This window comes from Lepisma saccharinum, chromosome 19, assembly GCF_977018435.1.
Source record: "Lepisma saccharinum chromosome 19, izLepSacc3.1, whole genome shotgun sequence".
NCBI lineage: Eukaryota > Metazoa > Arthropoda > Insecta > Zygentoma > Lepismatidae > Lepisma > Lepisma saccharinum.
In genome coordinates this window covers 26,818,299-26,962,477 of record NC_139247.1, presented here as the reverse complement: position 1 = coordinate 26,962,477, position 144,179 = coordinate 26,818,299, and positions in this window count along the sequence as shown.

Below are 144,179 nucleotides of genomic sequence, written 5' to 3'. Positions count from 1 at the left end.
CAAACTGCTGGAACTCGTGTACTCTGTGCAGTTCCTTTTTGATTGATTGATTTGGTTTATTTTACTTCTTTCTGTCACTTTTGGCTTATCACGAAGATGAGGATGAGTGATGATATGATGATTTTGATGAAGACACACTCACAAAGAACACCCATGTCCTGGCTGGGATTGGAACCTGAAATGCCTGGCATCATAGCACTCTGTGCTAACCACTCCACCATGGAGGTCAGGCAGTTCCTTTTCGAGTCATGAGTATGCAATACAGAAATGCATAGTGAGAATTTTGATTATTAGATAGTATTTACTTTTATGAAATAACAGAGCAAAAGTGTAAATTCAAAAATGATCTCGCATGGCTGTTACTTTTTCCTGTTGTTGAAATAGTGCTAGAAATGATTGCAGCATTAAAATCATATTTCTTGACCCAATCTAAACTAACTACAATATTAACTCCTTTACTTTTGGTTGATTGAATTGATGTTTTAAGTCCACTTTATGCACATTGAAGCTAATCGGGACTGGACCTACAGTTTAAAGTGGGATTCGAACCACTATGTGCCTCTGAATCTGAAACCCTTGATGCTACCACTATGCCATCATGGAAATAAGTGAAGCTTACTTGTTACATTTGCATTCACTTCTGGGGATATTTTAATCTAATATCCAAGAATTGAAAACAGAGCACAATTTTGTACCTCAAATTATACTTGTATTCTTAGTTATGATTTTCAAGTGTTAAAGGTAAGAGGAAATTATTGAAAATGATCATCTGAGAATTATCCGTGAGCAAAGTGTTGGTAAGATTATTTTGTACAGATTACATTTTGAGCAATTACAAATGTGTTGCCATTTTTTGAGATGTCCTCTTTTTTCTGACTTTGTCCTCCTTTTTTGCCATGCTCTGGCCTCTTTTGTGTATGTATGTGTCCGGTCACCCTATCCATGATTACAAGGCCACCTCACTGTTACTCCTGAATCAGATGACAAGAGGTTTCCCACTGCATAAGCGTAACCAACAAAGCCACCTGCCTCACCCACTCCATCTTTTCCATCCCTCTTACAATGCCTCAGTACTTGTTCTCCCTCTGCAGTCCACATACTCATACAAGAGTGTGCTTTCACAAATACAGCAGTCTGACAAGACCTCTTATAGCATTTATAGTACTTAAAGTTCATCAAGAAAGTAATTTTGACTTTTTTAGAACCAAGTAAAAGTCTTACACTGGAGATAAAGTACAGAAAAGAGGGAAATAATCTGATGAATAGAACAAACTAAATTAAAAGAAAAGTGGAAAATAGCATTCCTAAAATGCAAAATGAAAAGAAACAATAAATTATCTTAAAATGAAGTCAATGAAATGTTGGTCATCATTTCAAGAAACAATTATTCCAAAAAATCTACAACGCAAATTAGAATGAGCAAAAATCTACATAATTATTAGTAGAATACTAATATTTAAAAATTGTAATAATGGAAAGTAGTTAAAAATGTTGATCAATATTAGTGTGTAATTATTCTGCTCCAATTAAATAAATCAATGTGTAATTATTCTGCTCCAATTAAATAAATCAATTTACCAAGAACTTTGTTTTAAAATATTAAATAATTGCACCAGAATATTAAAATATATGTTGTAAGACCATCAAATCACATCTATTCATGCAAAACTGGTGCAAAATATTTTAAAAAGTTCGAATTTTGAATATTTTCTAGGATACTTATACTCCTCGGAATTGTCGCGAGACATTCTTGCAGACCCCCAAGAAATACTAAAATGGCAGAAAAGTATCAGCTGGTATTGGTAAATAAATGCCAACCAATACTTTCCAATACAGATACATCGGCATAGGTATTGGCTCAGTTTTGTTCTTACATCTTGTTTTTCTGCAAGAATATATAAAATAATATAAGTGTAAAATTATAAAGTTTAGTGGAATATTGAACTGCAATTATCTCAAGTATCAAATTTTCTATTTATTGCAGGTGTGAAGAAGATGCAGTATTCATGAGCTGTTTGTTTGCCATTTCAGTCAGAATATATTTACCAAATTTTGACAGAAATCTTGTTTATTAAACTACCACATTTCCAATTGCTTCCATTTTATTATGGAATTGGAAAAATGTCTAACTTTGCAGTATTGAACAAGTTACTTACAATATAGGATACATCTGATAATTATATGTATTTAAACAGCATTAATTTGTTTTGAAGAGTTCTTCAAATATCTTTTTCCAAAAATCATAACAAAAATGATATGATAGTTGTGTAAATAAAAAAACAAGTATATGAAAAGGAGGCACAATCAGATTCAATCTTTTTATAAACTGTAAACTGATTATTTATAAAGAACAGAATTTATCTATAGAGTAAAATTAGAATATGAGCAAAATACAAATTCTAGAAATAGTAAATATAAGTTTTATACATTTAAAATATATTACTGTAATGTAATGAAAATTTCATGAAATTTATGACTATTGTTATCATAATGATGTCATGTAAATTGCTATATTATGAGGCCATAATACTTAAAAAATATTTGAAAATATGAAAAGAAGCATTTGAGTAATCCTCTCCTACCCCAAACTTTACATGCTCTTCAACTGAAATAGTGACAGGCAGATAGATAGGTCCGGCAGACAGAATTGAAACAATTTGATGGAAATTTATGAATGAATGATTTTGTATTTTCAATTTTTGTTATTTAGCACCACTTTTCTGCCACTTCTGTCTAATCGGGACAATAAAGATGAGTGAATATCATGAAATTGATGAAGGTACACTCATAAAGAACACCCATGTCCAGGCTGGGATTCAAACCTGGGACCCCTGGCATCATATCACACTGCTAAATATTCCACCACAAAGGTCAACATATGAATGAATGAATCTTGGCTATAGTGTTAAACATCAACTAATAGAGCAACAACCCTTTAAGGGTCAAGGTCTCATAAGTGGCTTTCTTTTACCTCACTATCAATTATTCATTCCTCCACTTCTTCTATTCAAGTACTTTCCCCAGTTGTAGTCATGATGCTTCGTTATCAACAAAATTTTGAGTCAAAATTCAAAATGCTTGCAACAAAACCAAGAGCATTAACTATTGTGCAACATCTAACTCATTACTGTCGTCTTATTTTGTATGTCAATTCTTGCACTAATCTTTAAATTGCTTGTAGTTTGGTGTTATTTACCACAAAGCTCTTGATTTGTGTTTAATTTCTTCAGTGTAATTTCCTTTAATGGCAGTCTTTACAGCAATACACATCTCTTCTTTCCAGATCTAATGAGGATAAACTTACAGAAACTGGATGGATAAACTTGGTTTTAACCTGAATGATAACATCACAGGAATATATAGAGGCCATGAAATGCATAGAAGCCAGCAAGGAAGGGATGTTTTTCTGCAAGATGAGTATTACGTTTTATTTTAATCTTATATAATCTAGCATTAACATCTTATTTAATGTATTCTTAGTACATTTGTTTGATGAATACATGATTATATTTTTTTATTATAAAGACTTAATTCTTTAGTGGTCTGGTAGGTAGGGCATCTGGCTGGCATGAAGGAGATCAGCATTTGATTCGAAGGGTGGGTGATATATGGTCAGATTTTTTCCAGGCATTGTCCCACATTAGCATCTCTGTGACTCACTCAGCCTCAGAAAAATTGGTACCCGTGGGTAATCCTGTGGGACCTTATCCCAACATCCCCCTATATATTAAGCCCCATGGCATGGTGCCAAGTGGGTGGGGAACTTTATCTTACCTTGGAATTTCACTACTAAGTTAAATTTACTAAGTTAAGAAAGCTCAGAAACACGCAAATATTATTTTAGAAAATTTTGTTGAAACTTCATTATTTTCTTTTCAGAAGGTTGTACATTCCATGAACAGTTTCTTAAAAAGTGATGGAGTGCAACATCTTGGCATCCTTGCTGGCTTTCTTGTCAGAAAATGATAAATCCAAGATCAGTAGCATGGCATATCCAATGGCTCTACAGCCCTGGAAGTTCCTTGGCCTATCTCCCGACTGCCAGTCTCCCTCTCACAATCCTACCAAGAGGAGTGGAGATCTTCTACAGGTAATGGGGTGACGTGGGGCAGGCCCATACCCAGGATTTTTTTGAGGGGGGCCAAGCCCAAAATCTTGGTTATATATATATATATATATATATATATATATATATATATATATATATATATATATATATATATATATATAATTGTCATGAAATATGTCAATTATTAAATAATTAATTTATATATTATTTATATTTATAAACAGATATAAAAAAATAATTTGCTACATTTATAAACTAGCAAATTAATTCCTTTAATGACTGGTTCAAAATGTCAAGAAATTAGAAGATAGTGGAAATGTTTTTAATAAGTGTTAGAACATTATTTAATTATTGCTTTTTAAAAAAATGATAATTACATTTTCATACTTTTATTGTGTTATGTTTTTATAATGGTGCAAATCTATTAATGTTCTCTCAAAAGGAAATATTTCCTTATCAGATTTGTAGCTAGAGATTTCAGCACCTAGGACGAGAATGATTTTCGCACCCCCTGCACTGAATTTGCACCCCCCCCCTTACCTAGATGTAGGTGGCATACTTAGACATTGTAGAAATTTTATGTACTTATTCTTTTCCGTTGGATCCAATGTAAAGAAAACTTAGCATTCAAGAAATGTGGCTAATGAAAGAGCAGTCGGTTGTGCATCCCACACCATCTTCATTAAGCAGTGTGTGTTATTGTTCACATCTGTAAATTCGATTGCAAATTAAAGATAATTAGTTGGAGGGACAAAAAATGAGAAACTCTAATAAGACATTAGTTTCCTATTAAGTGCTATGTTTTATTCTCGAGAAAGGAGGTGATAAATGGAGGAGAAATTACAGGATGGTCTAATTTCTATTTTCCAGGGGCCTTGGGTAATAATGACAACCACCTTCGCAGCTGCAGCTCCATTTCTTACTAACCCAATTTGATATTATTTTAAAATCTTATCTATGACTGTAGAAGTAAGTTTTTACTAAAGATATATAGAGAAAGAGAGAACAAGAGATGTATGCAACATTCACACACAGGCTGACATCATTCTTTGTTATTCCTTGTTTGTATGTGTTTATAATGTTATTCTTAGTAAAGTATGTTTGAGGTCCAAACATATTGCTTATCTTTGTTGTTATAACACAAACTCTTAAAATTTAATAGAACAAGATCGTTGATGGGAAGGTGGGAGATCCCCCTTCTGCCATGCGAATTCGTACCCTGAATGTGACCAGCAACGCTATGGAATTATCCTTATAATGAAGAACATGTTTGAATGTGAATTAACCAAGAAAAGAGGGCATTTTCTTATCAAGACTGCAGTTCGAAAAAAGTCAAAACAGGGAGTAAATATGGTGAACTGTCCCGACGAAATTGGAACATTTAGTAGAATCGCATAAATAGATATAAAACTAAAATTACTAAATACAGGGTGAGGCAAAAAGATGTTAACAATAAATGGGTGTTTAATCACTTTCAATTACAAGCAGGGATTTGGTTACAGGGTTTCAATTTGGCACCCATCCCCATCAATGCACTCATTGAGTCTGTTCATTGTTGTGATAAACCCTAGGTTAGTATAACGATAAAATTAGTAGATTTAGATTTAAAAATTAACATTAATATTAACCAAGACAATAATTTATAATTATAAGCCCTTATTTCTTCAGTAATTAGATTTGAAATAGTGCATTATTTTTATTCTTTTAGATATATTCAAAAAATTATGTAACTATAATGGATTCACAAACAAATATTATTTTAGAACATTTTGTTGATTGTTTATTATCTTCTTTTCAGAATGTTGCACATTCCATGAACAGTTTCTTGAAAAGTGATGGCAACCTTGCTGGCTTTCTTGTCAGAGAAAAATAAATCTAGCATCAGCAACATGACATATCCCCTGGCTCTACAGCCCTGGAAGGACCTTGGCCTATCTCCCGACTGCCAGTCTCCCTCCCACAATCCTGCCAAGAGGTGTGGAGATCTTCTACAGGTAATGGGGCGATGTGGGGTCAGCACGTCAAACCCTCAGCCGTTGTAGATTGTTATGACCGAGTTACACTACTCACTTGTAGCTGCCCAGTCTCCTCAGGATGGTGAGTTGAAACTGAACCCAGGCAGACTTGAGCATATGCTGTCCGGCAGTCGGAGGTCACAGGGGAGGACAAAATCCAAGGTAGGTATAAGGATAATATTTTGAATTTTAGATTTAAAACTTAACATTATTGCGATACAGGATAATAATCTGTAATTACAAATACTCATATATTTAGTAATTAGATTTGAAATAGTGCATTTTTTAACCATCCAATATACAGGGTGACTGGAAAATTAGATGTATTCCCTGAAAGGGGTTAAAGTAGAGACAATTTGCAATAAATTTGACCATATAATACCCAGTCCGAAAATTAGTAGTTTTCGAGATAATCGAGTTTCAATTGTTTTTTTAAAAAATTACAATTTTCCAAATAAAGAGATGAATTGAGAAAAAACTGCTCATTGTATGGAACTTATTTCAGCGTTTTCTGATAGCTAAAAAATAAGTGGTTCGTTGAAAAAAAAAGGTTTATCCCAAATAACAATCACATGTAAGTAACGGGTTGGTCTAAACTTACAAGTGATGACAAAAAAATGCACTCTTAGTTTACTTCGCAATGTATTAATAACAAAAATGGTATGACACGAAGCGTACAAATTATGTAAATTACTTCCTTGTGACATCTGCTATCCAACAAGGTACAAATGTTGCTAACATACACATTTGTGTACAAGAAATAATACTTCATTCATCTTCATGTGAATGGAATCAATGAACAATACAATTAAAGAACATTACACACCTTGCTCAAAGTGGGCACCTCCGTTACGAATGCAGGCACGCAGGTTTTTACGGACATTTGTTCTCTTAACTCGTGATGTGATGGTGTCCTTGGTGTGTTGACCAGCTGTTAAGATCCTCCATTTTTGTTATTAATACGTTGCCAAGTAAACTAAGAGTACATTTTTTTGTCATCACTTGTAAGTTTAGACCCATCCGTTACTTACATCTGATTGTTATTTGGGATAAACTTTTTTTTTCAACGAACCACTTATTTGTTAGCTATCAGAAAACGCTGAAATAAGTTCCATAAAATGAGCAGTTTTTTCTCAATTCATCTTTTTATGTGGAAAATTGTCATTTTTTAAAAAACAATTGAAACTCGATTATCTCGAAAACTACTAATTTTCGGACTGGGTATCATATGGTCAAATTTATTGCAAATTGTCTCTACTTTAACCCCTTTCAGGGAATACATCCAATTACCAGTCACCCTGTATATTAAAAAGCTTATTAGACACAAATATTATTTTAGAAAATTATGTTGAATTATTATTATTTTCTTTTCAGAATGTTGCAAATTCCATGAACAGTTTCTTGAAAAGTGATGGAGAGTAATATATTGGCAACCTTGCTGGCTTTCTTGTCAGAGAAAGACAAATCCAAAATCAGCAACAAGACTTATCCCCTGGCTCTACAGCCCTGAAAGGGCCTTGGCCTATCTCCTGACTGCCAGTCTCCCTCCCACAATCCTACCAAGAGGAGTGGAGATCTTCTACAGGTAATGGGGTGACGTGGGGTCAGCACGTCAAACCCTCAGCCATTGTGGGAGATTTTTATGACCGAGTTACGCTACTCAATTGTAGCCCTCCAGTCTCCTCACGATGGTGAGTTGACTTGATGAACCTATGATGTCTGGCAGTCGGAGGCCACAGGGAGAGCAAAATCCAAGGTAGGTATAAGGATAAAATTATGAATTTTAGATTTAAAACTTAACATTATTATGATCCATGATAACACTTATTTCATTAGTACACATTTCTGGGTGCTGGGAGAGGTTCACATGCAAGACACAGTAGCACACTGGGAGGTCATCTAGAACTCTCTATTTCCTTGAACTAGATATGTTACCATCTTTTAACTCATTCTGTATATTACAAATCTGTTTTCTTTCAGATAAATCTACGTACGTCGGCCATATCCTAGTTTCTTGAAAGTTAGGGTAAGTGTAATGTGATCAGATACTATGTAGATTAAATATTTCAGAATAAGTATTTCACCAGCAGACAGACAGCTCATTGGATACTTCAACTGCCTCCAAGAAAAAGATAAATGAATAATTATAAATAGATTTTAATATTATTGCAATTCTGTAATACAGTGCATTTTATGGTCGAGGTATCCGTGGAGTGGCAGCTAATGTGGAACCGCTAGCTATGTAATTAAATAATCTGGTACAATTACTTTGACAATTACAATTAAAATGAGCACATACCTTGTTACAAGAGGTGCTGGAAATGATGTCCTTCTACATTCACTCATTTACAGCATATCTGTAGAAAATTTTCACAAACACGAATCAGTTCCTCTTCCGAAATTGCCTCAATTTCCCAGCCACGTGCCAGCCGCTGCTCCACAGATATCTCCACCATAAAAGGCACTGTGTAATATGCAAGTATAAGCTACTAATAAAATTATAAATCTTGTCTTTCTGTGTAATGTTACTTGTGACCATACTAAATTAATTTCTTACAGCTTCAATTTAATTATATTCTTCCAATTTCAGGTTTTCAGGATTGTTTTTTTCTCTTTTCCTTTTGTCTAAAATAATCACAAGAAAAGAAATGGTAACTACAGATTTGATTTGATTTTTGTTATTTAGCATTGCTGTTGTACCACTTTTGGATAATGCTATGATGAGGATGAAGGAATACTCACAAAGAAATCCATGCCTAGGCTGGGATTCAAATCTTGGATCTCGCATATAATAGCCATTGCAAAGAGAGAGAGTTACTGTCAGAATATTTTTTTCTAGATTTTAATAAACAAAAATTTCATACTAAGTAATTGGTGACAGTTTATATCTCATTGTAATATTAATGGTGTTTTTCTACAATTTACATGGCTTATAATGTTTGAAATTAGTTTTAAAATATATTTTCATTCACTTCTTTATTATCTTCAGCAATATTTTATTGCGTCATGCAATTAATGCACTTGAAACATACATTTTTGTCTTTTTTTTATGAAAATGAAATCATAATTTTTAACCACACCAGATGTTACTTGCCTGAATAAAACATCCATGCACTTGGTTGTATTTATTGACAATTATATTTGCCAATATGAACGATTGTTTCATCATTCATTGTCTTTAATGCATAGAAGGATCAAGTTAGGCAACAAACAGATTAAACAATCTTGCATAAAAGGTAAAAGGTAAAGTGTTCCCCTGTGCATAGCACCACGCCATGAAGGCGTATAGGGGGTGTGGGGGTAACGCCCCACACTTTCTTGATCCGGTCGTGAGTGGGGGTGATGTGATCAGCATCACGCCCCTGACCGCCTTTACCCCCCAGGGTTTCCCCCAGGTACCCATGTTATTCGACGCTGGGTAGGCGCCGGGGCCGCTTCCACCGTTAGAAAAGTTCCCGGATTTGAACCGACCGGGGATCGAACCCGGGACCTTGAGCATGGTAGTCAGACGCGTTACCGACTGAGCCACCGCGGCCACTAACAATCTTGCATATTCAACATAAATGTTTGCATCTTCTCCTATGTTAAGTCTGCCAGAAATTAAACCAAAACAAAACAAGAACAAGAACAAAAAATTATCTTGAATTACTACAAAATATTGCACATTAAAAACTTCACATTAATTTTCCCTCATTTTGAAAAAAAAATCGACCTTGATATCCCAAATTCAGAAAAAGGACTTCCACTTAGAACTCTTAGAATATTCAAATCAATCTCTGCAGTTTTCTTTTCACTGTTGTCAAGAAGTCTACAATAGATAATAGTCTTAAACTGTCCTGAAACTCTGGCAGATACCTAGACAACAGAAAAAGCAGACTACACAACATTCACTTGAATGTCCCAATGAAATTCTAAACAGTTCCAATTTGGATATCATAGTGCATTCTCAAGAACAAATGTTTGAAAAAATCTTGGTTGTCACAAGCCAAAAGTCCAGGGCACTATAATGCTGAGAAGTTATATTATTGTAACCATTACAATTGGACTTTGGAAGTTTACAAAACAGGCAAATACTATCTGCCAGTCCTAAGTCTGCAAGTGGGAAGGGAAATTATGATTTCTTGTAATAATGAGTGAGTGAGTGAGAAAGAGAGAGAGAGAGAGTTAGTGTACTGAAATGAATAGTTATATATTTTGGTATTAACTTTTGCAAACCTTGTTCAATAAGAAGACTTAAAAAGTTAATAGGAAATTTTAATCAAAGAAATAACGGTGATATATTTTCTTCGAAATCTTGTTCGGAACACATGCAGCTCAAATTTCATTGTACTCTACATCAGGACATAATTGGAAATTCATTCCTTATGTGTGACCGCCACACAAGAGTAACACATGAAAGTTTCATGAGAATTTTCTAATTTTTGTGTGCAATTTCTCTTTCCTTAAAAATAATTATGCATATGTCGCATGCGTTTGGGGGGGGGTAATGTCTTGTTCTGGGGGGCTTAGCCCCCATAGTCCCTACCTAACTACGCCCATGCTTTTAGGTAGGTTAGATGGATATTAAGTTAGTTCTTTACAATAGAAATTTGGCCAATTTTTCGGTGTTACTCATGGGGGCCCCTGGGAAGACAACTCTGTGGCCCCCAATTACTGCTGTTACAGTGGCTGGATCTACGAATACAAAAATGCGTAATTTTAGCATAAGCACTTTACTTACTAACAAATTAAGATTAATTACAATGCTTACATTATAGATTTATTTATTATCACTTACGCAAAAGCATCGATTACTTGGTTACACTTGACATTTTCTTTGGTTCTATCATTAGGTGGTAGAACAGCCGCAGGCTGAACCTCGCCCTTTAAGAAAGGAAAATTGAATTGAATTGAATTTATATTTGAAAGTATAGCCAAGCTACCAAAACGTTCCTGACTCATAGTATTCCGTAAATAGGTTTTTGTAATTTTAAATTTGGAGTGTAAGGGGTGACCTTCCACGTAGTACACCTAATTGTCAACCTCACTTCCTCGTAGTACACACTGGACTGTATTTTGCAGATGAACGAGGCTCTGGCGACTGGCCCCATGGCCAGTATAATTATGTGTGTTGCCCTGTGTTTTGTCCTTTTGTGTGCTGAGTACCTAATGGCCTCAGCTTTTAACCAGTCCGAATATTTTAATAATGTAGTTACGACACGACATTAAGTTGTTATTTTAGTTATGGTAAGGGACATGACCCCGTATAAAGTGAAGGGTCATGAAGTCAACGAACCACAGGGTGGTCCATATGTCTTGTTACCCCCCCCCCCCCCCCCGAATCAATATCTTGTTATTTCTAATTCAGTGTTTCTTTTGCAGAGATGGCTGACACAAGCTCCTACAATGTAGAAGAGCACCTTGTTGTCAGTGTTTGGGCCCATGAACGTCCACATACCGGCAAGACCATGGAGGATGTGCGACGAGATTTCACAAGACGATTCCAAAAAAATGCACCACCAAAAGTGGCAATACTGCGTTGGGGAAAGAAACTGTTTATGTTGGGATGTATCAAAGACAAACCGAGGCCTGGTACACCAACCAAAAGACAGAACAGATGTGCAGGAGTGGAGGCATCTGTGCTTCGGTCACCACAGAAGTCACTGCGCAAACAGTCTGCTGAGTTTGGAATCCCGAAAACAACAATGTTACGACACATGAAGAAGGATCTTGGATTGAAATCCTTTAAACCAGCAAGCGTCAACGAGCTCAGTGATGATGACATGCGTAGACGACATACAGCATGTAGAAGAATGTTGGAGGTATTAAGTGGCGCAGAAACGTTTTTCATTTGGGGGTTACAAAATTCAGCATCCCATATATATAAACACACATACTACTGCACCTAGAAATACATTTCGGGGGGTCCAACCAAGTGTTGCAATAATAACAATAATAATAAATAATAATAATTATATTTAATTTAATTAAATATGTAAGTTAATTAATATTGTATTGTTGTTATTACGTGAATAGGTAAAATATACGTAGTAAAAGAATAGAGATACGTATAACAGCATCTAGCTTGCATGTAGTTAAGGTCGCCAAGATTTGCATAAAAACAACTGCCCTGGCAAGGAATTTAATGTAAAATAGAAAAATAATTGAATATTTATTGAATAACAAACAAAAGTTAGATCAAATTAACGAAAAGTACAGTTTCTGATTAATATTTTATGGATATTATCTTTGGAACCTTTCAAAGCCGTATGAGCCAAATTCATTGCCTTCCAATAAGTTCAGCGGAAATAACCATCGATTATATAACAAATGCTAAACAATTATATTTTGATTATTTACTTTTACTTCTTGGTAAATCTTTCGGGGAAGTGTCCGGACACCCTCCTAAATACGTCCTTGATACTTAGGTATAATGTGAAGACATGGGAAATATTCCAATTTAGAACAGCACACACGAATGTCCTGTTATTTAATGCAAAATTTGCATAACTATTTTTTTCTTTGTTTTTCTTAGAATTTGTTTTTTTTAACAGATTTTAAAACCAGATAACAATTCTGAAACATATATAGCTCTGGACTTCGTTCTGGGCTTATTTGAATTTAACGGAACGGAAACTCAGGAGTTTGAAATGTGAAAATTGCGAACAAAGATACATCTATTCATTTTAATGGAGGTTGAGATTAAAAGGGGTGAGGAGGATCTTGAGCCACCCCAACCAGGAATAATCATCTCCCACCCACTGGATATAGAAACCACATTATTGAATATATCATACTTATAGAGTTCCAGTTGAGTTCATTCTAATTTTAAATTCCCATAGCTACGCATAAAAATATCTTTAACAATTTATGGCAGATGTGTACCACATCCAATGTCTTTTAGAATTTGGTATTTACTCAGACATCTGTAGGGCGTTGTATTAAAAAAAAGAAAAAAAACTGAGTTGAGATGGTTCCCGATCAACTCGTAAAAAGTCTAACTTTGAAATATTTGTGAAATATTTGACAAAGCATTTATTTGTTATATAATTAGCTGTACCTAATAACACTCTTCAAGCACTGAAAGTACTATCATTACATATACAAAACCGAAATCCTTCAGATGTCAGAGGAAGCAAGGAAAGGCATACGCTCAAAAGTTGTTTTTTTCGTTTCAATCTTTGGTGGACAATATGAAGAACCGCCCAAGGTTTCTTTTCGTATAGAGTAGTATTAAATGCAGATACATGCGTGTGTTTTAGGGTGACATGTCAATTTCTCGTTTATGTGAAAAGGTAAACTTTAATATAAGGAAAAGTATGTGCACGTCACAGTTAAAGATTTTCGCATCTACAAAGAAAATCCAAAACACATTCCCACCTCGCCGGCCTCCGTAGCGGAGGGGGTTAGCATAGCGCGCTTTGAAGCCAGAGGTCCCAGGTTGGGCATGTGAGTGTTCATCAATTTCATCATATCATCACCCATCCTCATCTTTGCGATTAGCCAAAAGTGGCAGATATACAAAGTAAAATAAACCAAATAAATCAATCAAACATTCCCTTCTCACTCAAAGACCTTGCGAATCCAATCCAAAATCTACCAATAGAACCTGCAGTGAGTTTCATTTATCTCGTGCATTCATCTGACTAATGTAATTTAGGGTATAACTTAAAATGGCGTTGTGTTTGTGTTGCATTTGATACCAAAATTAGATTTTAAGTGATTAATGTCCAATTATAAGTATACTGAATACATAGGTAAAAATAATCCCCTCCCCCCTCCTCTGATAATATCGCAAATTGAACCCTGTTTAAATGTCTAGGAAAAATTTCATTTCACCTAGGAATGATATCGCGATGCGATGAGTCAAGAATTGTCACAGCCTCATCTCGTCTCCTGTGTGGCGAGGTCCTTCTCGTACATGTTTGTGTTTATTTTTGTTTCGGTTTCCACTCAGAAATTATTAAAACTTACTCTAGATTCACGTCATGCTCAGATAAGCTAATCGCGACTCTTATTTTCAAAATCTTTTATTAATATATAGAAGGTTTAAGTATAGTTTTCCGAACACCCTCTTACAAAGTTATGATAAATATGGGTGAGGTACAGCAGTACATTGTACCCCCAAGTTGGTGTGTAGTGTCTCGTCTCGTTCGTGTAAGTATTTCGTTTTGGAAAATTCCATTTTAAATATTCAAAAGAAAATGGGATCAGTCATATACTCTTCTGATGAAGATTTGTATCTTACCTTCGAATCGACGCGACCACTTCTTTAGAAAAGTGTACCCCTCCCTTACGCAAAGGAGCATCCGTCTGCAGCGTGATTGTCTGAGAGCAAATCTGATTCCATCGTTCCACACACATTTTAAACAATTTTCATCTCCTTAAAGAGGTTTCCAAGAACTTAGGTCAATGAACTAATTAGTAGCAACCACAATGTAGTAGAATAAGTTTAGAATGGTTTGAATTTCTGTGGTAAGGAAGATAATGTTTAGGCCTATAAGTTATAAACAATATACAGTAGACTCGCGATTATCCGAGCTAATTCCGATTGCCTCGGATACGGAAAAACTCGGAAAATACGGAGATAATGTGCTAATAGGTCGTAAATGACGAAACAACACTTAAAACTGTATAGTAATTATTTATTACTAGTACAACATAAATGAGAAGATTACTTTTTCCACTTAGAATAGGCCTACACAGACTTAAACACCACCGTAACAATCGGATACACCGACAATGTAACGAACACGTGCAGCTCGGATGGTGACTTGACTCCATAACAAACAGGGGGTGCGTTATGAAGCGCGATGTTTTCCAACCACTCCCTCGGTTAATCGGGACTCGGTTAATCGCGAGTGTACTGTACACTTTTTTTATTGGGTGAACTTAACATAGGTTCTTTCACCTTGTGTCTGCTGTCAAATTAGCAATGGGGGTACAGGGGGTACAACTTGATTTACGGATTTAGGGGGTACAGTACCCCCTTCAAAAATTTAGGGGGGTACAATGTACCCCTGTACCCCCCCGTTCCTGTGCCACTGGAGGTATTTCCGACACTCCCGCAGCGGGCTGACCTTTTCTTCTCCGATGAATGCACAATATATCGAAGTGCACGTGCATGGAATGTGTATTTCTGGTCCAAGGAAAATTCGCATTATTACGAAGAGCTGGAAAACAACCCCCCACATGTGATGCTCTGGGTCGCTATGTCCGCTAAACACTTGCTAGTTCCCTATTTCTTCGCTGGCGTAGTCAATCAACACTCCTATCTCGCCATGTTTCGGACATTTTTTGTTCCACAGCTCCAAAGAATGAATCTCCTGGGACGTTCCTGGTTTCAACAGGATGGAGCACCGCCCCACTATGCCATCGCTGTCAGGGAATATTTAAGTGAAGTTTTTCCCAATAGGTGGATAGGACGCGGATCGGTACATCATCCGGCGCCTCTGGATTGGCCTCCCAGAAGCCCTGATCTCTCGTCTTGTGACAATGCCCTCTGGGGCATTATTAAGGAAAAGGTATCACAACAACGATACCAAACAACAGAACAATTAAAGGACGCTATTAGGGCAGCCTTTCAGACAACAATCACTAAAAATTTGCTTCGTAAAATCTCACACAGGTCATGGCGCCGTGTCATTTTGTGCCATGAAAATAATGGTGGTCATACTGACCTTTTGGATGCGTGAACAACATCCTGGTTAACGCTGAATCCATACGTCTTACAAATTGTTATATTGTTATTATCATAATATAAAATTATGTAAAATTGTTGGTGTCACACGACATATGGAATGAATGGCTACCATACACTTCATTATATTATATTGTATTATTATAAAGTTGTATTATTATCAAGTTATGTAAAATTATGGGGGTAACAAGACATGGACCACCCTGTACATTATGTTGTAGCCTACCACAAGATGACGAGCAAGCTCTTTCACATCATTCATGTCCTTTATCTTGTGATAATATTTGTGACTGAAATAAAGCTTTGGGAATGTTTTTTGCAAAATTTTCGGGTTCTTTGCGAAGCTCAGTGTCTCTAGATCTTGACAGTGTCTCTAGATCTTTGTGGGGGTTATAACCCCCCTTTGACCCAGTATTCCTGAAAAAAACGTCAAACGCAGGAAAAGATGGCAGATGGCAATACTGAATACTGAAAGAAAGTATATGTGACCACGGCACTGAAAAGTTGTATCACTTTCTAGCTATCCACAACTGTTTTCATGCGTTTAAAACGATTGTCAAGTTGTGAGCAAGTTGTGTATCTCATCGGGTAAAATATTGGTACGTTGAACCAGCTCTCACCTCGACACCGATTGGTAGAAGAGGATCGGAATAAGTGAACCAGCTCTCTCGGTTGGACAGAGTTCGTCAAGTCCTTCTTTATCTTTTTGATTCTTTTGTCAGATAATTCACTTGAAAGCCTCCTACTTGACACATATATTTATCATTTCAACAAGTAATTCTAATGATCCCCGAAGCTCAGTCTGATATACCTTGTTTATTTGTAACACAAATATGTTCATTTATTTGTTAATTTCACAGAAATCTGTTTGATTTATTTGTTTATTTTAATATTGTTGTTTGTGTCAATGTTAAATTTATAATTTTGGGCTGTATGTTGATAACACGCATTATCGGAAACAAAGCCATTTCCGGTAGGATGAGAAAAATTAGAACTGTCTAATCCTTTGTTGAATCCGTTGCCAAGACAACAGAATGTTTGGAGTAGAGTACTCCATTGGACAACTTTCGCTTGCTCAAACTCGATCGAATCTCTCACGCTCGAGCGAGATTCGCTCGCATGTATAGAACATCAATTATCATTTCAATGTACAGTGGGATCCATGAGTATTATCGTGCAAATTGTCCATGACTATTTTCATTAAGTTTTCTCTTATATTCTGTGTGTTTTTAAGCAATGGATTTTTATGTATGCTGATGCAGAAGTCGTGAACAGCTTGTTTTGAGTTTTCTTTTAATTCTTGAAGTTCTTATTGGGTCATATAAAGTGCACGAACATGGTGGTGGACAATTTGCACGGTAATACTCATGGATCCCACTGTACAATAATCCTACAAATATATGTGTAAAATTCGTACTGGTAGTTTCAGCTCATAACCATCTATTCATTTTCAAATATTGTTATGTATTGGTAAGATAGACTAAATTACATTTTAACATGGAGATGATGACTATGTTCACTTTAGTTTCAATTTCACTGCATCTTTCTCTTCACGAAGTCTATTTGAAGGCCCAGTACCAAAGACAAGTTACGGTTGTACGTGAACTACTGGGCTTCGAGCGTATACCAATCGTTTGAATGTTGGAGCGTTATTCGCTCGAGCGAAGAAACAGTCGATTCCGTAAGCCATCTAGCGTCATCCGTGTGAACTATTAGACGATCAAGCTAAAAAGCCTCGATGCAGCACTCTAGTCTGGAGATTGAACGTTGTTCCAGTAGTGACAGGTGTTATGTAATATTTTAAAAGATACTGTTATGAACGAAAAGCAGCCGCAGAAGCAAGAGCATTATAATAATGAATAAATTGAGTTGTTGTGATGATAAAGATGGTCCCTTGGACGAAATAGTTCAGTGCAGAAAATGCGAGGCGTATTTCCATTCAGGGTGCGCAAATTTGCCAATATCCAGAAAATTTCTTCCTGATGGTGACTGAGGTTGTAAGAATTGCAAATCGGATAGTGCTACTTTTAATATGGAGGTACCTTGTAGATGGTTAAGGAGAATTGAAGAACAATGGAAAGAAGACAGGAATGAATTAACGAAGGTGATTGATAGAGGCACACATTTTTGGTAAATAAAAAAGCAAAATTGTGGTACATAAACAGAGTCAATTTCGGGATCAAAAGCGGTAAATAAAATGAAATTTCGCTGTTATAGCGGTGAAAAAGCGGCCTATAAAATGATATTTTGATTTTAAAAATGTTAATATAATCCCAAATTTTATTTAAAAACTGCACTATTACATTAAATAAACATATCCCTTCTAATAGCACATTAAATCATTACCAGAATATGAATTTTATACCTGTATAAAGGGGTCCATTTTTGCTTCTCAAATGTTTGCAGCAGAATTAATCAATTTTCCGTGAATTGCATAACTCACAGGATACTTCAGACTTCAAAAAGTGTTGCGTCGATATATAAATGGAAAATTTCGTGTTTAAGAGTCTATTTCGCATTTTTCAGTTCATTTTGCATCATTTCGTGACAAAACAGGGTAGGAAAATGCACCTCACACCTTTCAGAAACATGAAACATTAACATTGCAATGTTTTATTTCACATTTCGTATTTTCGTCAAAAACGAAATATGCTTGCCTCTAGTGATTGAAGAAGGAAGGAAATATATTAGGAATGAATTAAGGAAGGTAATTGAAGAAGGAAGGAAAGAAGATCGGAATGAAATGATAAAGAGATTTGAGAAAATGGAAGAAGGAAGGCAAGAAGATAAGAATGAATTGAGGAAGATGATTGAAGAACGAAGGAAATGGGATAAGAATGAATTGATGAAGATTATTGAAGACGGAAGAAACAAAAGTATCTTTCAGAAACTTAGAGGAGGTATTTAGGAATGATAAGGAGGAAATGATGACGAGAATGAAAGAAGACAGAAAAAGATGATAAAAATGAAATGACGATGGTAATAGAAGACAGAAGACAAGAAGAAAAGAGAAAGATATCCCCTTAAGCATGCCAGCCACATATGGAAGCCAGTAGAAATGAGACCATCAGAAAGTATTGAAGAACTGATTAGACCAATTCTCGAAGATATGAAGAGCGAGAAGGGGAATCCGAAAGACGTGAACGTTGACTACCAGCTTGAAAGGTTGCTTAGCTCTCATATAACACTTTATCCTGAAAACGTGGGAAAGATTCTAGTAAAGAAGATCCTCGAAGGAGAATTAACAAGACAAGTAGTAACTGTATTCATCTTACAGAACACACCTCAGACCCAGACTACAGCGCCATGAATAACGTATTGTGGAAAACGTCACTGTTCTGGCATCTCTGGCTGGTTCCACTCGAATATGATACCGCTAGAGGCGCTGGTGTCGGTACACGTGCATGGCATTCGACTGCTTATAATGGAAGTAATTGGAGTTTTCGCTGCAACGTCTGATTCATTTACATGAAGTATTTCTATGAATGTGATAATTGCTATGATATTTGATACAGTGATCGCGAAGACATTAACGAACATTCTAGACAGTCGACCACGTCCTGTTATCGTCATTCTTTCGTTAATAATACGGGAGAAAAAATACGCGTGGAATGTTCTTGCCAACTAAATTTTTGTGTATGAATTAGGTTCATTATTATTATCATCATCATTTCTTTTAAAGATACACACTGAAGCATTTGTATTTTTATATTTACTGTCTCTTTTCTTCCGCTTTAAACTAATCGCGGTGATGATGATGATGATGTTGATTGCATGAAACGACAAGGGGAACCCCACAAAACTTTCTTAGTGCCATCGACATGAGTGTAAGGAAACTTTCAAACCAATGGGACAAGCGACACGGGATGTTCACACTGTCACACTAGTGACCAGTGGTGTAGCGTTATAGTACGTCCGTACGCCCGGCGTTCCCAGATTTAAAATTTCAAAAATGCGTAAATACTGTAATTATAAAGTAAAACTTGACTAATTTCATATATGTTTGACCTTCATGGCATTATAATAGCTATTTCTCGGGATCCGCTTGCAACGCTCCACTAACAACACTCGTTCTAGCATTTTTTTTCAATGCCTTTCCTGGCCGTACGCCGGGCAGGTTTGGCGTAAAGAACTCTATACGGGTATTCCTTGCTGCCTTTCTGGAGGGAAAGCTTGGATCTCTACAGCACGCGCGCAAATGCTCTCTCGTACGCCAGCGTATGGAGCAGAGGGCTACGGTGATTGGTTCATGTGACCCTTCCTGCCTTCTGAAGCAGACGACAGCGGTAGAATTCCTGCCCAGTTCTTCGCGCTCGTGCCACTCCTGTTATGTGATGCTACAATACGCAATATTGACTGGCGTAACTTTACCGAACTCAAATATACCACTTCATAATGGCCACGGCATTGTATAATTTATCGCACGAACAGCGATGTGCATTAAAAACTAAAAGATCAACACAGTTTTTGTCAAATAACTTGGTGATGTCCTCGTGGTAGAAGTTCAGCCTGTGGCTGCTCTACCACTTAACCCGCAAAACTTTTACTTATTATTATTATTTCGTTAGTATCAGCCAATGGAAATGTTTAGCATTCATTTGAAAACTCTTAACATCGAATGATCTCTGGACAAAATTATTTTAAAATGTTTATCAACATTCTCAAGATGTAATAAACAGTGGTCTGATTTACTAATCGGCACTGTTACGTCAGTTGCATGTACTATAGTTGAATATGTCAAGACCTTCCTTGGTGGGTTTTCCCACAATCGGGAGTGTCATTACCGCCGTGCGCACATGTGTTATGGGAACAAGGTGCATAGTGCATGAAATCAAACAAACAAACAAACAAACGTGTGTTTATGACGCTGCACAGATGTGTTTACACTGAAATGTTAAACCTATCCAGAGAGTCAAATATGACTTTTCTTTGCTTATTTCAAAAGACGTTACACAGGATTACTTGTATCAATTTTATTCCACAACACAAAATACATAAATCAGCCTATTAACTATTAATCATTTATACACTACATAAAATCGTTAAAAAAAATTGTAAATACAGTATTGTTAAAATATTGCAAGCATTCTACAAGTACGCTTTGGAAGCAAAATAAATGTGCCAGTCTATTACACTTAATTATTATACACTACATAAAATCGTCAAAAATATAATAGTACTAGTGTATTTTTGGGAGTTCAAAGTAATACTTGGTACGAGGCCTATTATTTTTATTAATTAAGCACAATGGAAAACCTATTTTGATGATGTTTTTGTCGATTTTATACTATTGTAAATCTGTGTTTTTTCACCTCATACTTGGTACGAGTGGTACGAGGCCTATTATTTTTATTAATTTAAGCACAATGGAAAACCTATTTTGATGATGTTTTTGTTGATTTTATACTATTGTAAATCTGTGTTTTTTCATCTCGTACTTCGTACGAATGTCATAATTTCTTACGAGTTAAAGTACACCTACACCCACCCACACTCACCCACACCCTACACCTATTTACTTCCGGTCTACTTCCGGTCTACTTGACAGACACCTGTGAGTTTTTCCAGTTTTTTTAAGTATATACCCACGCACACCCACGCCCACACACACAAATTTACTTCTGGTCTACTTCTGGTCTACTTCCGGTCTACTTGGCTGGATTATGATGTAATGCCATGTGGTGGTGTTTTCTGATTGGTTGGATTATGACTTAATGCGATGCCGTGTTGTCTTCTGATTGGCTCACTGTTTCTGATGTTTTCAACGCGGTCCGCGCTTAGGTTATTTAAATGCGAAAGCATTACAGATCAGTCAGTATCATGAGAGTGTTTGAAGTGTGCAGACGTGTTGTTGCAGTGCTGCTCATAACTTTTTTCATGTGTTAAGCACAGGGTAATATTTTTTTACTATATCTGCTTATTATTTTTTTATACTTAGTACAAATATATATTTTATGTATAATAAAAAAATAGCTAATATAAAATAAAACGTCATGAATATTTTTGGGTTTAAAAAGCAACATCATAATCAGCCTGTAGAGAGAATTCCAGTAAACATGGATGTATTTAGAGAAATTTATCATCAATTGAAAGGGTTACTTCTTGTTCACTTGAATAGTATTTGGTCTCATGTTGACGAGGATACTGGAAAGCACTTATTTGTATTTAATAATAACTTATCATCATATAAGTTACCTGTTAGTGGGAAAATTCAAATAAACGTTTCACCACCCAATGCGGCAGTTTTGCACATAGGTCGAAATTTGTATAGAATTAAACATATTACATTACTTCCTGATACGTCTTATGATGTGGAAGCTGGTGAATTTTTGTATGCTGAGATAATTGGAGAGTATGATAAATTGATTCCTCTGTTTATCGAAATAAGAATAATCTATCCTCTTATTAATATATAAAATACCTAAAACAAAAAAAACATGGATATATTTGGTAATAGAAGGCGACAGGAGATTCTAGATAATTCAAGCGAGATTGCTAGTTTAGATGTACGTCTAAAGAAACTGAAATCAGATTTACTCATATTACAGAATTCGCTAAATCTAAATATTCAAGCAGAGATTACAAATCATCAAACTCAACTGATTGATTCTGTAGTAAAAATTGATGGAGAACTCAAATCTTTGCTTGAGAAATATACTAATTTAGCTTCAATAGATAATCTTCAGAACTTAGAAGAGAATATTGCCAACTTGAAAAAAGAACTTGATAAATTTAGACAAATCCAGAGAACGAATACCGAACAGCTGAAACAGCAATTAAATGACCAGGCAAATATTATTCGTACCGAACTGCAAACCATCATCCAGAATATCAAAACTCAAGAAGAATATGAGCAGGTAAATGCTAATATTGCTAAATTGCAAGAACAGTTTCAATCTTTCGAAGTTCCTACATTGCAAAGTATCAAATCTGAATTACAGACAGATGAACTGCATACAGCTATAACAGAAGTTCAATCGAAACTACAGACATTGGAAGATTTTATCAATAATTTACCTTCATCTTCTGAATTAAATGCTATGGCTCGGAGCGTTGCCGGCATCAAATTGCAGTTGGAGACTTACGAAGATTTTGGGAAGATACAAGGTACCATAGCTCACATAGAAGATACTATGGCAACTATGAGAAATGAGCTAACAAGTGTACAGGAAACTCTGGAATCGAAACTGCCTGGCATTACTGATATTCTAGCTATAGTTCAACAGCAAGTTACTAAGCTTGAAAGCTTGAATACTGAATCAGAATTATCGCATTTCCATCATCTTATTGGTGACATTCAGAGTAAATTAGAGACACTGCAACAGTTTACACCTACGCAGGATGACATAAAGCAACTGCAAGAAATTTTGAAAAATGCAGCTGATGCAACAGAACTCGATGCTATGAAATTAACTCTGACCACACTTCAGAATACTGTAGCTGCTTTGCCTACTTCTCAGGAAATCAGAGCTATGAGGAGAGCAGTACATCGAATTTTAAAATCTGAGGATATCAAAAACATTCAAGCAGAAATTGCGCAAATCAGAGAAACTGTTGCCAATCTCCCCAACAATCAAGTAATTAACGAACTACATGCATTATTTACAGAAATCAGAAGTCAAGTACACGATCTTGCTACCCAGAGTTCTAAATTGAAACTTGTAGAAAATTTGCAGCAGATTATTTCTAATATTACGTTACAAATTACTACTCTTGAAGCAAGTCAAGAATCTGCTTTATCAGGTTTTGCTACTCAACTTCACGATCTCAAAGAGGAATATAAACAACTGTTCGTTAATGTAAAAATGAAACCTAGCTACGATGAGTTGGTTCGTACTATCAACGGACACTTGGAATCGGTATTACGCAGACTAGATGACGTAGATACTTGTCAATTTTATTCTATGGAAATTGTTAGGTTACAAAGTGTTCCAAATGCTCGAGGGCACTGGACGTACGCCAATGCTGGCAATGTTTACAAATTATATCCGTACACCCAGGTACATGAATTTTTTGTTGATGGTAGTTTACGATTTCTGAAGTTTAGTTTTCTAAAACATGGAAAACATATTGAAGTTCCTCAGTTTACTATAGTGCGAAAAGTTGGCATACACAAGGCAGTTCAAATACCTATTGCATACTGGGATCAGTCTACCAATAAATATAAAGTACATGACGACGAACAATTATCAGTTTTTGATATTGAAATTGGTGACAAGCTAGTATTTGACATAAAGCGGTTATACCCTGAGGACAATCCATTTTATGCGATATTCTCACTTCGAACTCGATGTCAAGACAAAATATAGTTCATGAATTACACAAACCAGCCCGTCGCAATTACAAGCGATTAAGTGTAGTAACAAAAGTTATAAATGAATTCTTCCAGGCTGATCTGATCGAGATGGCCCCTCCAAGGGGGACTTTAAAAAATTTGGATAAGATAAATCATGGTTACAAATATATGCTTACAGTTATTGATACTTTTAGCAAATATGCATGTGCTGTTCCCCTAAAATCCAAGACTGGTACTTTTGTTACCGAGGCTTTTAAGTCGATATTCAGTGAGGGAAGGATACCAAAATATTTACAAACAGATAGAGGGAAAGAATTTTACAATGCTACATTTGCTAAGTTAATGCAACAACATAATATTAAACATTATTGTACATACAGTGATCTGAAAGCTAGTATAGTGGACCGATTCAACAGGACATTAAAAAATCGCATGTGGAGACAATTCACTCTACAGGGTAATTATAAGTGGGTGCAAATTTTACCCGAGCTAGTTCATGATTACAACAATACAGTACACACAATACAGTATTCACATGAAACCTGCTGAGGTAACCAAATCTGATGAGCAACGATTGATTTCTACTGTTTATTGTAAAAAGTATACATACACTACCAAGAAGCCAAAGTTTAAAATAGGGGATCAGGTAAGGGTCAGTAAATATAAACAGTTATTCGAGAAGGGTTTTACTAAAAATTGGAGTACGGAGTTATTCTCAGTGGTTCAAGTTTTACCAGGGACTAGAAATACATATATCATAAAAGATAATCATAACAAAATATTGAAAGGGAGATTCTATGAAGAGGAACTTAGTAAATCAAAATATCGAGATACATATCTAATCGAGAAAATATTGAAGAAGAAAAATAATAAATTGTATGTGAAATGGTTAGGTCTACCAGACAAAAGTTGGATAGAAGCAAACCAGCTGATTCTTTGACACCAACATGGAATGTGGTACAGCGTTTACCAGATGTAGTGGAAACTAATAAAAAAAATGAAGAGTTGTTACCTGATAACATAAGATGCCTCATTGCAGGCCCATCAGGTCGTGGAAAACCCACTTTGCAGGTTGATAATTTCTTGCTTGCCCCCATTTGGCTAGATTGGAAAAATAGACACTTGTATGTATTCTCAAAGAGTTTAGAACAACCGAAATACCAACAACTCATGAAGCTTTATGAGGGACTGGGCATAGCTACATTTGCATCAACAATAAAACCTCTCTACCAATGTTTGAGAAATTCTGTTGTGATTTTCGATGATGTTATTCTGGAAAATCAGAATGAAATTAGAATTTTTTTTTACACTGGGTCTGTGACTGTTTTCAAATTGTAAATAATCACTTCTTGTGTAAAAGAAAAAGAAAGAAATGTCATAGCATACTGTTTTGTTGCGTAGCAACCAGTTGTTGAAAACAATTGAAGGAGATAACAAGAACGTTTTGCATATAGTTCGAATCATAGTAATTGGTGGATAATTTATTCAGTGCAAATAATAAGTATACTCATCAGAGAACAGTGTTGTGATTTTGAACTATATACATTATTGTTATTTCATAATTTGCTGTGAAGTAGAACAGTTATTTACTGAGTATAATGTAAAATGCTCAAGCCTCTACGACACTAGCAAAAAGTGGCGACCGTGTGACAGGACTCTGAAGTTAAGTAGTTCTCCGGATAAATGATGTGAAATATAATCTCAGTAGGTCTGGGATTGAAGCGGATTCTAACTGCATTTGATTCATATTCAAGTATTTAAGTGTGTGTAAGTTGTTTTTTTTTTCGTTAATGAAAAATGTCTTCCAGAGATTCATCTAAATCTCGTAGCAGAAAGAAAACTGCTTTGCAATACGAGGGCACATATCTAGCAACGTTTACAAACGTTCAAGGTCAAGAAGTTAATTCTGATGATAAGACTGATACCAGTACTCGCAAGGTGGAATGTTGTGGTGATACGAAAGCTGACATCAGATTTGTTCAGTGCTATAAATGTCTGTCATGGTTTCACTTTTCTTGTCTTAAGTTGTCAGTTGTTCATTGGTCTATTTATTCTACTACGGTAGAGAATTACTTTTGTAAATCTTGTGAACCTAGCTATAATCCATATGAATTGTCAGCTTACAAAGAGAGTATTAGTCCTAATTTTAACGATCTGCTAGAAACAATCAAGAGCATTCAGTTTGTGGTAGTTAATTCTAGCAAAGAATTAAAATCTCAGCTTGAGGATTCAAACAAAGAATTAAAATCTCAGCTTGAGGATTCAAACAAAGAATTAAAATCTCAGCTTGAAGCCTCCAATAGAGAATTGAAATCTTCCAGCGAAGAATTAAAATCTCAGCTTGAAGATTCCAACAAAGATTTAAAATCTCAGTTTGAAGCTTCCAACGAAGAGTTGAAATCCAAAATTGAAGCTTCCAATGTCGAATTACAGTCTAAAATTGAATCTATGAATTTTGATTTTAAGCAGGTTAATAACCGTATAGACATGTTGGCTTCTGATGTAGCAATAAGAATCGAATCCTTAGCAGAAACGTGTGTAAGTTCAAATGAAGAATTAAACCAGAAGTTGCAAGAAAGCATGCAAAATTATGACTGTAAAATATCAGACATTCTTAGTATACAAGATCTTCGTGAGAAACAAATAACTGAAATTGTAGGTTCTTTGCAAGGTGCAAAAGACAATATAGGTAAACTCAAATGTGGACTTCATGATTGTTGTTCGCAAGTTGAAACATTCGATTCTAAGGTTTCACAGTGTTTCGAAATTGTTAATCAGTACGATAATAATTTGAAACAGCTTGCATTGCGTGTTGATGTCATTGAGAATAATATGCACAAACCAGTTAATGTTAATTATGGTGGTGCTGATTGTGCTGTTACAGATACTTCTCATAACAAATATTCTAATACGAACTCTCAAGTTCATGGTATTGATAATGTTGCAAATCGCCAATCGAGAATATTAAATGTAAGGCGTGATTCTGGAACTGGTCATAATCATGATTCTGGTTTGAGTGATTCAGATGGAAGTTCTATTAACTCTACGGATACTACTAAAGTAAAGACGTTTTATGTAAGGGAACCGCATCTTAAGCATGTAAGTTCGAAGCAAAATCGCAAACAATCTAGTTTACATAATGCTAGAAGGTAAAGTGTTCCCCTGTGCATTGCACCACGCCATGAAGGCGTATAGGGGGTGTGGGGGTAACGCCCCACACTTTCTTGATCCGGTCGTGAGTGGGGGTGATGTGATCAGCATCACGCCCCTAACCGCCTTTACCCCCCAGGGTTTCCCCCGGGTACCCATGTTATTCGACGCTGGGTAGGCGCCGGGGCCGCTTCCACCGTTAGAAAAGTTCCCGGATTTGAACCGACCGGGGATCGAACCCGGGACCTTGAGCATGGTAGTCAGACGCGTTACCGACTGAGCCACCGCGGCCACTTCAATGCTAGAAGGACGCAAGTAAATTCTAATTACTCTTGTATGAATAGATCTAGTTGTATTTTAAACGAACACAGAGTACAAACTGAGAATAACATTGATTTTTCCTCGAATAACGCATTTCCTGAAACAACATCAAATATGTTAGGTAGGCCAGAGGACTTCCGCAGTTATGGAGGATATTGTAATTTGAATTACACAAACTATCCTTGCACTTGGTGTTCCGGTTCTACTAATTATACTCAAATTCATCCAGACAGGTCTGATAACACAGCTTCAAGAATGAATCATACACAGAGACCATTTAATTCTCATAATGATAACGATGAGTCTAGAAGGAAAAGGTTTAATCGTTCTTACCCTTGCACATATTTTGCTGGTAATCAACAGTCACCAAACATTCATGATAGTGCATTTGTGAATGGAATAGAAAATTGTAATGGTGCACATAATTTTCAAGAAGATTGTAATACAAGACCGAACTCTGATTCTTTGCCCTTGTACATGAGGAAAGATAGACATTTGAAGTTAAATGAATTGTCTTTATTACCAAAGTTCTCAGGTCGAGTTGAAACGCAATCTGCAAGAGAATACTTGGAACAATTAAACTCAACGTTAGATCTGATAGGAGTGCCTGATGATAAACGATTGCAGAGCATTCAGAATTGTTTTACAAATCGAGCAGCTTATTGGTTTAGAACACACAAAAGATATTTCTGTTCTTACACTGATTTCGAAAGTAAGTTTATTCAGCAGTTTGCTTCGCCTGAAATGTTACAGTCACAGTTAGCTGTTTTAAGGAATCAAAAATACGACCAAAATGCACATGGAAGTTTAGAAGCCTTTGCACTAAAAACACATTCCACATATTGTAATTTAGTGAACAATCCGAATGATGTTGATGTTATACAATTGATAATGAGCCAGTTGCCTGATAATGTTGCTAACAATATCGCTTGTCATAGTGTTCAGACGATGTATCAGCTTACGAATATGCTTCGTAAATTAGATGTTATTAGAACTAGTAGGAAAGGACTTATGCATTTACCTGAAGATTTAGATTGCGACAAGTCTAACAAAGGTCTTAAGAAGAATGAACATCAAAGATTAAATGTACGACAAGTAAATATTCGACAAGCAAGAAGTACTAGTTCTTCTTCTACTCAAACTCTGCCTTCTGATAATTTGGATGCCTCTGTTGGAAATAGTTCAGACAATGTAAACCAATCTATGAGTTCAAGATATAATGCAAATAATGCTACTAATTTTGGAAATTTCCGACGAAATAGAAATCAGATGTTTCCTAGGAATTTTTACAATACTGGCAGGTTTTACCGTAATAATAATAGAAATATCCGGAATGAGAATTCCAGACAAGATAATGGTCTTAATTTTAGGCAGCCTAATTACAGATTTTCTAGGAATGGTTACTTTAATAGTAACAGATCTTTGTTTCCCTCTGTTTACGAAAACTGTCCACCACAAAATCGAGATGTGCCAGTGGTGAGTGATACAATGAGGAATCAGCCCAGCAATATGCAAAGTAATATAATGACGAGTACATCTAATACTGGTGTAAATCCTAATTTGACTCAAAATCCAACTTCTGGTGTTCAGTCTTTACAATTTAATGATGCTAGGCAACAGCAGTTGGAAAGGCAGTCTACTTTAAATTAAAGTGGCAGTCGGAAGAGCCTCTTTCCCTCTGCACTACCTACAAGAGGCACAAGGAAGAGTCAAATGATTTATTTAATGTTTGTGATGCTATGCAATTTTCGAATGAAAATGCATTAAGTAACTTGCAAATTAATTTTTTGTTAGAATGGTTTGAGGATGAACCTGACTGGGTTATTAACGATGAAGATATTCCTGTACCTTTAACAGAAGTTCCAATTGTACATGGAATTATATGTCAATTGCCTATCATTTGTATAATAGATTGTGGTAGCCAAGCAAATGTTATGAATTATGAGGTTTGGTGTAAGATATCATCATGTATTGGTAATCTTACGTTGGACAAGGTGGATGACATTAGATTATGTGGATTTGCTGGAAATAAAAAGTGCAAAATTGTCGGTTGTAAGACGATAAATATTCAGATTGACTGCGAATACTTTCCAATGGAATTTTTCATTTTGAAAGAACTTAATGCAGACATTATTTTAGGTGTTCCTTTCTTACGAAAGTACAAAGCAATTGTGGATTTTAGGAATCAGAATATAAGTTTAATAACTTGTGACGATTTTCTATGCGAACTCGATTTACTAGTATAATGTTAAAAATCCCGCATCGAAATTCGTCACATTTCTCCTCATGTCATTCCGGTAGGCTTCGCGTCAGTGTTTTCGAACCCTACTTAATTGTTTGACCGATAGAGGTCACTAGTGCCTTTGCCTGCTTCACGAACTCGATCGACGGAAAACGGCAGTCCCGTTTTAGCTCGTGAGTCGCGATGAATTCGTTGGTGTGACGTCATTTTGGTTTCGAGAGAAGTAGCGGCTCGTGGAACTCAGTGCTTCTCTCTATCGACGATCACAATTTGCAGCACGACACAAATTAAGTTCTTCGAACATTACGAGGAAACGTTGCGTTGTTCACGTATAGAGCTGGTACGACTGAGAAGTGTTGGAATTCCTCGAAAGGAAACGTCAAAATACAAGGATGGTAATTGGGAATTCTGAGGATGATTGACCATTTTGACCGAACGTAACTTTCATTGGTTCGTCTGACGCAGCCCGAAGTATGGAAAATGGATGGATCAGTTGCTGAGAAGGAAGGACACGAGGGAAAAGAGGACAATACCGTTCAAGGTGCTTGAAAACGACCAATTGGATGACGTTCCCCTGTTTCTATAGATGCCGAGGATTTGCCCAAGTTAACTGATGTGAACAGTTACCCAACGAACTGAGGTATGTACTCTACGTCTCCCTTTTTATAAGTGAACTGTGAATGCGTGTTCTTTTGAACGAGAACGTCAATCTCCCCAGTTTTTTTCTTCTCTTTTGCGGGTGCGTAATAATTGATTCAAGAAAGTAACGTACGACGCTCGCGAGAAAGAATTGTACGTAAAACAATTATGGATTCAGTTTTGTATGATTGGGGTTGTAACGGCTCGGTCGATGTAACGGAGAAAGAAAGGAACGCTTGGTCACACCCCCCCCCCTTGCATAAAAGAGAAAAAAGAGACAAGCCGCTCAATTAGAATCACGTAATCGCAAGCTGGTAAATGCGGTTAACTTGACTGCAGACTAAATCACGAGCTGAGATAACTTTGGCGAAAAGCGTATCGGATGGGCCTAATAAGAGCACCAAATAAATTAATGTGTCAAATGAACGTTTTTTTTGGATGTTTGGAATTGATGAATGAGTTGTGCTAAAAAAAAAATGCAATTGTAGATTGGCTTTAAAGTATTTTAATTAATTGCATATATTATGTCATTTGTAGTTACCGGATGTGTTGTAGTTTTATTATCTTGTTATTTGCCGGTAACAAAGAATTGTTGACCCACCTTCAAGTCACTTATTGTTATATGTTGAATGGGATAATTTGTTACGAATGATATTATGTATATGATGTTCTTGAAAACGCCGGCCATTCTCCGTTGCGAGGTTTGGGCGTAATAAATTTTGACTAAAGTCGTAAATTAAACTAAGTGTACGTAATTATCCCTTGTAACGTCAAACTAGAGTCTTAGTTCTATTTTTGTAAAACGAGACGGGAAATCATACTCACACGGACGAGCGGTTACATTCATTGAGTGAGAAAAGAGTTAAATTCGATTTCAGCTTTTTTTTTTTTTACGTGTATCGTTCCGACCATGTTTTCTTTTGTCAAGTTGGTTCTCAGTAGAGACTGAGGTGACAGTCCAAAATACTTGTCATTAGCCTCAAGAAAACCCCTGACTATTGTAACTGATGGGTTGGTTTTTTTGTTATCGTGTGTGTAATTGAATTTCCACGGACCTTTACGCATTCCTTCCAAAATCTTGACTACTTTGTTACGCACGCAACCATCAGGTTACAAAGTTTTTGGTAGCAGATCTGGTTCTGCATACTTACATTTTTCCGTTTTACGTAAGTAAGAAAAATTTGGGCTTCCCCTTTTTTTAAAAAAAAATGTTTTTTTCCCCTCCACCTCCCTCTAGCAAAAATTTTTTTCCCTCTCTTATAATATAATTCTTTTCCCTTTTCCATTGGAAATTTGAGTAATTTAGTAGAAGATAGTAGTCACTTCTATCACCATGCCTCCCCCGGAATCGAGCAATGTTGGCGAATTGATATCTATACAACAGGAGTCTTCTCCATTCGTTTTACCACCACCGCCACCCTTAACGGGTCCCCACATTGCACATCCGGTTCAAGTTATCTCGCAGGTAACTACGGTACCAAATAACACAACTACCACATCTACAGCTCCCTCAATGTTTTCGTCACCCTTGCCCGCAACAACTACCGCGACCGTAACGGTCCCTATATCACCTGGTTCAGTTACGTCATCTCATCTTAAGGGAGACTCTTCTGTTATTCATAAGATTCTTCTGAGGAATTTAGATACCCATATAGATGCGCTGGCTATTTGCGACGGCCAAAGTCATTCTGCTTTATTTACATTCATGTTGGCTTTACACCGTCTGGTAATTTCCCACCAATATCCATTGCAGTGGCTTTTGCAAAACGCAACTCGCCGTACCGCGGGAGCCTTGCAAACACTCTGGACGACTGCTATCGCTTCTCTTATGCCTTGGCACGACATGAAACTCTATATATGGAGACATTCGGTTCCAATGTCTTTATATACGGACTTGGTTAATGCCCACGTTACTCGTCCTCAACGTGAATTTGAGACCCTTCACATTTATGTGTCAGACGTCCGTGATTCGGCCGAGGCTCTGGCATTGGGCTGGGACCCTACCATTTTGGTCACCTTTGTTTTGCAACATCTTAACAATACCTCCACCAACTGTTTATTATTCCAGTCCCGTCCACAATCTATGCCTGAGTTAGTAGCTTTAGCTCATTCCATCATTCCTTTAGAGATGCAAAAGGCGTATACACTACGCCAATTAGGTCAGCTTGACCGGCGTGTGACCCCCCCTCCTCATAATCTTGCTAACCGAGAGCAGAATCTAAATCGCCCCCTGCGTCAACCTCAATCTTTTTACTGCAATTTTTGCCACAGAAGTGGACATTCCACGTCTCACTGCCGCCGTCGTCCCTCTCAGCATGATTACCATTCTCGTAATCCGGCTGTTCCAAGGTAACTGATGCATTCACATTCACATGTATGGTATGGTATTAAAGTGTTTATATGTATTGGAATGTTAAGGTTTTCTAAATGGATTTGTACTCTTTATATCCTTGCTTATTTGCATGTGTTTATTTACTGTTTTGGTATTATTACTTGGTGTATGTTATAAACATTTATTCATTGATTTTCATCAAAGTCAAGCCAACTATGATTCATTACTTACGTTACAAATTTAACTTCATTTAGTAATTTTGGATATCAATCTCTATACTTGTTTGACAGTATATGTATATTTTTGGGATGGTTTGTTTCAAATATCTTGTAATTGGTGCTCTTATTCCTCGCTGTATTCCCTTCCTCCTTTCGGTTTCCTCTCCTCTTTCCTATCCTTTTGTTTTTTTCTTCTATTATTCTCTTCTAATGTATTCCTTTCTTTTTTTTCATGGTTTTTGAGGAACCTCACAATTATATACCATCTCGGAATAAGTGGAATTGAGGCATCATATGGATGATTACTTATCCCCGTGCAACGATATATATATATTCTCGTCTACTTCACAAACATTTCGACCGGTTAGTGCATATCCGATCGTTTTTTCCCCAGTGTCAGCCCCCCCTCAAAATTCAGTGCTACGTATCACATGTTCCTATGCTATTTTGCAGCATGCAAATTTGTGCGCCTAAAATATAGACTTTATTGGCGCTTATTGTTATTATGTGTTGTAACAAATTGATATTATGTATTTCTCATTCTTAAATTGTTAAATGTTTTATACCATTGGTCGTTCCCATTTTTTAGATTGCAATCGATCATTCATTTTCCATTTTGCATCATCTTCATTGTATTTATTACTGATATTTAACTAAGGTATTTTAATTAATTGCAATTATTAATCTCTATGTGGTCCACTTGCCTTTTCAGAGAATAACAAGTTAATTAGGTAATGATTCCTTTAGGCAGTCATTGTTTGTAATTATGTTTGAGTGTGTTTTGACTTATTTATTGTCTGGTTTACATGTTTGTTTTTCAACAAGGTCAATATGGGTTATTTCATATATATATATATATATATGCTTAAATTGCTAGGGGTTAATTTTAAATGGTGCTCTTGCGATACTATAGAGGTTAGGTTGTGTGGCCAATTCGGAGCCCTGTTGGTGTTCTTCTCCTTTTTCGCCAGGCAGGGGAGTTTGTGACGATTTTCTATGCGAACTCGATTTACTAGTATAATGTCAAAAATCCCGCATCGAAATTCGTCACATTTCTCCTCATGTCATTCCGGTACGCTTCGCGTCAGTGTTTTCGAACCCTACTTAATTGTTTGACCGATAGAGGTCACTAGTGGCTTTGCCTGCTTCACGAACTCGATCGACGGAAAACGGCAGTCCCGTTTCAGCTCGTGAGTCGCGATGAATTCGTTGGTGTGACGTCATTTTGGTTTCGAGAGAAGTAGCGGCTCGTGGAACTCAGTGCTTCTCTCTATCGACGATCACAATTTGCAGCACGACACAAATTAAGTTCTTCGAACATTACGAGGAAACGTAGCGTTGTTCACGTATAGTGCTGGTACGACTGAGAAGTGTTGGAATTCCTCGAAAGGAAACGTCAAAATACAAGGATGGTAATTGGGAATTCTGAGGATGATTGACCATTTTGACCGAACGTAACTTTCATTGGTTCGTCTGACGCAGCCCGAAGTATGGAAAATGGATGGATCAGTTGCTGAGAAGGAAGGTCACGAGGGAAAAGAGGACAATACCGTTCAATGTGCTTGAAAACGACCAATTGGATGACGTTCCCCTGTTTCTATAGATGCCGAGGATTTGCCCAAGTTAACTGATGTGAACAGTTACCCAACGAACTGAGGTATGTACTCTACGTCTCCCTTTTTATAAGTGAACTGTGAATGCGTGTTCTTTTGAACGAGAACGTCAATCTCCCCAGTTTTTTTCTTCTCTTTTGCGGGTGCGTAATAATTGATTCAAGAAAGTAACGTACGACGCTCGCGAGAAAGAATTGTACGTAAAACAATTATGGATTCAGTTTTTGTATGATTGGGCGTTGTAACGGCTCGGTCGATGTAACGGAGAAAGAAAGGAACGCTTGGTCACACCCCCCCCCCCCTTGCATAAAAGAGAAAAAGAGACAAGCCGCTCAATTAGAATCACGTAATCGCAAGCTGGTAAATGCGGTTAACTTGACTGCAGACTAAATCACGAGCTGAGATAACTTTGGCGAAAAGCGTATCGGATGGGCCTAATAAGAGCACCAAATAAATTAATGTGTCAAATGAACGTTTTTTTTGGATGTTTGGAATTGATGAATGAGTTGTGCTAAAAAAAAAAATGCAATTGTAGATTGGCTTTAAAATATTTTAATTAATTGCATATATTATGTCATTTGTAGTTACCGGATGTGTTGTAGTTTTATTATCTTGTTATTTGCCGGTAACAAAGAATTGTTGACCCACCTTCAAGTCACTTATTGTTATATGTTTAATGGGATAATTTGTTACGAATGATATTATGTATATGATGTTCTTGAAAACGCCGGCCATTCTCCGTTGCGAGGTTTGGGCGTAATAAATTTTGACTAAAGTCGTAAATTAAACTAAGTGTACGTAATTATCCCTTGTAACGTCAAACTAGAGTCTTAGTTCTATTTTTGTAAAACGAGACGGGAAATCATACTCACACGGACGAGCGGTTACATTCATTGAGTGAGAAAAGAGTTAAATTCGATTTCAGCTTTTTTTTTTACGTGTATCGTTCCGACCATGTTTTCTTTTGTCAAGTTGGTTCTCAGTAGAGACTGAAGTGACAGTCCAAAATACTTGTCATTAGCCTCAAGAAAACCCCTGACTATTGTAACTGATGGGTTGGTTTTTTTGTTATCGTGTGTGTAATTGAATTTCCACGGACCTTTACGCATTCCTTCCAAAATCTTGACTACTTTGTTACGCACGCAACCATCAGGTTACAAACTTCATCAGGAAAGCAAGTTTGTACAACATTAGATAATAAGGATTCTAGTACGATAAGTGTTAAATCTGACAAGCTTGTATTTGGTGTGAAGCATGATACTGACATAACTGAGAATGAATTTCAGTCATGTAGGATGTTAAAATATGTACATATGTTAGATATTGAAGCAAATTATATGCCTTCTCAGAGGGATATTCACGAGAAAGTATTTGCAATTGAAGATATCGGTGATTCACAGAAACGTGATTTATTTTCACTTTTATGGAATTATCACGAACAATTTTCTGACAAACCAAGACATGCTTAGGTAGAACCATATAAGATACAGTTAGACAGTAACGTACCTATTGCTACGGCACCTTATCCTATACCAATTTCTAGGAGAAAGAATTTAGAAGAAGAACTCGCCAAATGGGAAAGTTGGGGTATCATATATCAAGAATCTTCCCCATATTTAAATCCTCTACACATTGTGCCAAAACAAGGTGGTTTATGGAGACCAGTAGTGGATTTTAGAAATTTGAATAAGCATGTCATCAGTCCTCAAGTTAGAGTTGAACCAATTCATGAAATGTTACAACGATTTTTGGGATCAAAATATTTCTCTTCTATTGATTTATCGTGTGGCTATTTCCAGATTCTATTAACTCCAGAATCACATCTTTATGCTGCTTGCTCATATCGTGGTAGACAATATTTATTTCGATATCTTCCCTTCGGCATACGATCTGCTGTGTCCATTTTTCAAGACAGGATGAACAAAATTTTCACGAGAGAATTCAACAACTTTGTTGTTTTCTATTTAGACGATCTCTTGATCTTTAGTAAAACTTAGCAGGAGCATTTAACACACCTGGAAGCTGTTCTGCAAAAATTGAAAGATGTTAATATGTCCATCAAGTTTTCAAAGTGCAAATTTGCTTCTAAAGAAATTGCTTTCCTTGGACATATTGTTTCTGGAAATGAAATTAAGGTAGATAGTAGCAAGAATTCTGCTATAATAAATTTTCCAACACCAAATAACAAAAGGTCACTTCGAAAATTCTTGGGTTTAGTTAACTGAAGAAGAAAATTCATGAATAAATTTGCAGAAGTTGCCCATCCGCTTTATGAACTTCTAAAGTTGAATATTCTCTGGACGTGGAAGGAAGTGCATGTAGAAGCTTTTGAAAGGTTACGTGATTTGGTTATATCTCCAGAAGCTTTAGCACAGCCTAATTTTTCTAAACCTTTTAACATAAATGTAGATGGTTCAAAGAAAGGTATTGGAGATGTTTTATGGCAAAATGGAGAGACACCAGAAGATAATCCCAGAATTATTCAATATGCAAGTAGAGTTCTTCGTGGTTATCTTACAGTACACATGAAATCGAATGTTTAGCAATTATTTTTGCTTTTGAGAAATTTTATATTTATGTAGCCGGAACTAAAATTAATTTGTTCACAGGCCACAAATCTCTTTCTTGGCTGGAGTCAGCAAGAACTTTAAATCCACGTTTAAATAGATGGTGTTTAAAACTGCAAGGTTTTATTATGATATCCACCATGTTTCGGGGGTAAACAATCAAGCGGCTGACACATTAAGTCGATATCCTGATACTACTACAGGAAATATTTCTTTATCCGAGTTGTTTATTAATAACTTAAAATTGGATATTATTGAAGAAGATACTTTGGAATTCTGGAAGGAGTCTCAACATCGCGATGCATATTGTAGTGCTTTAATTCAGAAGATTAAGAACGGAAATCTTCCCAAGTCTTGTAAGACTCAGTATGCTTTCCAAGATAGCATTTTATTTTTAAAATGTGTTTCTGAAGATAATTGGAGATTAGTTGTGCCAGTTCCATTCAGAAGATGAAGGTAAATTATTGATAAAATCTTCCAATGTCTGTAGTTTCGATTGAACTTCTGTTATAGCTGTATGCAGTTCATCTGTCTGTAATTCAGATTTGATACTTTGCAATGTAGGAACTTCGAAAGATTGAAACTGTTCTTGCAATTTAGCAATATTAGCATTTACCTGCTCATATTCTTCTTGAGTTTTGATATTCTGGATGATGGTTTGCAGTTCGGTACGAATACTATTTGCCTGGTCATTTAATTGCTGTTTCAGCTGTTCGGTATTCGTTCTCTGGATTTGTCTAAATTTATCAAGTTCTTTTTTCAAGTTGGCAATATTCTCTTCTAAGTTCTGAAGATTATCTATTGAAGCTAAATTAGTATATTTCTCAAGCAAAGATTTGAGTTCTCCATCAATTTTTACTATAGAATCAATCAGTTGAGTTTGATGATTTGTAATCTCTGCTTGAATATTTAGATTTAGCGAATTCTGTAATATGAGTAAATCTGATTTCAGTTTCTTTAGACGTACATCTAAACTAGCAATCTCGCTTGAATTATCTAGAATCTCCTGTCGCCTTCTATTACCAAATATATCCATGTTTTTTTTTGTTTTAGGTATTTTATATATTAATAAGAGGATAGATTATTCTTATTTCGATAAACAGAGGAATCAATTTATCATACTCTCCAATTATCTCAGCATACAAAAATTCACCAGCTTCCACATCATAAGACGTATCAGGAAGTAATGTAATATGTTTAATTCTATACAAATTTCGACCTATGTGCAAAACTGCCGCATTGGGTGGTGAAATGTTTATTTGAATTTTCCCACTAACAGGTAACTTATATGATGATAAGTTATTATTAAATACAAATAAGTGCTTTCCAGTATCCTCGTCAACATGAGACCAAATACTATTCAAGTGAACAAGAAGTAACCCTTTCAATTGATGATAAATTTCTCTAAATACATCCATGTTTACTGGAATTCTCTCTACAGGCTGATTATGTTGTTGCTTTTTAAACCCAAAAATATTCATGACGTTTTATTTTATATTAGCTATTTTTTATTATACATAAAATATATATTTGTACTAAGTATAAAAAATTAATAAGCAGATATAGTAAAAAAAATATTACCCTGTGCTTAGCACATGAAAAAAGTTATGAGCAGCACTGCAACAACACGTCTGCACTCTTCAAACACTCTCATGATACTGACTGATTCTTTCGCATTTAAATAACCTAAGCGCGGACCGCGTTGAAAACATCAGAAACAGTGAGCCAATCAGAAGACAACACGGCATCGCATTAAGTCATAATCCAACCAATCAGAAAACACCACCGCATGGCATTACATCATAATCCAGCCAAGTAGACCGGAAGTAGACCAGAAGTAGACCAGAAGTAAATTTGTGTGTGTGGGCGTGGGTGTGCGTGGGTATATACTTAACAAAAAACTGGAAAAACTCACAGGTGTCTGTCAAGTAGACCGGAAGTAGACCGGAAGTAAATAGGTGTAGGGTGTGGGTGAGTGTGGGTGGGTGTAGGTGTACTTTAACTCGTAAGAAATTATGACATTCGTACGAAGTACGAGATGAAAAAACACAGATTTACAATAGTATGAAATCAACAAAACATCATCAAAATAGGTTTTCCATTGTGCTTAAATTAATAAAAATAATAGGCCTCGTACCACTCGTACCAAGTATGAGGTGAAAAAACACAGATTTACAATAGTATAAAATCGACAAAAACATCAGTAAAATAGGTTTTCCATTGTGCTTAAATTAATAAAAATAATAGACCTCTTACCTAGTTTTACTTTGAACTCCCAAAAATACACTTCTAATAGTGTTATTTTTGCAAACATTATATAAGTACTACGTATATGTACACTTTGGAAGCAACATAAATATGCCAGTCTGTTACACTTAATTATTATACACTACATAAAATCGTCAAAAATATTATAAATAGTGTTATTTTTGCAAGCATTATATAAGTACTACGTATATGTACACTTTGAAAGCAACATAAATATGCCAGTCTGTTACTCTTAATTATTATACACTACATAAAATCGTCAAAAATATAATAAATACAGTGTTATTTTTTGCAAACATTACATAAGTAATAGCTACGTATATATAAACACAATATTTCGATACACTTGCACAACAATAATACAAACGTTATTTGAATTCTTGTAGGTATGCAAATGCTCGAAGGCATCCTCGAAGATCGTCCGAGCTTCTGTACTTCGAAAGAACACACTCAACACGTTTGTTCATTTCGATGTATTGATATTTTCTTCTCTTCCCAGCCAATAGACCCAATTCTGCCATCTCAATTGCAGACGAGTTTCTCTTTGTTTCCGCCTTTAAGGCTTCAAGCAGCACGTATACATTGGGTTGCCTTTTCCCGAGGACTTTGTTAAGCTTTGAATGCCATTACTCAACGGCATTATTTGTCCTGTGTCTTTGGTTGCAACAGTTCCACACAGATATTGGAATATGTTCATTCTCCAAATACTGTTCCACGAAGTAGTCATTAAACAACTGGACCTTTTGATCGAGTGGAGAACTGTCCATGATGAGTAGGAATCCCTCTTCTACGTCTGATTCAGGGATCAGAGACAGAGCGGCACACATTTTGATGTGCATTCTAACAGCTTCGTCCTTCTTGTACACGTCAACGAGCCCTAGTCGTTGAACGTTTCTCCAAATTGCTTGTTTAAAGTGGAAATTGCATCCAGAAATGTGTGACAGTGGGAACACGTTTCTTAACACCTTAAGTACTGCACTTTGAAAGTCTAGCTTGATCACTTTCGGATTGATAAGTTCTTTCGGTTTTGTCCGGAAGTAAAGCATAAACTACTGGTGCTAAGTTAGTAGCAGTATTCGTACTACCGATGTCGATATGGAGGGTATACAGCTGATAAAACTGTTTGGAGCAGACGCTAAAAGTGCCATCTAAAAATACGGTTTCTGAAGTTGCCAAAACATCTTTGGATCTGACACTAGCAAAAACTAACAACCGCTTTCCATTTTCCGTGTCTTCAAGGTACAGAAATGGAGAACCGTCATTAAAATACTTCAAAGATTCTGGTAAAGTGAGATGATCTGCATCTGGTGCATCTTGTTGAACACCTAAAATCGATCTCCTTATTCTGTTCAGGGTACACTTCTGTCTGTCGTAAACAGGAACGTGTGAGGTCTTGTTTCAATTCGTTCTTGTTCTTGGCAATCCGTCACAACCCATTTCTTTATTATTTTGGAAGTACGTGCGTTCCCTTGGATATCTCCCTGTAATAGAAATAAAATAACACACACCCCAAAAATACATATGCGCAAATATATATATATATATATATATATATATATATATATATATATATATATATATATATATATATATATTTAGTTGTTCTATCACGGGTGGTTCTCGTGCTGTTAGGAAGAAAACCAAGGATCAGACAAATCAAAATGGGCAAAGGTCAAACTACTAAATCCCAGTTTTTTAAGGTATTAAATAGTGCGTCGCTCCAATTCCTTCTCGCATATACCGCCAGCTGGTCCGGAGTTTTGTAGCGGGCTCGTCTAGTCCCACTCCCGACGAACTAACGTGTATATGACTGAAAACATACAACTGCTTTTTTTGGCCCTTCTAAAAAAATACCTGCTACCCAAGAAATTATACAGGGAAAGATGAACTTATCCTAAACGGTGCCCAGCGCCCTCCTTCATTACCTGAACAGTAAGATTGGGAATTTTCTCAATATACTTTTATTTCTTTAACAAGTGCACTTTTTTTGATTCCTTACAACAATAGTAACAACGTGTTCTCTATAAATAAGTCCCTTCAAACAAGAATCTGTTAACAATTACCCCCCGTGGTCCGAGAAGCTCGCCAGATGGCAGTATCGTCGATCCCATGCGAGCTTCTGGGAGACACGAAATTTCTCAGCGAATTAGCAATCCTAAATATCGGGTCTAATTCCTCTTATACGGGGTGGACTGGGGTCGGTCTAAACATTCATCCATTTCTTGTCGGAATATTTGCCAAACAGGCGTTAACACTTCTTCACGAACTCTCTTCTTGCAATTCGTGAGTTTCTTCTTAATTTCAAGCCCAGCATGGTCTGGCACACATGTATGATCCTGGATGCGTACAATTCTTCCATCTTTGACGATTAACACACCTCGACATTTAGGGTTATCCTTATCCTTAACGCACACCTGAAAGAAGAATAACATTGCAACATTAGGTCTCAAGAATTTTATGATGAGATGTAACACACGTTTTCTAATAGGTATAAAAGTTTACACGTGGAAATTTGCTTACCCAAACTATCGAACCATCCTTGTTCTCCCTCTTCTTCCTATACTGCTGGCCTTCGTAAATCAGGGACGGCTTTCCACGTTTTGTTTCTATCATGTCCATATTCTCAGCCATCTTGTTTCTCTCAAGTCTCAGTTTTACATAAATACTAATTTCCCAATGTAGATCCCTCATATATACTTTCATCTTACATTCATTTACCAATCACCTTCCTTTTCAATCGAAGATAAACACAGCTACAGCTGGGCAACGTCATAGACACACGTGCGCGCGGCGGTAATGACACTCCCGATTGTGGGAAAACCCACCAAGGAAGGTCTTGACATATGTCACGGCGCAAATGACCCGATAAGAAGCCTCGGCGCAAATGACTCGGCGCAAACGACACGGACTCGAATCATCCACCCACCTCCGGGTAGGTGTTTTGCACAGCGCGCAAAGATCACAGAGGCCTCTGATTCGAATCCCGGGGTGAGCACGGGTGTTCTTTGTGAGTGTCCCTTCATCAACTTCATAAATATCACTCATATTCATATTCGCGATTAACTAAAAGTGGTAGAAAAGCGAAGTAAAATAAACCAAATCAATCAGTAGTTGGATCATCCACAACAATGACGTCTACTGTTATTCAGATTCGCTTGTGATTCAGGTAGGTTTCTTAATGACTTGCGTCAAGCAGAAAGGTAGCCTATAACAAAAAGGTATAAAACACCAGAGTTCAAAACATTTGTGGCATAGTGAGGCATCTAATTTTCTAGCTAAAACATGCATCGATGATGTTTTATTGAAAACCCAGCTTACTCCAGGCAAATAAACAATACCTGTGGCGACTAATACCATAAGTAAATTATTAAGCAAGAAAGGGCCAACCCTTCCTTCGGACTTGGCGTTCCCACCCGAAATGCCCACGCTACGCCACTGGTAAATATATCTTCGTTATTGCCACATATACAGTTTGTGTTTTGTACAATCCGAATCTTTTGTAAATTATTTTTACTAGTTGTATGTCCTGACCTAATACGATTTAGCAATATTTTCACATTCCTTGAACATTTATCTTTTGTAAACCAGGGCCTGATTCTATTGAAAGTAGCTATCTTCTGATAAAAACTGTCTGCATTTTGAAATTCAATTAAATAAGAAATAGCACAATGTCGATTGCTATAACAATGTATGAAAACTATTGTTCCGTATTTTACAGTATCCTTGGTAATAATTTATTTCTTTTATCCAAAATGTGAGTACTGAAATGAAGAATGGGATTGAACTAATATCGAAAAAATCCAAGGCATTGCTAGAATCCTTATAAGATGTAAGCTAAATGTAATATTGAGCGTTCATTATTGTTGTTAACTGCAAGATGATCTCCATTCTGAGCATTGAACAACCAACTAAAATAAAAAAGGTAAGATTTTGCAACTAGTGAATGTCACATCTTACTTCCTTCCCTCTATACACGGGCGGATAGACCCCTTTTAGCACTCCCAATTTTTATCTCAACAGTAATAATAATAATAGACCTAATAACAAAAATGAATGAATGTACGGGAGAAGAACTTCATCATTATTTACTACTTTTTGGAATAAAGTGATTTCCATAGGTGCAAAATGTCTAACTATAGTATTTTTACTGCCATTCTAAAGCAGTGTAAATCGTCAGTCACTTGTATAACAATGCAAATCTTTTTCTAAGTTTGTCACTGTATTCTTCGTTGTCGATATTTATTATCAATATTTTGACATATAATTTATTTGATATGTACTTTTCGTCACCTGTGTATGGCAAAAAAGCTGCTCCGTATATTTATTAACGATGCAAAATCCAATATGAAAACATATGCGCAACCATACTGAGAAATGAGAACTATAACAATGTGAATCCCTGTGCATAAGGCTAAATAAATATATTAATGCAGTTTGCCATGGTGATTTCGATAACATAAACATCACACGCCTCACAATAAGCTCAATTCAAGGTTATTAGAAGTATAGGTTGGGCCAATCCGTTGTTAACTCGTGATGACGAAACGACGGTAAGAAGTGAATTTATCAATGAAATGAATTCCAAATCTATGTGCTAGTGTTGCACTATGCAGATAGGAAAACCATACCAGGAACTGAACACACGAAATCGAGTACACAAATGAGCATTTCCACCCATTTACATTTTGTGGCTTTAGACAAATTGAAAATAAATATCGATAGGTACTTATTGTTATGCGGGACAGAATATTATTGATCGGAACGGATTTTTTTTTAATCCCGTCATTCGGGACGGGAAATATTCGCAATTTCTCGACTAGTCGGGAAATTTTCCGACGCTCTGGAAATTTCATATTCTACACGTCATTTTCACCTTAAGTGATTGTCTTTGCATTTCTGGAATGAAAACTAACAATTTCCGATAAGTTCCAGCCACTTGCAATGTAGAAAAGAAAAGAATTAATACCGTTTTGAAATGACCATTCGGAATTTCCCGACTGCTCGGGATCCAGAAAAGTAGGGAAGTCATTTGCTGAAGTCTGGTTCGGGACGGAATTTTTCTTTCCGATCCCGGTTCCGACTTTTCTAGATACCGCACACCACTTGTTAATATTATTTATTACAAGATACATCTTCCAAGTACGTTGAACATAATGTACTGTGTATACCAGAAAAGACAAGTTCAAATGAGCATTTATGTACAGTATATTTACACTAGGCTATGCACTTGTATTTTTTTTCTTCAGTGCACAACATGTTTCCGCGAATATATCAAAGTCTACCTAACATGAAATGTAATATTGTACAACTTTGCTTTCACGCAAACTTGTCATAAAGTACCAGGTGGTTATAATTAAAGTGACGGTGTTCAGAGTGGTACAGCACGGGCTGTAATGAGAGTAGTAGTCTGAAACTTCGTAGATATGATAATGAAGCAATGCGCTCGCGAATTATGCAAAAAAAAAAATAGTTCAAATTCTCGCCACCAGGGTAAAAAATGGCGCTGTAAGCAGTCAAAACGTGGAATTTTCCGTAACTCTGACGTCAAAGTCGGTGAAATTGCCTAACCATTGTGTGAGCTCCCTGGTTGTTGTTGGTGACGCTTGTTGCTTTTAGTGATGTGAATGTTCCCCGAACATTAAAAGTTTGATTTTTCCCGTGTAAAAAGCAATGGCTATTGCGAAGAAAGACCGTGCACTGCTAGTGAAGTTGTTGTACCAGAATGGGAGCAATAGTAACGCTGCACTGCGGAAATATCGCCAACAGAAAGGGCTGAGAAGAGGGCCCATGTCAATTAATTGGCTGAATTTTGAATTTGAATTTGAATTTAAAATTTTGGGTGCGTCAGCGCTAAGGCTATTTTGCACCCGTCACATTATACGAGGTCCAGCCTCTTACCGTTACAAATAGCAACTCTAACGTTGCAGAACTAAAATCATAAAATATTTGAATTTGAATTTAAAATTTTGGGAGCGTCAGCACTTAGGCTAATTTGCTCCCGTCACATTATACGGGGTCCAGCCCCTTACCATTACAAATTACAACTCAAACGTTGCATAACTAAAAACTTTAAAACCTTAAAATGTTCTGACTTGTTAAAAGCTGAGGCTGTAAACGCGCACTCAGCACACACAAGGACATAAAACAGGACAACACACAAAATTATACTGGCAATAGCGCCAGTCGCCAGAGCCTCGTTAGTCTCTTGTCCAGGGTGCACTACGTGGAAGTGAGGTTGACTTTTGGGTGCACTACGTGGAAGCAGACCCCTTACACCCCAATTAATGGGCTGAAGAAGATGATGAAGAAATTCGAGGAAACAGGTGAATTGGGTGTTGCACCAGGGAGAGGAAGGCGGCCCATCCCCGTGGAAGTTGTGGACGAAGTTGCTGTAGCTGTAGCTGACCGTGCAGCACATGCCTCAACTTCTGCAACCAGTGCTAGAGCTGTGGCACGTGAATTGTCACTCCCCTGGTCAACAGTTCGCAAGGTATTGCGGTGCATTTTACACTGGTATCCCTACAAGATTCAAATTGTGCACCAATTGAAACCCCAAGATATTCCACAACGCCGTGAGTTTGCCCATCGGTTTTTGGCACGCATGGAAGTGGATGACATGTGGCCGGGGAATATTCTGTGGACTGACGAGGCGCATTTTACTCTGGTCGGTACAGTGAATACTCAGAACTGTCGCACATGGGGTTCCACTCGTCCACATGTTGTGCAGGAACAACCATTGCACTCAGTTTACGTGACTGCATGGTGTGGGTTCACTAGCTCCTTCATTCTTGGTCCGTTTTTCTTTGAGGAGATGACACCTCGAGGGCCTGTTAGGTGTAGTGACATCTGCACGTTATAGGGACCTCCTTGTGCAACACGTGATTCCAGCTTTGCAAGAACGGAACTGTGAACACACCACCATTTTCATGCAAGATGGGACAACACCACATATCGCTCGCCACGTGAAAGATTTGCTGCGAGAAACCTTCACTAATGACCGCATCATCTCTAGGCAGTTTCCAGATGATTGGCCTTCCAGATCCCCCGACCTTAAGCCATGTGACTTCTGGCTGTGGGGATATTTAAAAGATCGTGTCTATCAGGGACATGTCCGGTCTCTGCCTGATCTGAAGGCTAGCATACAACGACATGTCGCTCAGATTTCACCAGACATGCTGCGAGCAACCGTCGACCATGCCGTGTTACGAATGCAGCATGTTGCTGAATTGGGAGGCCATATTGAACAGTTCTTGTAACCATAGTTCCTAATAAACATGCCAGAGCCATTGTTCTCATGTGTTTGATCTTTCCTGCCTTTTTCCTGTAACTATACCACGTTTTGACTGCTTACAGCGCCATTTTTTACCCTGGTGGCGAGAATTGGAACTATTTTTTTTTTTGCATAATTCGCGAGCGCATTGCTTCATTAGCATATCTACGAAGTTTCAGACTGCTACTCTCATTACAGCCCGTGCTGTACCACTCTGAACACCGTCACTTTAATTATAACCACCTTGTACTATTTCATTCTCACAGGCAGTGGCGTGCCCAAGCGGGAGTTGGTGGGGTTATAACCCTTCCCGATGGCCCAGTATTCCTAAAAAGAAAGAACGTCAAATGTCAAATGTAGGAAAAGATGGCAAAATGAGGGATGACTACCAAAAATAGTGTACGTAACCCCTCCCTTTCGAAAATCCTGGGAACGCCACTGCAGTCTCAGGTCAACATGCAAGGGCAGATTTTTTCTACCTTTTGATGTGTAGTCTTTAATTTCTGCAGTAGAAACCAAGTGTGACTTCTTACCGATGTGTAAAATGATTAATACAACTTTCGTGTCGGTATTTTATAAGCACAAAATATACACGAAGTTTTGTTCAAAGCTAAGTTGCGTTACTGCGAAACCGTAATTAGATTTTGATCAGCTGTAGGAGTTTAGTATAATGGTTTAATTTTTGCTTTGTAACTTGGCCATAAAGCAGAATTGAGTTGCAGAAGTATTGTATTTTTTAATATCGCTTATACGTTCTATGAAATAAATGTTAATGTGTCTGTAATGGTCTTACATAGTAGTATACATTTTTTAAGAATACTTCAGTGAATTGAACACGTTGCCACAAATATTTAAAATACTATTACTAATTTGTATAATATATTTTAAACTTCTGCTCTATAGAATCCTTCAAAATGTCACCAGTATTTTTTTCATATAATCAAAAGAACATCACGTTATGAATCTCCTGCATGTATGTGATTGCAGAGTAATGAAATAATTTGGAATGAAAAATGTATCTCAGAACTCGAAAACACAAATGAAAATTATTGAAGAAACTACAAAAAAGTGTGTTTTGTTTCTGTGCATAAAGTGGACTTAAAACACCAAATCAAGCAACCGTGGGGATGGTTATCACAGCGCGCTACAACACCTGGAGTTCCGGGTTCGAACCCCGACCTGGGCATGGGTGTTCTTTGTGTTTGTCCCTTCATTAATTTATCGTATCATCTTCGCAATTAACCAAATGTGAGAATAAAGCGACGCTAAGTAACAAAAATCAAGTCAAATCATTGATTGATTGCTTGATTTGGTTTATTTTACTTCGCTTTTCCGCCACTTTTGGCTAATCGCGAAGATAATACAATATAATTGATGAAGGGACACACTCAAAGAATACCCATGGCCAAGTCGAGATTCGAACCCAGGATCTCTCGCTTAGTAGTCAAATCAAATCTTTTTTTTTATTTTCAAATGGGGGGTGGGGTTTAATACGCATTCATCATTTTGCAATCTTTTCCTGTTATTGACGTTCTATTTTTAGGAATACTGGGCCCTAAAGGGGGGAGCCACACCAACTTCCCCCCCCTTGAGCACGCCACTGATTGCTACCCCAAGTGTCGATGTCACTGCACGTCACTGTTATTCGCTCAGTTCGTTTAATATGGGCATTCTATTCTTTATTAACTATGAATTCCAAGCACACTTACAAGCCAAGGTACCTTTATAAGGTATGCCATTCCCGAGGTTCCGAGATTTATTCCCATGATGCTGTGCGCGCTATGACGTCATTAAGCGGACAGAATGGAACTTACTTCGTTATCGTATACGGAAGCTTGAGATAAATGGGTCTATTATTTACTTATACACACTTTTTCTTGAATGCCGGTAGAATGAGAACAAATCATCCTGTTTGTGCTCTTGCCACGTGCAATAATAATAGAAGAAAATCGCCTGGAATAAAGTCATCATCGCTTCCCAAAAAACAAGTTGCTGTAGCAGGATTGATTCAATTTGTTCCTCCAAATTTCGGACTTACTCAGTGGTGTAACCACAGGGGAGGGCAGGGGCATTGTCCCCCAACCTTCGACGGAAGTCAATTCTAGGGGGGGGGAACATTGATGGCCAAAGGCACCTGCAGGGGGCACAGAGGAGAAATTGCCCCCTTCTATTTCAAATTTTATACAAATAAAAATACATTTCGTAAAATTTTCTTGCTCGCTTCGCTTGCAGTGCCAGCTTTTCTGAGTCTCGTCAAGTTCAGAGACGTAGCTAGGGGGCGTCGGGAGTCGGCCATGGGCGCCAAATAATCTAATTTTAAAAAAAATGTGAAAGAGAGAATGCCTTAGCGCCATGTGATATTATTTGTCCCTTATTAAATCAATATTGTTTTAAATTGCAAAAATTGGATCCAAAAATTTTCTTTCTCGCTTCGCTCGTAATATAATTGTTTTGTAATGTGATGTATGTAAATAATATGTTTTGTATATAATATATGTAATGAAAAAACTTTGAATACGTACATAATTTAGTGTTAGAATCCTGCCCCCCTCTAGCTACGGGCCTGTATTCAATGTAAAGCATACTTATCAAAGCAAGGACAATTTTATCAATGATTTTTGTATTATCAATATAATATGTTGTATACACATCTATTATATTATAATTTAAAGATTAGATACGTCTAATTAAAGATATTGTACAAATATAATACTACTTTGCTGGCTTTAATTTATTTTATATCTGCTTTAAAAAGCCTCGTTGGTTCAGTCGGTAAATAATCTGACTGTCACGCTGAAGGCGAGGATTCTGTCCCCAGGGTGTTTGGTCTCGAGGGGGATTTTCTCAGCAACGTCCTTGCATGAAAACTGCTTTGAGGTTCACCAGGGGTCTAAAAAAATAGTATTTTGGGGGCCGGAACGTGATGCTAACACCACCTTCATAAATGACCGGGATTGTGAATCATAATCCCTAAATTCATTCATGGCATGTTACAACACGCAGAAGGTACTTTTGCTTTTAAAACTTAGTGCATATTTAGTCGCACACCGTGGGCGTTCGGTCTGAGACGTCATGGTTTGGGCTCTGGCTACGGAATGCGCAGGTTCGAGTCTTCTAGGAGAAGCGTAACAACTTTCCTTCTGAGGTTTCGGACTGTGTATGGGACCGGTGGGCACACACCATTGTGAAGAAATTGGAGAGCTACGAATGAGTAGCGTAATCCAGTCATGGAAACCATGGAAACTTAGAGAAATGACTGAGGGGATCGTCGTGCTGACCACACGTCACCTCGTAACAGGTTGGATGATCTCTCGCCTCGGCAGGTGGAAGTGAGGCCGGCAGTCGGTAGGTAGGCCTTAGCCCTGTATTAGTACACAGTTGAATACATGCCGCGAGAATACACATTATGAAATTTGTTTGACTCAACTCAAACATACTGCAGAAACTATTTCCATGTAGATTTAATAGCCGGCATCCGTGGCAGAGTGGTTAGCACATCGCGCTACGACGCCAAGGATCCCAGGTTCGAATCCCAGCCTGGGTATGGATGTTTGTGAGTGTCCATTCATCAATTTCATCATCATGACTCATCCTCATCTTCGCAATTAGCCAAAACTGGCAGAAAAGTGAAGTAAAATAAACCAAATAAAAAAATAGATTTAATATTTCATATTTGTGTTGCTTGATTGAATTGGTGTTTTAAGTCCGCTTTTTGCACAGAAAGGCTAATTTGGACTGGGCCTACAGTCTAAAGTGGGATCCTAACCACTATGTGCCTACGCCGGGTATCAAACCCGGGACCCCTTGACTACAAGGCGACGGCGCTACCACTAGACCATCGTGGAGGCCATATTTGTGTTGCTTGACAAGACTTATTTTCTAATTGCGCACTCTATTATTAGTAAAACACATTTTATGTGTGTGTTGGATATGGTATGAGATTTAATTAGGAAAAGCGATGGATAATGTAATATTTATACAAAGTAAATTAACGCATTATGTTCTTACAACAAATGTAACTATTACAGAATAGGAAGCCAGTGACGAAATTAGCCGTAAGTTTTTTTTTTAATTCCTCGCAGTAGTAAATATTGTTACAAATAAAATCGAGAAATTTAGATCCTCAACTTAGGTGGATAAGAGACCAAATTATAATTCTCAGCTTGCATTTACCTCCGATTATTAGAAGTATCATTCGACCGAAAAGCAATCTCTGACTGTTGGCTGATAAATGCGACGTGCCTAAAATACAGGAAAACGTAACAGCATAATCGTTCCATTATTTTTGTTTTGTATTTGTATTGCTTTTGTTTTATTTCAAGTATAATTTACCCCTTGGCTAATCGCAAAGATGAAAATGAATGGTGAGTAGATGAAATGGATGATCACAAATCCATGTGGATCACAAACAGTACAGAGTACTACACAGATTGTTGGCCCACATGCCAGAACCTAGTAAGCCCGCAAGATTGAAGTTCCTAGGATATATTACCTGGAAGAAATATTGCTATTTGAATGTTTCCCGAAAATACACCATTTATACAATAGCCATTATCTAATTCATTCGCCAGCTCGGTAGCCGAGGGCGTTAAGTGGTCGACTTTCGATTTCGCCTCCGAAGTTCCCGGTTCAAGTCCCAGCATGGGCATAGGTTTTCTCTGCGAGTCAGGCACGTATCCAGGAATTCCTTTCGTGGTGGGCTAAACACCATATTTTTAAGGGGTATATATAGAACCTCACAATTGTATGTTTAAGGCCAATGGTGGCAATTGGGTTCAAAACGGGAGTGGGGGGGGGGGTGCAAGAAAAGTTTACTTTCTCTTCCCTTGGTATGCAAGGGTTAGCATAAAGAGGTCATAGTGTGAAGGCAAAAAAATGGGGAACAACTATCCCCAAAATCGTCGCCACTGTTCAAGGCTGCCAAATTATTCAGAACGTGAAATCGGAACATTTTTTACCACTCAACTCCTCTGTTTCCATGCATTAACATTGTGTGCCGGAACCATCTCAGTATGTGTGTTTGCCCATTTCTTATCATCAGACATCAAAACATCTATGGCGTCTTCGAGTGTTTTTTACGAAGCTGTTACACACGCACGGGATGGACAATCCACTCGACAACGCGAGACTCAAACTGTGGGCTGAGAACTGGACGCAGAAATTTCTCGAATATTTCTCTCTGATTCGAGCCTGAACACCACTACTGTGTCTTGTCCTCCCATGTTTACAGTTCTTATAAAAGCTGAAACCCACCAAATTATTCATATTGAGGCCTAAGCACTCGCAAGTGTTCACAATTGTCTGTCACAACTTCCGCAGTCTTGTCGTATATTGGCACAAAACAGAGTAAGTCTTCTCGAATACAGTTCGAAACAATTAATTCACAATGAAAACCCTTCCGATCCCAACACATCTAGTGTTTCTTCTCCCAATATGATTAAATGCTTACTAATTTATCTCCAGTGACGTGCCCAAGGGAAGGTTGGTGAGGTCATAACCAAATTTGACCAAGTATTCCTTAAAATAAAGAACTTCAAAGAGAGGAAAAGATGGCAAAATGAGGACTGACCACCAAAAATAGTATGCATAACCCTCCTCTTCTAAAATTCTGGGAAAATTTGGTCCGGGCACAACTAACTCATCACTCAAAACTTTGATTTTCAGTTGATCTGTGCAGCTTATTCCTTTTTTAATTAACCGCTCCAATACCCGTTACTGATTAAATATTCACTTTAGAGAGAGACCTTCGATCTCTTCAGCCCTCGACCCGAACTAGCACTACACTGAGGCTCCGGAAATTCCGCTGTCGTTAATGTCTTCTGGTTTGGACCCGAACTGGAACTAGTAGTAGACTTCGTTACTTTACGGTATTTAGTCCTTTTCATCTTCGAATCACTAGATCTTATAAAGCCACCAATGGACACTGACTGTACACTAATCGACAGTATGAACTGTCATACTTACCTTTGAATACTCATTAACCGATTCTGTTGTACAGATCAACTTGGAAATTGAAAGCCGCGTATTTTAACCTCATTATATTCTAGAACGTTCCACAGATAAAACGATTCGTTAATGTTGCCAGTAGTTCGACTCCTTCTCTTATTCAAGAACGTTCCCTCTCGCGCTTTCCAGAGATTAAAAAAATATAATGAATCGTCCTACGTGTGGCGCTACGTTTACAGCTTCCAAATGCTGACAAGTCTTTGCATAGTGTTGCGACAACACCGAAAGCGCAAGAAAAGTTTTAATGCAATATTATCAACAACAGGGTTATAGAACATTCTCCGTGTTGCCTTGGATCCCACTTTAAACCGTAGGTCCAGTCCCGATTAGCCTTCATGTGCATAAAGTGGACTTTAAACACCAACTCAAACTCCGTGTTGCCTTGGTAAGTATATCTCTCCTTATATATTATCGGCACACTATTTTAGAAAACAAGAACCTAATTTTGCCGGACCCTGTGGCTGAGTGGTTAGCACATCGCGCTGCGACGCCAAGGGTCCCGGGTTCGAATCCCACTAGGCCATGGTTGTGTGTGAATGTCCATTTATCATTTTCATCATTTCATCACTCATTCCCATCTTCGTAAATTAGCTAAGAGGAACAAAACGCGAAGTAAAGTAAAATAAATCAAATCAAAAAAAAAAAAAAAAAAAAAAAAAAATTGTAGTGTAAACTGAAAAAATTAAGGGGGGCTCCAGCCCCCTGATCCCACCTTGGGTGCGCACTATTAACAATAACAGGGTTCTAGAACATTCTGTGTCTTGGCTCGAAAATTATTTATCTCAAATTATCATCACATTATTTAAGAAGCCATGAACGTAATTTTATGTAGCGTAATTTCCTGAATGGGGTGCTGGAGACCCCTGATTCCCACCTTGGATACGTGCTTGACTCGATAATTATTCCTCTCCTTAAATTATCGTCACATTATTTTATTTCCGACCACAAGAAACCAAATACCTCATTTTATCTATTGTAAACAGAAAACTTTTTGGGGGGTTCGAGCCCCCTAAGCTCCCCCTTGGATACGTGCCTGCTACGAGTGTCCCTTCATCAATTTAAACTAATCATCACTCATCCTGTTCGTCGCGATTAGCCAAAAGTGGAAGAAGACGCTAAATAACAAAAACAAATTTATCCTCATCGTGGCGATCAACTGGAGAATGTTAAAAGTAGCGTAAAAATATTAAAGGGAAATTCCAGGACATTCAGTAAAAAGACATATCAGAATATGCCCGGACAAGAACTTTCCTTAGAATGAGACATTTAAAATAAATGCAATAGGTTAGCTGGAAAGAAAAGCCGGCAGTGGACTACAGCCTGCAGGGACAAGATATCACGCAAAAAATAAACTATGCATTGTTTTGGAATAAATGTATTCTTCTATCGCGTATTTGATCTCTTGCTGTCAAATCAAATTAACAGCTTTGGTGTATAATATCAAAAGATGCATGAAAACACAGCGTTTCATGGGCCATCTGCTACATTCTACGCATAGCTTTCAACCGCTCGTGTCCGCTTGGTGACGTCACAAGCTCTAGCCAATAACGTGCAAGTCGCGGAGTGGCCCCCCCTGCTTACAAGCATCAACTTCAACACACACAAGCATCTTTGAGTATAAGTTTTATTTATCCAAAAACGATTTCTTAATCCAAATTCGAAAATTTTGTAATGTGTTTTAACAGCATATTTTAAATAAAAATATATAGTAATTTTCTCTTCAGAAAAAGCAGTTGGTGGTCATTAATAACTAACCTTTCTTCATTCTTTTAAGATAATGCCTTTTTTTAAAACAGAACATCACTTATAAACTTGCTCTTTATATTGACATAATGATTCAAAAAGTGCATATACGTAGTTCCGATGAACTCATAGTTTCCAGGAAAACAAATATATTATCAATTTAGTGAAGAAATTGTTAGTACAATTCGGCGTGAATATGGCATGCATTTTGTGACTTTTTCGATTATGGGAGGTATAAAATTTTCCTTCTCACTTTTCATGATTTTTTTTTTTTTTTTTTTTGCTTAATTTTAAATTTGACAAAGCTTTTAGGTGTTTATTTGAAGATTTTATTCTATTCTGATCCTGTGTATCAATGTGGATAAAAAAATAATTTTTCATTTCAAAAACATTAAAACTTGTATTTGATGAATGATAGCAGTTCAAGAGCGTATGGCCGTGTTTTAAATATAATGTTTGCATGATTTTTTTCAGGACATTTTTCAAACAAGACATTATCTTTGCATGGGGTCAAACGAGATACATATTTTCCCCTACAATAGTCTTACCCCCTGAAATAACACTCATTCAGTTTGAAGTTTTGAAGTTGTCATGTTCCTGCAACATCCTTCTAATAATTAACATAAATTGCTGTGACTGAAATGAAATTATGTGTGCGAAATATGATATTTCAAGTTGACATGTATTTTCCAGGGAAGGGCCGTGACCCCTCTCCTGGTTGTACATGAATGCTTGTTACCTCCTATTGATGAGAATGTAATTTGATACATTCCTCCAACATTATCTTCAACCATTGCAGCGGGGCGAAGGGGGCAAGGGAGGTAGAGGCAGAAATCCTCCCTTTTCCTTCGGAAACCCGTTTCTACTTGGAACTGCTAAGGCGGAAGAAGAGCGAGCTAGGCCAGTTTTGTCCGCGGATCACACCGAGGGACGAGAAGCGCGTGAAAAAGAAAGTGTTGCATATGAACTGTGGCTTTAACAAAACAATAAATATTGTGATTTGAAAATAATTAGAGATGTGAGATTGATTAATCTATCCCTGCTAGACTAGCTACTCCTCAGTGCACGTCACTGGCGAATAATATAACATTCACATATTTTTCTTCTACTGTCAATGGATGTTACCCAGAATAGAGCTACAGTGTTTGAGTCGCTTCTAGTCAAATATTTGAAAGATTTAAATGCGTCGAATGAGCCCTCGTGGGGATTTAAGCCCGGACCTCCTGAGTACCAGAAATCAGAAGTAGCCCCTCGGTTGTCTGTCGAATCAATATGCATGCTTTCATGAGCCTCACCATACATCGTGATTGCAAACTATGCATCTTGAAGATCTTCCTTTTTTACTTCAGGTTTACGGAGTACGAGGCAGTCGAACAAACAACTTCATTTCTTGCTCAGAGTCGTCCTATGTTTTTCTCAACTCAATATTATTTATAGAAACATGGATGATAAATAAGTGTTAACTAGTGAATTAAAAATAACTTCAACATGAATTAGTTTTGGGTTTCAGCTTTGCTTTGCTTTATGTTACTTCGCATTTTGTGCCACTTTTGGCTAATTTGCGAAGATGTGGATGGGTGATGATGTGATGAAATTGATGAATGGACACTCACAAACGTTCATGCTCTGGCCGGGATTCAAACCCGGGACCACTGGCGTCGTAACGTGATGTGCTAACCACTCTGCCACAGGGGACGGCTTTTTACGTTTCAGCAATTACACTCTACTTCAACCTGAAGTTACAGCATGTGATTTGTTGGTGTACAAATAAGAGTTTCGGAAATGTGACACCGTTAGAATTTCTCACCTTTTGCTACCGTTCACATGAAGATGAATGAATTATTATTTCTTGTACACAAATGTGAATGTTAGCAACATTTGTACCTTGTTGGATAGCAGATGACACAAGGAAGTAATTAAAGTAATTTGTACGCTTCGTGTCATACCATTTTTGTTATTAATACGTTGCCAAGTAAACTAAGAGTGCTTTTTTTATCATCACTTGTAAGTTTAGACACACCCTGTACTTACATGTGATTGTTATTTGGGAAAAACTTTTTTTTCAACGAACCACTTATTTGTTATCTATCAGAAAACGCTGAAATATGTGCCATACAATGAGTTGCTTTTCCTCAATTCGTATTTTTATGTGGAAAATTGTCATTTTTTTAAAAAAAAACAATAGAAATTCGATTTCGAAAACTACTAATTTTCGGACGGGGTATTATATGGTCAAATTTATTGCGAATTGTCTCTACTTTAACCCCTTTCAGGGAATACATCTAATTACAAGTCACCCTGTATATGTGTTTGAGCTATATGGCATTATAAGAGCTATTTATCTCGTTACGCCTACAACGGTCCACTAAACAGCTCTCGTTATAACATTTTTCTAATGCCTTTCCTGGCCGTACGCGGAGTAGGTTTGCCGTACAGGACTCTGCCTGGCTCGAGGGAAAGCTTGGATGTCTACAGCAAGGCGACATGCTCTCTCTAACGCCGGCGTACGGAGCATCTGATTGGTTCTAAGGTTCATGTGACCCTTCCTGCTTTCCGTGCAGGCGAGAAAATTACACGGTTCTTCGCGCTCGTGCTGTGTGATGCTACGTACAATATGCAATATGACTTACGTAAATTTATCCAACTCCATTATAACTTCTTTGTGTAATTTATCGCACGAACAGCAATGTGAAAGTAAAAAAAAAACAACAACACAGTTTTCGTCAGAGTTTTTAGTCCTCGTGGTATGAAAAGTTAATAAAACAACTATTTATTTATGGGCGAAGTTCAGCCTATGGCTTCTCTACCACTTAACCCGCAAAACTAATGTAAGTTTATTTGTTCGTTAATATCTAAATCCTTTATATTTTGTCAATGGAAATGTTTAGCGTTTCTTGCGAGAGACTTAAAATCGAATGATCTCTGGACGGAATTATCTTAAAATGTTTATCAGCTTTTTCATTATCGCAACGTGATGTATGCCAGACAGTAGTCTGAATTACTAGTCGGCACTGTTGTGTCATTAGAGTGTACGATAGATCATGGCCGTAGGCAGGAAAAAATTTCGGGGGGGGTTCATCCATAATTGTTCCCATGGGCGTCGCCAGAAATTTGAATAATAGAAATAATAATAATTGTACAATAATAATTAAAATTTCATAATAATAAAACAATTTTATTCCATAATAATAATACTAATAATAATTATTATTATATTATTGTTATATCCTTGAGGGGGCTTACTCAATCCAGCAGATGAGTGAATATCCAGCACAAGTTTCTTTTTGTTTTTTTTTACGTTTCATACAGTGTGTACTGAAATGCACAATTATTATACTTCGTCATTAAACTTTAGATACCTTCAAGAGAAAAGCTTTAAAAGTTAGATGGAAATTTTAGTCATAAAGCTTTTGTTGTTTGACTTTAAAATTAAATTTTTGGAATTTTGAAAAGTGTGGAACCAGTTATTCTTTTTAAAAACTTAGCCTGGTGCATGGATTGTAACCTCAATCGCGAACGTAATGCGCTACAAAACTGGAGATCCTAGGTTTGAACTCCTATCAAGGGGGATTTTCGACTTATCGGACAGGGAATTTAAAAGCTGGAGAGGGAATATTGGGACAATCATAAGGGAATCTTCAGTCTATATTCCTTGTGACGCAGGAGCAACACTGGAAAGATGACAACAGAAGTGATAATGGTGGGGTCGCGGGTGGGCTACGATTCTGAGAATAAATCCTGTTTCACTCAAGTTTCAGAATTCCAAATGTATAAAAATTCTAGCTCGATCGTTTCAACATTGTCTCCATGTATTTTTGTGATGCTTCGAAAAAAAATTGAAAATTTGTTACAGATTTTGGTTTCTGAACTTCCATAAATCCAACATGTCAGAAGTTTCGGGGGGGGTTTGAACCCTAGAAACCCCCCCTCTAAATACGGCCATGCGATAGATGGATCATCCGCCGACCGCTGTGGAGGAGTGGTTGGCATGGATATTCTTTGTGAGTGTCCCTTCAACTCCATCAATATTATCACTTATCATCACAACATATTAATCTTCGTGTTCGCGATTAGACAAAAGTGATTGAGAGATACGAATTATAGTTTTGCTACACATGTACCTACTATGTTTTTGGCAAGAGACTCCGAATGGCGTAAAATGTTTTGAGTTGAACAACCAAATTAAAAGAAACTATAAAACACCAGTCTTCCAAACCTTTGTCGCATAGTGAGGCATCTCACTTGCTAGCTTTTAAATATGCATGGATCATGAAGCCGACCGACTTCAGGCAACAAAACACAATGAAATTGTACTTTCAAATAGACAATCCTTATATCGAATAATCACATAAGTAAATTATTAGGCAAAGAAGAGCGTAGCCTTCTTTTGGACTTGGCGTTCCCACCCGAAATGCTCATGCTACGCCAGTGCTAGTGACACACACTTCCAGACTGTAAAATAGCATTCATTGCACATGAGGGTCCAAACAGCAAACGACACGTTCATATGGCGTATTCGTGTGTGCTCAGACCGAAGCGACGCGCTACAGGGGGAGTTCCCAACTAAGTGACAAAAGCGACATGGTGCTTTCAGCTTTCAGTATATTAGCAAGCGTTCGCTGCTAATTGTGCGAACAACAGATAGGCGACACGATAAACCGCACATTACAACAACAGATCTAGGCGACACGATAAGCCACACGTGTCGCTTTGTCGCTTGTGCGTCGCTCAAACTGAGCCATTTCCTCAATAGCTTGCAACAGTTTGCCGTGGTTTGTTGTTCGCGCATTCGCGATGCAATGAGTGTCTTGCATTAGGGAGATTGCGCACCAAAGCGACAAGCGGCACGCGACACTTATCTCTTGAGGATTTCACCAACCGAACGCTTGCCTGTGCTTTCCGTCATGCCGCTACTTACGATGTGAAATGTTGCTCTTGATTGGCTCATTTCCAAGCAACATGTGTCGCTTCGGTATGAACGTTGCCTTGGACCGAAGGACCCGTGTCGCTTTTGTGTGAAATTATCGTTTCGTTTGTCGCGTGTCGCTTTGTTGTAAAATCTCCTTGAGGAAACGGTGTAGTCAGAGCTTGTGTCCCTACGGTTCGAAAGGCTGCATTGATTACGGACTGCTCGCTTCCAAGCGACACTTGTGGTTTGTCGCCTCGGTATGAAATATCTCTCAGGATACTATTTATATTCTAATAACATAGAGAAATAAACTATAGTACACAATCCAACACCTGACGTCCGGAATCACTTTGCGATGTTTCTTCTTGTGTTACGCATGCTATTTATTTATTAATTTTATTTTTCTTTTCTTTCCAAATTAATGCCGTTTTGTTACTGCAAATCACTCCACAAATATAACTGTTTCCATAAATTCACGTACCGCATTTCAAGACAAACAAATATACACAATATATTCACAAAACTAACTAAGCCACATTACTTTCATAAGAAAATTAGCATTCGTACTGATCGCACTGCCATCTATGTTTGTCATCCGTCTGGGGAACTAGTTTCTTGGGTCGTTTTCCACACTACGTTATTCAAGGTGCTATACCCAGACTAACTCACATGTATGTGAACTTCTTGGAAAGTTGAAGAAATCGAAGAAGGCGAGGAGGAAATTGCAGTGGTCTAGATTGAAGTGTGCAGCTAGAAAAAAGTGTATAGCATCGGGAAAGTTGATTTCGAAAGTGAAACTCTTCGGGATGAGTACAGTAACACAGAGGGTTCCAAGAAAGAAGAGGAAGAAGATAAAAATGAAGATGAAGAGGATGCGACTACATAGTTTTAAGATTCCAAGCAAACCTGTGGACGTTACATTTGAAAAGTTGATTGCCAGAGAAACTCTATTGAAGATGAGTATTGTAGCTTTGATTGATTGATTGAGTTGGTATTTTAAGTCCACTTTATGCACAGTAAGACTAATCGGGACTGGACCTACAGTTTAAAGTGGGATCCGAACCACTATGTGCCTCCACCGGGTATCGAACCCGGGACCCCTTGATTACAAGGCGAGAGTATTGTAGTTGAGAAGATCCTCAAGAAGGGGGGAAGAAGAAGAAGAAGAAGAAGAGAGCCCACAATAGGAGCATAATACTTCCGTATAGATTGGGTAATCCATTCACAACGATTGAGCATACGTGTGTAAGGATAATGCCGAAAGGAACTATACTAAAGACGCTTGCATTCGCACAGGAAGTCGCCAAAAAGAAGAACCTGATGAAGAAGAAGAGAAGAAGGACAACAACAAGAAGGATAAATTGATATCAAACCATTTCATACTAAATGTTACTAATATATTTCTTTCAAGATGTGGAAACTGTGGAAGAAAGAAATGTTTGATCTATGCAGAAAAAGAAGGAAGAAGAAGATAGTTCAGAAAACAAAAGAAACAGCTTGCAAAGCACTTCGTCAGCTAAGCTTGCATGTAAAGTAGGAGTTAAAAAATTTACATGAAAATCTATGTTTTGGTTGCATTGTGAAGGTCGAAAGGTATATTCTGGAGCTTAGCCGATACCACCACTACCATTTGCCGATACCGATACCATGACCGTTACCCACCGATACAGATGCCGATACCGATACTTGTATAATTCTAGTATAAAATAAAGAGGCTAGTTACTGAGTCATACTAACTCGTCACATCACTAGGCACGTATTTAGAAATATATAATTTGGGGAGCCAGTCAGAGCCAAATGTCTCAGAAATATAATAATAAAAGTGTTTCTATTTAATACGTTAATATAATTATTGGTGCATTCCTAATAATATGTAAATTAATTAATTAGTACTTAATTCCTCCGATGCGTATGGAGTATTGTTGTATGTAACCACATAATAAAAAACGGAGGAAAGACAACGTTAATACCAATTTTGTTCGTTATTTCTTGACTAAAAAATATTGTCATTACATTCATAGTAAAAAGACGCTATAAAATCAGAGATAAACAGCAAATATTCATTATCTAGCTTACGTGTAGTTAGGACCGCTAAAATTTGTGTAAAAACAACTGTCCTGGCAAGGAAATGAATGTCAAAGAAGTAAAAAATTGAATATTTATTGAATAACAAAAGTAATGATGGTACGTCCATTAGATGAAAAGTAAAGTTCCTGCTAAATATTTTATGTACATTATTCTAAGTAGTGGTGTACAGAAATCTTCAGAGGGACCTCCCCGATGGTGTAGTGGTACCGCCGTCGCATTATAATAGATAGATCCCGGGTTCGATACTCAGTGGAGGCACATAATGGTTCGGGCCCCACTTTAAAATGTAGGTCCAGTCCCGATTAACTTATCTTCCTTAGTACTGTCATTCAAACTCGTATGTTCCCAATCTAATCTCGGCAGAAATAATTGATTGATTGATTTGCTTTATTTTACTTCGCTTTTTGTCGCACTTTCGGCTAATAGGGATGAGTGATGATGTGATGAAATGGATGAATGGACACTCACTAACATCCTTTCCCAGGCCGGGATTCGAACCCGGGACCCCTGGCGTCGTAGCGCGATGTGCTAACCACTCCGCCACGGAGGGACGGCCCTCATTGGCCAATACCGGCAGTCACACGAAAGACAGAAGTGAAGAGGATATGTATAAATTGGTGATTCCCCTTACCGCTTGAACGTAGATAAAACAAAGCTAATTTCACAGAGACCTTCATCCCTCTTTTCCAAGAACTCCGCAACTACCTGATCCGACATTAGTGCGGCCGGGACATCCCATTTCGCCTTATCCTGTTTCGCCTTACACACAAAAAATTTCCCACCTGGGATTATTATCGACTTGAAGGGTAATTCATAATGGGAGCGCAGAGCCTGTGATGTTGCCTACCTTGGCTCACATTGTCCTGTCGGCTAGGTTAGGTGTACCTTAATAATAATGGCCCTTCATGTCGATAATATTCCCTGGTGATTTTTTTTTGTGTGTAAGGCCAAACAGGATAAGGCGAAATGGGATGTTCCGTTTCGCCTTAGAAAGTTAGTGTTACATAAATCACGCGAAATTGTATTGGGGGAGGTGAAAACGCAATAACGCGAAACGGGCCGTAATGAGTGCGGCGGGGAGTTAAAAACACGACCACGATCTTCGAGCAAGAATTGGCAATAAATGGTTTATTTCCCACAGCGTTAACTAAGCAGTTACATTCCTTCATGGGCACGTTTGGATTCAGCTTTCACTTACCAATGCCTTTGATCTTGCCATCTGCTTCCCAGGAGGGTGGGGGTTTATGATCCAGTGTTTCTAGAAAAATCTATGGAACTTCTTGTCCTGGTCTTCCAATCTGTCACAAGGAAGAGTGAACGAATTTTTAGAAAGGACAAATGTTGAGACGACCTGTTGCCTTTGCCCGCTTTTCTACTCACTGAAAACATTTGATATCGGATGGTATAGGTAAAAGAAAATCAACCAATACTCACCAATGCCGATGCCACTTGTATCGGTATCGGCTCAGCATTAGTAATATTACATCATAGAAAGTAATCGTCGAGAGTCCTGCACATTCTTTGAAGAAAATGGATAAAGAAGAGTTTTGAAATGCCATCTAATTATTCAGATGATGCTTGGCTTGTGTACATGATTCGGATACAACTTGAATTTCATTTCCTCTAATGTTGTTAAATCGAAATAGGGCTGACGTTAAGTATAATTCGCAGAAGAATCGGAAGTTCACAATGTTGATAATTTAGTTCCAGGAGGCCAATCTGAAAATCAATGGCGAAGTCGAAGGGGAAGGACAGCCATAGTTGAAAATGATAAAGGGCCAATAGGGAACAAATGTATAATTTTATGCGAGACTTCAGTATCAATAATTATGTTTAAGCCCAGAACAATTTCAGAAGTTAAACGTTTGGAAATACAAATGATTAGGAAGTGTATAGTTGAATGAAGAACAAGCTGTTAGAGCTCTTAGAAGATGTGGAAAGGATGGCGAAAGAAAGAAAAGAAGTTCTACACAAAGTAAGAGAACAGAAATAGTTTGCAGATTTGTTTTGATGATTGAAGAATAACCAATGTAGGACCATATGATCACAAGTCAGGAAAATCAATTATAGTCTTCGGGCTTTTCGGGGCCCCTATACCTCGATGGCCCCTGGATACAGCCTCGGCTGCCCCAGCCTAGTTACGCCCCTGGTTACTAGTTGGATAGCTCTTTTCGTGTGTCAAAACTGGGGGGGGGGGGTAAAGACAATATATTTCCCTTTGTAGATATGGTTTAGCATAGTGCGGGGGCAAAAGTGGCGAAAAGTGGGGGATAACAGCACCCCTCGCTTCCCCTAATCGCCGCCACTCCACCAGATTATACGCTGGAATATAGAACTTCCATTTTCTGAATTGGCAGCTATGCAACAAGGCCAAGGTCTTCTTATGTCGGTCACAATGAGCTGAATGTTGTCGCCATGAGAACAGACAGTTGTCCCATTGCGTAACTGTGACGTATTCCTGTTCACTTATCGTTTGTTGAACTTGTTAGAGAGACGTTTTTTCTCTCTGTTCAAGCTTATCTAATCCATTTGTCTTCCGTTGAATAATCTGACCTTTAACACTGTCTTTCAAATAAAAAATAACCTATTCAACTTATCAACTTTTTGCAAGCAGGCACGTAGCCAGGGGAAGGGCTGAAGCCCCCCCCCCGAAATCCTACAAATTACTAATTTAAATAGTGTAGAGTGGTAACAAGGACATATTTGGGGGGTCCAGGGTGACCGGGCTGTTATATAATAGATGGCTATTTATTTCCGCTGAACTTATTGGAAGACAAGGAATTTGGCTCATGCGGCTTTGAAGTTTTTAGTTGGTGTTTTAAGTCCACTTTATGCACAGCAAGGCTAATCGGAACTGGACCTACAGTTTAAAGTGGGATCCGAACCACTAAGTTCCTCCAGCGGGTATCGAACCCGAGACCCCTTGATTACAAAGCGACGATACTATCACAGCGCTATCCAGGAAGTCCGCTTTGACGGACAGCTCCAAAGATTTATGCACACTACTTATCCGTGACAAAAATAATGATCCCTCTGTTTACCTTCTTGTAAAATTGTACTCCGTGGGAGGAAAAAAATCAAATATACCCATTTGGAAAGCCAAAAGTATCAGCTTTAAGGCAAATGCAAGACAAAGTAATATTAACTCTGTCTGCTCTTTATTCAGACAAAAATTTCGTAAAAGTAGTTTTTCATGTAATTTTTATGTAAGTTGAATTCAATTGGGTGTAGCTTCTTGTAAACGAGTCGTAAAAATAATATTTTTTGTGATTGAAGCTCGTTTATGTGGAAATATCTTAGCCACATAAAATGTTGTTATCACCTGTTGAACAGCCATAATTAATGTTTAATAACAGTGTTGCGATTTCGGCAATGGTCAGTCCAATGGCGGTGCAATGCAAATCCAAATGATGAGCGTGGAATAAAAATCAAATTTCCATATCTTATCTTTTCACATTGTGCGAATTAAAAACAACAGGCAGAATTGTTTTTCTTGGCAACAGGCTCGCGCGTTTTCCGTCTCGTCGCTACGCGCAAGTGCGCTTTGTTGCCACGCGCCTCCGCCCGCCCATTAAACTCTGCGTCCAGCCAGCATGCTTTGACACGGGAAGCGAGAGGAAAGTTTTGGTCACTAAGCGAATTGTTGCACTCCGTGAAGCATTGTTGAGATGCTGTAATGACAATTGCAAATTTTCTTTTATCACTCCTGTGTTCCTACCATGAATTATTGCCTGAACTCCTACAGATCTATAACAATCCTTACGTTTAGTTTTCCCTCCGTGTTTCTATTTGTTATGAAGTTGCTGTACATCGCAGGTACATTATTTTCTTACAGAGAGAAGACTGCGAAACCAGAAGTCACGGGTTCCAATATTTGGTAAGATATTTCATCGATTTCATCAAATCGTGCTCATCGTTCCACTTAAACTGTTTTAATTAGCGACATAAAACGACACGGAGAAAATTAAGTTCGAATAAAGATTGGATAAATGCTAGAAAATGTAACAAAAACTACAGTATACAAAACAAAATGTCTTTCTTTCATAACATGACCAACTGTTTATTCATTATTTTACACTGCCAGGATGCTTTGGATCGGACCAACGGAACGCATTTCCGAGATTTCTGTATGCCGTGAAGCGAGACGACAACGCTGTGGAAGTCACCTGCAGCCCGCAGAATCTGAGATAGCTGCATCTCGCCATACCTCATCCTCGAGTTTACCAAATTAAGAGTGATAAATAATAATTTACTATATCTGTGGTCAGACTTGAGATACAAACATTAAACTTCTGGATTTGAATCAAATGTGTCATATAAACTGCTTTGTAAATTTAATTGTATTTGCAAAAGTGAAGAAAAAAGTGAGTAAAGTGCTCCCCTGTGTCTAGCACCATAGGCGTAGCTACGTGGTGTGCCGGGTGTGCCTAGGCACACCCTAATGGGCTGCTTTATCAAAGAGAATTAAAGACAGATATATCAATAAGAGAGAAAATAAGCGGCAGTTTGTAAGAAGTTAAAAATATCATTACTTGGTACAAACATGTGCATTATCGCTGATGAAACGAGTGTCTGTAGTTTTTCGATTTTTTGATGTCATTGGAGAAGGAAGATATTTACTGCATTCTACTCTGTACTGCAGTATACATGTCACAAGCTGCACGTGTGAGAGATAGCTTTCTCCAAGCTTTCCCAAGTTAAATCTAAATTAAGAGCAACTCAGAAGCTGGATAGATTGGAAACCCTGCTCTTGCTATTTGTGGAACAGGAAAGAGCTTAGTCTATTTATGTAAATGAAGTTATTGATGGGTTTAAGAACATTGTACCTTTTGACAGACGTCTCTTGTTATAGATGACGTGTATTTTGATGTATTTGTTTGTAACATTTATGAACATTTTGTGTGTGTGTAATTTCTATGCAATTTGATTTTTTTCTACTACATATATTCAGAAATTTTCAACACTGTCATTTAGTGAATTTATATTCCTTTACAAACATCAGTGCAGTTAAAGAGGCAAGTGATTGTGTTGCAAAATATGCTATTAAAAAGGTACAACACGTCATTTTTTTCTTTGTGCACACCCAAATATAAAGTTCTAGCTACGCCTATGCTTAGCACCACGCCATGAAGGCGTATAGGGGGTGTCGGGACGCCCCACATTTTCTTGATCCGGTCATGAGTGGGGGTGATGTGATCAGCATCTAGCGACTAGCTAAAATGTGGCAAAAAAGAGACGTTAAACAACTAAATCAAAATTCATAACATAAGGCGTACTTTTCAATTATGAATTAAAATGGAATATAACCAAAAATATTACAGGGTACGACCAGTATAGAGTTTTTTACAATGGGGGGAATCCCTTGTAAGCCCCGCCTCCACCCGCATACATTAGAAGGTAAGCGCTTAGTGCCCTGGTGCCTTAAAATATACCAGGACGTTATATTTGCATGAATTTAACGGTTCCCCGCCATTTTATTTATCTCATTTATTGATTATTTATTCATGAGAAAATAAACGATAGAATAATACACATACATTAAAATTAAAATAAAATGACATTAAATATTGCATGGTACTTAATTTATAGTAATTGTTTATTTTTGCCGTTCTGGGGACCAGAACAATATTAAGTGATTTGTGAGTGAGGCGATCGATTATGCAAAGTAGGTTGAGGTCTGTTATTATTTTTATTGTATAATTGTCATTGTTGTCATTAAATTTTATATTTAAATGTTCCGATTGTGTCGGCACAGAAAAGGTACAGTATTTGGTTTGAATATAGTTTTCTGTTTCCCTTATTCTGGAGTCCAGAACAAATAACTTGCGTTTTTAATGAAGTGTATGCCATGTTACAATCTACAGTTTGAAATTGATAAAATGTATGCAATCCTGTATAGAGTAAAGCAATCGCATACGCGTGTTGCATGGTGAATTATCTAAGATTGGAATGGATTGGATTGATTTGTTGTTTTAAGTCCACTTTATGCACAGTAAGGCTAATCGGGACTGGACCTACAGTTTAAAGTGGGATCCGAACCACTATGTGCCTCCACCGGGAATCCAACCCGGGACCCCTTGATTACAAGCGACGACGCAACCACTGCGTCATCGGGGAGCCTATTATCTAAGAGATAGTGAGGTATTAAAACTTTGTGCAAAGATAATGATGAGCGAACTAAGATAACGTTGAATATGTTAGTCTGTTCTTTCACTTTTGATCATAAAAGTGATATGATATGAAACCTGTATTTAAGTAATGCATGTTTGTACGTTTGAAAATATACGTGGGTTGCTCAGAAAGCAATGCCCCAACATTTTTTCTCGGATACCATTTATTCAAAATATAAGAAAATCACTCACGGTATAACTGAATGTTTTCCTTACATATGTTATTTTTCTACATAATCTCCATCAACGTATATGGCTTTACGCCAGCGCGAAACAAAGGCATGATTTTCTTTCCTGTATCATATCTAGACCTCGGATCTTAGGTTTTTAACCTATTTTTCCTTTGCAGGTAAATAAGAAATAACAAGTTACGTTAGCGTTTCATCAAAAAACGCATCAAATGATGAAGTTTTATAGAGCTTAAAATAATATATTTTGCTTGTTAGAACCTATTTTAGGTTTCTGCGCCTAAATCAAACCTTTTTTAAGGTTTTTATATATTTTTTAAGGTTTTGCAGGATTTTTACATACACAGAGGTATTTGTTCTGTCTGGTAACGAAAAAATGCAATGACTAGTTTGTTTGAAACATACTCTCTGTCTGTTCCCCTCCCTCTTAAGTCCATAATGTTTTTCAAGCTCTAAACAAAGCAAAATGTCTGTTGCCACTGTTGCCTGCACAGTCCAAATTCAAAGTGAAAACTTCTGATGCGTGTGGTCTTGCTTACTTTTGGTGCTTTCTAGCATTCACGCATTACGATAGAACGTTTCAGCATTCAAATTTGCACCACTGACTATGCTTCTGTTCAAAGATCATTTTTAGCATATAAGATGATTCTCACAGGTAAAATGCGGGGTTTTGTCTGTGGATAATATGAAAAAGATTGTTATGTATTGTGCAGGAAATTAGCTATACACAATTCATTTATCATATCGATAAGTAATAATACCTGCCAAATTTATCCCTTATTTAAAACTTGATCCAATTAATACTTCTGTGCCTAGAAGTCGTGCAATATCCGGCTATAGCCAGAGTGCACGTTTTCAAAGGTTGGGAGTACAAACCCATACAGAATGGAACAAATATCTTAAAACAGCCAAACACGTAGTAAATGAAAACACGTTACTTCCACATGGTATGAAAAATAGCTTCGATCCATGACAAAGCTTTCTTATCCTAGAGTTTGGGTTATGAATATTTTATTTCGATAGTATAACAATAATCAGATAAACATTTGTGAGCGATTGACAATGTTTTTGTACATAATGCATATACTTCTTGAAGAATTTATAGGGCAGCAAGTACAAGAGTTTTAAAGCGCTATGAGCAAGAGAAGAATTGCTACGTACCTACCATGATCAAATTTGATGAATTATCTGGTCTAAATTACTTCTCGCAAGTATGTAAAAGTATTTTTGTTTTCCCAAGCGCTATCCATATATCAAATGAACCCTACCGAGAATCTCCTTTCCTGCCTTGACCAGCTAAAGATTTACTTCACCAAGTGATCGCCTCTGTAATGGCATCGATTTTTCGATATTAATTTTGCGTAAATTCCTTTCCTTTTACCATTTTTTCCAGTGATATCTTGTGTGAAAATTCTCGTTTTTATGCTGGAAATGTTTGATGCAGAATGAACGAACAAAAATTGTGCGTTTTAAAACTTTCACAATAATACATTAATTAAAAGCAAAGCTTCCTGCTCACTTATCAATTTGGAAGACCCGGTGAGCCAAGTAAAAGCATCATTCATTAACCCTCATCCAGGAAGCAGCACTCTTTCCAGTTAAAAACTACCAATATTACAACTGGATATTCAAGATCATTCATTTGAATTATGGATACTATAACAAATATTTACTGTTGTTCGTGTTTACATACCTGTGGCAATCCTTGAATATACAATGTACACACAGGATGTGTCTTGTATCGAAAGAAGAAACAAGGTATTTCGTTTTGTAAGAGACGTTAATGGTTGCAAATAAAGGAAGCCAGTTGAAACTAGACACAACTGTAAATGTTGAGTAATGGGAACTGAGCCTACAGTTTAAAGTGGAATCTGAACCACTATGTGGAATGGGTATGCTAAAATTACATTTCTTTCGTTGCCTTGGTAAATAATTTCTTCCATTCGTTTCATGATTTTGGCATCAGTAGTGTAAGTGTATCGTTTCAAAGTAGTACTTGGTACGAGTGCATTTGTAGCCTCTTTTTTTATCAATTGAATATCAGTTTTTGACATATCGTAACGAACCTTAAAGTTCGTGGGATCTTAAAAGTATCTAGCAGGTTAACCAGTTAGCTGATGGGGTGATGTAAACTACTCATCATTCATCCTCTTGATGAGACCACTCGTCATTGACATGACGAGTTATTGCTTGGCATGCGAAAGGTACAAATAACACAAAGGAATTAAACTACTGAAAAGACAATGGCAACTCGTTGTGTTTTGTGAACCGTTGAACCTGTATCATGGCTGGGTGTAGGATAATTACCTGTCTAACTGAAGTCTCTGAGCTGAATCGAAAATAGCGAAGTCCTCTGTGAGCTTCTCTCTAAGTGTTGACCAAAGCGAGCTTCCACTATCGACCTCCTGTCTTGCTGACCTCCTCTCTCTACCAACTCAATTCCCAAAGTCCAGTCACTTCCCAGCTTGTCTCACCTCTATATTCCCTGGCCATCGAGCTCTTCCTCGATGCCGAATCGCCGAATCGTGTTTATTATAATTGCTACCATGCAAACCGCTGACACCAAACCCAGAAGTGTTACCTGTTTCCTGAATGCTCAGGAGGTTTGCATGGCACAACACAACGCATTGTAAACATGCCTAAGAGGCTTGAGACAGCTGAGAAAAACAAGTGAATGCCCTGGTCAACATGAAGCGTTCAGAGAGACTTAATAAAATAAACATACAATCCTATGGATTGATACGTTCGCGCCTTCTAGGAAAAATTTTCTCCTTTGAAAATTTAAAAGTCAAATCGCAAAGCTTGACATGACTCAGGTTCGCCAATTCCATATATTTTCATAAAAACCCAAATATACAAAAATAATTAACCAAAACATAACTTTCCCTTAATTGCCGTAGCCTGAATAAAAAAAAAAATTTATTCCCTAAACTCTAAAATGAATAATACCCTTAATACTAACAAATTCGTATGTTTATACGATGTAAAAAACAATAATATATACTATTATAGGACTAGAAATCACAAACGTTCGTGTCGTTGAGCGATAAAACTCTTAATGTATCACATGTGCGTGTACGTAATGTGTATTATGTATAATTGCTCATCAACCTGCTCCTAGTCAAGAGTCTGTGATGTCTCGCCACGCGGTAACGACTCTGTGTGTTCCGCGAGGCAAGCGGTTGGAGCGTCGTGCAAGATGGAACGGAATTCACAATGTTTATGTATAGTTCCACTTGATATAGACTCTTCAAACAAATAGAAAAACCTTAAAATGGTGCACAAGTAAGTACACGTAAGTAAGCATGTAAAACATTGTCACATCTCACTGTTTTGTCCGTGTGAAAACCTGATCATATCAAAGTGCGTATGTCGTACGAACTATGTAGCCAGTGCACTCCTAACATCGTTGAATATATGAACTTGCATGGCTGTGTTGCACATTCCAATGTATTATTCTTCAATATTCAATACATATAGTGAGTTACACTGAAAACTGTCGCTGGTAAAAACTTAATTATAGCGTTCAATTTTCTTTTCTACGTTTAAACTGTACACTGTATACACATCTATGGCGTGGTGAATACCTTTGTATGACTGCACACAAAATTAATAATCTTCCAAGTGACAAAACTATGTGCTTGAATTTAAATATCAAATAAATGTTCTGCGAACAAATGTGTCGCTTTCAATATTCCATGTTGGTGAGAAGAAAAAAAAAAAAAAAAAATATATCACACTAATATCTGCATGCAACAAACATATGCATAAAATATTGTCACTAAAGCATGCTTTCTAAAATGTTCGAAAGTGCTGGAATTATGTTTTTTATTGCTTGCATGTCTGTTTGTTTATCCAAAGTGCAAAATTTCATCGTAAAAAAAAATTAGGCACTAATTGATGCACTGGTCAATTGACACCGCTGATGCTTGTCGCTTCCTTGCAGTATAATGTAAACTTAAATGCATATAAAACTGGTTCTCATGCATGACACAAAACTGAAAATGTATATAAGGACTATGGAAAAGTACTGTTTCCCATAATGCATGTTAAATGACCAAATAAATACACATGATAGGAGCTCGCATGTGTATGTGTAGAAACACTGTAGCACAATTCTGTAATTATTGTTTGTGACCGGAACTGCTGTTTGTAGAAAGTATGTTTTCTACGCTTCTTCTTCTTTCTGGATTGCTTGTCGTCTTGACTGCATTGGGGTAATGTAAAAAATGTGGTAAATTACCCGTAGAACTTGGGAGATGGGGAAAAGTTGTTGTTTTAACTGCAAACAGTGTGGAGGAAATTCTGTCTAGCTCCATCACTAGGTGTTGTTGATAATGTATAGTCCGCTATACTGGGAAATGTATGGTTGTACATCCTTCCTGTAAAAGGTAGTCTCCGTGTAGTAATTAAAAATGTCTGCATGTCTCCCTCAAATTGGTGGTGACGAGTCTCTTCTTGAAATAGTACTTAAAATGTCTGCATGTCTCCCTCGTAGAATGATACTCAGTCTTTCTGCCTGGTAATAGTAGACTGCCTGCGGATGTCAGTCATGAAAAATGCCCATGGATGGTGTAGGCATTGCTTGTCCATGGCCTTCCGTATAGACAGGTTAGGTTGAATAAAGGGAAAATTATGACAAAGAAAGGAAATTGCAATAGGATGGGGATATATAATTCAAGTATGCATGTACACAAAACCAACTAATTTCCACTGCCTTTTCTTTAAAATTAAATTAAATTGTCTCATCAAAAATAAAATATGATTAAAATAAATTGATAAAATAATTGCCATAACTCTTTGAAAATAAATAAGGAAAAATTTAAATAAAATATCCAACCGTAATTAAAATATTCATGTCCATGATTAATGTGTTGCCTTAACCTATTAATTATTACTGCGCTGCTCTGAATTAATCTGTTTCGCAAGCTGATAATGCTTATACAAATAATATCCTAGGGTTGCGGTTAATAAAACATTCCAAATAACAAAAACTAATATCGACATGGGCAAAGGGTTTAGGACTAATTCTTGAAATGAAATGTTCTTACTAATTGATTGATTAAGTTGCTTTAAAGCAAGTTCAAGCGAAGTCCATTGGGGAATAGTGAAATCAGATAAATTCTTGGGGATATTAGGTAGTAACTCAATTTCCTGCATTCTGACTTGTTCGAAAGCTAAAATTCTTGTGTGTAAAATTTGTTGATCCACAATAATTTGCGAAAAATCCTGATAATTAAAAAATAAAGATTGGCCTTCGGTAAGCTGAACTGATCTGTGTGTGTTCAAATTATTATGCAAATTCTGAATCACAATAAATTGACCTGAACCTGATATTAAAATACCATTGCGTGTTCTGATAAACTGAAATAATTTATTGTCAGTAATAGATTTCACTTCAAAATTACAAAATGTAGAATTAATAAACAAAGATAAGTGTTGCAAGCATGATCTAAATGCTACTTCTGAGTTTCGTTGAAACTCCAGGTGGTAACAAAAATAGCATCAGGGAATTAAAAAGTGAAATTCAAATTTGAAACACAATAAAATTAATGAAAAACTTTCTCAATTTCAAATTTCCTTTAAACAAAAGAAATGTATCCACTCAAAACTTCTTGAGTCCGCCGTATACCTCAAATCACTTGGTCGTGTAAACAGACCCGCCGCGGAAAGGTATACTTGACCCATATAAGAATAGTGTGTCAATTCCTTAGGTATGTTTAAACAAAATAGATAGAGAATAATTATGCTATATATTAAAATATAAATACAAATTAATAGTATTACCTACTGTACTAACATTAACATGAAGTTAATCAGTAATTAATTTATTGCTGCATTGTCAAATAAGATGCAAATTGGGTAAGTGAGCTAAATTTCCCTAAAACTAACTAATAATAATAATAATAATTTCTCAAATTATAACATTTGTGGTAAACCACACTGTTTAAATTTGGAAAGGCTAACGATGCCGTGGCGACTTTTGCTGCACATGCCTGTGCCAATCACCGAGGCTTAGCCTGGCATGTTGCTAATAATCTTGATTACTCTAAGTGCATAAAGTGCTAAAATTGCCCTTTTGTAGAAATTTCCCTGATTTTTCAAAATTTCGTTGGACTTTATCCAGATTTAAACCAAATGTACGTCGATTTCCCAAAAACTTACTTACTATAAATATCACTTATGAAAAACGGGAAAATTTTGCGAGAAAAACGAAAAAAAAAAATTCGTCTTGTTGTTCCTTTGAAAATTATTGGTCGTGATTAGTCTGAAGTGCATAAATGCGACGTTTTATGGCAAAAGTTATTTATGTAACAAAAATTATCCCTAACATAGTTTACATGAAGTTCTATCGTAAAAATCAAATTCTGATGGCTATATGCGTAACTAAACTGTTCCCCTAAAATTTTAATGGACGACCGCCCCTAATGCAAAAAAAAAATATGCAAAGCCTATGGTAAGTGTTTTCTGACTTCCAGCGTGTTCAAAGTACTCGGAAGAGAGCTTGAGTGCAGAAAAGGAATTCGCTGATACCAGACATTCTAAATTGTGCAAGGTTGCATTTGTGGTCGCTGGACGTAACTGAAAATTTCTCTACAGCGACAGGCGTGATTGGCGACTTCGGGTAAGTTCGGGTTCCGTTCGGGATAGCGAACGAAAAAAATCGTTGCTTTGGGCAACAAGCAAAGGTGCGGAAGAAGAAAATGCAAGGCGATGGTTCGCTGACGCCCCGAATGACGCGTACATGTGTACAAAACTTTAAATTACTACGAACAAAGTGTAGTAACAGCTGCGGGAGTTCGAAATAAAGTCAAGGTCTTTGAAATGACGTAATAAATGGGATGGAAAGAGAGAAAACTTCGTTGTGCTTGCGACAGCGTGTTACTAGAACACTTCCGCGCTCGTAATAACAACAGTTGGGAAGCTGTTAGCAAACTAAATGACTAATAAACCTTGCATAAAGTACAATCAAACGTAAAAAATGAATTATACTTAAAATTTAAATCCTAATGAATATAAAATTCTAAGCGAACGTGAAGTCGTAAAAAATATGGTCTGTAAAAGATACAACAGGTTCGGTAACCTGAAAATTTGGCTTACTTTCTGCTTTTAAAGTAACACTTGAAACTTTCTCGGCTTTTACTGGTGACTGATTCGCAAATAACTCTATAACTTTTACAGCTGGCTGAACACAGTGTGAAATAGGCAATTCACTTTCCATTTTGCGACTGTTTTGAACAAAATTAGGATCCTTGCTTACGGCAAATGTCTGAACTCTATCTTTAACGGATAAAATATTCTTCGGCAAATCTATACTGTCGTCTTTAATGACTAAACTATTTCTGGATGCATCCTGAACTTCTTCTTGTACCCTAGGTTGAATAATAATGGACTGAGGCAATGGAGGGGGAATTGGCGGGTGACTCGTTTTCAATGGTACCACTTCAACAATCGGTGCAATATCGTCGTAAATCTGCTCAATGGGCGGTGAATCATTAAATTTGCTTAACGGTAATTCGTTGGTACACTCATGGTCATAAATAATAGATTTCTTGCGGTGACATTGAAAATAATAGATTATGAAAATTATAAAAATACTAATAATAAATATTGTTAATAATAAAATTGTAATTATATTATAAGGATAGTCAAAGGACTTGTTCAACAGATAAATAAAATTAGAAGCTTTTACGTGTGGAAGTAATCCGTTTAAAATAACTAAAATCGCAATGATTTTCATGTTGCTTAGGCAATCAAAACAAACAGTTCTTCAAAACTAACACGTACTTTAAGCCTGCCTAGTCTAAGTAATAGATATTTTAACTCAACTTTTAATTATTTCTGACACTAGGCTCAATTTATCTGCGTAATTTATTTATTTATTTATTCTCTAAATTTATTAGCACTGTTTAACTTATCTTATTTTAAATTTTACTGCAAACTTCTCTTATCTACTTTCAGGTGTTATTTCTATTCTTAAATACTTAACATCAATTTAACCATACTAAGGTACAAGGTAAAGAAAAATTGAGTCTGATTTACTCCTGACTACCTGAAATAAAATAATAATTATTATTTATGCGATCTTTAAATGCATTAAAATACTAACATCACTAAAACTTGAAGAATCTTTAATTCTCTCTACTCATTCTAAAATATGCTTAGCATATTATTGTGGCAAAGCTTTAAACTAAAACCGTTGTGGTTTACTCATAATCATTCTGCGATGGCAGAATGGATTTCCAGGATTTTGGTCTAGATCCAATATCCGAAGGAAAATACTTGTTATTGGAGCGCAATAAAATATCTTGACGTCGACGTCTACATATTCATAAAATATAAATATTCTCATAACTGGCGCTTAAAAATAAACTTTGCTAATATAATCATATACCTTCTTCTGAAGAGTAACTATAAAATTCTAGTGATGTATTCGCTGAGCTAGTATTATTACATACTGCAAAAAACTTTTGTGCCTAAAGCACATTATTAAATAATAAGTCTGCTTTTAATTGTTAATATTATTAGTGCTATTTTATTATAAATTAATATTATGTCACGCAAGTGAAACAAAAAGGTTAAATCTGTTACTTATATAAATTTTCAATTTTAGTGACCATTGTCCGCGCGTGAGTCCGCGTTGTCCTCTTGACGATCTTCATCTTCACCTGCCAAATTCTCTTCGCCTTTACCGTCATCTGGCGCATAATATTTTTTGAGTCTCTGGACGGCAATAGAGTCCACTACTGTCTTTCCGTGCTTGTTTTGGAATTCCACCAGGTATGTATTGGGATTCTCTTCTTGAATAACTGTGGCTGGGCCTTTATAAATACCTGAAAAGCACCGTGCGGTTCCAATTTTCTGGGTGCTGTCAAAAATTAATACTTGATCGCCTGGTTGAAACTTGATCTGTTTCCTCTTCTGATCATAATATTTCTTCACTTCAACATGTCGTTTTGCTAAGTTATCCGTAGCATTGGTTCTTGCTTTCTCCAATACTCGGAACCGTACATCATTCTCCACATTTTCACAGCTTGGTGTGTGTAATGCAAGCTCCCAGGGCAAAGTAGGTTGGAATCCATGTACTAAAAAGAATGGGCTATACCGCAAATTCTGATTCCTGGTAGTATTGTAACTAAATACACTTGGCTGTAAATATTGGACCCAATCAGTGTGTTTTGAGTTGACATAACACTTCATTATACTCTGTAAGACCCCGTGGTTACGTTCCGAAAGACCTATAGAGTTATGAAGACCGACTGGTGAAAACTTGATGGTGATTCCCAATTTAGTGCCAAGTTCCTGGAAAAGCTTAGATTTAAATGCAGATCCCCGATCCGTGTAGATTTCCTGTGGGGCTCCGTAGCGTAACACAATCTCTTCATACACAAATTCTGCTGCTGTACTGGCCGTGCAATCCGCAACTGGTTTGGCTATTAAATAGCGCGTCCCAAAATCTGTTGCAGCGATTATGTATCGATGACGAAGATTGGATGAAGGAGGATATGGACCTGAAAAGTCCAGGCAAATCCTCTGGAATGGCTTCTGTGCGGGAAAGGTGCACAGTTCCCCTGCTGGTAGACCTGGACGGCGTTTATTCTGCTGGCATGTTATACATTCCCTAATTTTCCTCTGTATAAATAACTTCATATTAGGAAAATAAATTCTTGGTAAGGCCACATTGTAACACTTGGTAAATCCAAGATGAGAACCTCCTATGGGTGAAGCGTGGAGTGTCTCAATGACAGAATCACGTAACGTCATGGGAATGCATAATAATTTCTTAGTAGTAGCTCCTAATTTCTGCTGTCTATATAATAATCCATCTTCCAACACATGATGATAAACCTGCCTCTGGATGTGTAAAGGTAATGTTCCATCGTCCCTGTCTGGGTCCTCCAAAACTTTAATAATTGGGCCAAAAAATGAATCCTGTCTCTGATGTTCTGCGACATCTGTGCTTGCATCAAATAAAGTAAGTGTCCTGGGTTCGGGAATGTCCTCTTCAGTGTTGCCATCCTCTACGTTTTCTCCACATTCTCTGCTGAGGGGATCGGCGATATTCTCCGTAGTTTTAACATGGATCGGTGTAAATGAAAAATCCTCCAAAAGGTTGCTCCATCGAAGAAGCTTTGAGCTCAAATTACGGGATGTCCTAATGTACGTAATTGCTTTGTTGTCTGTGTATAAATCAAAATGGCGGCCAACAAGATAAAATCTAAATGATTTGAAAGCATATAAAATTGCTGTTAATTCTTGCTCAATAACACTCAATCTTTTTTCAGTGTCGGTCAACGTTCTACTGCAGTACGCACATGGCAAGTACTCTCCTTCTGCATTGGGCTGCATTAATACGCCACTGACCGCATGAGATGAAGCATCGGTGAAAACCTTGGTGTTCTTCGCTGGATCGTACGGTAACAAAACAGGTGCAGTAATTAGAGCTTCCTTTAATTTCTCAAATGCCGATTGTTGTTCAGGACCCCATGTAAATTTCTTGCCCTTACGAATTAAACCCTGTAATGGTGATGCAATATCAGAAAAATTCTTGACATATTTCCTCACGTAGCTGCAAAGACCTAAAAACATTTTAACCTTCTTCGTTGTGGTGGGAACCTTATAATTCTTAATGGATGACAGTATTCTATCACTTATACGATAGCCATATTTGCCCACATTGTGGCCCAAGGCAATTGTCTCATAATATCCAAATGAACATTTAGGAACAGCCAATTTCAATCCGGCAGATCGTAAACATTGAAACATTTTCTCTAAATTGACCAACATATCCTTAAATGTATTGGCAAAAACAAACATGTCATCGATATAAAAGGCGAAATTATTGTCGTTCATCCCCGCTGTAGCGAGCTGAACACATCGGGTCATTGCCGCAGGAGAAGTCACATGTCCCATGGGTGTAAAGTTCATCGCAAATTGTCCCCTGGCTGGTATAGTAAAGGCAGTGTACTTTTTCGATTGTTCTTCTAATGGTATTTGAAAAAATCCTTGTTTCAAGTCAGCACTACAGTAGTAGCTCTTACCGGCCATATTGTGCAATATCTCTGAGATATTTCCTATAGAAACTGCATCGAAAACGGACCTGGCATTCAGCAATCGAAAATCTTGCACCATGCGATAAGCTCCTGATTTCTTCTTGACAAGAAAAACTGGTGAATTGTACGGTGATGTTGTAGGACTGATGACCCCTGCTTCTAGCAAGTTGTCAATTTGCTGGTTAATTTCCTTACGCAAGTGAACTGGTATAGGGTAAGCTGGGACGTGAAATTCCGAATCGTCCTTTAACTTTATACGATGCGTATAATTAGTGGCGCAACCAATGTCTTGCTCAGACCAAGAAAATACATCTACATATTTCTCTAATAATTGTCTAAGTTGCAATTTCTGATCGGGTTCTAATGCTGGATTTATGTCAAATTTAGTAATGTCGTGCACTGGTTTTGTCACGGTGCCAGTCTCCTTGGTCACCATAACGTTAGGTCCTTCGTCGTCTGCAATATGACGCGAAGCTGGTACTGGATTTTGCCATGCCTCTGCGGTACCTAAGCGTGCCCCTTTCCTAATTTTAATTTTGTAAGAATTTGGATTAGTAATCCAAATTAAAAATGACTCCGGATTTACAATGGCTCGAGGCACCATTAAGCCTGTGTCCATTTGAAACTGTAAATCTGGTTCCAAATAAGTTAAGTTTTGATTACTAGAATTTGTCAATTTGACAGGAATGCACAAATGAGATCTAGGTTTGATTCTAATTTGTCTGGAAGTTACAAATTCCGGCACATATAAATCCCTGATCAGACTAGCAACTTTTATGGAAACGTCAAAGGTCTTTCGGTGTTCCGTCCTTAACTGGTTTCGCGGAGGAGTACCAAATCTCCTCAATGTGAGTCGATTTTGATCAAAATCCAAATTTGCTTTATGAGCTCTTAAGAAATCGTTTCCCAGGATTGTCCCATGTTCAAAATTTGGAATCATCCGAAAAGGATGGGTAAAATTGCGGCCGTTTATTGCAAAAGTTAATAGGACAATCTCTTTAATTTCAATCTGTTCTTTGGCTACTCCCCTTATGGCCGTATGAATTTTGAAACGTTTGGCGGTTGTAGGAATGCCTCGATCACTGGTGACGGATACTTGGCTTCCGGAATCCACGAGAAACCTCTGGCGTTGTCCCCCTAATACTGCGTTAATATAAATTAATTCCTCATAGGGGAAAGTAGAGACTGATATCTGTTTGCCAACGAAATCTGCGCATACGTCTCTTCTATGGGCAGTCATTGTTCGTTTAAAGCCTCCGTGTTCTGAAACAAGTGGCTGCTGTGTGATTAGGGTAATTACAAATTGAGCAGCGTGGTCTCCCCCGTTGCTCTTCCCTGTTTTCCTGGTCTCGCCCTGCTGAAGACGAGGAACCCCGCGAGTTCTGTCCGCGGAAGTTTCCACGTCCTCGCCATTGTTGGGTATTGCCGTATCGCCTATTGCGATCTGTGTTGTTACCATTATTATTATGTCCATTCCTGTACCCCCTATTGAATTGTCGTCTATTATTATTACCCCGATAGGAGCCTCTATAATTATTACTTGACCGATAATTATCCTTATTATAATGTTCTCTAAATTGTTTTGGAGTAGATGAGTCGGTGCCAGGGTTCTGGTTTTGATCCTCCAAACCATCCAATCTCAAAGTGAGACTGGCTAATCTCGCTTCCAGACCAGTTTCCTGAGCCTGGACTTGAGCTTTGCTATTGTGAGGATTGTTAAATAACTTTAGTTGCTCAACCTCCTTTTGCAACGCTTTGAATTTTGCCTCAATGTCTGAAGTGGGTCGCGCTTGCGCTGACTCAGCAGTAACCAGATTGTTACTCTGCAGTAAAATCTGCTGCTGTTGCGAAAGTGCTGATGGATTATGCAAAGGAGAGAATAAACTCTCTCTTTGATCTTCGTACCTCAATTCCTTCAGCTTGCGCTGTCTCATCAAAAATTGGAGTTTCTCAAAGGATTTTAAATCTTTAAGCAACCCATGCACGGACTCATACTCTTTATGGTGGATATCTTTCATGTAATCCACCTGTAAACCTAATATGATCTGTTTGATCTGTTGTTGAATACTCATTTTAGGGTCTGCCTTGAGTAGAAGTAATTGTTTGTCCCGAACATAATTCGTAACTGGCTCAGTTTCTTTGTGTAATCTATAACGAATTTGCTCCTCGATCTGGAGTTGATCCAAGGACCCTATAAATTCGTCTTTAAATTTCTTCTGTATCTCCTTGTAAGTAACTTCCTGATCTTCCGTACCATCTCTCCAGGTCTGGTACCATCGTAATGCTGGCCCGGCCAGAAGGGCTGGAAATAATTCCAGTTTACGGGCATTATTCCATCCATTTAATATGGCAAGGCTATCCACTTTATCTAAAAATTTTGAAACGTCCTCCCCGGCTATCCCTTGAAATGGGATACCCTCTAAAATAGTTGGGGGAACAAACTGCGACTGAGCCATTGTTGCGAATTGTGTTTGGTTTAAATTTCTAAAATCCTGATCCTGTTGCTCTAATTGTGGTTCACATCTCTGTTTTTCCAATAATTCTCGCTGAAGGCGTCTAGTTAAAATTGGGCTACGTTTAAATTTGGGGGTGGAACTTGCAGCTGGGCCGCTGACATCTAAATGAAAACTTGTAGTCCCTCGTGCTATATCTAACAATTGATCTAATGTTTCGTCGAGTTCATCAGCAAGGTGAAAGCTCGACATCTATCATGGCACCAATAACTTCCTCTCCCCCCATAAATGCAAAAGCTTTAAGTCCTATGTATTTTCAAAATGAAATATGGCAAAGACATACTAACAAAACTAAATAAAATGAGCAAAATTTTTGGGTGGGATTGAATTTAAACTGGTTAAAAATTTCTTTTCATTTCTAAAAAAAAATGAAAAGACCCGCAAATCTCCACCACGTAACGAACCTTAAAGTTCGTGGGATCTTAAAAGTATCTAGCAGGTTAACCAGTTAGCTGATGGGGTGATGTAAACTACTCATCATTCATCCTCTTGATGAGACCACTCGTCATTGACATGACGAGTTATTGCTTGGCATGCGAAAGGTACAAATAACACAAAGGAATTAAACTACTGAAAAGACAATGGCAACTCGTTGTGTTTTGTGAACCGTTGAACCTGTATCATGGCTGGGTGTAGGATAATTACCTGTCTAACTGAAGTCTCTGAGCTGAATCGAAAATAGCGAAGTCCTCTGTGAGCTTCTCTCTAAGTGTTGACCAAAGCGAGCTTCCACTATCGACCTCCTGTCTTGCTGACCTCCTCTCTCTACCAACTCAATTCCCAAAGTCCAGTCACTTCCCAGCTTGTCTCACCTCTATATTCCCTGGCCATCGAGCTCTTCCTCGATGCCGAATCGCCGAATCGTGTTTATTATAATTGCTACCATGCAAACCGCTGACACCAAACCCAGAAGTGTTACCTGTTTCCTGAATGCTCAGGAGGTTTGCATGGCACAACACAACGCATTGTAAACATGCCTAAGAGGCTTGAGACAGCTGAGAAAAACAAGTGAATGCCCTGGTCAACATGAAGCGTTCAGAGAGACTTAATAAAATAAACATACAATCCTATGGATTGATACGATATTTTGACAATTTTTTGTCGATGTTTTTGCGTTTAGCGATGTTTTAGTAAAATTTCCCTTTTTTTCCCACTCGTACTTGGTACGAGTGCATTTGTAGCCTCTTTTTTTATCAATTGAATATCAGTTTTTGACATATTTTGACAATTTTTTGTCGATGTTTTAGCGTTTAGCGATGTTTTAGTAAAATTTCCCATTTTTCCCACTCACACTTGGTAGGTATATCACGATCTTACATGATATAACTTAACCTATCCTTTTTTTATTACGTGCTAAACTACACGAGAGCCTCTACATGCTTTGACCTACTTTAGAGTAGTGTAATCAACCCGTTTGAGAAACATCAATTGGGGTTCAAAAATACCTCAAAAACTCACTTTCTCTCCACGTTCCGCGCCTCATTTATTGCGCTGACGATGTTTCGCAGCGAAGAAAACAGCACCAAAACATCAAAAACTCACTTTACTCATTTGGGGTTCACCATAAACCTAAAAAAAAAAAACTCGCCTTCTCTCCACGTTCCGCGCCTCATTCATTGCGCTGACGATGTTTCACAGCGATGAAAACAGCATCAAAAAACTTAAAAAAAACTCACTTTCTCTCCACGTTCCGCGCCTCATTTATTGCGCTGACACACAGCGTGATGAGTAAATAATGCACTCTCTCATCCTTGAAGGATGAATGCACCTTATCGTAATTTTTTTCCAAGTCCGGGACCAATGTTTATATATCGTGACCTTTTGTAAACCTCTCTCTCTGTCGCACACACACATATGCGCGCGTGCCTGTATTGTGTGATGCAAGCAAACAAACAAAAATAATAATTGTTTTTTTTAGTAGACCCAAATGGAGAGAGAGTTCACCAACCGAAGTGAGGCTCGGTGAGGCTCGCCTTAATGGTTTTTTCTTGTAAGGCATAAGCCTCATTTTCTCGCAGTGTTGCCAACACCTCACTCGATCACGATCTTACGTGATATAACTTAACCTATCTTACGATCTTCAGTGATATAACTTAACCTATCATTTATTCTTTTTATTTGCACACCGAACTGTAGTAGACCCAAATGGAGAGAGAGTTCACCAACCGAAAGTGGGGCTCGACTTAATGGTTTGCTCTTGTAAGACACAAGCCTTATTTTCTCGCAGTGTTGCCAACATCTTACTCGATCACGATCTTACGTGATATAACTTAACCTATCTTACGATTTTTTTTTTTTTACGATCTTCAGTGACCTATCATTTTCTTTTATTTGCAGCATCGACGTCGGACGACGACCTAAACCAGGCGCGGCATTTTTGGCATACTCTGTAATTGTTCGTGATGGGTTGCAACGAGGAAGGTTCGGTGCCTACGAGTATAACTTTCAAATCCGAAGAAATGAGCGTCGGGGTTGTGTTGGTCAGCGTTTGCAGGAAACACATCGTGTGGCAAAATTCGCAGCACGAGTCCGGTACGTCGCAGCAGGAGAATTCGATGCGAATGTTGCCCGGGATGAAATGGAGCAAGCACGCTTCGTTCTCCTGCTGGTCGATCTGGTCGAGGATCAAGCTGAATCCCAACTTTGGAGAAACGACCGCTTTCACGGTGTTGTTCGCCTCGGTTCCAAATAATTGCCTGGCTCCGAAATTGCGATCTTTCATGTGAAAATAAGAAAAAAGCGTTCGCACGACTTCGACCCACGGTGCGGGGACCTTCACCCAGTTCACGCGCTCGATACGCTCCCGAACGAACGCGGAATCCTTTTTGGGAAAATAGCGTTCTTTGCTCGAGTCCAGGTTGAGAGAATCGATGTACGCGGCCCACGACCACACGTTGTGGTGGTGCTGCTGCTGGTCGCTGCTGCCGCCCTCCACGATCTGGTGGAAACGAAAATTATCTGGCAGGATCGTACGTTCGAAGGTTTTGTACTGGGTCGATATTCTCTTTTCCGTCCTCAGGAGGCGCAGAAATTTATTTTGAACGCGTCAGTTTCGGTCACGTCCTGGTACAAATCTTTCAGGACGTTCAACTTGTTTTCCAAAACAGTATAATGCAACACCAGGTAATTGATGTTGCAGTGTATGATGAAGAACGTCGGGATGATGCAGCAGAATCGATATATAAGACCCCAGCCGAGAAAGTAATGCGTGTGGAAACGATGCTGGGTCGTCCACGTGAATTCGTTGAGAACGTGGCCGTCGCAGACGGTGTTCGGAAAAATCGTTCGCAGGTACTTGGCCGGATTCTTTCCGAAAAAACTTTCTCGAAAACGTGTGACGCCAAGCCAGAGCGTTGATGCAGTCGCTTTTGAAACTAGCCAGCTGGGGTCAGACAGATCAAGCTTCCTCCCCAGATCGAATTGAGTCGCGTGCCTTTCCACAAACTCCAAGTAAGCCTTCGCCGTGGGCCACACGATGCTCGTGACGATCTGATTTTTGTATTCCCCCGAGAAATTCTATATAAAATAACATACCTGAAATTCAATTCACAGTATAGATTGAATTTTTTTTTGAGTTTTGTAATCACCCCAAGAAATTCTATATAAAATAACATACCTGAAAATTGTATTCACAGTACATTGAATTTTTGAGTTTTGTAATCACCCCGAGAAATTCCATATAAAATAACATACCTGGAAATTATTTTTTTTGGTTTGTGTGATCTGAGAAAGCATAATGGAATTCACCAGTTTGATCGAATGTGTTACTTACGAGAAATTAATATCTAAAACTAATATTAGCAAGCACAGGGCAAGATGTAGCGAAACAGGTTCGAGAATTAATCGTTCGTCACCTTCTAAGCCTTGTGCTCGATGCGGAAAGATGATCAGCATTAAAAATTTAAGTAAACACCTGAAAATTTGCAAACCATCGACCAAACAAGGAACATTGAAAAGAAAAATCGATGATCCAGAAACGGAAGCTTCCACTTCCAAACAAGTTAAATTATCTAATGAACGCAAACCGATTAGATCTGCATTCAACCGTCATATTCAGGATTTCTCTTTTACTTCGGAACCAGGCTGCGACATTCTTAGTTTCTTGCGTGAAACGAAAACATCCGTGATAAATATTCTAAAAAATAAATTGGAAAATAATTCCATAAAAGTATACGTTGATCTATTTTCCGAATACGAAAAAGTCGACGGTACAACAAGAGTCTTTTATCATCGAGCAAAAAACCAGGCTCTTCATTTGGTGGACGTCGATAATTTGGACGAATTTTATTCCGATCTTTCAAATGAGCTGGTTAAGAAACACGACGATTTCGAGGCTAAAGGGTCGGGATGGTCTCTGTGTGAAAGTCCTCACACGTTAACTGTTTACGTGAACCGATTCTCGCCTCTTCGCGCTTCCAGCTACGTTCCTCTTCCACCGAACATTCAACACAAGAGGGCTGTGTTAAATATACAGAACAGCGATAACAAGTGTTTCCTTTGGTGTGTGTTGGCGGAACTTCACCCGATTCATTGGTCAAATAATCCAGAACAGGTTTATCATTACAAGCAGCATGAACCTGAACTGGAAAATGTAATGACTGGCATCGAATACCCGGTGACCATTTCTGATATATCAAAATTCGAAACACGAGCACGAGATGCAGAAGGAAAACGCTTAATCATCAACGTGTATTCCTATACGTTGGATAAACATGTCGTGCATCCCGTCAGGATAAGCGATGTCGACGATGACGATGCTCGTGTGATTAATCTTCTTCTTATTTCAAACGACAGTGTTCACCATTACTGTCTCATTCGTTCACTATCACGCTTGGTCAGAAGTCAAAGTACCAAGTATGAACATTGCATCGAAGTTTGCCCGAGATGTCTAACCACGTTCAACGATCGACAACAATCCGATTATCGAAAATACACCGGACGTCAGATTGCTATCGAGAAACTTGCCGAACATAAAATATATTGCTGCAACAACAGACCGGTTCGAATGTTGATGCCCGAAAAGAACGAAGTGGAAGAATTCAAAATGCACAAGGCGTTGTTGGAACATCCGGCCATCATCGTTGCTGATTTCGAGGCGTTCCTCAAACCACTCTCGTACTGCGATCCGGATCCCGAAGTTTCTTCCACCACACCTTACCAGCTTCACGAACCAAACAGTTTCGGTTAAGTTGTCGTGCGACATGATAAAATAGATGAACCGTACGTATACCGAGGACCCGATGCAATCGAACGCTTCTTCGAAAAGATGATCGAGGAGGTTGGGAAAATTGGATGCATGCTGCAAACATCGAAACCGATGCTTCCGTTATCTGCCATCGAACTTCAAAATTACTACGACACTGTCAAGTGTCCCGTGTGCGATAACCACTTCACGGACGACAATCGTAAAGTGTTTCACCATTCGCATACGGACGGTCGCTTCATAAGCGGAATCTGCAATGCATGCAACCTCAAAATCCAAAAACCAAAATTCGTCCCCATATTCTTTCACAATGGTTCTAATTACGACTTTCATCCCTTAATCAGGAAACTTGGATACGACGCTCAAAAAATAGATATTCTTGCTCAAAACGAAGAACGATACATCTCTATAAGTAAGAAAGTTATGATTCCCGAGACTAAAAATACCATCGAGATGAGGTTTCTGGATTCGTACAGATTTCTCTCTGCCAGCCTGGACGCTCTTGCCAGCAAACTTCTAGACGAACAATTCAAAATTACAAAAGCTAGTTTACCCAACGTAGACATAGAACTCGTTAGACGTAAAGGGATTTATCCTTACGAATACGTTAGTGATAATTCTAAATTTAACGACGACGCTCTCCCACTTCCAAGAGAATTTTACAGCAGACTCAGAGAGAAAGGAATCACGGACGATGAATACGAACACGCGCAACTCATGTGGGAGAAATTAGAATGTAGGACACTCGGAGACTACCACGATGCCTACTTAAAACTGGACGTGACGATACTCGCGGATGTTTTTCAAGCGTTCAGGAAAACGGCAACGAATATTTATAAATTAGATCCAGCGTATTTCTACAGCCTACCGGGATTAGCGTGGTCGGCAATGTTATTCCAGACAAAGGTCAAGCTGGAACTGATATCGGACGTGGACATGTTACTTTTCATCGAGAGGGGGATTCGGGGCGGGATGGTACAATGCGTGCAGAGATATGCAAAAGCGAACAACGTGCACATGAAAGAAGATTATGATTCAAATCGAGCATCGAATTACATCTTCTACGTCGACGTCAATAATCTCTACGGGCATGCCATGGTACAGAAACTTCCTTACGGGGGATTCGAATGGGCATCAATAGACGTAGAAAATTTCGACGATAGTGAGCATGGCTTTTTCGCAGAGGTGGATATCGAATTCCCCGACCATTTACACGATCTGTTCAGCGATTTACCACCGGCATCCGAGTTCAAATCTTCGCCTCATTCTAATCAATGCAAGCTTTTATTGACTCTAGAGGGGAAAAAGAGATACGTTGTTCATTACTCGAATCTCCGATTCTTGATCGGGAAGGGTGCTAAGGTAGCGAATATTAGAAGAGTCCTCAGGTTTAAACATTCCGAGTGGCTCAAACCGTACATTGAAACAAACACGCAACATAGGACGGTTGCCACTTCCGATTTAGACAAAGATTTTTTTAAATTGATGAATAACGCGGTGTATGGCAAGACGATGGAAAACGTGCGGAATCACGTAGACGTGAAATTGGTTTCGGATAAAAATAAATGCATGAAGTGGGTGGCCGATCCTAGATTCAAGTCGAGAAAAATTTACAATGAGAATTTGGCACTTTTCAATCTAGATATAAAATTGATGAAATTCAGAAAACGAATTTACGTTGGCGCAACGGTTCTCGACTTGTCGAAACTTTACATGTTCGAATTTCATTACGACGTGATGAAACCCTTCTTCAATGATAAGATGTCACTTTTGTACACGGACACCGACAGCTTCATTTACAGCATACAAACACCTAACCTCTATGAAGACATAAAAAATCCTTCCATGCTTGAGTATTTCGATACTTCTGCATATCCTCAACCCAACAGATTTGGGATTCCTTCCCTCAACAAAAAAGTCCTAGGTAAACTGAAAGATGAATGTAACGGTGATATTATTGTCGAGTTCGCGGGTTTGCGTTCGAAGATGTATGCCATGAGAACAGAGAGTAGCGTCACGAAGAAAGCAAAAGGTGTGGGCAAGAATACGGTGGAGAACAAACTCACCTTCCACGATTACGTCGATTGCCTTTACTCACAATCGACGATACTAAGTATAGAACAAAGAATCCAAAGTGTAGACCACGTGATTACAACAAACAAAGTTAGGAAAGTAGCATTAGATCCGCATGACGATAAAAGATGTATTTTGTCTTGTGGAATCCACACGTTGCCTTGGGGACACTATCGTTTAGAAATTAGTAAAAATTGTAGGCAATGCAATTGAAAAAAAAATTTAACTATCTCACATACACGATAAATAACTATCAAGGACAATGAATCTCTTTGGTTTCCGAAAGCAAACCATGAAGACTGTACACCGCACGACGACAGATCATGAATTTCTACCTTCCATGTTATCTAAACTCAACGGTCTGTTGATCATTCACCTCAACAGGATTTGGACGAAATTGGATGATGAAATCGGCAAGATTTTTTACGTCTTCAATAACAATTTACATTTCTACGAAATTCCGATCGACGGGAAACTTCGGATCACCGTGAATCCGGAGAACGAAGGGCGAAATATTAAAATTTCTACCGGCAAGAACATTTTTCGAATCAAGCACGACAAGATGCTTTCTAACATGGCGTACGATGTGTCTGCAGGAGATTGTCTTTACGTGGAACTCCTAGGAGATTACGACAAACTCGTTCCTCTCTTCGTAGAATTACGAATCGTCTATCCTATTATAAATAACCGTTAACAAAATGCCTAACGTCATTTTCGACAACACCAAGCGTGTAGACCACGCAGAAGAGATTCTCATGCTGGACGTTCGAGTCAAAAAGTTGAGGAGCGATTTGATCGCTTTGCAGGAGACCTTAAACAAAAGTTTAGAGTCGGAGATCGCTACGCTCCAAACGCAATGTCTCGATCCCATTCTGAAAATCGATTCCGAACTGAAAGCGCTCATAAAAAATTATGTCGACGTACCTTCTTACGACAACGTTCAAAATATACAGTTGAGCGTGGATTCGCTTCAAAATGATTTGCTCAAATTACAGCAATTTCAATCGAAAAATGAAGATTTGGAAAAATTGAAACTCGAAATCGAAGAACGAACTTCCGCAATAGAAAAGAATTTTTCTGAACTTCAAACCGTCGTGAATGATATTGATGCGGAACGCTTGCATGTCGTCGTTTCCAAATTACAAGAAGAATTCACCGGCACGTTGGAAGAAATTAAATCCAAGTTGCAGACTTTGGAAGATACCATGACGAACCTACCATCGTCAGACGAACTGCAGGTCATCGGTAAAAGCGTCGCGAACATAAAAATTCAATTGGAGGCTTATCGAGATTTCGAACACATTCAAACCACCATCGCCACGCTTCAGGCGTCTTTGGAGTTGATCAACGAGGAAATTAAAAATATTCACGCTGAAGCAAGCGCGTTGACGAGCATTCAAGACACGTTGAGCACGGTTCAGCAGAAGATCGAATATTTAGAAAATTTGAACGTCGAATACAATCTTGCTCATTTTCATCACGTACTGGACAACATACAGGGTGACTTGGAATCGTTACGGACGAGCGTGTTCGAGCGAAGATTTGGAAAAATTGAAAACGGCGGTGACGGCACTATCCGAATCGAGCGACGTCAAAAGTTCGTTGAGCGATCTCGAGAGTAGGGTGGCCAATCTCCCCACCTCCAAAGAATTACACGCTTTGAAAAGGAACATATCTCGAATGCTGAAACGACTGGAAACGGAAACGGCGAACGTGGAACAGATTCGAGACGAAATTAGTTCGCTGGTGTCGACGCTGCCCACTTCGCAGAGCGTCACGGATCTACACACGCAGTTTACCGAGATGCGAAGCATCGTGAACGATCTTACCGAGAAGAGTTCGAAATTGAATCAAGTCGAGAACCTTCAGAACATTGTCGTCAACATCAGAGATCAAGTTGGAGTGCTGGAATCCACGCAGGAATCGACGCTGGCCTCTTTCGGTGCCAAGTTGCAAGAACTCAACGAAAACTACAAGCAGTTGAACGTGGAAGTGAAAATCAAACCGTCATTTTCTGCCGTAACGGATACCATAGTCGAGCATTTGTTGCCCATCGAAAATAAACTCGGACACGTTCACAGTAATCTGCTCGGCGTCGACACTAAATTCGCCAAATTGTTCACCTTGCAAGCCATCGAAATCAACAGCGTACCCAATCTCCACGTTCGTCGAAGGTAACAAACTGTACATGTTGCATCCTTATCATCCGTACTACAAGTTTCTCCTCGATGGCACGATTCAGGTAAACGAATTTTCGTACTGGTCTCACGGCAGAAAAGCTAGCGTTCCCACCATGACCTTGATATCGAATCGTGGTGTCCAGAAAGCAGGAAACATTCCACTGGCACGTTGGAACGAAACGCGCAACATATATGAAATACACGAAGACGAAGATCTTACCGTTTTCGACGTGAGTGCCGGCGATAAGCTGATCGTTCAAAACACGAGCGAGGTGCCACCCTCTTTGAATCCCATCACGCTCGTGCTTCTCTTCAAACGTAATCTCTAAAAAAAAAGAATGTCTAGGCAAGCCATCGTCCAAGAATTGCATAAACCTGCACGCCGCAACTACGAACGTTTGTCTGTGGTAACCAAGGGCATCGATGACCTCTGGGAAAGCAACCTCGTGGAGATGAGTAGCGGCAAGTTAAAAAACGTACATAAATTGAACAAGGGCAACAAGTACCTCCTCATCGTCATAGACACATTTTCGAAATTCGCGTGGGCTCTACCTTTGAAGGCGAAAACTGGAACGTGCGTCACGGAAGCATTCAAGACAATTTTTCGCAAAAGCGGCGGCAGACGACCTCGGTTTCTGCACACGGACAAGGGGAAGGAATTTTACAATGCCGTATTCCAAAAGTTTATTCGGAAACACGACGTTCGACATTACTCGACCTTCAGTGACGTCAAGGCCAGCATCGTGGAAAGATTTAATCGGACTCTGAAATCGCGCATGTGGTCACGCTTTACGCTTCAGGAAAGTTACAAGTGGGTCACCATTCTTCCGGAACTCGTTAACGACTATAATCACACGGTGCACAGAACGATAGGCATGAAGCCAGCTGACGTTACCAAGTCCGACGAGCAACGTTTAATTTCTAGCGTTTACTGTCCAAAGTACACACCCACGACAAAAAAAGCTAAATACAAAATTGGAGACCAGGTGAGGGTCAGTAAATTGAATCGAACGTTCGACAGGGGTTTCACACGAAACTGGAGCACGGAACTTTTTACCGTGGTTCGAGTTCTACCCGGGAACCGTCACACGTATATAATAAAGGACAGTGGCGGTGAAATTTTATTGGGGCGCTTCTACGAGGAGGAACTCTCTAAAACTAAATACCCCGACACGTACCTTATCGAAAAAGTTTTGCGTAAGAGAGGTGACAAACTTTTGGTGAAATGGCTGGGACTTCCGGACACGAGTTGGATCGATTCGAACGAAGTGATTCTATGAGTACGTGGAATGTCGTGAAACGTCTACCTGATTCGGAAAGTCAAACGGAGAAAAGGAACGGCGATTTGCTCCCCGATAGCATACGGTGTCTGATCGTAGGACCTTCGGGGTGTGGAAAGACGACACTGCTCATTGATAATTTTATCCTCGCACCCAATTGGTTAGACTGGGAAAACAGACACCTCTACGTATTTTCGAAAAGTCTCGAACAAGCTAAATACCAGCAACTTATGAAACTGTACGAGGTACTGGGCATTGCAACTTTCGCAACTGAAATTATTCCACTGGACGATTGTCTCGAGAATTCCGTTGTGGTGTTCGACGACATGATCTTGGAAAATCAAAACGAGATTCGTAATTTTTTCACTCGAGGACGTCACAAAGGATTGGATTATTTCTACCTGGCACAAACTTTTTCCAAGGTTCCGAAACAACTGCTACGCGATAACGCTAATTTCATATGTTTGTTTCGACAAGACCACACCAATTTAAAACACGCACACGATGATTACGTAGGGGCTGACAATAATTACAATCTATTTTCTAAATTCTGCTCCCACTGTTGGAACCAAGGTGATTTCGGATTCGTGACCATCGACATGACTCGAAAAGCAAACCATGGAAAATATAGAAATAAAATAAACGTTTATCTAGACGTCTCAAAGGCTAACAAGAGGACGATTTCAGATTTGCAACAAGAGGAAAAAAATCCAAAAAAAATCAAAAATCGAGAATCTAAAAAATAAAATTTGAAAAAACGTTCTTTTTTTCAAACGTCTGACAAGCATATATAAAATAACCATTACAACAAAAAGTGAGTGTTAGAAAAGTGGATAGTCTCAGGCGGGTGACAGCAAGAAAACTACGAGAATCGAACGTATAGGCTGAGAATTCGACGTTTCAAAAACGTTTCAACGTATATAGAAAAATGTCAAAACGTCAATTTCAAGAAGACGAAAATCTCAAGTTGCGAGAATACCACGTGAAGCGCTTCAAAGGTTGGAAATCCGAGAATCGCGGATCCTACGAAGAGAAGAAACGTCAGGATCAACCTGTGATCGACGCCATCAGCGGTCTAGGTAAAGAAATTAAGTGTCACGGAACAAAATAAAAAATTGATCAACGAACTCGTACCGCTCGCAGCTAAAAGTTACACCGTACCCACGCCCATTTCGAGCATTCCTTCGACGCCGTTCGAACTGAAGGAAGTACCGGCACGACGTCGAGCCATAGGCAGCACGTCGTCGTCTTCGGATAAAATCGAGTTGGGACCTTTGGCACGAGACTACCTGAGCACGGGGAAGTTCGACAAGGACGAAGTGTTCGGATTGTATCCGAGCATGGAGAGCAACGAAGGCGGTGTGGTGTGGAAGATTGGAAAATCGAAAGTCACCTTCGAAGGCAACGACATTAAAGTTAATTTAGGCGATAAGGATAGTTGGACCAGGTATCCGCGTAAGGTGGGACTGTGGGAACTCGTTGCCAAAAAGCAGCCGAAGGATTACACCGACGAAGATTACCAGAGTTACAGGGAAATTCTGATCATGACGGATGTCATGTACCAGAACAACGACGCCTCGCAGAATAGGGTGAAATCGAGCAGCGGCGAGAAGTACAGGAATCTCATCAAACCGATTTGGAACGAGGTGAAGAGTGGAAGCGGCGTCAAACGCTACAACACGTTACCCAAAGAATTCGTTTGGGTGGACGACGTGAGGAAGCTCGTGGTCCGATTGTTGGTGATAGCCGGCGAAGAGAATGCAGGCAATCGTAATTTCTACAACGAGAAGGTTGGCATCGTGGACATGATCAGCACCAAACTTTCCAACTTCATCGTGAACGACGACAAGGCCATAGGTTACCTCATCAAAATTATCAACACGCTGCCTCCGAGATTCTGGAACGTGGCCGAAGGAAAGGGACTCGTGAACGACATCATCAACAAGTTACCTTTCGAGATGCATTTACCTGGCTACCAGTACTGCGGACCGGGTACCAAACTCGAGAAAAGATTGGAGAGAGGAGACAAGGGTGTGAATCCGTTGGACGCTGCATGCAAAGATCACGACATCGCCTACAACACCACGCAGACGGATCTGGATGCACGTCACGAAGCAGACAAGAAATTGGAACATGCAGCTTTCGAAAGGTTCGTCAGCAGAGACGCGTCGCTGGGTGAACGGGTCGCCGCACTGGGCACCACCATCGCCATGAACACGAAACAAAAATTTGGGTGGGGTGTATAAATAAATAACATACAGTAAAAAACAACATGGCTTGCATAACTGATTTGCCGCACGAACTGCTTAGAAAAATATTCAAACAAGCAGTAAACGGAGATTGTGAGGATATAGGGAAACTTTTGATCATAGCTAAAACAACGCCGGCATTTCGAATCCCATGTGAAATGGCTGTCAAGGACCGTCTTCGGGAGATCAGTGGAATGAGGTGCGGTGATCTCGACACTCTTCTTTCGGCCGCAGGGAAAAAATTAAACGAGAGAATGGACGAACTGCACGAGGCGAGGCAGGGGAGAAGACGATACACGGATGATTGGCGCAAGTCTAAGCAGGAAACTGAAGATATCATAACGCACATCATCGCGCTTTCGGAAGCACGGACTTTCTTCCTCTGTTAAAAAAAAAATAATAATATATACGTGTCAAAAAAAACTTGATATATAAATAACACACATCGTGAAAAAAAATAATCTTCGGTATATATAAATAACACACATTGTGAAAAAAAATTTTCTATAACACCCTGAAAATTTTTCTCCTTCGATATGACTGAAAAAAAATGACTGATCTCCAAGCATTAAAACAAATGCTAAATTTGTCAGTCGAGTATGTAAAAATTCAGGAATTGGAAGTCGGCAAACCTTACACGATAACTTCCGGTTCAATCGTTTCTACCCAGTATGGTTCCAAGGTGCGTCTGTTGCTCGACGGACAATACAGTCTATTTTTACCAGATCGATACGCTAACATGTTATCCGACGAGAAGCTAGCTATCTTAATCGAGAACAAAACTCGAATCGTGTACAAGGGGACAAAGGAACTTCTTGGTAAGAAAACGAAGCACGTAATAGAATTTGTGTAACGGGGCTGCGCGGAGTATATAAAATAACATACCTTGAAAAAAAAAATTACACGAAACAAAAAAAATCTCGGAACATTTATATATATAAATAACATACCTTGAAAAAAAAAATTACGCGAAACAAAATAAATCTCAGAACATTTATATATATAAATAACATACCGTGAAAAAAAAATTACACGAGAGGGAAACAAAAAAAATCTCGAAACATATTTATATATATAAATAATATACCTTGAAAAAAAAATTACGCGAAACAAAAAAAATCTCAGAACATATATATAAATAACATACCGTGAAAATAACACATAGAGCATCAACATGAAGCCCAAGGGTGTCGTGTACCAGATACCATACTGCAATCTGAAAAATCTAGGTGCCCTCGATGGCTTACTCACCAAGAAACAACGCGAGAAGAAACGTTCTTGCTTGACGAAAGGACACGGAATGAAATTACTTCTCAGCACACCACAATTGAGACGCTTGCAGCGTTCGCGGAAACAGCAAAAGATCGGAGGTTTCATATTCAGCATCCCGGCCATCCTGGCAGCATTGGAGGCCGTGGGAAGTTTGGCTGGGGGTAGCGCCGCCATCGCGAAAACCGTCATCGACTCGAAGAAGAACAAGGCGGAATTGGAAGAACAGAAACGCCACAACCTGGCCATGGAGAAGAAAGGGGGCAAGGGGGTGGGCGTGATGAAAAAGTTTAAAAAAAAGAAACAGCAGCACTCACCAACCGAGACATTGAATCTCTGATCCAACCATTACAAATCAAAAACTTCAGAGGAGTTTTCATGTCCGACTCGATACCTTCAACCGTTAAAAGAAGAGAATGCGGAGTAGTCAACTTGGACAGTCAAGAAAATCCAGGCACGCATTGGATATGTTACCACAAAAACGACGATAAAGCATTCGTTTTCGATTCTTTCGGAGGTGTTCCACCTACAAATTTAGTTCATTATCTGAAAACGAACAAAACCTCTATATACTACAACGACGAACGCATTCAAAATTTCGGAGACGTGAACTGCGGTCATCTCTGCCTCTCCATGCTCGCGTTTCTCTCTAAAATAAATAAGCCTGCGATCGAAGATTTCCAGAAAGCATTGTGGAACCTCAAACAGCATCACGACGATGGGCGTGTTCCATCTCACGAGCGAATCTTCGATCTTGAAACTCACGCTGCACGACGACATCGTCTATCCTAAATCCGTGGCTCTGCGTGCATTCTACAGCATGTACCTCATACCTAACGTCACGCAGCACAACAACAAAATTAGCGTCGGAAGCGAACATATCGTCGTCACGCCAGGTCAATACAATCTTTCCACTTTGGAAGCTCAATTACCCAAAGGCACGTACCTTTCTCAAAATTCGGTCACGCACAGAGTGGAAATCGTGTCCGCGACAGAGACCGTGGACCTGGGCACGATGGGAGAACTTTTAGGTTTCGAGAACGACACAAAACTCGAAGCTGGCATCAAACACGAAGCAACCAACATTCCTACATTCTTGGCCATAGAGACTCTGAACGTTCACTGCAACGTGGCGGAAGGCATGATCACGAAATCCTCAGACGGGGGGTTGCTGGGAAGTCACAAGCAGACGGGAATCATAGCCACTTTCAAACCAAGTTCCGAGTTCATGGAACCGATCATCTACACACCCTCTTCGCCGATCTATTTTCCAGTATGTCGCAACCGCATAGACGACATAGAGTTGGTGGTGACGAACGAGAAAGGAGAGGTGGTGGATTTCGCAGGTGCAACGACCACTGCCATCGTGGAGATCAACGTATAATAAATAACCATACATCATGGAGCAAATCGAAAGTTACGAATTGCAATCTTTCCCTCCCAACCGTCGCACGTTCGCCAATTTGAACGAAGCGAACCGGGAGATCGAATACGACGTGGACGTAGGCGACGGGTTCGTTCATCCTCACAAAGCGGATCTTTACCTTCAATTCGACGTGGTGAAGAAAGAAAGCGGAGAAGCGTTTCCCGCAGCAGCAAATTTGATTCTCGTGGACAACTTCGTGCCTCACCTGTTCTCGCAGGTGGAGGTGAGGAAACACAACACCGTCATCGACAGAATAGATTATCCAGGCATCACGTCGACGGCAGTGGGAACATTGAAATTATCCAAAACGGACGCGCCATACTACCAGGCGGGAGGGTTCGAAGCGGGGACCAAAATATTAACGAGAAGTCACACGGTGCTCTTTCCCATGCGTCTGCTGCCCGGTTTCTTCTCGGACTACAAGGAGATCATGTGGAAGGGAGGACTGAGGGTCACGTTTCGAAGAGCGGCCAACGACAACGACGCACTGATGCGATACGCTACTTTGGGTCCGGACGGCACCACGCCGCTGCCCAACACTTTACCCGAAGCAGCCAAGTGCGTCATCCGGAGCATGGAGTTGAGAATGCCGATCGTGGAATACGAAACGAACTACGCCCTCAAGTACAAAGCGGAGATCTTGAAAAGTCCGCAGGTGCCGATTCACTTTCACGGTTACCAGTGCGTGCAGAAGTTGGCGTCGGGAAGTCACATGGAATTCGACGTGACGACGCAGTTCAATAACATACAGTTCGACATGCCAGATTTCGTCGTAGTGCTCTTTCAGACCGGTCGCGATAACAATCAGGAAAAAGATTCCAGTAAATTCGACGACTGCAAGATCAAGAACGTTTATCTCAAGAATGGCAGGAACGAAGTATTCCCGCGCGAAAATTACAACCTCGACATGACCAAAGACGATTACCTCAAACTTTACGAAGCTTACACGGCTTACAAGCGCGTAACAGAGGGAAGCGTGGACATGTACTACACGCCCAGCGAATTCAAAACCCGCAGACCCATGTTCGTCATCAACACCACGAAAAGAAAGCAGGTGGTGGTCAACGATCGCACCAACATCAAGATCGTCTGCGAGTTCCACGACCCGCTGCCTGCCGATACCGTGTGCAGCGTCATCCTGGTCGCAGAGAAGTCCTTCGCGTACGACGTGAAGAACGAGAGGGTGACGGAACAGTTTTAAAATTCATAAAAAAATTGCCACATACTAAAAAAAATCAACAAGGTTATATAAAATATAATGTAAGTTAGTTCGGTGTACAAATAAAAAAAATAATAGGTCACTGAAGATCGTAAAAAAAAATAATCGTAAGATAGGTTAAGTTATATCACGTAAGATCGTGATCGAGTAAGATGTTGGCAACATTGCGAGAAAATAAGGCTTGTGTCTTACAAGAGCAAACCATTAAGTCGAGCCCCACTTTCGGTTGGTGAACTCTCTCTCCATTTGGGTCTACTACAGTTCGGTGTGCAAATAAAAAGAATAAATGATAGGTTAAGTTATATCACTGAAGATCGTAAAAAAAATCGCAAGATAGGTTAAGTTATATCACGTAAGATCGTGATCGAGTGAGGTGTTGGCAACACTGCGAGAAAATGAGGCTTATGCCTTACAAGAAAAAAACCATTAAGGCGAGCCTCACCGAGCCTCACTTCGGTTGGTGAACTCTCTCCAATTTGGGTCTACTAAAAAAAAACAATTATTATTTTTGTTTGTTTGCTTGCATCACACAATACAGGCACGCGCGCATATGTGTGTGTGCGACAGAGAGAGGTTTACAAAAGGTCACGATATATAAACATTGGTCCCGGACTTGGAAAAAAATTACGATAAGGTGCATTCATCCTTCAAGGATGAGAGAGTGCATTTACTCATCACACTGTGTCAGCGCAATAAATGAGGCGCGGAACGTGGAGAGAAAGTGAGTTTTTTTTTTAAGTTTTTTGATGCTGTTTTCATCGCTGTGAAACATCGTCAGCGCAATGAATGAGGCGCGGAACGTGGAGAGAAGGCGAGGTTGTTTTTTTTGAGGTTTTTGGTGAACCCCAAATGAGTAAAGTGAGTTTTTGATGTTTTGGTGCTGTTTTCTTCGCTGCGAAACATCGTCAGCGCAATAAATGAGGCGCGGAACGTGGAGAGAAAGTGAGTTTTTGAGGTATTTTTGAACCCCAATTGATGTTTCTCAAACGGGTTGATTACACTACTCTAAAGTAGGTCAAAGCATGTAGAGGCTCTCGTGTAGTTTAGCACGTAATAAAAAAAAGGATAGGTTAAGTTATATCACGTAAGATCGTGATATACCTACCAAGTGTGAGTGGGAAAAAAAGGGAAATTTTACTAAAACATCGCTAAACGCTAAAACATCGACAAAAAATTGTCAAAATATGTCAAAAACTGATATTCAATTGATAAAAAAAGAGGCTACAAATGCACTCGTACCAAGTACGAGTGGGAAAAAAAGGGAAATTTTACTAAAACATCGCTAAACGCAAAAACATCGACAAAAATTTGTCAAACTATGTCAAAAACTGATATTCAATTGATAAAAAAAGAGGCTACAAATGCACTCGTACCAAGTACTACTTTGAAACGATACACTTACACTACTGACATCAATTGAACAGTACAGCCCTACTGTTATTTGTTATGTTCACCTAATGAAGTAGTATATGTGAAATTCCTTCTTAACTTTAAGGGACAAGACAATATATCCACTATACAAAGCATAGCCCACAGTCAGAAGTTGAAAGCATGGACGTAACGAGAGAGAAGTAGTCAGATTATATCAAGATTGACACAGGAAAGACAGAAAAATGATAGAGAGGAGAAAACCCTAACAAGCCTTCTCAAACCTGAAGGTTTAATGCTGGAGCAACACAAGCCTTCCATCTGTCCCTATCCTGAGCAAGGTCATTCCAGTCTTTTTCCATCCTTACTGATTTCCTTTAAGTTCATCTCAACGTTATTTCTCCATATCCGCTTTGGCCTTCCACAGGTCTCTTACCATCAGGTTTGCCAACAAGAATATTGTAAAATAGAGATAGTAATGAAATGTTAAATTTAATTGGATGAATTTTTGAAAGGACTACGCGCATTTATGTGTCTGTGTGTGTGTACTAAAAGAAACATTGAATACGTGCGCAATTTATTGTTAACATGTTGCATATGTACATTTATTTTCTTATTTTACGTCGCTCTATGTTGCATATGTATACGTATAAAAAATTTATATTCGTTATTTGTGTCTTTCAAAAATACAGTTTGTGTGCTTGTTTTTCATTACTAGGTAATGTGAAATTGAACGTGTTGAAAAATACCAGGAAAGATGTCAATAATAATAGCATTATAATTTTTCCTATTATTATTATTATTGGCACGTTTATCCACCAGGTACTTGCCCCCCAGACAAAAATTCGTGGTTGCGCCTCTGTAAAGTACTCTCTCAACTTCTGATGGAACGTATGTGGATGCAGTATCTACATCAGACTCTCAAAGTAGTTCACAGTATCCAAAAGATTATTATATTCGTATGTTAGTCTGGTTTTATTCTCGGGAAAACATAATAGACAGAAATGCCGAAGACATCTCCGAACAGGAGATTTATGTTACATTTTAGAGATATGTGTGTGTAGCAACTATATAGTTCTTATTAAGGTTATTGGGCTGAGTGTTACAATTAGGAGAAACACTTGTAATCAACGTTTATTTCATTGTACCAGAAAGAATAGTTAACGTTCTCACTTTGCAAGGAACACTCGATGTGATATTCGTAATTGGTATGAATAACTTCATGATCATTTATTTATTTATTTATTTATTATTAAACACAACAGGCGAATGCCCAATTACAGTGTTCTACATTTCTTGCTTTGAGTTTGTAAATTTACAGTTTGGTAAGAAATATCATTGTGCAGAAATGTAAATAAACATAAAACATGTCAACGCTAAATTATATGTGTATACAACAGGTTACAAACCGAGTTATAATAATACATGTTAATTGAAGAGAGTGGAATAAAATATCTAATTATTATCTACAAAAGTAGCCTACATGAATACAAGATTTCAATTATTAAGTACAATGCACAACGTATTTATCTTCACCTCAGTATTTCAGATCTTTACCACCATATACAATATATATAAGATACTGATATAATATATTATAAATTACATCAAATATGGAAATAAAATAAACACAGTATAAATCAAGGATAGAAGTTATTACCATTAAAGAAATATATTAATTATGTGTGTAATAAATGACCTGCAAATAATTGATACACTAGAAAGTACGTACATATATGTAATTAAGTATAAACTACGAAAGAAATATATATTTTCAAAAATTTCGTTTATGTTTACATTGTTTGTCGACATTTATGCTTCTATTCCTTGAATAACTTTTTTGAATGTCCCAATAGGCATGTGAAATATGTCTAATTTTGGTTCCCTTTCGGAACATCTGCTGTACAGTTCACACATTCTCCTGATAGGTGATTTATTTATAATGTTCGATCTTCTGTTACTACAGTAAAAGAGGCCCCCTTTGGATCGTGTCTTGGGGATAGGAACACGTATGTGGATTTGTTCTAGAAGATGTTGCGCTTGAATATTATTGTTCATGATTTTGTATAAGAAACAGAGCAATTGCATCTTCCTCCTTTTGCTGAGATAAGGCAGGTTGTGGTGTTTACAGAGGGAAGTGTATGATTCGTATCGGGGATATATGCCTGTTTCTTTATAAGTGGCGTACCTTACGAATTTAGACTAGCATTTCTATTTTATGCGTGTACTTTTTGTCCTGAGGAGCCCATATTTCTGATGCATATTCTACTTTGCTTCGGACTAAAGCGTTAAATATAATTTTCATTATTTCTTTGTTCATAAACTCTTTACTCATTCTAATTGCGTACCCTAGGTTCCTGTGTGCCTCATTTACGACCCTTTCAACATGTGTTGCAAATGTAAGTTTTGAATCAAATGTAACTCCTAGATCTCTCATCTCGTTAACCCTTTTAATTTTTGTGTTATTTATTTTGTAATTGAATTCAATTTGCTTTCTGTTGCGCGAGTATGTCATCGCGCAGCATTTTTCTATGTTCAGATTAAGATCATTTATTTCGCTCCATTTTGTTACTGTATTGATTTAATTTTGTAAGGATTTGCAGTCATCAATATTACAAATAGTCCTACCGAATTTTAAGTCATCCGCGTATAAGAGTCTGAATGAGTCACACAGGTACAGCTGGCAGCCGACGAGAAGAGCGCTGGCAGAAGAGGTGTGACGTACTGCCAGGCGACTCCACTCTTTCACGTGGGGGAGGTGCTCTTCCGCCAGAACTCTTCTCGTCAGCTTGACAATGACCCGCCAAGAAGAAAACAAGACTTCCTTCTCCCCGACCACCCCCAACCACCCCTAAATTCTGCAAATGAACCTGACCCTCCCTTTCCCTCTGTGCCCCGTCTTCCTTCATTCAGCGATCTTCTCGTCGGCTGCCGGCTGTACTTTGGTAAGTCATTGAATAGAATTAAAAACAACACAGGTCCGAGATTCGAACCATTTTGCATGTTAAACATGGCTTACAATACACCTTTCACTGACGTCATTACCGTGAATCCATTTCCTTTGTCCTTATTCTTCGCAATAGAGTTCCTTGAATGGTATGTAATGCTCAAGTTTTTTGTATTATGTTAGTGACCTGGATTAAAGAGTTCTTGAAAAATTGAAACTCCAATTTTACTTGTGTCTTTGTATCTGAGCTTAAGCACTCTTGCTCGTGACTGTACATTACTCTTCTAAATGTGCAATGCATTAGTTTGGTGTTTCAACTCTCAAGTGTAGTTTTCCCTTCATATACTCTCGCAAGCATCGTTGAAAGGCTCCCTGAAATTCCTGTGATGTGCATCCCCTATCTACGGACAGCACAGTATATTATGCGAGCTTCCACTGCAGATATGAATCGTAGGATTCTTTAGCTAGAGTCAATTTAGTATTCACAACACTACTATATTTCTCCTGACTATACAAGAATAGCAGGCGATTGGCTTTGACACACCCACTGGCTTTCTGATGTCAGAAACTTTGTTACGGTCATAAAGGTATACTCTATCCCGGGAATATCTGGAGCAAGGCCACGCATGACGGTAGTGAAGAAGAAAGCGAGTGGTAGGAGCGAAGCAGTACACGCTGCAAAGGTTATCCCTCCCCACGCAATTCCATTCACTCCCACGTGTTCATTGGTTGAGCCCTCTCCAGTCACTACTTGCGCAGAGACTTGATTTTGTTTGCTCTGTCTAGAGATTCCCGGGACAGCGTGTAGCAATGACCTTGTTGCCGTCATTGATGGAGTGGTGCTGGAAGTAACTTTTCAAATGTAGTCATCTAGGAAAGATTTTCGTTCAAATGAGACTGTGCTAGTAGTTATGTACCCCCGTTGAGGCCGATAAATCAATTGATTGAAAAAGATCGATCAAAGATCAATTGATGATGTAGGTGTGTGGGCAAGCAAGTGTATTGTTTTGCGTGATGACGTCATAAAAGGGGCGTGGCTTATTTTGTGAGGATGATTTTGATTGGTGCGTGGGCGGAGTTTTGTTTTGTGTGGAGGATTTTGATTGGTTGTTGGGGTGAGGAGGAAAAGTAGTGGATTCCTGTGACGGTTTCTCGGAATTGGAGTACGTGTTTCCGGTCGTTGTTTGAAATTCTGAGGTGGGGGAAGTGGCAGTTGTTTTTCTTGGAATTGTGATACGTGTTTCCGGTGATGGCGTTGATGTGCGTTTAATTAGGGAGATAGGATGGTAAATGTCTGGTTTGCTAATCGGGGCAAGTTTGAACATGTTTTGAGCGTTTACGACCGTTGGAGGATGTGACGTAGATACAAGAAGGTATAAATAGAAGAGTTGGAAAATAGTTATGTTAGAATGGACGTGTGTGGCACAGGATTGTTTAGTAGAGGGCTGAAGTTTTACGAATATAGTTACGACGAGTTCTGGGAAATTGTTCGATCTTGCGGGGAGCTGGATAGTGACCGAACAGCCCTGCACCGTCTGTTGAACTATTTTCCGTTTATGTATGTGGGGCTACGTGAACCTCCCTGGTGTGGATGTTACCTGTTTGACGAATTAGGAAATGGTGTCCATGAATATTGCGAGACGTTAAAGAAGACGAGAGAAAAAAAAAGAGTGGATGAAAAAACAGGATTCCCAAGTCACAGGTGTATGTGCGAACTACGTCGCAGGAAGGATGAGGATGAGATCCATGAAGCTTTGAAGGGAAGAGTGAAAGAGTGGCTTGTTCTGTGAAACTGCCAGGTTCTGAGGAAAATACGTCGATTCAGGTGAAATAGTAGAAGAACCGTCGTTATCTTGAACAATGGGAATCTGTAATGGTTCTTTGGATTTTCGACTCAGCCATAAATACTCGTCCAGTTCTTTTCTGTAAAGACGCCATTTTTGATCGTCTGATATATTTTTCATTTTTAGAATATCATTCATCTTCTTATCTAGAACGGATAATTTTTGAGTTACAGACAATTCGTAACCACGAATACGTGCTAACTGTTCCGGTGAAAGGACGATCATTTCTTGTAAGAAGATGTCATTTCTCAATGAGGAATGAGAGTACCGAGAAGACCCGATAACAAGGAGCCTAGAAGTAAAGGTAGAAATCCTCCTTTCTGAACAAGAAGCTTTCTGCGTTTCTCGATGTTCACTTTCGGTTTCACAAGATTGCGTATGACCGACTTGTAAGGTGTCAGGCGGCGTTTTGCAGCTGGTTTAATTTTCACGTTTCCTTTTAAAACGTTCAAGCAGCATTCGTGATGAAACGTATTGTCTTTTTCGGATCACTTTTCAATAATAATTTACGGATTTTGGTAGGTGAATTTTTCAACACGTGCAAGAAAGGTGAATGTTTCTTGAAAGAAGTCGAATGCCTATTCCTGTTAGAACGTGAGTTGGTATGTATCTTCCTCGTTTTCCTCATCTCGATGTTTTAAACATTCCTGAGGAAGATATGCAGTTGAGTAATTCTGGTTAAAAATGTCTGTCTGATAACGTAAAGGATCCGGTGTTGACTGTGAAAGATCAATATACAAATAACTGAAAGGTTGCGTCGTAGCATCTATATATACTTTTTCGAGTTCCTTCATGCGGTGAGGATGAAGTTGTCGTGCAAAAACAGTAAAATGGTTCATATCTCGTGGATTTTTAAAAATAACAAAATGCTTCAAGTTCAACGAAATATCCCTGCAATTTTTTCCTTGATGAAAAAGATTCTGTGTTATGAACACCACCGAAATGTTTTTGTGATGGCTACCTTTTGTGAAAAGGTCGGCGACTTTTTCTCCCTGAGCAGCCATCATAAGATCGTCCAGGATTATGAGAGTGGGGGGTTTCCGTTCCACTACTGCCAATAGACGATACCTTTATGATATTGCACATCTCGAAGATTTTGCGGAAGACTGTTTTCCTGATCGTAACACCATATGATTTTCTTCACGGATCCTTCGACGAGATGAACAATGGAGTCGACTATGTTTGTCACAAAGGTAGTTTTTCCACTTCCTGATGCTCCGCAAACCATCATGGTGAAAGGATGGGAAAGTTTAGGAAACATGTTTTATGCTGAAGAAAAGTCTTACAGGTTCTGAAGAAAAAGGAAGATCTGCCAGTCTGTAAACACATTTTATATACTGACCTTCCGAAGAAGGGTTCGAACTCTGGACCACTACATACATATTTTAGTCTGCGCAGTATCCGAAAGGAAACGAAAAATGTTCATGGTCGAATCGTCGTTTCAGCAATACTGGTTGAAACAGCTTTCTTTCATTTGTACTGATAACCTGGAACTGTTTTGTTCTTCTAATTCTGAAAATATTTTCCACTATAACTTCAGGTTTCTCATTATTTATCATGTCGCACATAGTATCAAAATTAACCAATTCCGACGTGGTGGTATTCAATGTAATCCCTTTCACTTTACAGATATACCGTGATTCGGAGATTGGTTTAGTTATTTTCATGCTGTAACTTTTCGGTCCCGTTGAAACAAACTGTTCACAAACTGCATCGGGGCCGAAATCGGTCAATTCATTGGTGAGTTCTCCTAATGCGTCACCTGTCTGGGGGTGATATTCCATTTCAGGGCTATCTATGTAAATGACGGAATCTGTATCACAATAACATATTCTGTCACCCAACTTTTCGAGAAGTTCATACAATTTGAGGCGAGCATGTCATGTCGTGAAGGCTGCAATAGGAACATTTACTTTCCTGTTCAGACTGACAGCCTCTTCAACGTATTTCCAGTTCACTAAAACAGTGTCCTGATTGATGAACACAACTCTTCCGATCATTATATTTGGGTCAGTCATTTTATCGAGAAAATCTTTCGATTCCTTGATGATGGTTGTTTGGGTAAGATTGTCCCGTTGACAGAATTTGCCCCATAAAGAATTAAGGCAGAGTTTAGCCAGAGTACGTTTTCCAGGATTAACTTCGATACTGTTTTCTTCCAATAGAATACCCTCCCTATCAAAATATTCCTCTATGTACTTCTTCTTATCCTCATCGTTCTGACACCATGAAGGCCAACCGCTCGCTTCCTGTTTTATTTTCAAGAAGGTGTTGACATATCCTGCAAAAAGTCCTCCAGTTTGTGTGACAGGGTTGTACATGGATGTTTCATATTTCCACACTTCCGACATCGACAACACTTCGTAACCTAAACTGCATGCTTTACGTACCTCGGCAATGACCCAAGTTCCCGAAAGTGCGCGTTGTTCATCGGAATGCTGGCATGTACCTTCACATTTCAATTTGATAGCACACTCCTTACATAATACAAACATGAGTTTTCCATGCATTTTTGTAGGCAACACAAGATGTAAAAGAGTTTTTGGTGGCAGAATAGTACATTTGATGAGACCCTCCATGTTCAGAACCTCATTTACCGACGGAATAGAATTTCCTAGAAATATGGTAGGATGGCCGACAGGATAAGCACAATATTTGTTCACATAAGGGTACAAACTTGTGAAATCATTGTACTGCAATTTCTCATTCTCTTTGATCTTGTAGTAAGTCCTGACACTTTCAACTCTTCCTCCATATAAGGCGTCTCGTGGATTTAAAGGAATGCAGCAAACAATAGGATGTGTCGATAGATATCTATCAGGATCTGGTTTCAATATTTTGTTGAAATCGCATTCCCACATTGTGACGACATGGTATCCTTCCGAACGTAAAGCAGCAAGTTTACGGCATGTTGTTTCGTATCTGAAGGCTGCAGTGTTCAACATGTCACTGTGTTTCTGACTGCTACTATCCTGATCGGTTTCATCTTCATCGTCATTTTTCGGATACATATCCCTGTTAATTGATATGCAGCGTTGACAACCATGCCAGTAGCATCCAAGCGCCTCATACACTGTCTGCGTCTCCTCGTGATAACCGTCCACTCTGTAACGTCCTCCTATGACATATTTTTCACGAGTACGTCCAAGGTGAAGAAGTATTACATGATTCTGTTCTTCAACATAGGTTAACCATTTCAATGCAAACTTGGACATCTGATCTGCATGATGGTAACCTCCTTTAGGAATTATTCCTATAGTATTAGCCGGCATAAATTTCCCTCTGTAAATCAGGGAACAGGCAGATGCTATTGTGATGCAATCCTTGAAAATATATATTTTGCATATATCTAGAAAATTCTGTCTTAACTTCAAACATCCTTGTCTCAACAAGACAACATCCTTGATGCTGTATTGGAGAAGTTGGTTTTGTTATTGAAAGGTATATTCTTATTGCATTCAATGTCATACCAAGACATAAAACGGTGTTGATCTTCAACTGTTTTCATATATTCATATCCGTATGCAGAAGGAGGAGGCATGGGCCCTATGTAATTTCTATTCTTGTAGGTGTTCCACAAATGCGGATAATATCCTTTTTGCACGGGCAAACCAAAAAGTTTTGAAAATCCTGCAAGATTTGTCTGAACGTAGTTGAGACTATCCACAAAATGAAGATTTTGGTATGTCATACTAATAATTTTGGTTCCATCTAAGATGACACGAGGTTTCATTTCTCTTTCCAACATTCTCCTTAATAGAAATGTGCAATCATAACCTCGTGCATTGTGTGCACAGGTTGTTATGTTGGTAAACTTATGTTGCAATTCGAGATAGGACAGAAAAGTGTCTACAGGGTCATCCCAGAATACAAACTCTCTTGTTCCACAGACAGAACATGGAACCGTTAAATCCTCTTTTTTGTAACATGCGTGACAGGCTGTCTGCACTACAATAAGATTCGGAACATGCAGAAAAGTTTTTTCTTTCTCAGAGTAAGGAATATCTGTATAACATTCAAAATCGTAAAATATATATAGGAATTTTGAATTCAGTTTAGGTTTCGGTATAGCCATGTGACAGAAATGATTTATAGGCTTCACACAGTTACATACAGTACAGTACTTCATGTTACATTTATGCACTTTATCATATGTATTGTGAGTTAGAATAATTCTGAAACAACGGGGACACTGTTGTATTTCACTACAGACTGTACCGTTTCGGAATGGTGTAGAAACGTGATTCGTGAAGCAGTTTTCATTTTTGAAAATTCTGTGACATGTCTGGCATATTCTGCGAACCCCCTGTTCAGGTACACAAGGTGGAGTTGAACGGCACATAGAACATAATTGTTTACACAGATGGTTATGAGCTTTTTGAAATATGAGTTACACCCGCGACATTCTTGTTTTTCCGCAAATGCTCCAACACGGTTCACTATTACATCATAATGCTGTCTGAGGTTATCATAGAGAAGGTATATAAATTTGGAAGCATTTTCAACCAGTCCTTCAAACAAAACATCTTTAACATCACGAAGATTGTTGTATACAATAATTTTATATTCTGGAAGAACTTGCTGAAATTTTCTGTTCCGGAATCCCACTTCCGGCACACGTATTGTCTGTCAGATCTACATCTGCTGTTCGCATCAGTTCGAAAACTGGTTTAAGAAGTTTTCTATTTTTTCTATATTGAGTATAGGACGGCTCGTTATCAGCATTGGCTTTCCCTATGACCAAAGCTTCAGCTAAACAGAGTGGTTTTTTTCTATTTGGCACACCGACGATACTTCTTTTTTGCGTGCTTAACATGTAATTAGGTAAACAATAGGTTCGATTACCCCCACCTCCAACAGGTATATTGACATGGTCTGCTCGTAAAATTAAGCGATCTGTAGCAGTGAAAGTTTTCGCACTCTGCAATATTTTGTACATAATGTTCCACACCATATCACTATGTAACTGATCACATCTATGCCACCCGATATAAATATCTTTCACAGTTGGGTCAGATATGTTAGACAGAGTTAAACCTATTTTGTCTTCATCCTTGGTGTCCTTTTTAACATAGGTGAGAAGATTTTCAACACCTTCGCGAATCCAAGTGTGAGGATCGACATTCTCTGGAGGGTGTGAGAAACTGAATTCAACACGTCGTCCCTTAGAACGGAATGTAGGATATTCGCGTTCTTGAATGTTGTGTAATATTATATTCCCTATCTGTTCACGAGACACTGAAGCACGTTTTCTTTTCTTACCTTTCCCATCTGATACAGAAACATTCTGGGATGGCTGTTCTGCTGGTGGTAAGGGGTCCGGTCTCCATGACGGTCCTGGCAAAGGCTCCGGGTCTGATCCGGATGCAGCGTTCGTAGAAGTTCCTGGTGATGTAACGTAGTCGGATGCGACGGCTATCTGCTTCTCCTTGGTGACTGGTGACGCAGGATCGGGTGTCGACGACGTGCCTGGGGACTGTTCGGAAATACCTGCCCATCCTTCTCCGGAAAGATCGGGTACGGATGTTGTCACTGTCCGTAGTAAGTGGTCATACTCCTCGACCAAGGAGATACTTTCTCCCGCGATGATTTTCTGCGCAATATTCACCAACACGTCCCGCAACTGTCTAGGTGTTGTGTAATATCCATCACGATATAGCACTAACAGATCGTCAGCGGATAACTGTACGTCCATGATAGTAGGATGACTATTTCACGAAGACTGTCTTGTGGAGACAATTCCTTTCGTTATATACGCAAGCATGCCGAAGCAGTTATTTCCGTTCCTAACGGTTCTACCGTCTAATCTGTAAACTTCCCGGAAATTTGTAACAGTCTTCTGATGTTTATCTTTAATATGAAGCCTATGTAATTTTCCGGAAATGGTTAACCGTCTTCATCACATGTTTTCCTGGCTCATATCAAAGAGATTACGTATACGAACTAGCGTAGGCAAATAAAGGAAAAATGTAGATTCGGAATATGTATGTCGAGACCTATCAGTAGAGCGTTGGATGTCGAGACCTATCAGTAAAGCGTTGGAAGGAATCTACTATTGAAAATAAAGAAAGTAGAAAACAGCCGAACCTAGAACGATGAAACCTAGTTCAACGGAAAAAAACTTCATTCCGAGTCCGAAAAGCTATCGATCATTCTTCTAGCTCAATTAGGGACGGAGATATATCGATTTGAAATTTTCGCAAAAATTGAAAAATAATCGAAAAAATAATCGAAAAAATAATCGAAAAATAATCGAAAAAGTAATCGACAAAATAAACGACAAAAGTCCAAAATTTGTTTTAAAAAATTGAAAATTTGTTTAAAAAAAAGTTGAAATAAAATACCCTCAGTCACAATCCTCTTTGTCCCAAACCTCATGCATCAAAGGGTCCTTAGTTACGGCCCTGTTGTCGCTAGACCTCAAGTTTCAAGGCGCCCTCAGTTACTGGCCCTGTTTGGCCCCGGACCTCATGTTTCAAAGGGTCCTCAATTACGGTCATGTTTGCCTAAGAGTAAAACTAATTGTATATTCGGAATCTACACATACCCACTTTTAAAACTGTAGGCCCCTGTACTCATGTTTCAAAAAAACCCAGTTCCGGTCCTGTTTGACCCCCAGTAAAACATACTGCAGATAAACCCCTTTCACAGGCATGTTCTCCATTTCCAGTTATAAGTGTTTGACGCTGGGGAATTTGTGACAGAATGTAACAAGGAAATAGTGTTTCTATGAATAGGTTTTCTATCGCATTCCAGGAAGAAAGAGTTTTTTGATAACGATAGCCGCTACTAATTAGTCTCCATCGAACAAAGAAGTCGGTTATCGCGGGCATACATACTCAGCAAGGAAGTTGCAGTCTGATATGCATGTGTTGGGACCTTCAGTGGAAAGTTTTCATTCTTCTATACACTCTTTACAAGTACGGTGGTGTATTAATGGAAGGCGAGAATTTTGTAAGTATATTACATCTATTTATTTCGATACAATAATAACATTTACTTATATTTACAAATGTTTTATTACTTCAACTCATAGTACATGTTTTTCATATATATTTTTTTTACATTTTGTTAAAATACTGGTACTTTAGTATAGGTTTATCGCAGTGGCGGCGATTACGTTCCAAAAGCAGTTCATTTTTCCCTCGTAAATAAGGTTTAGCATAGTGCGGGGCAGAAATGGGGGGGAGTCCGATATATAGCATTTTTATTTTGGAACACATTCCATTTTCTACAATATTAACAGTTTACTTTTTATTGGTAAATAAGGTTTAGCATAGTGAGGGGCAAAATAGGGGGGGATTTTTATTTTGGAACACATCTCATTTTCTACAATGATTAAACAGTTTCGGTTATCCAGCAGGACCCCACAATATCTACAGTCACGGACATTTTCGACATGCAACAACTTGGTTATACAAGTGTTACAAGCCTAAAATGTCCGTGACCGGTCAGAAAACTGAACAAACAGGTGTTAATGTATTAGTGATTGTTAGTTTATTCGTTCAGTTTTCTCTTTTTTAACATCTCCACCATCCGTTCCTCTAGCTCTTTCCCCGTTCCTCCTGTTTTCTTATTTTCTGCTCTTTCATTCCTCACACTTTTAAATAGTTCCATTAACTCGAAACAGATTCTTAACGATAAATGCGAGGGTACATATTGGACTCTCTGTATGTTTTCTACAAAATCACCAAACACTGCCGCGTTTCTTTTTTTTTTTCAATAATGAAGCTGAATATTTTCACCAATGTGTCCACCTTCACTTCAAAATCTTTACACGTTTCTTCTAGTCGGCACAATAAATCTTCGGCCAACCCGTTTTCTTCGCAGAAATTGACGTAGCTGACTACATGCTTTTCTACTTGGCGTGCGTGAACTTTGCTCCACAAATTTCTTCTCTCTTCTGTTGTAGTCCCCGTCTCCTCTTTTACGTCACCATACAGTAGACTGAACCCTAGTGGAAGTGTAGTCATCTGAAAATAGACAGAAAATATATTAGTTATATATATATATTACACAAACTGTAATCACTGTTATATATATTAATTCACACATATTTTCAGGAACGTAACATGCAGCGAGGAGAGGCTCTGCGAAATGCTTTTCTTCAATATCAAATAGGAGTAGAAGAACAAGAGCAATTCGCAGAGCTCACCAGGGGTGTTAAGAGGTGCCTGGAGGAGCAGGCTGAAATAAATCGGCAATACGAATACACCTTTGCCGTATTCTCGGTTCGGCGTAACCGAAATCGGCAAAGGATGCAAGACATTTTTCATCAATATCGCCAAAGGTAATTATTTTTCAATTTATTTCTCATAACATTGTATATTTTAACATAGTCCGACAATAACACTTTTTTCTTTATAGCCGATATCTACATGGAATACAATATATTTTTTTAATTATTATATATTGTTTTTCAGAATGGATCGACGCAATAATCGTAGAGCTGACAACCTGCTTCTACTGCTACCTCCTGCGGTCCTCAGGGGCTATGTTCGTCCTCCTTCTCCTGCTCCGGAAGAGGTGGAGGTCCATTTAGTGCAACACGAGGAGGAGGAGGAGGGACATGTTACGCCTCCATTACCTCCAGCTGGAGGAGAGGACCGGGAAGAGCCAACCCCCCCACCCTAGGCTGTATCTTCTCAATTTCAAAATAAACCACTACTGCCATAGGTAATATTTTTTTATTTTCTCATCTTTCAAGTTGTATCGTTTTCTGCTTCCGACGTGTCGGTCTCCTCTATGATATCCGGGAATTCACGATGCGGGTTTCTGTTGCCGAACTGCTCTTCCACTTTGCCGATGCTGGAAAGAAACAAATATTTTTGTTTAAGATTCTCGTGAATTGAAGGACGGTCGGAATATCCGACCATCTCTTCCAGATCTAATTCAGGACTTTTTATTCCTAGTGTCTCGTTCAGTTTTTCCTCCAAATTCGTGCCACATCTGAACCATTGCAACACCTCGGACATTTTCAACACGCATTCCGTATAAGCTTTCCGGAATTCGTGCATGAGTGTTGCAACATCACCCTCCTCAACTATCATATATTTCTTGTGACACCCGATCCGGTACAGACATGGAATTTCCCCATTCAACAACTCATCCACATTCTCATATCTTTTCATTTCCAACCCCGTCACATCCTTGACCATTTTCTCGTCAACCATCATGATGTATTTTTTTGCCGAACAGCGTGGAGGAACATGCAGATATGTTATATCTACATGTTCCGCACTTAATTCAGATTCAGATTCCATGCACATACAATCCACCGGGGAAATTCCGGACACTACGATAAAAGGTCCTGCATGATAACCTCGTGTCGCCACCTCACCGGCTACACGCCCACTCCAGACACGGTACAGCAGATGACCGTACACAGGCGCTCTCTCGAACTGATAATGCGTCTCGCATAAACCCCTTCTTCGGTTATTAATACAATACATGCTGATCGGATAACCTTGACTCTCAATCTGCATGCAAGTTTCCTCCGGCACATTTCTATCGTAATATGTCACCAAAAATGATTCCCTGTATCTTACTGGGACGTCGAATATCAACAATTTTGAATTTGCTCTCTGAAATATTTTCCTTTTGCAGACTTTCATCTTTTTTGATCCGGAAATCGTTGCAGGGTATGCGAGACACGTTGTTCTTTCGGGAAAACGCTCTGTATAGCCGTACAGAGGATTACACTCCGCTTTCCTGTCAAAACTCTGTTTCCGTTTCCTCGATGTTTCAACCCCGCCGCCGATAGTGTCTTTGCTGCCACAATTCACTTCTTCACACTGATGCTGCGCAGCATTTTTGTCTTCCCACACCTTACGAAACACTTACATACGGTTTTTCTTTCACTTCTCCTTTCCTAGGCGATTCAGACACTATCGGTGGTCGTGGTGACAGTGGAGGAGACGGCAGTGGACGGGAACCCTGCACTGCCTCAACCTGCTGCGAAGACTTCATACCGAACACACCACTCGCAAATCCTATCAGCCACGATACTACGCCCATTTTTTACTTACCTTAGGGTACTTCACCTTCGATACCTGCTCGGATTTCAGACAGATAGCAACAACTCTGATGATCTTTCGACGGTGTTCCAATATCTGCTGCTCCATGTGAAAAGCGACTCTGCTGATTCTACAATGGAGATGGTGATTCTGGTAACAACACAATCCGCTAGCCCCTTATATACCTTCCTTCCGTCCTACGCTATCAATACATTCCGTGCGCATTCGTTCGCGCAGAGCGTCCAACGCCCACGTGCCTTTCCTATCTTCTTCCTGTCCTGGCACACTATACACAGTCACCTCTCCCGAGAAACCTACTCTTTTTGCTCTATTGTTTTTCTTTACATCCAGATTCTCAGACTTCTTTCTTTCCTTTTGCTCCTCCTCCATCACATGCTATCCGACAAAGACTCCTATCTCCTTTTATTCAACACCACAAGGATTCTTATCATACGCCTTCCACGATTTCTTATCTCAGCATTTCCGGACCACCGCACATAGCACTCAGCCGAAAGTTTCGTAACCCTCTCTCTTAATCACCAGACTCATTAACAGCCGGAAACCCATATCTCCAGCCCGACAAACACACCACACATATCACTCAACCGTTCCACGAATTCCATAACAACCGGAAACCCCATATCTCCACCGCAACAAACACGCCACACTCCTTCCCGTCCTTTTCAATTAACGACCAAGAAAATGATAATACCAAGCAACCAATCGTCGCCGGATTTCCTCCCTCTTCCCACCACAATTTCATCAACGCCAAGTACCATCCTATCTCCCTAATTAAAAGCATATTCTTATCTTATTCACCCCTCCCAATTCTCAGAATTTCAAAATCATCGACGCCACACACAACGGGCTCAAACCGCAAACTTCCCGTTGCCCGCAGACTCAACGCGGAAGTTGTGGTTGGTTATCTCTGGCATGCATAATCAGCAAAGAAGTTGCATCCGTTCCGCTAATGACCAAACCCTACACAGAACTGATATGTATGTGTTGTGACCATCACTGCAGATTTTTCATTCTTCCGTAACGCCTCGACTGGTACAGTGTTGTTGGTGGAGGGAGAGAATTTTGTACGTATATTACATCTATTTATTTCGATACAATAATAACATTTACTTGTATGTACAAACGGTTTTATTACTTCAACTCCTAGTACAGTTTTAGACGCCATCTCTCCTCAAACAACGGAAACACGTATCACGATTCCCAGAATTTCAAACTCATCAACGCCATCTTTCCTCAGACACCGGAAACACGTACTCCAATTCCGAGAAACCGTCACCGGAAGCCACTACTTTTCCTCCTCAACCAATCAAAATCCTCCACACAAAACAAAACTCCGCCCACGCACCAATCAAAATCATCCTCACAAAATAAGCCACGCCCCTTTTATGACGTCATCACGCAAAACAATACACTTGCTTGCCCACACACCTACATCATCAATTGATCTTTGATCGATCTTTTCCAATCAATTGATTTATCGGCCTCAACGGGGGTACATAACTACTGTGCTGCAATTGGCTACTGAAAGTTACAGCGATGAGGGTCTCAAGTTCGTTTCATAATCAATTTTTTGTTATCACGAAACCGAAAGAGACAGAAAGCAACGTGTTACTTAAAGATAGGTTTAAGTTTGCAAAAAATAGTAACTAAAGGGTGCATAGGAACAATACTATTTTGGAGGGAACAGTTGTATACCCAAACTTGTATATTTTGCTAAAAGTGCGTGTCTTTCTAAATTTCATTTTTATTTTTAAAATTCTTGTCTGATTGACGGCAGTAAATAGGGCTGGGCAGACTTTATTGTCCGCCATACCCCTGGCGTGGCCACTATATGATTCTAAGTACCTTCTCTCTTCTCTTTTGATTCTAACGATGAAGTAATAAGAAAACACTAATTTTATACAATAAGCACTTTATTGTTGAATTGTTTCTGAATAACAGAACATCATTAAAGTCTATACAATACTTATAAATGCATATACTACAATCATGGACGTCCGCAGGATTTTTTCCAGGGAGGGGCAAGGAAGGTATTTTTTTCCAGGGGGGGCAAACAAGTCACATTTTCCCCAAAAAGAGTGTAGTTCTCTAAAAAAAACATTGCTTAATTTTGAATTTATGGTGTTAATGCAATAATTAACACATAGTATTATGGCTAAAATGAAATTATGTGTGTCAAATACATAATCTTTGGTTGACTTTCATTTTCCAAGGGGAGGCCACGGCCCCCCTTGCCCCCTTGCCCATGTATACAATGTTTCCCTGAATATATAAATGCATGAACACAATGTAATACACGACTTCTGATTGTTGGTCTTGCAACGGATTTAGTTATTCGTGTGCATTGTTTCTTGTATCTGAAACATAGACGAGAATTAGCTTTGGAACATTTTTACAGGGTGGGCACTGTCAAGCCTTCTACAGGCACTTTTCGTCAAAAGTATGTAGTAAAACTACAACCTATCTTGCAGCTATAACAATACGTATGCATTTCACAATACATTTATTTTTTTCATAAGGGATATTATTTGATGCAATCATGATTTTGGCTTGAATATAGCGGCGTGTGACTTTCACTTTCTTACGAACTTACAATTCGCCTTGTTTATATGAAAATCCAGTATAGTTTTCTAGCCCCATACCTAAGAATGTCCTTAAATGCATAAATGCCTGTAAGAGTGAAATCTGGCGTCGAACTTTATTGATGGGATCATCCCCCCTTCGTTCCCATTTTACATTGACCAAGATGCAGCCGGTGTTATTTTCGTTATCGAATAGCATAAGAGCGCGGACATTTCAAGGACATCTTCGTCTCACTGGCTGTTCCATGCGCTTAATGTGACGTGTAAAGCTTCATCCGTCAGGGCCAATTACGTCGCTTCTTCCTTCATAATGTATTCTTGCGAAAGTCTAGCAGCTTGTTGCAAATGCTACAATGAAGGATAAAGTGAGGGCGCTGGTGTAGATGAATTACGAATATTCTCTTCTTAAGAACGTTTAGAAATAGAACTGCTATAGTCGACGCGCTAGCTACTTTAACGACCGGCTGGCTTTGAAGTTGACGGAGCGCGCCCACCAGCTGCAACAATCAAATTCAACGCACAGTGTTGCCACACATCTACTCTACGTCACCTTGTCCCTCCGCGCACAACCACCTTCCCACAGTCTCCATATTGAAGTCGCAAAGCATGCCAACAGCGTATCCGCAGTCATGTGACTGAGACTCCACGTGGAGTAGACGAGCAGAATGACAGCTGCGCCCATTGGCAGAAGGTCGAGTGTCATTGCACGAAAACAACTCGCCCACTATTTATCCCCACCCACGTTTCTGGCGGCGGTTTTCTTATTTCTTCGACGTTAACGATGTAAACGCGTGGACTATAAGTTTCAAAACGCGGAGAAAATGGGACACTTGCATAGTCCGAATTTGTATGGAGAAAAAGTTATATTATTTTAGCAGTGAAGTAAATGACTATACTAGCATGGACGTTGCTGGACATTATCCATTGTCTACTTCTCTCTACTGCTACCTTTTCCAACCCTACGCTTCGAAACGAAATCTTAGAATAAGTAAAGTGTAGGAAGTTTTGTACAATGGATAATGCCTAATTAACATTTTATGCTGGTATGGAATCATTGTCACTAATCTAATGTGCAGAGAAGTAAACGGTTATATTTCCGAGCTAAACTTTGAAATAACTATTAAAGCAATAATTTAAATATAAACTAAGATGTAGTCGTATCTCGATCCAATTTAGATTTGTAGTGAAACAGTCCAGTTTGCAGTGAACCTAGTATCATTTTGAAACCACGTAGCTCTATGATATGGAAGATGGGGGCAGTTCATTCCCTTCATCTACCTAAGTGGAGTGATCAGAAATTCCGTAAGGGTATTTATTAACATGAAGAAGTAATATGTTCTATATTTTCCATCTTTTCCTGCATTTGACGTTCTTATTTTGTATGATCGTTGGGACAAAGATCAGGAGTAAGTCCCCAAGCCCGCTCCTCAGGACACACCTCCCTTTATTCGACCATGAGATCGGCGAAATGAGGTAAACGGGAACGTAATCAAATTGACATAACGGCCATTACGTGAAAATCATCAGATTTCAATATGACGGACAAGTCTTGCAACACTAACCTAAGTTGCTAGGCTTTCTCAAGCCCTATACCAAAGGTGATGTTTGTAAAGGTGGTGAGATGGGAGTTTCTTTTCTGGTTAGTAGATCTTCCTCAAAATTCCCTGCCCCTTCCCTGGTTGCAAATTTTTTAGCAATTAGGTTACATGATATAATATTCTGATGCTTCCAAAGAAGGTGGTGGGAATTCTCCCAACTTGAAATCTTTCAAGTACAACCTTGATAACATCCTTTAATAAACCAGATTGGTAGAGATCTTAAGTAGATATGTCAGCTTTTTTTTAAGTTAACACAAATATCGTACTAGGTAAAGTCGAGGTAAAAGTCCCAATGCATCAACTACATTGAGACCAGGCGCGGATCCACGGGAAGGGCAATAGGGGTGATCGGCCCTCCCAACTGGCAAGTTTCTGGATATATTATTATGCCTAGTATTTTGAAGATTCAAATGTTCTTTTATCACCAAGTTTAAACGGTTCGATAACATTTTTAAAGTTTTACTAAGTCCACTTTATATACTCATGATAAGCTAATCGGAACTGGATCTACAGTTTAAATTTGGACCCGAACAACTGTGCATTATGCCTCAATAGGGATCGAACCCGTCATCCCTTGAGTTTGTTTAATCACTTTACTCCTTACATATCATCGTTCAGTTAATCGGACAAAGGGGAGAATTACGATACGACGAAATGCAATAATAACAATCTATTCCATTCTGGATCCCTACTTTTGCAAAACAATAGAACACGAAATATTGTTTACATAATATAGTGCAAATGTAGGTTGTAATTGATTCTCGGTGAGATGACGTACCCGGCTGAAATTCGCCCCTCCCAACTGTATCTTCTGGATCCGCCACTGGATTCGAACGACAGGGAGAAGGGCAGTAGGAAGGTACTGCTAGCAATGGTACACTTGTTCAAATTTGATTAAGAATCCTGGATAGCTTTCACGCTCGTCTAAATGGAAGTGGAATTTCAGGCTGACTGCTCCTGGCTGATATCTTGCTGTCCCTGAAATGGAAAAGATAATATTAAATACAGTAGAAAAACCTATTTTCAGCATAATCTAATGATACCAATTATAACGTATCATTCGTTTTCATGCATATCTGTGGCTTGTTGCAATGACGTGTAGCGGCAATACATATGCTATAACGTTTTCATTGTGTGAAAAACAATCCTTCATTTTGGAAAGCTGAACGACATACTCTTCTGCATCATACTTAACCATCTAACAAGCTAGGTGAGTGGCAAGGTGGGTTGATTTAAATCAGGTGATTTTTTTTACACTGATTTAAATCACTTCAAAGAAATACTCTGTAGAACAATGTACATAAGAATTTTGTAAATATCAGTCAGGCCCTTTCCCAGGATTTGTCTAGGGAGGGGTCAGATCGAAAAACGTTTTTATTTAACATTACATACGCACACACACACGCACGCACACACACACCCACAAACATCAACACACACACCCACCCACACACACACACACACACACACACACACACATATATATATATATATATATATATATATCATGTGTAGGAAAATAGATTGTAAGAATTGGTAGTGGATTCAAGAACTTGCCCCCCCCCCCCCTCCACTCTGAAATAAGTTCCGACGTCCCTGCCTGGCGTCATAGCGAAATGTGCTAACCACTCCGCCACGGGGGCCGGCTATTGAAAGCACCGAGTTTGTGTGCATATTATGTTTGAAATAATCCATTACTTACCGAGAATTGACTGTATGAGCAAATGTCGAAACCACAGCACGTCTTAGAATCAGGGTGGATAATAATCATGATTTTTTATTTAAAAAAAACATTTTTTGTTGATTTTTTACTTGAATCGAATTTTATTTATTTAAATCGATTTGTTTGACTAGAAAAGACACGCTTAAAATTGTTTGTATGATATTTGGAACCATACATATATAGAAAGGCTTTTTTTCTAGTAAAGGGCCCTGTAAAATATTTGAACAGTTTGATTAAAGAAAATAAAGGATATTCGTAAACATACATTTTTCTGTTTGTGATACGTACAGTATCAGAAACAGTACTGTGGAAATGTTTGTTGAGTGTGTTAATGAAACTAAAATTATTTCAGTAACTTATCTTCCAGTCAAAATAAAACATTCTGGATCTTCTCTACAATTGCAACTTAAAATATTAATATAAATATTTTTATAGTCTTTGTAGCTAAATTTAGGATATTTTTAATGATAGTTTGAAAAATATCAGCTGGCATGTTTATTTACAGTTTTATGATAATAACACTATTTATGGTTTAATATGATTAGTATTTTGTATATATTTCTTCACAAAATGTTTGCTATTTTTGCCTGTAATAAATTATTGAATTTTAAATCAAGAGAAATGTGTGTTTACATTTCCTCTCGTATGAGCTTCACACCATCAGTACATGTATTTTATTTCTTTTATTTTCTTATCTTAGAGTTTAATAAATACCATTAAATGATTACGAGAGTAATGTACTTTCACCTAAAGTGATTCTAATATCTATAAAATCCTTATGTACATTATTCTATAAATTATTTATATAAAATAATCAACATAATTTAAATGAATCCACCTTCATTACAATTTTCATCTTTGGAGCACAATATTTATTTATTTATTTCACCTATAACAGAGCTTTCGCTACAATTACAATAGGCTTACGTATATATTCTAAACAATTAAAAAATATAATTCTAACAATACAAAACAAAAGAAGAAGAATGAGAGCAAAACTACAATAAAGAACACCAACACAAGTATTCTAGAGAACATAAATCCAAAAATGATATTCACTGTGGTAGAACAAGATACGATAGGGCACACTAAAAGTTTTTAGACACGCGCAAGTAAAACACTGGAGAACAAAAGTATGAATGCTATAATTTTTCAAAGTATTCTCCATGACAGTTGATACACTTGTTCATCCGCTCAAACCAAGTGTGAAAGCACTGGGACCAAAAATCTGCAGGCACCTCTTGAATGCACTGAACGAAGGCGGTGACTGCCTCCTCGGGAGTAGGAAATGAAGAACAATGTATCCTTGATTTTAGGGAACAGGAAGAAATCACAAGGGGCGAGGTCGGGACTGTAAGGAGGATGAGTCATTTCTTCGATGTTGGAGGCTTTAAAGAATTCAATTGTTCGTACTGCTGTATGGCTGCGCGCATTGTCTTGATGCACAATAATGCGACTTCGTGGGCGTTTTTCACAAACTTTCCGTACGATCTCCGGTAAACAAACCGTAGTGTACCATTCAGCATTAACGGTCCGATGTTCCTGTAGCGGCACTGTTGCAATATGGCCCGTCCGACTGTAGAAAGTGGCAACCATTTGTTTGCCAACACTTCGTCCCTTCCTGACTTTTGTTGGTGGGTCTTCATCCGGGAAGATCCACTGCGTCGACTGTCGTTTGCTCTCGGATTCATAACAGTACATCCAAGTTTCGTCACCTGTTACGATGTCATACACTGCATTCGATTGTCCTTGGTTAAATTTGTCCAGCATTTTCATGCACCATGTGACCCGTGCCTGCTTTTGCTCCTGAGTAAGATGGTATGGGATCCATCTGGCACAGAGCTTCCTGACACCAAGGCGGTCATGCAGGATCGTTTGAACCTGACTCATACCAATACCCAGTGTTGCACTAATAACTGCATATGTCACCCGGTTATCCTCCTCTATCATGCGACGCACTCTGTCGACGTTTTCTTGAGAAGTTGTTGTCACAGGACGACCATCACGTAATTCATCACTGAGTTTCTGACGTCCACGTCGAAATTCTAAAAACCAATTAAACACAGTCGCACGGCATGGGGCTTCCTCCTGAAATGCATTTCGGAGCCTCATAACATTGCTGCTGCGTTAAACCTGCTCGAAAATCGTAAAAAATCATTGCTCTGAAGTGCTCCCGTGTTAAATCCATTTTACTGTACACAGACGACAATAATTGACTAATTTCTGGCACACAACAATTAACAACTATAAATTCTGCAGCATTATCACACTTCACAGACTACTAACTTCAACATATCCTAGAGACAATGTATTGCTGCAATCAGTGTTGCCGCATCTAAAAACTTTTATTGTCAGCCACGTACATATCTATATACAGACTGAGACACTTATAACTATACACATGTAAATACTTATATATAAACAAATATACACGCATAATTGTATTCAGAAACATACCCATGTACACAGAAAACATCTATAATTATTTATTATTTATTCATGATATTCTTCGAAGGAAGGACAGGAATTGCATGAATGACATAGCAAAATCCAAGCCTCCACCGTTTCTGACTATTTCATTATGTTTAATACATAGTCTTAGAATGGGCGAATTCTGGTGTTCTGTTGAATTGGATTTACTGTAATAAAAAGGCTGCCCGAACCGTAACATGTGCTTCTTAGCATGAAAGTTTAATGTCTGGAGGAGCCTTGGACTGTCGACCAGTCCGTTGACTAACTTATATAAAAATGATTGATGTGATACTACTCTCCTTTCGTACAGTGGTGTAACATTGAATTCTTTGAGTAGTTGTTTATATGATACCTGATCCTGAATAGACAATCTTTTGTGTTTTTTGTAATATAAGTAACGAACAAATTTCTTCTGAATTCTTTCTATCTTTTTGCTATTACATTTTGTGTAAGGTGACCAGACTACACTTGCATATTCTAATTTGTGCGAACAAGGCAATTAAACAGGCTTGTCAGAGCTCTTTCATTATGCATGTCTTGTGAACTTATAATTAGGAACCCTAACGATGCTCCATCTTTGTGCATTTTCCACGTCTTTTCGCAACTTATGTGCATCGTTTGGATCTTTCATTACTTGATACAATTTTAAGTCATCAGCAAAAAGTAAGCATTTTGAGTATTTAAAAATTGTGGGTAGATCATTGATGTATAATAGAAAGAATAATGGTCCAAGATTGGAGCCTTGTGGTACACCGGAACAGACTTTGTAAGTGTATGACTTAGCTTGATTGTATGTCACAAATTGCATTCGATTGGATAGGTAAGAGGATATTAACGTAAGAAAGTTATGAGAGAGACTAAACTTAGACAATTTACTCAACAATACATCGTGATCAAGAGTATCAAAGGCTTTGGTGAAGTCCATATATATTGCATCAACAGAATTCCTATCATCGAGGGAGTCGGATATAGTCTGTGTGAAATTGACCAGATTAGTTGAAGTAGACTTTCCAGGACAAAAACCATGTTGATCTATTGATATATAAGGTTTAATATGGTTGCATATCCTGTCATATAAGTAACGAACAAATTTCTTCTGAATTCTTTCTATCTTTTTGCTATTACATTTTGTGTAAGGTATAATTGGTATCATTAGATTGGTATCATTATTGTATATATTCAAGTATTTTGGATGGAGCTGAGATTAGTGAAATGGGTCGGTTATTTGTAATTTCGCATGGGTCTCCCTTTTTAAAAATTTTTTTTTAGAATAATATTGTAAATATAACACAGAGGGGTGCATAATAATTCGGCACAACCTTTGAATATGTATGTTGGCAATTGGTCGGGACCACTTGATTTGGTTGATTTCAGTTTTTTTATGGCTTCATTGCATTCTGCGTTGGTGATAGAATCTACCACCAACGACTGAGATACTATCATGTCAGAGGATTCAATGATGTTATACGTTGAAGGATTTGAAGCATACACTGTTTGAAAATATTCAGCAAAACCATTAGTAATGAATATGTTCGTTTCCAATCTATTACCCTTATACATCATATGAGCTAGTTTCCTATTTGTTTTTTTCTTGTTTCTTATAAAATTCCAAAATGGTTTGATATTGCTTATTAAATTGTTCTCTATTTCTGATACATAAGTTTTATATGCTATATTTATCGTTCTTTTTAGTTTTCTACGTAATTCAACAAATTTAGTTTGATAATAATCTGAATATTTCAACTTTCTTCTGTATGTTTCTTTTTCTTTTAAGTTTCTTATTATATCTGATGTAAACCAACATGGATAAGACCGTTTTTTACATATTGATCTTTTCGGCACACCATTAATTACCTTGTAAAAATAGTCTAAGGCTTCATTGGGATTCTTGTAAGTAGCTAAATTGTCCCATTTTTCTTTTTCCGAGTGTTTGTACATATTGTATAAGTCTGCCCTTGCATAATTGTATATAGTAACTGGATTTGATTTAACACAACCCATGTAGCACACAAAGGTTGGGCCAACGTTGGTAAATGGTTACAAATTTTTTGTGCCAACGGTTGGCGAACTGTTGGTGATGTCCGCCTTGCCATCAATCTCCCAACCAACTATTTCCCAACGTTGGCCCAACTACAATGGAAAAACTTTGCCAACCATCTCCCAACCAAATCAATTTCCCAACGTTGGCCCAACTACAATGGAAAAACTTTGCCAACCATCTCCCAACCAAACCTATTTCCCAACGTTGGCCCAACTACAATGAAAAAACTTTGCCAACAATCTTCCAACCAAATCTATTTCCCAGCATTGGGCTAATACAGGAAAAAACTTCCCAACCATTAATACTCAAACCAAAAACCAACATGCCAATGTTAATACTTTTGGCAAGTTTCTTTATAATATTAATAAATATTTTACAAACAATTGCATTATTTCTTGTATGTATAAAAATTTATTAAGATTATATTATCAAGACATTTTCAAACACTGGAGAAGAATACAAGGAATGATAATAAAAAAACTTATGTATTTATCATTATAAAAGTAAAACATTTCTTAGCGGAGGCAATAAGCAAAACTAATTTTACATATACTATAATTACCATCATACATTACAAAAAAAGTAGCAAGATGCTATTGTATTTATTGAAGGAAAAAAGGTGCAAGAGGTTGACAATTTAGGTGTCAAAGAACACAATGTCATTTCAATAGAATAGCTTATTATTACAAAATGGAATACATCCAAATGCTGATGTGTCAGCGAAATCTGCTGTAAGAATATACGAATATACTTTTTATGTCAATAACTTGAGGATACAATAACTCTGTTCTTACATTCTTTTAACTTAAACATAAACAATCTACTGCTTGGAAGAGGTGAAGTGAAAATGTCCAATTTGTTTATGAAAATGTTCAATTTAAATTATATGTACAAACCATCATTACTACGATCCTTTTCAATGGAGTTTACAACAACAACATCACCCACCATCTTTCATTAAGAAGCAATCATCAGGTGAGGTTGTTTCCACAATACAATTCTCATTTTCATTCAAAAGTATAGATTTGATACAGTCAAATGAACTTGTAGTCTGAACAACAGAACCACTTTGAATTATGTCTGTAGATCCTGAAACAGAAGGGACTTCATGAAATTCACTCATTATAATTTCTGCAGCTTTAGAAATGACTCGTCTCTCATATCTTGCTGAAAAACTATCACCAGTCTTTACTTGTTTACTTATTTCTTGATGTTCCTGCAGTTGCCTTTTCCTTTCTACGTTGCTCCCGGCTGCCATCTCTATCTTTGACAAAGCGGAACCAGCTTTGTATCACTGAGTGTATTTCATAATCTGATGCATTTGTTGTACATGAATTCCTTCGAACTGAAACTAGAAACAATTCAAACTGTTAGATCCATGGATGAACTCAAATGTAACATACCATATGATATGTGTACTTGGGCCTATCTTTAGTATGAGGATTAAACTTCCCATGAAAGGAAACTAATATTCACATATTATCCATGTGGGGTGACATTAATTCTTCACATCTAGACAGTTACTTATACTATATGCATGGACGTCCGCAAGTTTTTTTCCAGGGAGGGGCAAGGAAGGTATTTTTTCCCAGGGTAGGGGGCAAACAAGGCACATTTTCCCCCAAAAATAGTGTTGTTTCCTAAAAACAAATTGCTCAAATTTGAATTTATGGTGTTCATGCAACAATTAACAGATATTATTGTGGCTAAAATGAAATTACATGTGTGAAATACATAATTTTTGGTTGACTTTCATTTTCCGGGGGGGGGGGGATGCACCCCATCCGGAAGCCCATGACTATATGGTAGGGAAAGGATGAGAAAGGAATTACAGAGATTTGCCACAATATTCATTTCGTGTGAGTCATGTAAAACTGCAGGGAAGAAACTGCATGGCTAGCCTGGCCTCATCTGAGATCTAACTCACTACCTTCTGAATATAAAGTGAAAGCTCAACTAACTGAGCCAGGCTTGCTGAAATGTGACAAATGAGTTTGCACTTATGAACACTGTTCTAGTAAAAGCAGAATACTTCAGTGTTACATGAAATAATATTAGTTTTTCCTATTAAGTAAATAAGACAGCTGAAGTAAAAAAATATATATACCAAAAACAATGGTAAAATTAAACAACAAATAAGTTTTTTTTTAAATAAAAATGTTTCTTCTTAGAATACATTTTTCAAATGTCCTTATTAGAGGATTTTTAATGACTTATGTAAAAGAATGCTTACTGTTAATACTAAATGTTCCAAAACTTTCCATCATGTACATTATTTGGATTTTACATCAACAAGTAATGGCCCTACAGCCAAATTTAGTTACAAATTGAAAAAAGAAAAAAAGAACAGCCTTCTATCTTACTTGGTACAAGTTCCAATAATTTCAAATGTTGGAGAGGTATTTTGTTGTGTTCTCCAGTCCAGTTATGACTTGCTGCCAATGCATTAGAAAATATTTTATCCAGAATTCTTCACTCAATTTGCTGTAGGTTTTTGCCTCCAATGAAACTCACGTATGATTCCTACAACGAAACATTAATTCAATCAAGAAGCACTGACTGCACTGTGGGCGATACAAGGTACACATTTTATCGTAAAATTTCAATCTCCGGGAAACGTACTTCTTCAATTTTACAGAACGGAACTGAGTTTCTGTACACTTTTGAAAGGTCATGGAAGTGTTTTCTTCCATCGTTCAATTTATTTGGCTGGTAAATCATGTATTTTTCTAGATTAATGTTTGTCTCTCTGATGCACAAAAGCTGTTGCCTCTATTTCCTTCCACTACATAAAACAGATGTTGTGAGCATTTCATGACGTAACCCCCGGTCAGTGTTTGTAACTATGTTAACGTTACATAACCTATGTAAATCTGCATCTTAATGTGCATGATTTTTGAGTATGTTAACCTAACAAAGTTAATGTAACGTAACTAATGTAACCCTTTTTTTAACTATGTTAACCTAACCTACCGTAACTAAGATAACCCTTCTTTTAACTAGGGAAGTAGTTATTTTTTGGTTAGGAAGGTTGGAAACACTGCATACCCACTGAGGATAGACAACGTTAGTCAAGATTTGCCCACCAGATTGTGTGTAACGCAAGCGAAAAAGGAACGAACAATAATTACTCGATATGTGCAAAATTGAAATTATTTTAGTCAAAAAAGCGAAATCCCACCTTAAAGAATCTTTAGCAATGCATAATAGGTAAGTACAAATGTGAAAAATAACAAAATAAACGAATTTGAGACGTCTCCCGGAGATCAAAATTTTTATGAAAACTGAAATACTTCAATTTGCATGATTTGTTCAGTGAAACTTATATTGAAGTAAAAGAAGCACATGGAGTTTAGAATGTAATTGATCTCTCTTAAATTACATACCACTTTGAGCTACAGTCAATTATGCTGAAAATGTTAACTGCTCGATTAACACAAAAAAAAAAGTTTGACATTAATGATTTCACTCACAGAAATATGTCAACTTACCATCTGCTTCATGTGCTCAGGAGAAGAAAGTAACCACTCTTCCACCCTCTGAATGTCATCCTCTGTTTGACAAGGAAGCTTTAGATTTTCAGGCAAGGGCTGATTTGAGGATATCAATGTTGGATTCAAATTTTCCAAAATAAGCTTCTGATTTTCATGTATTCCTAACAGTCTATTCTCAATTTTTGCCCGATGACGTGAAATAACAGATAAACTACTCCCATGAAACTGGCAATTTGCAATTCTCTTGTCTGACCCAGATGTAGATTGTAGAGCCGAAGTTGCTTTGCCTTCACCTAGAATGAAGATGCCAGTAAAAGTAAAAGATCAATCTCTTGCAATCAGTACAATATACATATTACAAATTGAAACAGGAAAATAGCTACAGTGTGTCGTTGTACAGTTACAAACATGTTAGTGTACCTTCCGGTACTAGTTTACTATCCTTCGGACAGATTTCTTCATTTCTACAGAAGAAACTACTTACCGTAATAAGTTCCTGTAGTATTGTCTAACATCTGGAAGGTGTTTTGTGTGATGTGGGAATGTTTCATAGCGGAAATTCAACCATTGATGCAAAGCCCCACAAACCATTTCCGGTAAGGTTAGGTTAGGTAGGGTCACAATAGTTAAAAATTGGTTTCGAAAAAAATATGCGTAGCCCCACACAACATTCTCGCATAGCCCCACACACCATTCCCGCATAGCCCCACAAACCATTTGCGGAAACGTACGTTCTTCAGTTACAAAAACACTTTTTTTTAAAAAAAAAAAAATGATCAAAAAAACGTGAATACACGTTAAGAAATGATCCGCGAAGCAGATAGGTAAGTAGAAATGTCAATAATTGACGAAACTCAGAAGTTATAGGTGTCCGAAGGATAGTAAACATTTACCACAAAGGCACATATTGAACAATATCTCAAGCAATCGCTACAACTCTGCAATAGGTGTTAGCAGAAGTAAATCGAAATCAAACCATGTAAAAATTGCATTCATAACATGATGAAATCACAATAAAACAAAAGGAACTTGAGCAACTGGCAACTGGAAAGATACGAAAAATACTCTTTCAACATTCTTCGTTGAGGTTGTGTGATTCAGAGTCTCTCTCGAAAAAATCGTCGATGTTTCTCATAATGCATAACAAGGAAATAATTTATAATTTCAATTGCAATTAAAGAGACCCACAAAAATTGAATTTTTGGTCCCCAAGAAAAGAAAACTGGCACATGTTCGATCTATTACATCCCGATTTCATGGTGATACTCTCACCAATTTTTGGTCGTAGGTACCCTATTCTACACCCTCGAATTTTGAATTTTTTTCTTTTTCATTATGAACATTATTTGATCCTATTTGTGAATAAAAAAAAATTGGAGCGCGGAAAGAAGTATTTACGACTGTACAGCCGTTTAAAGTTGAAATTTTGTCGTTTGAAATGGTTCGCAATTATTTCCAATTTCTAGATCGTGATACTAACACGACACCAAATTTTAACTATCGATCTCAACCTAACTGAACTAACCTATCCACGCGCCAATGGTTCGTGGGGCTAGCGCCAATGGTTCGTGGGGCTAGCGTCAATGGTTCGTGGAGCTAGCGCCAATGGTTCGTGGGGCTAGCGCCAATGGTTCGTGGGGCTAGCGCCAATGGTTCGTGGAGCTAGCGCCAATGGTTCGTGGGGCTAGCGCCAATGGTTCGTGGGCCTAGCGCCAATGGTTCGTGGGGCTAGCGTCAATGGTTCGTGGGGCTAGCGCCAATGGTTCGTGGGGCTAGCGCCAATGGTTCGTGGGCCTAGCGCCAATGGTTCGTGGGCCTAGCGCCAATGGTTCGTGGGGCTAGCGTCAATGGTTCGTGGGGCTAGGTTCCCTGTAAGTCAATTACAATGTCCCGTATGTCTCGTCGAACAAAGTCCTCTATGTCCTTCATCCGTTGAACGTGTGTCAATCTCATATTTAGTCCTTTTGTCTTAATTCAATGTCACACAAATCAATTCCAATGTCTAAAGTCGCACAAAACAATTGCAATGTCTCAAATATCCAATCCGCCAATAAATTACATAAATAATATATTGAAATCGCAAATTATCCCATTGCACAAGTCATTCATAACAAGAAAAAATTGCAAATTATCCCATTGCACAAGTCAAAGATAAGAAGAAAAAGAAAATGTTCAGACGTGCGCCTGTGACATGAATCCAAGATGCGCCATGATGAAATCCCTGCAAAACCGTTTCGACGTTGCATAAGGAATCTAAATATTGAAAAACGTAAGTTTCCTAGCACGTAGATCTAAAAAAATTACTTTCCGCGCTATTTAGAAACATTGTTTGTTATGAAGAACTAATTTTCGTAACGAGAATATTTGAAATGTGCGAAAAATCGAGGGTGTAGAAAAGGGTACCCGAGCCGTCGTAGGTTCCTAGACATGCTTAATAATGAAAATGTTGATACATACAATGTTATTTTGTAAATTCTTAAAAATCTAACCGTTACCAAAAACTGCCTCGGAATGCATAACTTTTATACCTATGTAAATATGAATAACTCTGCAAGTAAATTATAACATTATTTTTCATTCTCTGTACTATTATCGAACTAAATCAGTGTATCACTTACCTTTCTCTACGTCGTCTTCAGTAAAAATAAACATTTAACTCGTCAGTCGTCACATATCCGTATCCACTTTGGCCGCCATCACAAAGTCACAATCGACTTTCAAACACACATCGATTATATGTATTTCGATATAAATCGTTATGTGAAATTATTATTTTAAAATTCTCCGGAGGATGAACAAATCAAAGAGTACAACATCGTTTTTACGTCTATATTTAACTAAATTCATTGAGAATGTTCTTTGCTATACTTTCTGGCAACAGCCCGAGGTTCGTTTTGTCCTGAAAGAATTTCGTTCTTCATTTGGTTGCCCTAAGCTTTACATTGTAGCTCAATAGAAATTGAATTCGCACTATTCGTTCACATTAGGTAAGTGCGGGACAGAAAATTTCTGGTCGGGACGAGTAAAATTCACCATTTTCCTAGTAAATCGGAAAATTTTCGGGACGAGAAATATTTTATTTTTCCCGACACTTCATAAAACTCGAATTTTACACGCTATTTCCAGTGATTGTTTTTAGAGGTGTGTGCGGGACAGCATTTTTTGGGTCGGAAATTTTTTAAATTCCGACATTCTCGACGGGAAGTCGGGAAATTTTCGGGACGGAAAATGTTCAAGCTCTGGAAATATCTAATTCTACACGTCATTTTCACTTTAAGTGATTGCTTTTGCACATTTTTTAACGTTAAACAGAATTTATTTCCCACTGTAGGGTCTTGCTGATCGACAGGGGGAATTTTACTCCCTCTCTCTCGTTTGGCATAACGTCACTGGCCACTGTACCAAACCTTGAATGCAATGTTGGGCCAACCTACAATATGGGCGTAATTGACAACCATGTCTGCCAACAATGTGAATCATTGGCCCAACGTAAGATATTCGTTGGCTAGAACTACCAACCACTTCCCAACCATGCCGACAATCACCCAACGTTGGCCCAACAATGTGTGCTACATGGGAAGTAACCTTTTTGTTTACAAAGACCTGACGGGTGGTGGTGGTCTTCCTCAAGCAACGGGTGTAAATTTCTAATAAGAGTCATGCTATCACTTATATTTGTCAATAATAAATCAAGGGTTTTCCCATTTTCATTTTTAACATGATTGACAGATTTAAGATTTCCCATTGATAGAAAATTAGCAAGAGAGGTACTAATAGGTCCACCTTCCAATAAATTAAATTGATCATCTATTATTGTGGTAATATTAAAATCACCAACAATAATTACTTTAAAGCTATGCCATTTAGCAATCTCCTCAACAAATTAAAAAAAATCCTGATACTTCTTAATTGGTGATTTTGGTGGAAAATATACTGATATAAAAAATAACTTGTATATTCAAATATAAATTTGATACATACTATTTCTACATGTTCTATAGTGATTTTAAATTCCTCAACAGAATATTTGTTTGCTACAGCAACCAAGACACCTCCCCCTCCCTTATGGACCCGTTCTTGACGATAAACATTTTACCGTTTATCTATGAACTCTCCATCATATACACCTACATTTAACCAAGTTTCCGTTAGTATGATTACATCATAATGTTCGAGGGATATACTAGAGTATAGTTTGTGTAATTCTGTATTTAACCCTCTAACATTCTGGTAGTAGACAGATAGTTCATTACATTTTTCCGAAGCCATTTATTGTTTCATGCAAGCATTCAATAGTAATCGTGCATTGTTGAAGCTCATTACGGTAGCCATGAAACGACATCCAAAACTAGCGAGTTCACAGAACACAGAGGATCTCATTTCTACTTTTATTTAAGGTAACCATACTTATGTACTTAGTTACTAATGTAGAAGTTTTAATTCCAGGGAAATAGCTGGTCTCCAAGAACGACACAGATAAAATGGGAAGGCTGGAATCTACAGGATAGTAGATGAAGATTGATATTGGTATCGACACTCTTAATAACTTAGATGTCCTTGCACTAAAAATTGTTTTTAAGAGTGAAATAACTTTAGAGTTATCGTGTTTTCCTGTTCATATATTAGCTCGATTTTTAACAGTCTATTCAGAATTAGGTGTAATATGTGTCGACGCTCGACATGTAGGATATATAGGCCACATACGAAGTGTTAATGTTAAACATAACATATCTCAAAAGCAGTCAAACCGTTTAGACAACAGGCACTGAGGAAGCCAAGACCTGCCAAGCAGCTTTAGGCTGGATAACGCGTAGTCAACGCACAGAGTCCCATTTTTTTTCTGGTTTTTATACAGGATATATATGTGCGTCAACAGAACATTCCAGGTTAAAGAATAGTTAATCAATTTTCTCGCAATTTTCATTCTTCACAGGGAGCTGCGCAGTGCAGATAGGAAGGAAACCCACGCAGTAGTAGAATATAAGTGCATTTTGCATCCAGAATTTGCCTGAAGTTATTTGGAAAATACATTTCTTGGCCTGACAACACATCACTCCATATAGTATTACCGTTTAGTTGACGGTGTATAGTTCGGGGATTTCACGATAGCCTAGAGGTTACGGACAGGATTTCCCATAGTCCCCTTGTCTCACATGCAAGTAAAACTGTAGGACCTTTTCCGAAAAGCATATGTCAGTGAAAGTGGACAAACTAGCCAAAAACTTTCACGGCACATACTTTCGCCTTCTTCAATCGTCGTCTGTCCAGGAGCTATGGGGCTCTTGCCAGTGCAAACGGGAAGGGAGAGGAGCACTCCCCCGTTCAGGCGAGATGGGGGACTCGACCACTTGACCCTTCCTGCTTGGATCGGAGGCCTTGTCTGAAGTTCCACCATTGAGAGGCTCCCCGTGCCCCGTGGTGTGATAGTACGCGAAGGTGCTCCGAACTGGTATGAATCCATCGGCTCTGGAATCCTCCCCAATCGGGAAGGTTTTGCATTTTACTCAGCATCCACTCTTGTTATGCTGACGAAATTGCCGCAGTTTCATTGCAGTCAGTTTGCTCTCTAAAATTCAAATTCAGAAGGTGCATTTGATATTATTAGTGAAACATGCAGGCTAAACGTTTCAAACAGTTTTCATTCTTTCCTAACTGTTAATGGAAAAATTGCTTTCAATGTTGCAGTCGACTTCCCTGCTGTTGTACCTTCTCACTTCACGCAAATACTGGTATGTAATGTAAGTGCACGCACAATTCTTCCTTTTGGGTCTACGAGGCAAACCAAGTGTTATTCCAAGTACTTTCTGTAGTACGTATGACCTAGAGCAATATATTTTAGTCTTTGCAGACTCAAAACGAATAATTGATTCATGTTGATTGATTGAATTGTTGTTTTAAGTCCACTTTATGCACAGAAAGGCTAATCGTGACTGGACCTACAGTTTAAAGTGGGATCCGAACCACTATGTGCCTCCACAGGGTATCGAACCCGGGACCCCTCGATTACAAGGCGCCATCGGGGAGGCCTCAATTGATTCATGTTATATGACAAGATCCGTTGCTGTGAAAAGAAAGCATGGATCTTGTACTACAATGATGCAATCGACTCTTGTGAGTCGATTGTAGTTGGTTCTCCGGCGCAAGGCTGTAAGGTACAATCGGCCTTGCGTCCCTCTTATAACTGAAAGAAAGAGGCCCTCACAGATGGTAGAGACTTTGACGCAGTTGTGAGGCTTTCCACCAGCATCTACCAGTACCAAAAGTATAGATGTCATTACAGGGCGTTAGAAGTTTTTCACTTGAAGCAAATCAACATCCCTCCAGCAGACGTGTAAGAGCTAAAGCCTCTCAAGAGTGGACAAGAATGAAGGTGCCTGACGTAGTAGCCCAGGGGCATTTGTAATCCCGTGGTTTTTTGAATGAAGGGAATATATGACTACCGGTAATACGTTGCTAGTGTGGTACAAAATAACGTACTACCAGGTGTTTTACCCGCAATTGTGGCAGAAGGCCTGTGTGAAGTCATAAATCCAAGATGGCTACCGCGTCATGCACTAACTAAGAAAATCCATCATAACTCCTTTAATAGTGGTTTTGGAATTTTTTATAGATACGTGTTTTGTTTAGAATTGAAAAAGGAAGAAAATTTATTCTTACAGTGTTTTTCATATCTCGCGCTGTTATGGAGATATATCTAGTGAAACTGTTTCGTACCCTTTTCTGCAATTATTCTATGTATATTTTACACTTTACTTGACATTCTAGCATATAAAGGGGGGGGGGAGATTACTGCCTGCGATATTTTGTTGATGCCTACTATTTTGGCGTATTGTCTGTGTGACATCATACATCCAAGATGGCTGCCTCTGCAGACATTAACAAACAAAACCGATCATATCTCCTTAACTCCTTCAGGAGTCATTTGAAGCCGGACCCTGTGGCCGAGTGGTTAGCACATCGCGCTGCGACGCCAAGGGTCTCGGGTTCGAATCCCGCTCGGGCTTGGTTGTTTGTGAATGTCCATTCATCAATTTCATCATTTCATCACTCATCCCCATCTTCGCAAATTAGCCAAGATGCACAAAACGCGAAGTAAAATAAACAAAATCAATCAATCAGGAGTCATTTTGACCATTTGTAAGATTGTTGGGTTTTTACACGAAGGGAAGACATTGTATAGAGGATGCTTTCATTTGGAGGCATGCAATCATGTATTACTACAGGTGTTTTTTCTGGATAATAATCAGAGACCATGCATGACTTCCCAAATCCAAGATGGCCGCCTTGGAGGTTCTGCACATGAAATACTGTCCATAACATGATTTAGAGTTCGTTTATCAGATATTTACAGAGGTACTTTCTGTTAATACGTAAATAACAAGTGAAAAATGTTAATTATTATTATTATTATAATTACTATTATTATAAATATTACAGTAACGGAGTAATAACATCGTCTGTGAATTCCGCATTGTCTTTTGAAATTTAAGCAGCTCACCTGTCATAAAGATTGAGAGTGGTTGTAATCATATGGGAAATATCATGTCATCAATATAGTCACCTTATTCAAATTCCTGGTCACTCTGATCTGAATCTCTGTCCTGTAAGTTATTGTTCTCAAGCTTTTCTTCGTCTGCGCTACAAAGACACAGTTCAGTACGTCGCAGGAACTGATCCCGGCATATGCATGAACATTTCCTCTTTCCGCAACCACATGTTAACTGTAATCCTCTGTGAAGTTCTAGGTAGTGTGAATATGACAAGAATGATCTTTTCGTCATCCTCATTTTCTTCTTTCTCTATTCAACAGTCTATTGGACTGGGTAGATTTGGATGTTTCTTTTCTGCTTTTATTTTACTCCAATACTTGGAAGTAACTCCTCCTGGTGAAAGATGTGCGAGTCACTTTTCCGGCAGCGTTCACACTATCTATTAATGGTATCCCAGTTTGTGTTTTTTACTGTTTACTCTCTCACTTGAGCCGTCAAAAACTATTCTCTTTCCAAGGATAAGGAATTAGTGAATTAAACTACTCTCGAAGCTTTACTTGCGTGTAATAATGAAGACGATTCTCTTGAAATGTTGTGAGATATTGTAGTTATTAATAACTGAAACTTTAATATCTTCCTGGAGATGAGGCCTGCTCGAAAAAAGTTTTATATGTAGCCTCTAAACTTACTATGTACTTCACTCACCCACTCATTTCAGCTGTCAAAAATTATCTTATTGGAAGTATAAGTAAATATCCTAAATTATTGAATTAAACTATTAAGGTATAATCTCGGGTACCTACATTTGACAGAAATAAAAAAGTGAATTTTAGACCGGAAAGTAAGAAAATAACACCAATTTTTTAAAAAAATAATCATCATATCGAAAAATAAAAGTCTGTATTGCTATTCGCTATTAAAATTAACGCTAGTGTCGCTTCCAATATGGCCGCTCTATGTAGGATAATTTTTTTTTACATTCAGTAGTAGTACGTACGTAATACCAGCGTGTTGTCATGGCTGGTATGGAAGGAACGTTTAAATTATTTTTAAATATTGCGAATGCGATGTGAATTCGAGGAACTATAACGGAGGTGAAGCTGTGCTGTGAACGAAGCATTTAATTATGATAGGCAAAAATAACACGGAGACCGCAGACGAAACTAATGTATACGCACGACTGGTTCTTCAAAGCAGTGCCATTTCATCTGCACCTTAGGTTGTAACTGGGGCTCTCGGAAATGATTTAAAAATAAAGCAATATACCTGTACTTGAAAAGCTGGAATAGCAACATATCGTTGCAGTTCTTCCTTTAAAAAAGGCAGGCTGGTTTAATAAACATGATATTTTGATAATAATAATAATAAAAAAAGGTAAAGTGTTCCCCTGTGCATAGCACCACGCCATGAAGGCGTATAGGGGGTGTGGGGGTAACGCCCCACACTTTCTTGATCCGGTCGTGAGTGGGGGTGATGTGATCAGCATCACGCCCCTGACCGCCTTTACCCCCCAGGGTTTCCCCCAGGTACCCATGTTATTCGACGCTGGGTAGGCGCCGGGGCCGCTTCCACCGTTAGAAAAGTTCCCGGATTTGAACCGGCCGGGGATCGAACCCGGGACCTTGAGCATGGTAGTCAGACGCGTTACCGACTGAGCCACCGCGGCCTTATAATAATAATAATAATAGAATTCACAATTTCATCGAGGCTATCTTCACTAAAAAAAAAAAACTACGCACTTCTTTTCCATTTTCTCTCGTTCCCTGCTTCTCTTCTTACTGTCCTAAGAAACACCTCGAAAGGGATTAAGCGCGAAAGTTAAATTTTCGCGCTTAGTCCCTTTCGCGTTTGTTCCGTTAGCGTTTAGTCTGTTTCGCTCTAATTCCTTTCGCACTTATTTCGGTGTTTAATTTTGGTTTCGGAATTATTCCGTTTCGCTCTAATTCCTTTCGCGCTTATTCCTTCGCGTTTATTCCGCTCGTGGTTAATCCGTTTCGGGTTTAATCTTTTCGCGCTTGTTTTTTTAGCGTTTAATCCGTTCGCGCATGTTCTGTTTCGCTCTTGCTCCTTTCGCGTTTAATTTCTTTCACGGTTATTCCACCGCCCCCCACTCATAGGAACCGACTCCATGGAGCTGGGGGGCTCGAGCCCCCCCCCCCCCCAATGTTCTCGATGTGGGGGCATTATTTTGCTTCTCTTGTAAAGTTTACTCTGAATTGTGCCACATGAACTTAACTTTAAATACACATTTGAAATGTTCTAGACCATCAACTTGGGGGGGGGGGAGAGGCTGAAACCGCTAAACCATCAACTTTGGGGGGGGGGGGTCTATGACCAGAGACAGCAAAACACATGACTTATTACTATATACTAAGTATATAATTATGAGTATTGTTAACATTTTTACTAAAAAGAGTTTCAAAATAAGATGTGCATGAAGTAGAAGAGTGGATGGAACGTTCGGGCTACAAATGGCTCTCACATGACATTCAGAACGAGGGAGATATATTGGGGAGATCTGTTTTGCGCTCCGTGGTACCAGATATTAAAAGTCGGGAATATTTTGCTATTATGGTTGACGAAACTTGTGACATATCCATCCGTGAACGATTGATATTTTACATTCGAACTGTAAATGACAATTTTAATATTTTTGAGGAATTCATGGCATTTACGAGATTCCGAACACTGAGGCCAAAAACTTCAAAAAGGGATGGAGTGAGTCATTCATTCATTTATTTCAGTGATCAGAGCCCCCCCCAATAATTTTGACAAGTCGGCGTCCCTGCCCCCACTCAACATAAATTTTTCGAGTTTGTCTTTCTTATTATGCTAAAGTCGTACCAATAAATGAAGAAGTTTCGGCGATGGCATGGTTTATTTTCGTTAGTTCTTTCACGGACACACTGTTCAGTCAAGGATACCTCTGGGTTGTAATGTTCCTATTGAAAGTTAACGGGGTTGTTACGACCCAAAAGTGTCCGTGACTGTACGTACAATAATTTGTATTGACAAGTTAACATTCGATAATGTCAAACTGAATACCGTACACGTACGCAAGCGCGCCCACACACAATTTGAATTTAAAACATATTCCTAATGATTTGAAGTTCTCTCTGACTGGATAAACGCAAAATGTACAAGGAAGAGTGAAATGAAAACCTTAATTGATTTTAGATTTCTGTATTTAGTGTTTCACATGTTTCCTGTATTTTAGCACAGACCTATTGCTGATCCACATATATTTTCAACTTTGAGTTAGTGCCTGTATACCTTAAGAAGGGGTTCACGTGCAGTCACTTATGAGCCACTGGGAAGGTTTTTTGACCAATTTGCCTTTGAACTGAGGCCATGGTCGAACTTTCATCTCCATTAGAAAATTTGGTGGTGTTCTAAGCATGCACAGAGATATTGAATTTTCATTTGCCGAGAAATTTCTGTACGTTTTATGTTCTTTACGTTCACTGGTGCAAGTGTGTATCGGAAACGCCATCTTTAAAATGACAAAAATTGCGTTTTGAAGCTTACCTGATCAATGTTGCAGCCATGAGATTGTAGCAAGATCACGCATAACAGTAGAGAAGGGGAAGAAGCAAGAGGATGAAGCATAATAGTACGCGCTGCTGCAAACGGCCATGCACTCACTTCTCTTATAAGCGCGTTCATTGGTCGAGCCCTTTCGAGTCACTACTTGCGCAGAGGACTTGCTTCGCTTGCTCCAGAGATTCCCGAGACAGAGTATAGACAATGTGAAGTCTCTAACTCGATAAACGTGGAATGTGCAAAGTCTACACGAAGAGTTGAAATGTTTTACTCAAAGAGAGGCTTAGTGCTGTTGCGAATCGTCTGGATTTCTGATTTATCGATATAACACGTAGTAATTGTTTTTGATTTGTCGGACAGGCCAATCGATAATATACATCCTTTGGTTAACCAAATATAACCTTTGTAGCTTTTGATGTTTATGAGATATCCGTCATTACCTTCCTGATGGTGCTAACATCGTCGCCTTGTAATCAAGGTGTACCGAGTTAGGAACCTGGGGGAGGCACATAGTGGTTCAGATTAGGGATGGCCAGATCCGGATCCGGTTGGTTCCGGATCCTAAGGATCCGGATCCGGATCCGGTACTTTTGGATCCGGGTCCGGAATTTTCGGATCCGGATCCGTTTTGCCATCCAACATGCGCTTCTTTGGAAAGTAAGAATGTGTTTTAACATATTGTTACCTGCTAATATACACACATATATATATATAATATACATGCATACACATATATACGTATATAGTGTGTGTGTGCGCGTGCACGATTTGTAATTAATTAATATACTTACAAGGGAGGTCTAAGTCTCCCCCTCCGATTTCCATGAAACTTGGCAGATGAGGAGAAATTGAAGTGGGGATCTGACCCCGAAACCACGTCAATATGGCATAGGAAGAAACAGGGGGCATAGGGCCTCTGTATACACCTGTCAAATTTCATGGGAATCGGAGGGGGACACAGGGGTTATATGATCCCCACGTCAATTTGACATTTGAGGCGGGTTTTGCCCCCTAAATCAGTTTTTTAGCCGAAACAAGAAAAACACGTATTTCTTCCTTTGGGCCCTTCTATACACCTGCGAAGTTTCATGAAAATCGGAGAGGGACACAGGGGTCACATCCTTACTTCAATTTGTCCTCATCTTGACATTTGAAGGGATTTTGCCTCCTAAAACAGTTTTTAGCTGAAACAAAAAAACACGTATTTCTTCCTTTGGGCCCCTCTATACACCTGTCACGTTTCATGGAAATCGAAAGGAAACACAGGGGTCAGATCCCCACTTCAATTTGTCCTCATCTTGACATTTGAGGGGAGGTTGCCCCGTAGAACAGATTTTTAGCCGAAACAAAAAACACGTATTTCTTCATTTGGGCCCATTTATACACACAACTGCCAAGTTTCATGGAAATCGGAGGGGAACACAGGGGTCAGATCCCCACTTCAATTTGTCCTCATCTTGACAATTGAGTGGGTTTTGCCCTGTAAAACCGTTTTTTAGCTGAAACAAAAAAACACGCATTTCTTCCTTTGGGCCCCTACACCTGCCAAGTTTCATGGAAATCGGAAGGGGACAAATAGGTCAAATGCCCACTTAAATTTGTCCTCATATTGACATTTGAGGGGGGTTGCCCCCTAAAACAGTTTTTTAGCCGAAACAAAAAAAAACACGTATTTCTTCCTTTGGGCTCGTTTATACACACAACTGCCAAGTATCATGGAAATCGGAGGGGGACACAGGAGTCAGATCCTCACTTCAATTTGTCCTCATCTTGACATTTGAGGGGTTTTTGCCCCCTAAAACAGTTTTTTAGCTGAAACAAAAAAAGACACGTATTTCTTCCTTTGTACCCCACTATACGCCTGCCAAGTTTCATGGAAATCGGAGGGGGACGCTTAGATAACCTCCCTTGTTAGTCTTACACTTTGTAATTATGTAACATTGCATATATTATAATGTTTTATTTTAATTTGTAAAACTGTAACTGTAGAACAATGGTATAATTTTTGTATAACATTTCTATCTTGTTATATGTGTTAAAGGTTTCATCCTGGAATGGAATGTCTCACATTTATGTGTGTTTTCATTTCCAATACATTCGAATGAATACATATTCGTTTCAATGGCATTTACAAAATCACCTCTGACATTTTATGTTAAACAAGTAAGATTATTTTTGTGCACGAGTGTGTTAGCCGATGCGTAGCAAAGTATTTTAGGAACAACACTTGAAAAAATTTATTGTAGGACTAACTAATGAAAAAATTCTTTGTAATCGAAGATCATACCACCTTTTAAGGTGTGGTAATATTATAATGGGATTGAGATACGAAATTCTCGGATCCGGATCCGGATCCCTTTGGCCATCCCTAGTTCGGATCTCATTTAAACTTAAGTCCTGTCCTGATTAGCTTATCTCTGTATAAAGAGGACTAAAATAAGCAAAATCTTACATGGAAGTGAGTGTCGATTAAGTAAATTTCTAACGTAATAGCTTAACATTTATTTAAAAAATGTTAATACTTCTCTATTCTCTTTTCACGACTTTGTGACTGACAATCATGACCATTTCAGAGAAACAATTCTTTGTGTTTCGCTGGCCGAATCCGTGTGGTTCACTTTAGTTCTCCAGGCCTGTTGCATCAGGGGGATTACCCCTCGCTTTCCATTTCCTAGAACAACAATATCATCGCTAGCATTTAAGTGTCTTGTTGTATAAACAGCCAGTGACACACGGTTCTGTTAGATAATCATCGATCTTGTCATCTGTGAACAATCCTTCCAACATTTGACATGCACCCAGAATACACAATCCAACAATATTGAATTGGGCGTTGCTCTTAATGCGTATTATACGCGTATTTTCTGTGTAAACTGCAAATGGCCATCGGCGCAAACCCCGAAACTTATGCAAGTGTGTCTTCATAGTAGGTACTTAAAATTGGATTCATATACGAGGTTCGGTCAAGAAGTATGGGTGCTTTGTCCTGAGAACTTGAATTCAAATGGCCGTTTCTTGTATTTTTTAAGATACATGTTAACCAAATCGGTTAAGGTGACATATTTGTGTTTCAAACAGAGTAATTTCAAAATGGTGGGTGTGTCGACACGTGCCCATTGTGTATACGTGGAAATATTCCCTTATCGAAAATTCTCACTTAAAAGTTTAAAACAAGGGGTATAAAAAGCTCCTTGAGAAAGGTTAAAGTGCGAGTTTGTAAAATGTGTTGTATTTGTCTTGTGCAGAAGAGAAATGAACTAACGCAGACAAAAGAAAACCTATGTGATAAGCAGGCACATGAATGAGGGGAATACATTGTGTCAAGGGCGTCTAGGATTATGGGATCGACCAGAGTGCGAAGAATGTAAAGACTAGCAAATAAATTCCTTTACTCATTTAGAAATATCAGTTAATTACAGAATGTTTGATGGTTTTGTTAGGTATTAGATTTAATTTGTTTAATTTTTGGTTCTAAAATGTTCATACTTATATTCTTCTTGCATTCGTGTTCTACTTTACTGTGTGTATAATAGTATTGTTGTATGTTATGTTGATAGCATCCTAAGAAAAATATGTCATCAGTCCAAATGAACGCAATTCCTTTACCTACCGGAGCGGGGTGCTGATCACACCACCTAAAAAATGTGACAAAAGTTTGGGGCTTACTACCCTATTCCATAAACGTGCCTTCATGGAACGGGAAACTTTACCTACAACCATAGTGTTGCATTTTATTCCCTGTTCTTATCCGCAAGAGATTGAGAGGGTAGTAGACTAAATTATGACACACAGCGAAGGAGAGAGAAGAAGAAACGTGAAGAAGAGGCGCAAAGAAGGAAGACAAGAAAGGAAGCAGATAAACGGAGAGAGGATAAAGGAATCAAGCGATGAAGAGAGAGATAACTAAATGAAACCATAGTGATGGAGAGATAGAAGGTAAATGAAGAAACGGAAAGAGAGATGCACAGAAGCCATAGAGAGAAAGTAGAAAGAAGGGGAAAGGAAAAAGAGAAGAGAGAAGGTAAAAGCGTAGTAATGGAGAGAGGGAGAGGGGGGGGGGGAAAGAAGTGAAAGGAGAGAGAAAGAAAATGGAAAAAATATAAAGCGGTATAAGATAATACGAGAGATAGAAGGTAAATAAAAGAAGCCAGAGAGAGAGAAAGACAGACAGACAGACAGACAGGCAAGGACGCCATCGAGACGCGAAACGACAGTCAAAAGATGTGGCACGCCAAAAAAGACACGTTACGCTCCAGTAAGACCATAGATAAAAACGCGAGTGGACTGATAAGTACCAGCAACTTTACTCAACCTAGTAGTAATTGGATGTGATTTCTCCCAACATATGAGATATGAAGAGGAACTGAAGAAGAAAACAGTGTAAGAAGAAAAGTTTATTTTTAGAAGTGTAAGGACGTGTAAAGATCACCCTTGTCGTGCAAAGTCTGTAGTGATGGTTGGATACGAGGATATTTTCTTAATATAAGAGTAAAAAATAGTAATAGTTCTTATTTGTAGCTTATTTCCTCCTTTGCCAAGTTTATTGATTAGTTACTGTTTATTAACTAACTTAAGACTTACGAGTGACTGTCTGGCTGGTATTGTAAATCTAGAGCTCGTAAGCCGAATCAGGTCAATAGTCAAAGCAACAGTAACTAGAAAATCATAAATTCAAAATGAAACCTAAGTAAAAACAAAACAAAAAAAAATGCAGGTGGACAGACAGAAACGTCAAGGCACTAAGCGTATAAGAACTAGCAAGTTTGATTATTCGCAAACGCAATAGCACCG